The sequence below is a fragment of the Rhinoraja longicauda genome, chromosome 8 (genome assembly GCF_053455715.1).
Source record: "Rhinoraja longicauda isolate Sanriku21f chromosome 8, sRhiLon1.1, whole genome shotgun sequence".
Classification (NCBI taxonomy): Eukaryota; Metazoa; Chordata; class Chondrichthyes; order Rajiformes; family Arhynchobatidae; genus Rhinoraja; species Rhinoraja longicauda.
Genome location: NC_135960.1, coordinates 43,518,131 through 43,662,309, shown reverse-complemented (window position 1 = coordinate 43,662,309; position 144,179 = coordinate 43,518,131). Strand labels below are relative to the sequence as shown.

The 144,179-nt window shown below is 44.8% G+C and overlaps 1 protein-coding gene across 1 annotated transcript; it reads left to right on the top strand.

The window, feature by feature from the left end:
- Positions 1-30,178: 30,178 nt before the first annotated feature.
- On the top strand, positions 30,179-127,367 carry xirp2a (xin actin binding repeat containing 2a). Its single transcript, XM_078403779.1, has 10 exons — positions 30,179-30,586; positions 60,522-60,639; positions 94,304-94,440; positions 98,453-98,581; positions 101,762-101,872; positions 106,091-106,157; positions 111,512-111,627; positions 112,296-122,046; positions 125,637-125,770; positions 127,242-127,367. The coding sequence occupies exons 1-9, from the start codon at positions 30,371-30,373 to the stop codon at positions 125,729-125,731; spliced, it is 10,740 nt and encodes a 3,579-aa protein (XP_078259905.1). The 5' UTR covers positions 30,179-30,370; the 3' UTR covers positions 125,732-125,770; positions 127,242-127,367.
- Positions 127,368-144,179: the final 16,812 nt, after the last annotated feature.

Here is a 144,179-nt window from a genome sequence, read left to right as displayed (position 1 = left end):
TATTTCTCCTCTGTTTTTATCGTGGAGAAAAATATGAACTCTAGGGAACTTTAGACAGTTAATAGAGATGTCTTGAGGATGGTGCGTGTCATGGTGGAAGATATATCGGATGTCCTGGGGTGTAAGAATTTAGATAAATTCCTTGGGCCTGATCAGATATATCTAAGGACACAGTGTGAAGCTAGAGTGAAAATGCAGGTGCCCTGGCTGAGATTTATGAATCATCATTAGACACGGGTGAAGACCTGAATGATTGGAGGGTGGCTTATGTGCCTTAATTTAAGAAGAACAGCAGAGAAAACCCTGGGACTAGACCAGTGAGCCTAACATCTGTGATAGGCAAGTTACTGCAGAGGGATTCTGGGGATAAGATATATAATCATTTGGCTATAGGACGGATTAGGGATAGTCAGCGTGGTTTTGTACATGGAGGATTGTTTTTCACGAATCTGACTTGAGTTTTTTTGAAAATGTAAGCAGTGGTAGGCTACTCTGGACGGTTAGATCGCATGGGATCCAGGGAGAGCTAGCTGACTGGAGAGGGGATTGGCCACATGGAAGGAAGCAGAGGGTGCTGGTGGAGAGTTGTTTTTCGGACTGGAGGCCTGTGACTAGTGGTGTGCTTCAGAGATAGGTGCTAGGCCCATTGCTGTTTGTGGTTAATATCATCGACTTGGATGAGAATGTGCAGGCATGATAAGTAGGGTTGCAGCTGACACCAAAGTAGGTGATATCATAGTTAGCAAAGATGGTTATTAAAATTTACAACAGGCTTTTGATTTGTTAGGTAAGTGGGCTAAGGAATTGTTAATGGAGTTTAATGCAGATAAATGCAAGATGTTGCATTTTGGGAAGTCAAACCCGGACAGGACCACAGTAAATAGAAGGGCTCTGGGGAGTGTTGTAGAGCAGAGGTTGCTTGACAGTGGCCTCACAGATAGATAGGGTGGTAAAGAAGGCTGTCCTTCATCAGTTAAGGTATTAAGCATAGAAGTTGGGATGTTATATTACAGTTATGTAAGACTTTGGTGAGGCCACATTTGGTGTACTGTGTTCAGTTCTAGTCACGCCTGCTATAGGAATGATGCCGTTAAGCTGGAAAGAGTGCACCTCCACTCTCTTCCACCTCCAACCCTTCTGCTCGCCCACCCGGTTTCATCAGCCAAATCATCCATCGCCCCTGTTCTCCACCAATCGTCTCCGACGGTCATCTCACCACTCCCCTGCTCGTCTTTAGATGGGCCATCTCTACTCTCAGTCCCGATACAAGGGCTCGACCCGATACATTGGCTATTCTTCTTGCCCCACAGATGCTGCTCGACCCGTTGAATTCCTCCAACAGTTGATTGTTGCTCCAGATTCCAACAGTCTCTTGGGTTGAGGAAGTCCTTTCCAAAGAGGTTTTTTAATCTGTGGAGATATGAAGTTGTAACGCCACAAGAGGTCACTTTTACACCATCTTTGAGCACTCAACACTGATTCAGATTGAGTTGTTTACTGTCAAATACACCAGGTGCCATGAAACCCTGTGTTCACCTGCAGCTCACAGTGAACTGTATACATACAGTAATGATAACTACAACATCTCTGCTCATCCTCTGTTACAATCCATTTCTCAGGCCGTTCCAGTTAGTTAAACCAGCAGGAACCCATTGCATTGAGAACCCATTACTAGCAGCTTAATTACAGGCCCACCACCGATTTTCTGGCACCATTAGTTCCAGAGCTTTTCTAGATTATCCGTTATGCCGGACCAACAGAGGTCACGGCCTCTGAGAGGAATCCAATGGTATTTGAACGGTCCGTCTAGGCCGAGATACCAGCCTGCAAAGTCGGCCTCGAAAGTCGGCTATGAGAATGGATCTGCCAGCTCCGGCCGGGCTGGAGTTCCAGAGCCCCTGGCCACAGGGGGGTGAATTTGACCGCTGGGCCGCTGAAGTCCCGATGAGGTCGAGATTAACCGTTTCACCCGGCCTAGGAGTTACACTTTCGAAAGGACTTACAGGGATGATTTCAAGTTTCTCTGGATTAAAGGAGGTGCCGGACCACCAGTTGGCAGAAAATCGGAGGCGTAAAATTAATGCATGTAAAAGGCATTTTATATACTAAAACTCTGGTTTGTTTGTTTGTTTGTTCTTGAACTACAGCCAAAACAGTACATGATAGCGCAACAATTTTAGGCCCACCTTACTGTCGTCCCGGGGTCCTATGAAGGAAGTTTCATTGAAATCGGTGTTATATTTTTAATGTTATTCACATTTTAAAAGTTTTAAAACCGGGCATGCGCAGTTAGGGCCCCGTTGATCTGGCACCTGGTATGTAAGATGGTCGCCGCAAAAGCCCGTGTGCAGAACGAATGCATCCGCGCCTGTGCAGTTGGGGCCTGTTGATCTTGGGTACGAGCAGGGCTTGGCCGCCTGTCTCATGGGGGCAGGAGGAAGCAGCCGGAGCCTGGGCCTGGGCCTGGACGAGACCAGGTAACCGCGAGCCTGAGGTGGGCCAAGGGGAAAGGTGGCAGCAGCAGCAGCGGCGGTGAGGCCGAGCGTTGGTGGAGGTGGAGGCTGTGGCCTGGGCCTAGCGCTGGGCCTGCCCTCAGCTCCCCCATCCCCCTTTCTCTTATATCAAAAAATACTTTATTCAAGTAATAAATATTTACAAAACATCTTCTTTTCAACAACTCCATCCGACATTTCCGGAGGTTACACATTCAATGCAGATATTCATTTCCAATTTTACACAGAATCCCTTATTTGGAGGGGCGTCTCCACCACACCCTGCCCCCATGTCCAGCAGCGGAAAGACCCTAACCTCCCCTATCCTCCCTTCTCTCCCCGCCGGCTCAGCGCTTTCCCCACGCCACCCAGAGTCCAGCGGCTCAGCAACAGTGAGAGAGCCACCACCGTCTACCCACTGCACCGGGATGAGACAGGACTCTCCACCCCCACCCCCCCCCCCCCCCCCTCCACCAATGACGGCCGCCCTGCCCGGGAGGCGGGTTGCAAGGGCAACCGCGGGTTGCTCCCAGGAGGGAGGGAGGGGGGAGGGAGGGGGGAGGGGGTGGGAGGTGGTGGAGGGCGTTAGAGGGGGAGGAGGGGAGGGAGGGGGGGAGGGAGGGGGGAGGGAGGGGGGAGGGAGGGGGGAGGGGGTGGGAGGTGGTGGAGGGGGTTAGAGGGGGAGGAGGGGAGGGAGGGTAGAGGGAGGGGGAGGAGAGGGTGCTGCACCATGCAGGAGGCAACCCTAGGGGGGAGGGTGAGGGGGGAGAGGGATGGAGGGGGAGGGGGGTGAGGGGGAGGGAGGGGAAAGGGAGAGGGGGAGGGGAAGAGAGGAAGGGGGAGTGGGGGAGGAGAGGGTGCTGCACCAATGCAGGAGTGGTTTGGGCCCAACTTAGTCTAGTATCCCTCTAAATCTCTCCTATTCATGTACTTGTCCAAGTGTCTTATAAATGTTGTTATTGTACCTGCCTCATCTACCTCCTCTGGAAGCTCATTTCATATACCAAACAACCTCTGTATGAGAGGTATAAATGGCGAGAGTTGATAAGAGTGTGAAGAATAAAAAAGGATTAATGTAGAGTTAGTATAAGCGGCATTGACTCAATGGGCTGAAGGGCCTGTTTCCATGCTGTATCTTTCTATGGCTCTGACTAACATATTTGCCCACCTAATTACCTGAATTCTATTTTTTTACTGTGTTGCTGCCTCCATTTAAACAATTTTCTGCTTTTTTATGTTTCACAATGTGGGTACCCTTATTTACTCCCCCATCTGCAAATCATCCTCCCAACCCCCACCCTATCACCTGTATCCACCTATCACTTGTTATGTACCCCCTCCTCTCTTTGCCAACTTTCTCTCCCCAACTCCATCAGTCTGAAGAAGGGTCCCAACCTGAATCTCCAGCATCCTTTCCCACAAATAGGGAGCACAGTGGTAGATTTGCTGCCTTACAGCACCAGAGACCAGGGTTCGACCCTGACTACGGGTGCTGTCTGTACGGAGTTTGTACGTTCTCCCTGTAACCACGTAAGTTTTCTCCAGGTGCTCCTGTTTCTTCCTACATTCCAAAGACATAGAGGATTGTAGGTTAATTGGCTTCCATAAATTATAAATTGTCCCTAATGTGTAGGATAGTGCTACTGTGTGGGATCATCACTGGTCTGCACGGACTCAGTGGGCCGAAGGGCCTGTTTCTGCACTGTATATCTAAAGTCTAAAATCTAATAATATGTGAGAGTGTAAAGCAATCTTTTTATAATTTATTTATTTGACAATAATGAATTATTTTGTGGAAACAAAATGTCCAAGATTCTATCCCATTGATAAGAAACCTATTTTGTTCTTTCATAAACAAATGTGGGATTGTAAGTGCATTTGGAACTAACTTTTACCTGCATTAATTATAATTAAAACTAGCAATAATGTCATCTTCTAAATGCAACTTACATATCAGGTCATTGGCATTTCACTGTGAGATTTCTTTTAATAGGTTGGCATTGTAAAGGTTGTAATCACGTACTAATGTTAGCTGTGAAATCTGTTAGGCTTTTAATGGAACATTCAAATTCTATATTAAAATAAATAGGTTCTGCAATTTCTTGACAATCTTGCAAGTTCTAATGCAGATCATTTAATTTCTTTTCCAGATTTATCCTCCCTGCTCCATCAGTCTGAAGAAGGGTCCCAATCCAAAACATCGTCTGCCCATTCCCCCTCCATTGTGTTCCTCCAGCACCGTGTTTTGCTCAAGATTAATAAGGCAGATGTACAGCACGGAAACTGGCCCTTCAGCCCATCTTGTCCATGCTGGGCTAGTCCCATTTTCTGCATTTAACCCATAGCCCTCTGAACCCTTCCCATCCATTTATCTGTCCAAATGTTTTTAAACATCATAACTCTCTCTGCTTCTACAGCTTCCTCTGGCAGCTCATTCCAGATATGGATTACCCTCTGAGTGAAAATGTTGCCCCTGAGGTCCCTCTTAAATCTCTCCCCTCTCACCTTAAACCTGTGCTCCCTAGTTTTAGAATCCTCTACCCTGGGAACAGCAAAACAGAGAAAAGGAAAGATTGATTTACAATCCACAATATTGTCAGATTGTCCAACTCTATTGCAGGTATTGTTGAAACAGGGCACTGCAAATGCTGGTTTACAAAAGAAGACACAAAGTGCTGGAGTAACTCAGGGGGTTAGGCAGCATCTCTGGAGCTGCATCCAGCATCAATGGATGCTGCCGGACCCTCTGAGTTATTCCAACACTTTGTGTCTTCTGTGGCGATACTCATGCTACCAAATGGAGGGCAGGTTACACTGAATCTTTCCATGTCTGCCGCTAAATGTGTTACAAGTGTTTAGTTTCGAGATAAGGAGCTGAAACAGGCCCTTCAGCCCACCGAGTCCATGCTGACCGGTGATCACACTGAACACAAGTTTTATCCTAGACACTAGGAACAATTTACAGTAGCCAATGAACCTACAAATCTGAATGTCTTTGAGATATGGGAGAAAACCGGAGCACCCACACCACACAGACTGCACCCGAGGTCAGGATCAAAGCCTTATGAAGTCATTTTAATAGTCATCCTTGAAAATGTCAAACTACATATTTGGCAGCAGCTGCAGATTGAATGGGTGATATCGTGCCTTGACCAGGTTTTGACCTGATTCAAAAATCCATAATTTTTCAACACAAATTAGATTCCACTGACTTTATAAAGTCCAGTGTTTAATTTCTCCACATGTTAGGCTCTTTGAAAGATGCACAATCAATGTAGAATTAATTTAACATTTGTTAAAAGATTTAAAGAAATATGTATCATCTATCTAATTCTCAATCCTTGCCAGTATATTACTCATAATTCCTTTAGACTTGTGGAGATACAGCGTGGAAATAGGCCCAACGGCAGCCTGCCGACCAGTGATCACCCCGCACTCTAACACTATCCTACACACCAGGGACAATTCACAATTTTTACTGAAGCCAATCAACCTACAAACCTGTACGTCTTTGGAGTGTGTGAGGAAACCAGAGCATCCCAGAGAAAACCTAGGAGGTCACAGGGAGAACATACAGACCCATACCAACAGCACCTGTAGTAAGGATCGAACGGGGGTCTCTGGCACTTTGAGGCAGCTACCTTACCTTACCACTGTGCCACTGTGCTGCCCCAAACTAGTAGCTAAATAACTTGGGTCATTCACTGAAGTTATGTTATCCGATGCATTAACCTATTAGGGAAATAACATTTGTTTTCCATTATTGATAAACTTTTGTTATGTGTTTTCAAATGACATTTGATAATGGTTCACAAGGAGAGATTTGCTGATAGTATCTAGCCAGGGCTATTGGAGGAAGTGTGGTATCAGGGATAAGAAGTATATTGGCCCGTTAAGGCTTTGCCAACATTTAATAACATTGATCTGACTGTAACCTCAACTGCACAATCCACAAACCACAACCCTCTTGCTTTTCAAGTATCCATTAAACTCTGCTTTAAAAATATTCAAAGATTCTTCCAGTGCACTTTGAGGAAGAGAGCACAGATGTCCATGTTGAACATGATGACAAGATAAACTAATCTCCTCTGCCTGCACGTGATCTATATCTTGAGAGTTGTAAATCTGTGGAATTCTTCAGACTGAAGAAGGGTCCCAACCCGAAACATCACCCATTCCTTCTCTCCAGAGATGTTGCCTGACCCGCTGTTACTCCAGCATTTTGTGTCTACCTTCAATTTAAACCAGTATCTGCTGTTTTCTTTCCTTCACATCCCTTAATCCAGGCACATTCTGGTAAACCTCCTCTGCATCCTCTCTGAAGCCTCCACATCTTTCCTGTTAAGAGGCGACCAGAAATACACGTCCTTTTTACACCTTACATGCTCTTTGTACCCTTCCAGATTTCTTGTTTTCCTCTCCCCTGCCCCTCAGTTAAAGAAGGATCTGGAGCTGAAACATCACCCAACCCTTCTCTCCAGAGATGCTGCCTGTCCTGTCCAGCTTGTTGTGTCTATCTTCAGTGTCTGTGGTGCAAAACAGCATTTGCAGTTCCCTCTTACACATCCAGTAAGATAAAAACAGGTTTGTAGATTGGCCAGCAGATGTCAGCTTATGTCATCTGAAGGAAATTTGAGGCCAAACATTTTGGAGACTGATAGAGTTGAGGCTTGAGGGTTTAAATGTGTCTTACGCTGAGGAATTTGATGTTAGACTGGCAATAATAGATGTTTCCATTTATTATAATAACAAGGAACTGCAGATCCTGGTGTATACCAAAGATAAACACAAAGTGCTGGAGTAACAGGTCAGGCAGCATCTCAGGAGAAAATGGATCAGTGACGTTTCGAGTCAAGACCCTTCTCCCATTGAGTGTGTCACTTCAATAGAGCTGAATATTGGCCATGAAGTTTAACCAAACGTTCATCCACTTTGTGCCGCTGTTCAAGATGAATTTCTACTTAACATACCATGAAACATTTCAAAAGATGCCACAGAGAATGTGAGAGGACTGGTTGACAAAGTTGTGAAATCATCAGAATCGAAGGTTTGAAAACAGAAGCATGGTGTGACTAATAAAAGACACCTCGACCTGTACAGCATGGAAACAGGCCCCTCAGCCCACCTTGTCCATGCTCACCCTGTTGACATATCGGGCTACTCCCGTTCGTCTGTATTGTCAGAAAAACCTAGCACTACAATTAGGTTACACCACAAGAGTCTGAAGTGCATTGACGCAAAAGTAGAGTTACTGCCTTGCAGCTCCAGAGACCCAGTTCGATCCTGACTATGGGTGCTGTCTGTATGGAGTTTGAACGGTCTCCCTGTGACCGTTTGGGTTTTCTCCGGGTGTTCCGATTTCCTCCCACACTCCAAAGTCATATAGGTTTGTTGGTTAATTGGCTTCTGCAAAAATTGTAGTTGTGGACGGTGGGCAGAAGGGCCCATTTCCACGTTGTATCTCTAAAGTAAAGTCTAAAGATACGATCAGTGTACAGGATGAATGCTGGTCGGCATGGACTCGTTGGGTCGAAGGGCCTGTTTCCACGCCAAACTAAACTAAAAGGTCAATGCCCGAAATATCACTTACCCATGTTCTCTAGAGGTGCTGCCCAACCCACTAAGTTACTCCAGTAGTTTTTGTCCTTTTGTGTATTGACCAGCATCTGCAGTTCCTTGTTTCTGCAAGAATTGTTTTGGTTATGGAGAAATTGCAAGAAATCAATAAAATGGCACCATGTTTGAAAAGCTTTGCAGATGAAAAACTTCAGGACATTCCATCAGTGTGAACATTGTACTCTCCAATTTCTCGGAAACCCTCGACAAGTACTTCTCACCCATCCTATTTTGCTTCTTCCTTCCCCCACCATATACCTTCCCCACCACCCCAGTCACCTAGTTCCTTTGCCTTCCACTTATCTCCCACCCCTGCCTTCTCCGAGTCCACCATATTCCTCTCCACCTCTTTCCCCAAACTGTTCCCTCCCATCCATACCCTTTCATCAACTTTACATCTCGCTCATCTTCTCTCCTTATCTGACACCCCTTTGTCTCCTTTTCACCTCCAGCCTTTGTCCCTTACTCCACCCATCTGCCAATCACCCCCCCCCCACACCTGTATCCACCTATCACTTGCCAAGCATTGTCCCAACCCACCTCTCTTTCTCCTGCTGACTCCATCAGTCTGAAGAAGGGTCCTGACCCGAAACATCACCTGTCCATTCACTCCACAGATGCTGCCTGACCTGCTGAGTTCCTCGAGCACTTTGTTTTCGGCTCAAAAACACTGGGTCCCTTTTCACAAGAGACTGCAGAGAAAGGAGAGCTGCTGGAGGAAGAGTGGGTCAGGCCACAACTGTGGAGAGAGTGGACAGAGGACGTTTCACATGTGGTTCAATCAAAATCATGCAACACGATTTCATGAAAAGTCTTAAGCCAAACCTGGAGGATGATATTATAGAGGTGTTTAAGATTATGAGGGGAATAGATAGGGTGAATGCACAGAATATTTCACCCAGCGTAGCGGAATCAAGAACCAGAGGACATAGGTTTCAAGTGAGAGGGGCAAGGTTTAATAGGATCCTGAGGGACAACTTTTTCACACAGAGGGTGGCGTGTATATGGAAAGAGGCAGTACCATAACAACATTTAAAAGAAATTTATACAGGTACATTGATAGGAAAGGTTGGGAAGGTGGGACTAGGGTAGATGGGGCATCTTGGTCAGCTTGGGCAAGTTGGGCTGAAGGGCCTGTTTCCCTGCTATATGACTCTGTCTCTATGGTTCAATGAAACATGGACTATCCATTTCCCACGTCAGATGCAACTCTCCATTTGTTTTGCCATGTATTCCAGTGCCTTGAGACTCCTATGAGGGGCACCCTTCCTCCTGCACCTCATTCTCCTTTACAATAATCAAAAATGTTGCACCTGAATAATACCCTGCTTGTGTTCTCTTCCCACTGCTGTATTTAACCTCGGACTTAGATCAGGGTAGATTACTTTCTTTGGTAAATAGAACTTACGATTTGAGTTTTATAATCAATAGAAAAATGTGAGATAACAGGTAATTGCTTTTATGCAGAATATTGTTAGCACATGGAAAATTTGTGTTGAAAGTGGAACCCATAATGATCCCCACATGTAAAGTGGATAAATATTTTAAAAGATTCTTTTGAATAATATTGGAAATGTTTGTTCATAATGTTAGTGCCAGCTCGTTCCAAGAGCTGGAGTCAATATTATTAGCACAATGGCCTTCATCTGTCTGTAATAATGCAGTAATTATAGATTTTATTATGCACATGGCATTGAATGACTAACTTCCTGTTACCAGACAATGATATAGGGAAAAAATTTAAATATTAATATTAAATGTTAGGTGTATAAAATCATGAGGGGCACCATGTGGTGAATGCACAGTCTTTTACCTGGGGTAAGGGGAATCGAGAACCAAAGGAGATACAGTGCATTCAGAAAGTATTCAGACCCCTTCACTTTTTCCATATTTAGTTACGTTACAGCCTTATTTTAAAATGGATTAAATTCTTTTTTTTAAATAATCAATCTACACACAATACCCCAGAATGAAGACGCAAAAACAAGTATTTAGAATTTTTTTGCAAAGAAATTAAAAAGAAATAACTGAAATATCATATTTACATAAGTATTCAGACCTTTTGCTATGGCACTCAAAATTGAGTTTAGGTTCATCCTGTTTCGATTGATTATCCTTGAAATGTTTCTACAACTTGATTGGAGTCCACCAGTGGGAAATTAAATTGATTGGACATGTCAGAGCAAAAACCATGAAGACGAAGAAATTGTCCGTAGACCTCCGAGACAGGATCGTGTTGAGACACAGATCTGGGGAAGGGTATAAAACAATGTCTGCAGCATTGCAGGTCCGGAAGAGCACAGTGGCCTCCGTCATTCTTAAATGGAAGAATTTTGGAACCACCAGGACTCTTCATAGAGCTGGCCACCCAGCCAAACTGAGCAATTGGGGGAGAAGGGCCTTAGTCAGGGAGGTGACCAAGAACCCAATGGTCACTCTGACAGAGCTCCAGAGTTCTGTGAAAATGGGAGAACCTTCCAGAAGGACAACTATATCTACAGCACTCCACCAATCAGGTCTTTATGGTAGAGTGGCTAAACGGAAGTAAAAGGCACATGACAGCCTGATTGGAGTTTGCCAAAAGGCACCTAAAGGACTCTCAGACCATGAGAAACAAGATTCTCTGTTCTGATAAAACCAAGATTGAACTCTTTGGCCTGAATGCCAAGCGGCACCACTCATCACCTGACCAATACCATACCTAAGGTGAAGCATGGTGGTGGCAGCATCATGCTGTAGGGGTGTTTTTCAGTGGCAGGAACTGGGAGACTAGTCAGGATCAAGGGAAAGATGAATGGAGCAAAGTACAGAGATCCTTGATGAAAACCTGCTCCAGAGCATTCTGGACCTCAGACTGGGGCAGAGGGTCACCTTCCAACAGGACAATGACCCTAAGCACACAGCCAAGACAACGCAGGAGTGGCTTCATGACAAGTCTGCGAATGTCCTTGAGTGGCCCAGCCAGAGCCCGGACTTGACCCGATCGTAATATCTCTGGAGGGACCTGAAAATAGCTGTGCATCGACGCTCCCCATCCAACCAGACAGAGCTTGAGAGGATCTGCAGAGAAGAATGGGAGAAATTATTCAAATACAGGTGTGCCAAGCCTGTAGTGTCATACCCAAGAAGACTTGAGGCTGTAATCACTGCCAACGGTGCCTCAACAAAGTACTGAGTAAAGGGTCTGGATACTTATGTAAATGTGATATTTCAGTTATTTATTTTTAATTACTTTGCAAAAATTTCTAAACACCTGTTTTCGCTTTTTTATTATGGGGTATTGTGTGTAGATTGATGATAAAAAAATGAATGTAATCCATTTTAAAATAATACTGTAACCTAACAATATGTGGAATAAGTGAAGGGTCTGAATACTTTCTGAATGCACTGTAGGTTTAAGGTGAGTGGGGAAGATTTAATAGGAAACTGTGGGACACCTTTTTCACATAGAGGATGGTGGGTATATGGAACGAGCTGCCAGAGAGGGTAGTTGAGGCAAGTACTATAGCAACATTTAAAAGACATTTAGACAGGTACATGCATAGGAAAGGTTTAGAGGGATAATGGCCAAAATTGGGCAGATGGGACTAGCATAATTGGGGCATGCTGGTTAGCATGGATAAAGCTCATAAGTTCATAGTTCATAAGTTACAGAGGCAGAATTAAGCCATTCAGCCATGACTGATCAATCTTTCATTCTCAACCTCATTCTCCTGCTTTCCCCCACAACCTCTGACACCCGTACTAATCAAGAATCTATCTATCTCTGCCTTAAAAAATATCCACTGACTTGGCCTCCACAGCCTTCTGACTAAAGAAATTTCTCCTCCTTCCGAAAAGAATGTCCTTTAATTCTGAGGCTATGACCTCTAGTCCTAGACCCTCCCACTATCTGGAAACATCATCTCCAAGTCCACTCTATCCAGGTCTTTCACTATTCGGTAAGTTTTAAAGAGGTCCCCCTTCATCCTTCTACTACAGGCTCCATTGACTACAGGCTCAGTGCTGTCAAACGCTCATCATATGTTAACCCAATTATTCCTGGGATCATTCTCGTAAACCTCCTCTGGACTCTCTCCAAAGCCAGCGCATCATTTCTCAGATATGGGGCCCAAAGCTGCTCACAATACAATGCCTGATCGAGCCTCTGCATTACAGCATGTTGCGCTGAATGTTTTCGTGCTGTGTGACTCTATGACTCAATTAAAACAAAGCCACAGAAATACATTGGAGCAGGCTATGAATCAGCAAGACAATGTTTGGGTCATGCAGGATGGTAGCAAACACCAAGTCTTTGCATTATATATCCAGAGGTATGACATTTTCCCAAAGAGGGTGAATTGAAAACTGCATAGTAGATATGTAACGTGGTCGAACTTTCATAAACAGCTCCAAGGCAGTTGCCTGGGCTTGCTGGCTTCAGTTATAGGGAGAGGTTGGATAGGCTGGGAGTTTTTCCTTTGCAGCGTAGGAGGCTGAGGGGTGACCTTACTAGGGTGTAAAAGAACACGAGGGACAAGGATAAAGTGAACGCTCACAGTCTATTTCCCAGGATAGAGGATTCTAAAACTAGAGGGCACAGGCTTAAGGTTTACCACTCTATCTACTTGTGTTGCCTCTTTCAGGGAGTTATGGACTCATACATATATACCAACATTATGAACACACTGTCTACCAATGATGACCAGAATAATCTGTGATGTATTTTGAATGCTTAGAGATCAATATTCATAGACAGCATAGAAAGAGGGAACTGCAGATACAAAAAAAAGACACAAAGTACTGGAGTAACTCAGTAGGTCGAGCAGCATCCATTGAGAAAATAGATAGCTGACGTTTTGGTTTGCGGCCAGATGCAGAAGGGTTCTGATCAGGAAATGTCACCTATCCATGTTCTCCAGAGATGCTGCATGACCCGCTGAGTTACTCCAACAATTTGTGTCCTTTTACATACAGAGTGTAGTAACCCGGCACTCACTAAATCAACGTGACTGAGTTGACATTGTCCAGTATCTTGGACATCTCATTGTCCCATGACTCTGTGTGGAACACGCTCCACAGCTCACAGGCCTGATAGACATATACGATGTCATGCCTCATGGCGGGTAAATATATCGCATCACCCGGGGGGGAGGGGGGGGGAGGGGGTGGAGGGGGGGGATCTTCTTATCTTGCATGATGAATCATGGCTAAAATTAGTTCTTGGAGATGGATTATACTATAAATTACCCATGTGAGCTAAGGTACGCCCCACAAATTGTTTTGTCTACATTTCTACTGTAGGATGGTTCCATGACACCACCTTTGACATTAGTTACCAGACGCCTACTAATTCAACGTGACTCAGTTGACATTGGCCAGTCCACATTGATATGTAGGAAACGGAGGGACATGGATTACATGCAGGCAGATAAGAGTTTGTCTTGGCCTCTTTAATGTGTCCTCTATCCTCTAGCTTTAAGGTGACAGGGGCAAAGTTTAAAGGAGATGTGCGAGGCACATTTTGTTTTACTCAGGGGGCCAGGAATACACTGTCAGAGATGGTGGTGGCAGATGATACGACAGTGGCGTTAAAGAGGCTTTTAGATAAGCACATGGATATGCAGGGAATGGAGGGATATGGCTCACATACAGGCGGATGAGATTAGTTTAACTGCATCATGTTCGGCACAGACACTATGGGCCGAATGGCTTATTCCTGTGTTGTACTGTTCTATGGGCCCCATAGCAGAAGTGTCCACATCGTGGGGCTGGAAACTGGAAGTGTCCTGAGCTAATTCTGCGACCACCATCATCTATTGTACGTGATGGCTCCCACTTGATTGTCGCCGGACGTTTACGCCCTTTTCATGACGGACGATGACAGTGATGTAACATTTGAAACATGGATGATGGACACGAAAGAAGAAGCCTGCTCTATGTTCTATTCTCTGTGCTCTAGCAACTAGCAGTAATAGTTTCATTAGGTTATCAGCTACCGGGAAGGTCCAGTGAAAGGGCTGACACACAGGGACAGGGTGGCATGAGTTCCAAGTTCCATCACACTCTATATTGTCGACTGTGGGATTTCAGACAGAAATGCTAAATGCAGAGGCATGGCAAGAATGTGTTTAACACTGACCCTTCCTGCAAGCAATTCCTTTCTAAGTCATCCACCAGAAGGGGCTGGAATTCGTGAAACAACTGCAGACTGTGACACACTTCATGTATTATTTTAAGGTAACTAATTTGGATTCTGTAGCAGGCAGTGGACATAACGGCTTTCTTTCTCAGCTGTCTTCATGCCGTCCCTGTTTCCATGATACTTTAGTCCTGGGACTGCAGACTCTTGTGTCTTCCATATACCGGGGATGGTTTTCATTGGGTCTCCTGCAGGAATTTTATGTACATCCACCCTTTCTAGGCCTATGTCATGACTTCACTTTCTGAAGTCTGAAGAAGGGTCCCGCTCAAAAGGTCACTTCTCCATGTTCTCCAGAGATGCTGCCTAATCCACTGAGTTGCTCCAGTATTTTGTGTCCTTCTTCCCTATCTATGGAAGGAGAGGTTCCTGCCAATCTGAACTCCACCACTAGAAACAATCATTTATCTCTGCATTATATACAGCACATGCATTGTGGGCTGAAGGGCCTGTTCCTTTGCTGTACTGTTCTATGTTCCATTCAAGACGCTGATGCTCCATAATCTGCAGAAGAAATTGCCTGGAGTCGTTCGACAAAGGGGTTGTTAAATCGTCCCATTAGTATTGGAGCCTATCGAGAAGTTTACACAATCCAAAAGTGAGTCAGAGAGACTGAGAGTCATAGAGCTGTACAACATGAAAACAGGCCCTTCAGCTCACCTTGTCCATGCTGACCAAGTTGGCATTCTGGGCTAATCCAATTAGCCACAAGAGAGGGCGTAGAGGAGATTTATGAGGAAAAAGCCATGACTGAAGAATTAGAGACTTTACTTTAGAGATACAGTGCAGAAACAGGCTCTTCGGCCCACCCAGTCTGCGCAGACCAGCAATCACCCCATACACTAACACTATCCTACACACTAGGGACAACTTATAATTTTATCGAAGACAATTAACCTACAAATTTGTACATCTTTGGAGTGTGGGAAGAAACCGGAACACCTGGAGAAAACCAACACGATCACAGGGAGAAAATACAAAATTCTGTAAAGACAGCACACAAGGTCAGGATCAAACCAGTGTCTCTGGCGCTGTAAGGCAGCAACTCTACCGCTGCGCCACTGTGCCGTCCATTTACTGAAAAGCTTTGTTTTGCACACTATCCAATCAGATCAGATAACACCACACATTTATACAATCAAGTCAAACTCAAATACAATAGGCAGAGCAAAGGATAAGATACAGTGTGCACAATATAACTCTCAGCATTGTAGCGCATCAGTTCCATAGACAGTCCAATGTCCGCAATTGGGTAGAGGTGAATCGGACAGCAAGCTAGTTTATGGAAGGACTGTTCAGAAGCCTGACAACAGAGGGGAAGAAACTGTTCCTGAATGTACAAAAATAGTAGGCTGACAAGATTCAGGTGTCCAAACCAATGTCAGCTAATTTGACCCAGCTGTTACCAATGATGCTGGGGATTGGCCTCTCCTGGTCAGTCAGCCAGTGATAGGGGTCGGAGCGGCATTCGAGGGATCGGGATGTCGTCACAGTAAGTAATTGAAGTTGACTCTTAAAATCACCATTCTGTAATTTTCCTCTTCATGCTTAATGTTTACACTCTCCACTAGTTGGGAATTATAAAAGTTGAAGCATCTTCCATTCAGCTGCAGTGAAGTAGATCACAGTTCACTTTACAGCTAGTAAACCTAACTTAGAGCCAGCACAACTAATGACCTCAACCATTAGTCAGTCTGCTGTTAAATAGGCTTCAACATACCCTGCAGATAAATCAGACAATTTTAATCCCAGCGAGATGTTGCACTTTGGGAGGTCAAATTTAATTTAGTTTAGAGATAGAGCACTGAAACAGGCCCTTCGGCCCACTGAGTTTGTGCAGACCAGACTAGTTGGGGCAGGATATATCACAACATTTAAAAAACACTTGGACAGGTACATGGATAGGAAAGGATATGGGCCAAACTCAGGCAAATGGGACAAGGTTAGAAGGGGGAAATTGGTCGGCATGGATGACTTAGTGAATAAAAAAAACAATTAAAATCTGTGCTGTATGACTCGATGGCTCACTGTATATTGTTAGCTGAGTGATTTAAATCTGATCATAAATTTACATGTCACATTATTTAGGTTGAAAATTATATAGAAATACATTAAAACTTCCGACCACTTAAATTCCTCATTGTGATTTTAAGAGCAGATTTCAATTATTTACATAAACAACTGTCTATTTTGCAAAGAGCATCTTGAATGATTTAATGAGGCAAACTAGCCGCTGAGTTTGGCCTTGCACATATGTAACCCAATGCCGTGGTGAGTGTTAGTGCTGTTGCCTCATTGGGCCAGGCACATGGGCTTGATCTTCTGTGCTGTCCTTAGACTTTAGAGATACAGTGCGGGTGGGCAAGTTGGGCCGAAAGACCTATTTCCATGCTGTTTGACTCTATGACTCTCTGTGACTCTATGATGAATATTGACGGAGGTTTAGTCTTTAGACTTTGGGGATACAGTGTAGAAACAGGCTCTTTGACCCACCACATCCGCGCCGACCAGCGATCACTCCGTACACTAGCACAATCCTACACATTATGGACAATTTTCAATTTTACCGGAGGTTCAATTAACCTACAAAGCTTCACATCTTTGGAGTGTGGGAGGAAATTAGAGCACCCGGAGATAAACATACAAACTCCATTCAGATAGCACCCGTAGTGATGATCAAACCTTGGTCTCTGGCGCTGTAAGGCAGCAACTCTACCGCTGCACCACTGTGCCACCTGCCTTCAGGGAATTCATATTCTCCCTAGCAACGTTTGACTTCCTGCTGAACAATCTCTTTCCCTCCAACTTTAGTTTTAGTGGTCGAGATACGTGGAAACAGACCCTTCAAAGTGGCCATACCTTGAGGAGATTTTACAGTAGAGCAGTAAAATAGAGACACAAGAACTGTAGATGGTGGAATCTTGAGCGAAAAACACAAAGTGCTGGAGGAACAGCAGGCCAGGCAGCATCTGTGGAGAGAATGGACAGATGATGTTTTAATTTGGGACCCGTCAGTCTGAAGCAAAGGAGATGAGGCTCAGGGTTACCTGAGAGAAGGATGCACATTATGAAAAAGATAGAATCATAGGGTCAAACAGCATAGAAACAGGCCCTTTGGCCCAACTTTACCATGCCGACCAAGATGCCCCATCTACACTTGTCCCCTTTGCCCGCGTTTGGCCTATATCCCTCGAAACCTTTCCTATCCACGAACATGTCCAAGTGACTTTTCAATGTTGCTTTAGTACTGCCTTAATTACCTCCTCTGGCAGCTTGTTCCAAATACTGACCACCAGGTAGAGTAAATACTGAAGATCGATACAAAGTGCTGGAAGAACTCAGCAGGTCAGACAGTATCTGTGGAGGGAATGGACAAACTGACCCTTCTTCAGAATACTGAGATAGTTTTCCACTTGGTGTGGGTGCTTAAACCAAGTATAAGAGGTGAGAGACAAGAAAAACATCAGATGCTGGAACCTTGTGCAAAACTACAAAGTGCTGGAGGCACTCAGCAGGTCAGGCAGATTCTGTGGAAGGAACGGAAAGACGGTGTTTTGGGCTGGAACCCTTCTGCAGACTGAAGTCAATAGACAATAGACAATAGGTGCAGGAGTAGGCCATTCAGCCCTTCGAGCCAGCACCGCCATTCAATGTGATCATGGCTGATCACTCTCAATCAGTACCCCGTTCCTGCCTTCTCCCCATACCCCCTCACTCCGCTATCCTTAAGAGCTCTATCCAGCTCTCTCTTGAAAGCATCCAACGAACTGGCCTCCACTGCCTTCTGAGGCAGAGAATTCCACACCTTCACCACTCTCTGACTGAAAAAGTTCTTCCTCATCTCCGTTCTAAATGTCATGGCTTAGATAAGTTTACGAGTCAAACCTTGCACAATTTCCCTTAACTCTGTAGTCAGTTTCAGTGTTATATGTTGCAAGAAATGGTTTCTGTTCTCACCGTCCCCTGCAGTCCCATCCGCTCACAGTTTCATGCTGTGGTAATTGAGTTCTCCAGCAGCTAATTTAATCAATTGCTGTGGTGATCAAACCTTTTAATCTAATCACGTACACATCATCTTACACTCGCAGTGTCAGCTGCTCGACTTCTCAACTTAACTCTGTCCTTCCCAAGTCTCAATCACAAGCCATCTGACTGCTCGTACTTTATCCAATTAAAAAATAAATAAAATGTACATTATCTTGTAGGTCCTTGCTTCCACATTTATTTATCAATACATTTGAGGCTATTGACTTGGGTTGAGGTTAAAGTAGTTGAGGCAGGTACAGTGACAACATTCAAAAGACATTTAGGCGGGTACATGGACAGGAAAGGTTTAATCGAACTAATGACTTAACACTTTAGACTAGAGATACAACAGGGGATCAAGCCCTTTGGCCCACTGAGTCTGCGCCGACCAGTGATTGCCCCATACACTAACACTAATCTATACACTAGGGACAATTTACAGGTTTACAGAAGCCAATTAACCTACAAACCTGCACGTGGGAGGCAATTGGAGCACCCGGAGAAAACCCACGCTCTCACAGGGAGAACGTACAAACTCCTTACAGACAGCATCTTTATTCAGGATCAAACCTGGGTGTGTGGCGCTATAAGGCAGCAACTCTACTGCTGTGCCACTGTACACCCTAAGGGAAAATAGAACTAGCTTAGATGGGGCATCTTAGTCGGCAAGGACGAGTTGGGCAAAGGGCCTGATTCTGTGTGGAGACTCTAAATCTGAAACATGCAGTGTGATATTTTTCACCAAAAACAGATGAACATATCAATGCAGCTTTATCTATAGGAATAGTTGTAAACTGCATGTTACTCCACTGACAATAATGAATTATATTATTTTAAAAATAAACTTGTTTACAGTAGGTGCTGTGTTTTGTCGGACTGTCCAGTGGATGGAAATCCGAAAACATAGGTCTCAGTGAAACCTTTTAGTCACCATATCATCCCTGCTCTGTTTCCACAGTGCTACCACTATCCTCTCCAAAATAGTTATTGAATGGAGTAATCCTCAATGGCGCAACAGTAGAGTTGCTGCCTCACAGAGACCCAGGTTCGATACTAACTATGGGTGCTGTCTGTACGGAGTTACCATGTTCTCCTCATGACTGTGTGGGTTTTCTCTGGGTGCCTTAGTTTCCTTCCACATTCCAAAGACATGCAGGTTTGTAGTTTAATTTGCCTCTGTAAATTTCACTAGTGTGTAGGATAGACTAGTGTAAGAGTGAAGAAAGACACAAAATGCTGGAGTAACTCAGCGGGACAGGCAGCATCTCTGGATAGAAGGAACTGGTGACGTTTCGGGTCCAGATCACCTGTCGCCGAGGACTTGGTAGGCCGAAGGGCCTGTTTCCACGCTCCGTCTTAAACTAAACTAAACTAAACTAAGCCTGCCAGCATTTGGTCCATATCCTCTAAATCTTTCCTATCCATATACCTGCCGAAAATAAAATGGAAATATTATCTCTTGCTAAGCTGGTTTATATGAGATGACATGAAATACCGTATTTATTAATGAGGTGCAGTATATTTTATTCTTTGCGGAACTAATATATAAAATTTTGAAATAAAATAACGAGATAGTCAAAGGAAATCTGTTGTTTGGTGACTGTAACAATTATGATGACATCAGTAAGTTATGCGTAAGTCATTTTAGTTTATTTTATGTCAGAGATAATACTGATTGTTCAATAAATCTGCTTCTGGTGGTCACAGCTCTTGAGAAGATGGCAAGTGAATCAGTCTATCTAATCTAGGGTGGCACAGTGATGCAGCTGGTAGAGCCACTGTTTCACAGCACCAGCGACTTGGGTTCAATCCTGACCTTGGGTGCTGTCTGTGTGAAGTTTGCACATTCTCCCTGTGATCGTGTAGGTTTCCTCTGGGTGTTCCAGTTTCCTCCCACATTCCAAAGACATGCGGGTTTATAGTTTAATTAACCCTATGTAAATTGCCCCTAGTGTGTAGGGAGTTGATGAGAAAGTGGAATAAAATTAAACTCGTGTGAATGGTGATCAATGGTTGGCCTGGACTCAAGGGCATGTACCAATGCTGTATCTCCAGACAATTATAATAAACAATTAAACAATTATAACAGATGCTTTCGTCACTGTTTAGCATGAGAGGTTTTTGTTCTTGAATATTCCATTCGAAGGAACACATTACACTTGACTTTGTCTATATTACCTTAGAACATCGTACAGAGAACAGTATAGCCTATGAATGGAGTTGCTCCCCTCTCAGTCAGTGTAGGATCTGGACCTAAAATTTCAACCACCCCTTTGCCTCTACAGATGCTGCCCAACCTGCTGAGTTCCTCCAGCAATGGCAAGAAGTGCTGAAGTAAATCTGAGGGTCAGGCAGCATCTCTGGAGCACTTTGTGTTTTCTATGGTATCTCCAGAGATGTTGCCTGCTGACCTGCTGTTCCTCCAGCACTTTGTCTCTCTTTTAGTAAACCAGCATCTGTTGTTCCTTGTGTCTCCCAGTTCCTCCAGAAATTTGTATTCAGCACAAATGATTTGTTCTGCACTTTCTTCTTCCTTGCAATCACTTCCTTCTCCACACATCCTGTCCCCTGCCAAGTCAGCAGAATTTGCCACATTCTCAAGACCTCTCTTTAGTCTATCACCTTTTTGGAGGAAGATGTGACTGAGTTCATAAGGAGGAATCAGTATTAAGGATAAAGTGTGGAGTGAGGATCAGCTCAGTAGATCCTGACACTTATTATGTTCAAATCTTTCTCCTTAGAGTAGTGTTCAGCTTTGGCCACCCAGCTAGGAAGAATGTCATTAAGCTGAAAAAGGTGCAGAGAAGTTTCCGAGGATATTACCAGGACTCAAGGGCCTGAGCTGTAGGGAGAGGTTGAGCAGGTTAGGACTTTATTCCCTGGAGCACAGAAGGATGAGGGGTGACCTTATAGAGGTTTACAAAATCATGAGGGGAATAGATAGGGTGAATGCACTGAGTCTTTTAGCCAAAGTAAGGGAATTGAGAGGACATAGCTTTATGGTGAGAGGGGAAAGATTTAAAAGGAATCTGAGGGTTAATTTTTTGGGTGGTGGGTATATGGAACGAGTTGCCAGAGGACGTAGCTGAGGCAGGTACTATCACAACGTTTAAAAACCATTTAGGCAGGTACATGGATAAGAAAGGTTTAGAGGGATATGGACCAAACGTGGGCAGATGGGACCAGTGTAAATAGAGCATGTTGGTTGGTGTGGGCAAGTTGAAACTTACCAAATAGTGAAAGGCCTGGATGGAGTGAATGTGGAGAGGATGTTTCCACTAGTGGGAGAGTCTAGGACCAAAGGCCTTAGACTCAGAATAAAAGGATGTACCTTGCAAAAGGGGATGAGGAGGAATTTCTTTTGTCAGAGGGTGGTGTATCTGTGGAATTCATTGCCACAGTCGGCTGTGGAAGCCATCAATGGATATTTTTAAGGCAGAGATTGACAGATTCTTGATTAGTAAGGGTGTTGGGGATTATGGGGAGAAGGCGGGAGAATTGGGTCAGGAGGGAAAGATCGACCAGCCATGATTGAATAGTGGAGTAGACTTGAAGGGCCGAGTGGCCTAATTCTGCTCCTAGAATTTATGAACTTATGAAGTTGGGCTGAAGGGCCTGTTTCCATGCTGCATGACTCTATGCATCCAAATGAGATTTATAACCAATTCAATGTGAATGTCTGCAAGTTATTATTTCTTCTGGGAATGGCTGAGATGCAGTGGGGTCTGTGTTTTAACTGGTTACAGAAACAGCGCAACAAATATTTCAGAATCTGGATCCAGTTTGAGGTTATGACTCTTTCTGCTGAAATGTGCACAATATTGCTGCAATCCAAGAAGTCATCTTTAAAGAATTTCCATTCTTGTGTAAAATGGAAAGAAAAAATCAGTAAGTTATATAAATGGAATAAATGACTGAACCATTTCATGCTGGAAACAATTTTCCAGTCAGACTTTCTCAAATTGCTGTAATTTCTGAACAACATTGACTGTTCCAGCCTCTTTTTCATTTGGCCAGGTGTGATGGCGTGTTAGAAACTATCATTGTATATAATATAAACTGCATTCAGAGACAGTTTCTTCCCAGTTGTTATCTGGCAACTGAACCGTCCTTTAATCAACTAGAGAGCGATCATGACCTCCCATCTACCTCATTGGAGACCTTTGAACTTTATTGGACTTTAATTTGCACTAAACAGTATTCCCTTTATCCTGTATCTGTACACTGTGGACGACTTGATTATAATCATGTGTAGTCTTTTCTTTGATTGTATAGCACACAACAAAAGCTTTTCACTGTGACACCAGTAATAAACTAAACTAAACTAAACTGGTGACAAATGCTCACACAGCGACAACGTGTTCATTGGCATCTAATTCATGAATGAAAATGAATACTTTTGGTGACATAATCCTAGTGCTGTCCAGCAAGGAAACAGGCCCATCAGCCCACCTTGTCCAGGCTGGCCAAGTTGGCATACTGAGCTAGTCCCGCTTACCTGCATTTGGCCCAAATCCCTATAAACCCTAATCATATATCTGTCCAAATGTCTTTTAAAAGTCATAATTGTATCTGCTTCTATAGCTTCCTCTGGATACGAACTCCCCTCTGAGTGAAAATGTTGCCCCTCAGGTCCTTCTTAAATCTCCCCCCTCCAACATTACGCCTGTGCCCTCTAATTTTAGATTTCTCTACCCTGGGAAAAACATTGTGAGCGTTCACTTTATCCGTGCTACTCATGATCTTGTACACCTCAGCCTCTGATGCTCCAACTCAAGCCCTCAAACCCAGGTAACATCCTGGTGAATCTCTTCTGCGCCGTTTGATGTTTATTATTGATATTATGTGGGTTTGTAGCATTTCTGAATTGATTAATATGAAGGTAAATGAAACGATAGGCAAGACAGACCATTTGGCTCAATAAATCCACAATAGGACAATGGACTACCTACAGCCTCCTTCCTTTTTCTGTCTAACCCCCCACAGGTTTGTTTACTTTATTGTTACAAGAAATCTTTCTATCTTTAACAAAGCAGAAGAATCTGGGAATATGCAGCAGATCATGGATTGAGAGGTTGGTTATGGCACATATCAACTCCTACCTCCACAAGGACATGGACTCACTACAATCTGCCTCTTGCCACAATAGATCAATGGACAAAGAGATCTCGCTGGATCTCCACTGTACACTGGACTACTTGGACAACAAGAACACAAGCGTCAGGCAAAGATCATAGTCACTACTCCTTAGTGTTGCCAACTTCTTCACTCCCAAATAAAGGACAAAGGATGACGTCACCGCCCCGCGCCCCATGTGACCTCACCCAGCTAGCGGCCACGTGCTCCCGCTCCATCAATGATGGCCGCCTGGGCTACGCAACCTCTGTTAGGCGGCGCCCGGGCCTACACTGTCCAGGACTACAGCAGCCCCCGGGGCCTACAGTGTCCGGGCCTACAGTGTCCGGGCCTTCAGTGTCCGGGCCTACAGTGTCCAGGCATACAGTGTCCGGGCTTTCAGTGTCCAGGCTTTCAGTGTCCAGGCCTACAGCACTGTCCGGGCCTAATACGGGACAAGGGCGGTCCCATACGGGACAAACCAATTTAGCCCAAAATACGTGATGTCCTGGCTAATACGGGACAGTTGGCAACCCTACTACTCCTGTACATCGGCAAGTCCAAATGTAGACTCACTGACCGTTTTGCTGAACACTTACATTCTGTCTGTGTAGGCCAACAGGATCTCCCATTGCAAACTATTTCAACTCCCCTTCCCATTCCCATACTGATCTTTCTGTCCTGGGCTTTCTCCATTGCCAGAGTGAGGCCACATGCAAACTGGAGGAATGACACTGCATATGTTGCTTGGGTAGCTTACAACCTAGCGGTATGAACATTGAATTCTCTAATTTTAAGTATCTTCTACTTACACCCCTCCCCCTCCTCTCCCCTCTCTGTTCCCTTCCTGCACCCTAGTCGTTTTACCGGTTCCACAGTTCTCCACATTGTTTCCCACCTTTCTTGGCCAACAATGGACCATGCAACCATGCCTGAGGTCATTTGTGGCTGGCCCTGATTGGACTTGGTCTTCATTCCCCCACCCCCTACTTTCAGTCTGGAGAAGGGTCCTGACTTAAAACCATCCTCTCTCTCCAGAGATGCTATCTGACCTGCTGAGTTACTCCAGCACTTTGTCTATTTATGGATATAGGCACTTCGGCCCAACTTGTCCATACCGACCAACATGCCCCATCTAAGCTAGTCTCACTTGCCCGCATTTGGCCCATATCCCTCTCAACCTTTCCTATCCGTGTACCTGTCCAAATGCCTTTTACATGTTGTTATCTTACTGCCTCAGCTCCCTTCTCTGGCAGCTCTATCCATATACACACCCATGCATTATAAAGCTGCCCATCAGATTCCTAATAAATCTTTTCCTCTCACCCTAAACCTACACACAGCTGGCAGAGCCACTGCTTTACAGCACCAGACCCAGGTTCGATTCTGACCTCGGGTGCTATCTGTGTGGCGTTTGCATGTTCTCCCTGTGACTGCGTTGATTTCCTCCAGGAGCTTCGGTTTCCTCCCACATCCCAAAAACGTGCAGGTTTGTAGGTTAATTGGCCCTTTGTAAATTGCCCCTAGTAAGCAGGGAGCGGATGCGAAAGTGGGATTACATAGAACTAATGTGAACCGGTGATAGATGGTCGACGTGGACTCGGTGGGCTGAAGGGACTGTTTCTGCACTGTATCTCTAATCTCGATGTCCTCTGGATTCCCCTACATTGAGAAAATGTCTCTGTGCATTCACCCTATCCATTCCCCTCATGATTTTATACACCTACATAAACTCAGGTTGAGTTAAATAATGTACTGCAGTATTCACAAAAAGCTGGAGTAACTCAGCAGGTCAGGCAGCATCTCGGGAGTACTGCAGTAAATAGCTTGTAGTTGCTGAGTAGGAAAATAACTGCAGATGCTGGTACAAATCGAAGGTATCACAAAATGCTGGAGTAACTCAGCAGGTTAGGCAGCATCTTTCATGTTCTTGTTCTATACCTATATGAAACTTTGCGAGTCTTCAAGGTACAACAGAAGTCTTTATTACAGTAACTCAATGCTGACAGCAAGACAACTAAAATGGCAGCAACTACGCGATCTGACTGCACACTCCACGTTGTGTACAGCCAAGATAACTATGTACAAAACATCTCCCTTTGTCATGTGCAGCGCTACCTGCTGCATGGGAAGAGCAACGGATCCTCCCACCCCACACAGTCCACCAAACATCACACTCCCCCTTTCCAGATTTAACGTCTCTATTCCTGAATGAGTCGCCTTGGGGGAGTACCACGATTGCAATGTGTCGATCAACGAGGGACCACAGGCAGATCAGCGGGGAGTTCGTCTGGTGGAACTTCCTCAAGCCAGGGGAGGGGCAAATCAGGCACTCCAGTATCCACACGATTCAGCACCGGGGTGTCCGACTGCTTGGTTCTGGCCAGGCCCTGCGCAGTCTTCACTGGAGGAACATGGCTTCCTAATTTGTCATCATGCAGTCGGCAATGTCCTTGTCCGTGGACGGTGTACATTTAGGTTCCAATGTGAGCCATGATCCTGCCAGCGCACCATTTGTTTTGCTTGGTCGTATAATTGTGGTAATGTACGTAGTCGCCAATGTCGAATTTGGACTTGTTCGACTTCGTTGGCTGAGTCCGCACCGTGTTAGAGTTACGGATCGGGTTCAAAACTGATAGGGGAGAGCGCACTTGACGTCCGAGCATCATCTCCGCTGGCGTTCGACCGGTGGTGCTGTTTGGAACGGTTAGATACTGCTGTAAGAAATCGCGCAATGCAAATTGTTTTGATTTCTTTTCAATTTCTACAGCACGTTTCATGGCTTGCTTGAAAACGTTGATGAGCCGCTCTGCCTCACCATTTGAGGGTGGATGAAAAGGTGCTGATGTCAGATGCACGTTTGAGTGATGTTTGCACCAGTCACTAAACATTTGCGAGGCAAATTGTGGTCCATTGTCGCTTACAATTGTTAAGGGCAATCCCCAAATGGTGAACAAATCGTCGAGTGTAGAAGTGGTTGTTTCGGTGGTTGGATATTTATTCATTTGGATAACATGTGGCCATTTCGAATGGGCGTCCATGACGACCAGCCACAATGGCGTCCACTCTTTCTTCCGATGGCTTCAGACCACTTGCCGAGATCACATGTCCGAGATAAGTGACCTGTTTTTGGAAGAATGTGCACTTGTCCATGCGCAACTTCATGCCGTAGTTGTTCAGTGCCGTGAGGACCTATCTTAGGTTCTGCAGGTGTTCTTCCTCTGTCCGGCCGGTAACAATTATGTCATCCAGGTAGGCACTTCGTACGGAATCCCAGCAACCAGATTGTCGACCAGTTTCAGGAAGATGGCCGGCGCCGGTGCCGGTCCAAATAGCAATCGGTTGTATCTGAACAGTCCCTTGTGCGTGTTGATCATGAGCAGGTTTTCTGTCTCGTCATCCAGATCCACTTGGAGATACACATCAGACATGTCCAATTTGGAGAAGTACTGTCCTCCTTGCAGCTTGACGAACAGCTCATCCACTCTTGGTATGGGGTGTTGATCAATGTGCAATTGAGGGTTTACATTCACTTTGTAGTCGCCACAGATGCGCACCTTGCCGCAAGGTTTCTGAACGACAACTATGGGTGTGGCCCATTCTGAATGGTCCACATGGGTGATAATTCCCATTTCTTCAAGACGGCAGAGTTCCTTGTCGACGGCATCCATCTGACTGATCGGAACTGGTCTTGGTTTGAAGAAAGGGAGAGAGGGAATGGGTGACGTTTTGGGTCGAGACCCTTCTTCAGTCTGATGAAGGGTCTCGACCCAAAACGTCACCCATTCCCTCTCTCCTAGATGTTGCCTGACCTGCTGAGGTACTCCAGCATTTTGTGATACCTGTAGTTACTGAGTGTACTGTGTAATACAAGTTTAATCTCTGGTGAATTTTGGCAAAATCTCCATGAATCTAATCTCTGCTTCGCTTTAATTGAGATTAATTTGCCTTAAGACAGATCACATGTGAAAACAGCAAAAAACACATTGGTAATAAATATCCTTTTGCAGTTAGCTAGTTTCTGTATCTTGGAAGTGAGCCAAGAGTTAAATAATATTTCAACTAATATTGCCTTTCACCCCTCTGGATCTTGTCTGACTGTATCTCGATGTTTTATACAATTTGAGAGGGGAAAGGTTTAATAGGAACCTGATGGGTAACTTTTTCCACATGGAGGGTGGTGTATGGAATGAGCTGCCAGAGGAGGTAGTTGAGGCAGGTACTATAACAACATGTAAAATACATTTGGACAGATACGTGGAAAGGAAAGGTTAGAGGAATATGGGCGAAATGCAGGCAGATAGGACCGGTGTAGATGGGACATCTTGAGTGGCATGGGCCAGTTGGTCTGAAGGGCCTGTTTCCACACTGTTTGACTATAGTTCCAATTGGTTACTATGAAACAATTCAAGAACCAGACTTGTTGCGTTAAAAAAAAATATCTCAAGAACAAAGTTAATTGCTGATTCACTTTTTTTTTGTAAACGACTATTAAAAAAAGTTACAGTGTTTGGGGTGGCACAGTGGCGCAGCAGTAGATTTGCTGCCTAACAGCGCCAGAGGCCCGGTTTGAATTCTGACTACGGGGGTTGTCTTTACAGAGTTTGTACGTTAGTGTGCGTTTTCTCTGGGTGCTCCAGTTTCCTCTCACACTCCAAAGATGTACAGGTTTGTAGGTTAATTGGCTTCGGTGAAAAAAATTGTAAATTGTCCCTAGTGTGTAAGATAGTGTTAGTGTACGGGGTGATCGCTGGTCAGCACGGACTCGGTAGGCCGAAAGGCCTGTTTCCGTGCTATATCTCTAAAGTAAAAAGTAAAGTATACAGAATTGAAATATAATTAATTTTTCATATTACTATTGATATTGGTTTGGTGACTGATGAGTTGGCTAATTCTGGACAACTAAGCAACACATTTTTAAACCAAGTTTCCAAGGAGTTGCGATATATGTAGGAGGGTTTTGAAGAGCTCTCTGCAAGCTCTGCAGACATCTGAAGCATGCAGACATCAGCTCTTTGCTTTCCCCTGAGGTCTTTTAAATAATGCATTGGTCTAAGAGGGATATTGGAGATTTTGTATCCTGCAGCTATCTGTTATCAGATGTGTGTCAGGCAGCATGCTGGGTGTTCATTAGTGTAATGAGTCTTTGGAAATAGATTTATTCACTTCACAAATACCAGACTGTTGAACCAGATATTGCTACAACATCAACAAAAGAAGCATTGGTAAGAAAATAAAAGCAGTGTTTAACCATAGATTTACATTGAGTATTACAGTTATTGTTTACAGTCAAATTAGATAAACTCGGCATTGTATATTACAGCTTTTAAATTTGTGTGTTCAGAACTTTGCTGAATGTGTGAAAAATCATGTATTCATTATAAAAAGATCATATTTATATAGCATAATGTTGCCTCTGAAATACAGCAAAGAAGTCTATTATTGAATAGCTAAAGAATATAATAAAAGGTTTATTTTGTGGTATCTTTATTAAAAATTATATTTATAGCGGTGGAGCTGCTGCCTCACAGTGCCAGGGACCCGGGTTCGATCCTGACTGAGGGTGCTGTCTGTACGGAACATCTCCACCTCTATATTTCTCTATCGCTATACGACCGCATGGGTTTTCACTGGGTGTTCCGGTTTCCTCCCACACCCCTAAAATTGTAGGTTAATTCGCTTCGGTAAATTGCCCCGAGTGTATAGGATACGAAACTTGGATATCGTAGAACTATTGTACGAGTGATTGCCGGTATGGACTCGGTGAGCCGAAGGGCCTGTTTCCACGCTGTATCTAAAAGCTAAGCTAATGCAAAACAAACTCTTCTGAGACAGATATTCCTCTCCCAGGGTTATTTGTTGAGCTGGCAAAATGAGGAGTAGTGACGTGTGGAATCATTCATCGATTGACACTGGGCTGAATAAGCTGCAGATGCATAACAATTTTCTTGTACCACAACTGTTTTGTATTTGGAGAACACCTTTTTTCCCCGTTTTCATTCAATTGGATTGGTACATGGCAACACATTACTCAAAGTGCACGTTCCAGACGCAGCAATGACTTGGCAAGGGACTGTGTGTATACCTGATCTGTCTTTTCTTTGTAACTTAATGCACAGAGAGAAAAGCTCTGCATTTATTGTAAATTCTAAAAGGTTGCAGAATTTTTCAGACCTGGGAAGGTGAGAGGTGCCAATCTGTAAAGCAACTAGTGGTTTATTTATTAAGTGTTATTTTTAAATGGACTAAAGCCAGGGCAAGGCTGCGCCCATTTCCCCGAGCATTTACTTGACATAAAATTGGTTTCCAAGCAGTATTGTTACGTGGCATTATTCCATACAAGGAAGTGGTGGGACTCACTCTCTTCCTGATCTGGTTTCCCGTTAACAGGGAGTTTTCTCTGTGCTCTTGAAGCAAAAGAAGGAAAAATTATTTGAGAGTGACGACGTTCACATGACAGGGAATTCAAACTCGGGTCATGTTTCTGCGCAGTTGTGGTTTAACGATGAATGAGATATATTTTATAAACACATATTTCTCCAATGAGGTTTCAATTGTCTGCCAAATGTTTTAACATTTTTTTAAATCTTCTGATTTGTAGAAAGCTCAGGGCCTGGCAGAGGGCCAAATGAAAAAGGGTTCACTGAGCCCAGTGAACAAGAGGTGGGAGTCTTGTGACCCAATTGCATCGTTCTCAAGGAATGTTCACAGCAGCGAGACTTCACATCAGCCTCCTTCCAGAGAACCGTAGTTCCCACTGAGCAAGTAGCTTTCGATAGAAGGCTTCTAGGCAGGGACGGAAGGGCTTTCTACATCAACGAACAGTACCTACCAGCCTCTGCCTCCATCCCTACTGTGTAACACGAGTGCCAGGCTTGAAGTCTGTGTGGTAACGTTACCGAGGACATCCTCACTGACTGAACCCATTACTTCTACAAGAATGGAAAGTGATCTGGAAAGCAGAATGACATTCAGCGAAACACAGAGAAACAACATTTTAGTTTCACACATAAACACACAAGAAACCGAATCAGCCTACACTGAAGTTGTTAAGGAAGACTTACAAGCTGCTCGGAGGATTGAGAGATTTTCTATCCCACTGGGCGACTTAAAAATGTTATTTGAGAAGACGGAAACTCCAAAGAATAGCCTGAAGGTAATATTCTTTGTACTGCATTATTTTCTTAAAGGCAAATGGGCAATACTTAAGATGTAGTTTCTGGTTTACAAAAAAAAGACAAAGTGCTGGGGTAACTCAGCGGGCCAGGCAGTGTCTCTGGAGAACATGGATAGATGATGTTTCAGGTCGGGACCCTTCTTCAGATAATGGTCTCAGTTCTCCATGTTCTCCTGAGATGTTACTTGACTCACCGAGTTATTCCAGCACTTTGGATAATACTTAAGCGTGTCATTTCAGGATTTATTTGTAAAATAGAAGAAGCAGGCAGGAATACAAAATGAAAATCTAAACCTGGCAGGTGCTGGAAATCTGAAAAGGAAACAGAACATTTTGGAAAGACTCAGCCGGTCACATAGCATCTGTGCAAAGAGAGGGAATTATGTCCATGTCTGTCAGAACTAACGAGAATTAATAAACTTGCTTCATTTTAATTAAGGTCTATAAATCTAGTAAAAATTAATATTTAGCAATATCCCGATTCAAGAGATTTTCAACTGATGTGTCTCAGTAATGATGTTCAGTTACTGCAGGTGTATCCAAATTCTTCCATGGACACCAAGACAAATGTTATGTTTTTAAATGTTTACTGGTAAAGTAATGTTACTAATTTCTTTGATCTGGTTAGTAAGAGATTTCAAAACAGACTCCATTGCCAGAGTGAGGTCATGCGCAAACTGGGGGAACAACACCTCATATTCCGCTTGGGTAGTTTATAACCCAACGGTATGAACACTGAGTTCTCCAATTCTGGATAACCACTTAACCCCCCCCCCCCCCCCCCCCCCCCCCCCCCCCCCACCCAAATGGATGATTCAGTTGCCTGATAACAGCTGGGAAGAAACTGTCCCTGAATCTGGAGGTGTGCGATTTCACACTTCTATACCTTTTTCTGAGAGAGGGGAGAAGAGGGAGTGGCCAGAGTGCAACTTGTCCTTAATTATGCTGCTGGCCTTGCCGAGGCAGCATGTGGTATAAATGCAGTCGATGGAAGGGAGGTTGTTTAGTATGATGGTCTGGGCTGCATCCACAATTTGCTGCATTTTTTGTGGTCTTGGATGGAGCTTTCCCCAAACCAAGCTGTGTTGCATCCCGATAAAATGCTATCCACGGCGCTTCTGTAGAAATTGGTGAGAGTTGTGGGGACATGCTGGAATTCATAAGCCCTCTGAGGAAGTAGAGACATCGGAGTGCTTTCTTGGTCGTTGTTTCAGTATGGGATAAGAACTTGTACCACATGTGCATTTCCTACAGGCAGGATTTACTAATGTGAGCCTGTGTCGTACAGCATGGAAACAGGCCCTTTGGCCCAACTTGCTGACACCGACCAACATGCCCCATCTACGCTAGTCCCATCTGCTAATATTTGGCCCATATCCCTGTAAACATGTCCTATCCATGTACCTATCCAAATGTTTCTTAAGCATTGTGATCGTACCTGCCTCAACTATCTCCTCTGGCAGCTCGTTCCAAATACCTACCACCCTTTGAGTAAATAGTTGCCCCTCAGGTTCCTATTAAATCTCCACCACTTCCCCCCCCCCCCCCCCCCCCCCCATCATCTTAAACCTATGTCCTCTGGTTCTTAAATCCATTACTCTGGGTAAGACTCTGTGCGTTTACCCTATCTATCCCCCTCATGATCTTATACAGCTCTGTGAGGTCGCCCCTCATCCTACTGCTCTCCAAGTATAAAGCTCAACCTCTCCCTATAATTCTGGCCTGGAGTCCTGGAATGATACGTTTTAGCTTCTTCAACCAACGCGGTACAAAATAGTGTAAGACAGACACAAGACCTGCAGATGCTGGAATCTAGTGCAGAGCACAAAGAGCTTGAGTAACTTATCGGGCCAGGCAGCAACTCTGGAGATCGTGGATAGGCGACATTTCCAGTCGACCCTTCTTCAGACTGATTGTCGTGGGGGAGAGAAGGCTGGATGAGAGGTGGGGGTAGGCCTTGCAAGTGATAAGTAGATAAAACTGAGAGGGGTTTTTAATTGGAAAAATAGCGCAAGCTACTTTGTGGACTGGAAAGGTTTAGATTGATATGGGGCAAACATGGGCAAATGGGACTAGCTTAGATCGCGCATGTTGGTCAGTATGGAGGAGTTAGGCTGAAGGGGCTATTTCCATGCTGTATGATTATGACTATGACCTTGATAGATGAATAAGGAGGTCCAACACTTTTATTATTATTTGTTTACTAGACCAAGTGGACCCGTTGGGCCCAAAACACTCCTGCATTGGTGCAGCACCCTCTCCTTTCCTACTCCCCCCTCCCTCCCACCCCCCTCCCCTCTCCCCCCTCACTCCCTCCCCCCCTCGCCCCTTCCCCTACCCTCCCATCCCCCTCCCTCCCTCCCTTCCCCTCCTCCATCCCCTTCTCTCCCCCCCTCTCCCTCCCTCTCCGCCCTCCCCCCTAGGGTTTTCTCCTGCATTGGTGCAACACCCCCTCTTCCCCACTCCCCACTCCCCCACGCCCCATCCCCTCTCCCCCACACTCCTCCCACTTCCCTCCCCCTCTCTCCCCCTCCACCCCCTCCCCTCTCCCCCGCCTCCACCCCTCATTCCACCACCTCCCCCTACCCCCCCACCCTCCCCCTCCCTCCCTTCCCCTATCTCCCACCCAGCTCCCCGCGGGTTGCCTCTCCTGCATTGGTGCAGCACCCTCTCCTCCCTCCCTCCCTCCCCCCTCCCCCCCTCCCCTCGCCTCCCCCTTCCCCTCCTCTCCTCACCTCCCCTTCCCCCCCTCCCTCTCTCTCTCCCTCTCCCCCTCCCCCCTAGGGTTGCCTCTCATGCATTGGTGCAGCACCATCTCCTCCCCCGCTCCCCTCTCCCTTCCCCCTCCTCCCTCCCTTCTCCCCTCCTTCCTCCCCATTCCTCCCCTCCTCCACCCCCCTCCCACCCCCACCCCCACCCTCCCCCTCTCCCTCCCCCCTCTCCCCCTCCCTCTCACCCTCTCTCTCCCCTCCCCCTCTGCCACCCCTCCCCCTCCCCCTGTCCCCCCTCCCCCTAATGTTGCCTCTCCTGCATTGGTGCAACACTCCTCCCCCCCTCCCTCCCCCCTTCTCCCCTCCCCTTTCTCCCCTCCCCTTTCTCCCCTCCCCATTTCTCCCCTCCCCCTCCCCCCCTCCCTCTTCCCACCCCTCCCTCCCCCTTCCTCCCCTCCCCCCTCCCCGTCTACACATGGACAAAGGAGGTCTGTAATGATGGTGGAGTACTCATTCAGGTTGGCTGCCAAGTCCCTGAATCAGTCCAAGTCCCTGAATCAGTCCAAGTCCCTGAATCAGTCCAAGTCCCTGAATCAGTCCAAGTCCCTGAATCAGTCCAACCACTCAAGGCAGTAGAGAAATATCTCATCTGTTTCCTCAAACCTGCCCTGTACAGCCTTCTGAAGCTGATGCTCCTGCTTCAGTTTCTGTTGTAAGCAGGGAGTAGAGGCTCAGCCAGGGGATCAGATTTACCAAAGTGCGGGCAGCAGATGGAGTGCCTTTAGTAGTCATGCAGCAGTGGTCGAGAGTATTTGGACCTCTGGTGAGACAAGAGTTATGCTCAGTATTTTGGTAGATAGAGGGGCTCCTTTTAGCCCTTCCCATTCCCTGCTTGAGCTCTTTACTGCTTGTTTTGTTTCCTCCAAAAGCCTTGACTGATTTGCACATGCTTCCTTTTTCTTTTTGATTAAATTTCATGTTCAGAAGTCAAAGGAGTAGAATAAGGACATCCAGCCCATTGAGTATACTCCGCTATTCAATCACGGCTGATCTATCTTTCCCTCTCAATCCCATTCTCCTGCCTTCTCCACATAGCCGCTGACACACTCTCTGGTAATCCAAGGTTCCCTTAATGTGCCATCCTTGTCCTTCCTCCTCACTGGAACATGCCGGTTTTGAACTCTGATCAGCTGGAACTCGGGTGTGTGGACTTAGCAAATAACAACTGCTCTCCCTAGTTCCTGCCTAATATGGTTGTCCTTGCCTTGATGAGTTGCTGCAGCACATATCAGAATGGTTCATGCTGCAACCTGGCACGCTGGCCGTCATCAGTCAGGGACTTGAGTAGTAGAGAAGTTGGGCCATTAACATTACTGCGGTACAGCACATTGGAGAGGCTGCACTTGGAGTATTGCGTTAAGTTTTGGTCACTCTGCTATTGGAAGGGGCCATTCCCCTGCTTCTTGTGTTGTTTGAAGATAAGACACTGCTGAGTAACAAATATGCCAGAATTGACCAAGATAATATATTTTCTTCCCAGGCCTCTTGTGAAACACTTGGCTTTCTTCGGCAATCCTTAGTTATATCGTCACAATGACTAAACTTGTCCTTTTGCTATGTTTATTTAACTGAATGTTACCTCCCTAGCGGCTGTGGTGAGATTGAACTCAGTGTCTCCTTGGTGTTTTGCCCTGGGTTTAGATCATTTCCGATTGAGACTCACTGGAACTCATGAATATTTTTTTTTTCACTTGCATTTTCTAAGCGTTTTTAACACATTGAAGCAGTTCAAAGGGTAGGAAGAGTCTCTCCCCCCTCCCCTCACTTTCCCCTGCCCCAATCTACCCCAAACCGCACACGTGTCTCCCACCCTTCCAGTCAGTCTGCTCTTTTCCCTTCCTCTGACACAGGCAAGTGAGATTTTGGTGGAATTGTGGTAAGAAAAAGAATTAAGATGTAGGCTTTATCTGACAGTCCTATGTCTCTTCTATGGTCAAATCCAGGGACCCAATGCATGAGACTATAGTCTCTGTTTGTTTAGCCCCAGGATTCCTTTTGCAATTTAGTTACTAAAGTTACAACCTTGTGAAGAAGCCTAGAGAGGAGGAAATGTACGTAATTTCACCGATGCCTGATATACCTGCAGACATGGGATATTCATCAAATTGAGTATAGGCGGCATGAACTCATGATGCAGCTGTATAAGACTTGGGTTAGACCACGTTTGGAGTATTGCATGCAGTTCTGGTCGCCCCATTACAGAAAATGCTTGGAGGCTGTAGAGAGGCTGCAGAATGTTGCCTGGATTAGAGGGTTTCAGCTATGAGGAGAGGTTGGACAGACTTGGATTGTTATTTCTGGATTGGAGGTTGAGCGGAGACCTGATACAAGTATATAAAATGATGAGAGGCATCGATAAGGTAGACAGTCAGAACTATTTTCCCTGGGCATGTATGTCAAAGACCAGATGAAATAGCTTTAAGATGAAAGGGGGCAAAGTTTAAAGGAGATATGCGGGGCAGGTTTTTTGCACAGAGTATGGTGGGTGCCTGGAATGCACTGCCAGGGGTGGTGGTGGAGGCAGATATAATGGTGGCGTTTAAAAGTCTATAGATAGGCACATGGGTATGCAAGGAATGGATCATGTGCAGGCAGAGGAGATTAGTTTAACATGGCCTCATGTTCGGCACAGACATTGTGGGCCGAAGGGCCTGTTGTGGAGCTGTACTGTTCTATGTTCCATGTTCACCTCAGCGGTATTCACATAGCACCAATGTCGTAAATGGTTAAAGTGGTATAATGACATTGGTGCAGATGACATTTTAATGCAAAGTGCAGAATCTTTCTTGGACTCTTAAAGCACAATTTGTAATAAAAATTATTTTGGAAAAGAGAATGGGCTTTACACACCTGGAGTCAGAATAAATGTTTTGGATATTTATTCTAATACCCTGAATGCCCAGGGTTTAGGTAAGTGAATTTAAAAAAACACGTTTTTTGCTTTGATGAGTCAATATAATTTCCTCTGCATCTTAAAATAAAATTGATTCCACGGGGAAGTACATCGGTCCAAATGTCCAATAGTAAATGGGACTAGCCCAGAATGCCGACTTGGTCAGCATGGACAAGGTGGGCCGAAGGGCCTGTTTCCCTGCTGTATAGCGCTATGACTCTATAACAGTCAGACAATGTTAACTCTCAACAGGAATTACTGAAATGCACAAACTTTATTTGCTGCCCAGCACAAGTCCGATGGTAAATGATGGTTGTCGAAATGGAATTTGGTTTTGAAATCTAAGGGCAACATCTCAGATCATTGAATAACTTGAAAACTTGAAGGGCAACTAATTTCTCAATTATTATTCTTGACCTATGATAGTCGGTATTTTATTTTATGATCAGTGCTCTGCTGGCTTTTATTGTTGTTGTGCAGCAAAACTCTCTGGAAAAGAAGGCATAAATGTGTGTGAGTTTCATTGCATCTTAGCCCAGTGTTTCCCAGGGGGAGAATCAGAAACCTTTCCTGCGTTTAATCATTCAACATCCACAGTAGCATTTGAATTGCCAAGGTCAACAGTTTTTAATGCGCCCATTTTAATGCTACTTAACCTTTTCGTAAAATGGAGAAAATTAGCCAGTAGAATTTTTTTTAATAGATATACCAAACTTGTTTTTTGTTGTTTACTGGGTTTTACAGTGTACTATGTTTACATATCTGTTGTCCTGCCACAAGTAAGAATTTCAGTGTTCCGTTTCAGGACATATGACAATAAAACACTCTTGACTCCCCCTCTTGAAAATGTATTTATTATACTTAGTTTAGCTTTTAGTTTAGTTTAGAGATACAGTGCGGAAACAGGCCCTTCGGCCCACCGAGTCCGTACCGACCAGCGATCACCCCATACACTAGAACTACTAGCACTATCCTACACACGAGGGATATCTTACAATTTTACTGAAGCCTGTACGTCTTTGGAGTGTGGGAGGAAACCGGAACACCCAGAGAAAACATATGCGGTCACGGGAGGAACTACGTACAGACAGCACCCATAGTCAGGATTGTACCCGGGTCTCTGGCACTGTAAGGCAGCAACTCCACCCGCTGTGCCACCGTGCCACCCTGGATTTATTTGTGTATTTATGTGTATTGCCAGTGTATTTATTGCAATTCTTTCTTAATATTATTATATTAATATTATATTATTATTATTCTTATACTTAATTCCTGGAAGTTTTAATACAAAAAGATAACATTTGCTTAGATTTTTTCATTCAGACTAGTTTGAGAGGTTGCCTTTTGGCAAAGTTATCAAGTAACAGAGCAGCAATGCAGTCTGGGAATATTGAAACATCTGGCTTCAGTTAAATAGTCAGCTGACTACCTACGTGATCTGGGTAGAAAAGCTGGTCGAGGGTAGTGTAAGTTTTCACAGCCCAGAAGCAGTATGTCAACTCCACTCCTCCTGGTCCCACAAAGAAAGTCCGGCTAACTTTATTTTAGTCTCTTTGAGCTAAGTTTTGATTTTCCAGTGGGTTACAGAGAGGGTAGGTTTATTCACTCAGAGGGCGGTGGGAATATGGAATGAGCTGCCAGAAGAGGTAGTTAAGACCAGTACCATAATAACATTTAAAAGATTTTTGGACAGGCACATGGATAGAAAAGGTTTGGGAGGATATGCGCCAAACATGGGTAGGTAGGACAAGCATAGATGGGGCACCTTGGATTGGTTGGGCCGAAGGACCTGTTTCCATACTGTATGACTCTGATTCCATGAGGCTGACAGGAAATCCTCTGGGCTTCCCATCCAGGTGGACAAATAAACTCCTAAAGTTTAGTTTAGTTTAGAGATACAGCGTGAAAACGGGCCCTTCGGCCTACCAAATCCACACCAACCATCGATCCCCATACACTAGTTCTATCCTACACACTAGGGACAATTTACAGAATCCAATTAACCTACAATCCTGCATGTCAATGGAATGTGTGAGGAAACCAGAGCACCCGGAGGAAACCCATGTGATCACAGGGAGAATGTGCAAACTTTGTACAGGCAGCACCCCTAGTCAGGATTGAATCCGGGTCGCCGGCGCTGTGAGGTACCAACTCTACCACTGTGCCACCACCATGTCTACGCCAAATAAAATCCTCTGTTTTTGCTGTGAAAAGTAAGGAAAAAAAGGTTGCAAAGCCAGCAAGATAATGGAGTGATTTTAGGATGTGGTTAATATTGTTCTCTCTGTGAAACTCTTATGCAGCATGCAATGAATCCAGGACCATTTTAACTACCATAAATGTCTAAACGCAAATTTAATTTTGGATTAATGTAGTAGCTCTTCTGCTGTGCGAGATAATATCTGGCAAGCCAGATATACATTGACATTTTATAGGTCACGGTTTTAAACACAAACTCATTTGTTCATTAGTACTGCAAGGAAATAAATCCATTTGCAGGAAATTGGGGAAAAAATAAAATAATAGAAATGTATCACTTGACAAATATTTGGATATTCAACTAAGGTCTGTTTTGGCATGAAATGTACACTTCATTCCTTTGGAATATAAAGAACCCAACTTTGGCCAATGCTAATAATTTACTCACATTCACTGATAGATGTGTGTAATCTTTGTTTGCATATTAAGTCTTTCATAACCTTCTAGCAGTTAGCTCAACACTGTTGATAGGTTTAGGTTCATTATTGACACGTCTATTGAGGTAAGTCAAAAACTTTGTTTTGCATGCTATCCAATCAGATCAGGTAACATTTTAGTCAGCCATGATTGAATGGTGGAACAGACTCGAGGGGCCAAATGGCCTAATTCTGTTCCTGTGTCTTATGGTCTCATGGTCTTTTGGAATCTTGGATAGTCATATGGATATGCAGGCAATAGAGGGATATGGATTACGTGCAGGCAGATAAGAGTTCATAAATTCATAAGTTAAAGGAGCAGAATTAGTCTATTCGGCCCATCAAGTTACTCTGCCTTTTAATCATGGCTGATCTATATTTCTCTCTCAACCCCATTGTCCTGTTTTGTCCCCATAACCTCTGACACCATTACTAATTAGAATCTTTCAATCTCGGCCTTTAAAATATCGAATGACGGTCTCCACTGCCGTCTGTGGCAATGAATTCCACAGATTCACCACCTTCTGGCAAAATAAATTCCTCCTCATCTCCTTTCTAAATGTAGTTGGTCATAGCATCATGTTCAGCACAGACATTGTGGACCGAAGGGCCTGTTCTGGTGCTCTACTGTTCTGTGGTCTGCGTTCTTGGTGCCTCTGGGTGGACATGATCCACAGGGTAATATGGAGAGCAGCTCTGTCCAGCGGAGGAGGCAGTTGAAGAAGTCTCTAGCATAGACTTTCCCTGTGACAGACACGGGAGACTCCTCTAGGGTTACCGGAGTCTGATTTCTCGACGTGGTTCATGATCGTGGCATGTCTGAGGTCGCCGTGTACATCGTCCACTACCCAGATGTAGACAGTGAAATGGGGAGTTGGTTATTGACATTCTTCACTGCCTGACGTGAGAACTTCAGCAGGACCACCATGTATTCTTTAGACTTTAGAGATACACCGTGGAAACAGGCCCTTCGTCCCTCTGAGACCAGCGATCACCCATACACTAGTATTAACCTACACTAGGGACAATTAACAATCTTTACCAAAGCCAGTTAACTGCCTACAAACCTGTACATCTTTGGAGTGTGGAAGGAAACCGGAGCACCCAGAGAAAACCCACATGGTCACAGGGAGAACGTACAAACCCTGTACAGACAAGCACCCATAGTCAGGATTGAACCCGGGTCTCTGGTGCTGTGAGGCAGCAACTCTACCGCTGTGCCACTGTGCAGCCCAAACCTTTTTTTAACCTTTTGCCGATAAACTCCCTATAATTACTCTGCAGGACCTAGAGTCATAGAGTCAGACAACAGGGAAGTAGGCCTCTGGAGATGTTTGTAATTTATGTTTTTGATCCAGGCTTGACCTTTTGGACATGAGCGGCAGCAAGGCTGGTCCCAATAGGTTGCTGTGGGACAGAGTCCAGGACACGTACTTCAAGTACGGTCATGGCTGAGGAGGTCTTTGAAACATTTCTTCTAACAGGTGTTGGCAGCCTCTTATAAGTAGTTCATAAGCTCATGTCATAGCAGCAGAATTAGGCCATTCGGCCCATCGAGTCTACTCCTCCATTCAATCATGGCTGATCTACCTTCCGCTCTCAACCCCATTCTCCTGCCTTCATAATCTTTGAAGCCCTTCCTAATCAAGAATCTGTCAATCTCTGCCTTAATGGCCTAATGACGGCCTCCACAGCCTTCTGTGGCAATGAATTCCACAGATTTGCAACCCTCTGACTAAAGAAATTGCCCCTCATCTTTCTAAAGGTAGGTCCTTTTATTCTGAGGCTGTGCCCTCTAGTACTCGACTCTCCCACTTGTGGAAACATCCTCTGCACATCCACTTTATCCAGGCCTTTCACTATTTGGAAACACGCTCGCTGACCTTTAACGAACCCAGTCCATTCAATCGCTTCTCATAAGGAGCTGCCGGAGGAGGTAGTTGAGGCAGGTACTATTACAAACCTAGTCATGGACATGGGTAGGATAGGTTTAGAGGGATATGGGCCAAACATGGGCAGGTTGGACTAGTGTAGATGAGGCATGTTGGTTGGCATGGGCAAGTTGGGCCGAAGGGCCTGTTTCCACACTTTATGACTATGAATCTAACTGAGAAGTTCCAGTTGTAAACTGAAGCAGCCATTGTTCTGCTTCACCCCCAGCTGATCAATGTCATTCTGTGACCCAAGTCTATGCTCCTCACTATTACCAACACCATCGGTTTTCATATCATCGGCAAGGGAACGATTCAGATGGCAGAAGACTGTAATGTTGATGAGGTGGGAATGTAACTTAGACAGAGACATGGATAGGAAAGGTTTCACGCCCTTCTCTCCATAAACTTATTCAATTCCTTGGAGCGCAGGAGGCTGAGGGGTGATCTTTTTCGAGGTGTTCAAAATCATGAAGGGAATAAATAGGTTGAAACACATATTCTTTAACCCAGAATAGGAGAATCAAGAACTATAGGACATAGGTTTAAGGTGAAAGGGGAAAAATTTAATAGAAACCTGAGGGGCAACTTTTTCACACAGAGGGTGGTGGGTATATGGAACGAGCTGCCAGAGGAGGTAGTTGAGGCAGGTACTTAACAATCACACCATTTAAAAGGCATTTAGACAGGCACATGGGTAGGACAGGTTTAGAGGGATATAGACCAAATGCGGGAAAATGGAACTAGTGTAGATGGGGCATCTTTTCAGCATAGATGAGTTGGGTCTAAGGGCCTGTTTCACCGATTCTGTGACTAATTTGTTACCGTTTAAGTTACAGAGTGAAAGAAATGTGAGTGGCAGAGAGATGTTTGGTTCCTGCATTGTGAATTAACATAAACATTCTGATGAAACACAACATATTTTTATTACAAAGAGAAACTGGTTCTCCTTCAAATTACCTGGAACAGAATGTTTCATCGATAATAGCATTCACAAGCGGCAGTATTTTAGTACTCAAGTACCTTCCCTTTCAACAGGGCAGAGTGTCCTTGGAACCGAGTCTGTTGTTTGAATGTAGAGCTTATATTCGGGTAAACAATCAATGTTTAAGCCATCCATTATTCTAAATGGTAGCAAGCAGTCACATTAAGTACTCTGTAAATGTAATAGACAGTGCAAATAAACCACTTGTGTACAGATAAACTCTATGCAAAGAGGTTTCCAACAAACTGCCTGAACTTTGGTCAAACTTACTGGCCCACAAATAATAGCTCTGTACAACATAATGGCTATATTTTCGTTCCGGAATACTTAATACAATGTATTCAGGGTCGTGAAAGCTATTAAGCTTCGTTATTTTTCAGTGTACAGAGTATTTCAAAGTAACGTGCCAATTATTCCAAAAAGTTGCATTACTTTCATAATCAACCCGTTTTGGAAATTTGTTTACTGCCATCAGCCCTTGCTTGACATCTGCATGGGGCTGCAGAATTGATGCATTTCTTTCAGTTGAAAATATAGTTATAAAGTCAAACAGGGTGGAAACAGGCCCTTTGGCACAACGTGTCCATGCCGACCAATATGCCCCATCTACACTAGCCCCACCTGCCTGTGTTTGGCCCATATCCCTCAAAACCTGTCCTATCCTTGTACCTAACCAAATATTTCTTAAACGTTGCGATAGTACCTGCCTCAACTACCTCCTCTGGTAGCTCGTTCCATACACCTACCACCCTTTGTATAAAAAAAGTTACCGCTCAGGTTCCTATCTTTCCCTACTCACAAGCCTATGTTACCCCTCTGGTTCTCAATTTCCCTACTCTTGGCAAAAGACTGCATTTACCCAATCCATTCCTCTCATGATTTTGTCTGATAACTTCTAATAAGTTGCTCGGCCAAATACTATCAACTTATTTGTTTATTTCTAGTTATGTTTTTGCATTAATGTATTTGTTTGCAGTCTTCTTTTTTTTAGAATTTTATATGTAATTTCTGTCTTTGTTTCTCATGTGTGTGCGTGTGATGCTGTTGCAAGGAGAATTTTCATTGTACCTCACCGTACTTGTGCGTGTGACACTACACTTGTGTGTCTACTGTGTACTTTGCTTGGGCACACAAACCTGATTTAGTTTTTAATAAATACTCTGCTCTTCACATGGCTTACATGGCCATGTTTAAAATTCTTATCAGAATATAGTTTCACAGTTTTTCAGCTAATGAAAATTTCAGGTAATGAATAATGAAAGGCTGGATGGAATGGATGTGGAGAGGATGTTTCCACTAGTGGGAGAGTCGAGGGCCAGACCACAACCTCAGAAAAAAAAGATGTACCTTGAGAAAGGAGATGAGGAGGAATGTCTTTTGCCAGAGGTTCCTGTCATGTCTTGAACCCTTAGAATTCATTGCCACAAACGGCCGTGGAGGCAAAGCTTGAGAGCTTCTTGATTAGTAAGGATGTCACAGGTTACAGGGAGAAGGCAGGAGAATGGAGTTCAGAGGGAAAAATAGATCAGCCATGATTGAATGGCGGAGTAGACTCAATGGGCAGAATGGCCTAATTCTGCATCTGTCTTATGGTCTTATGGTATCATTTATTATTGAACAGAAGTGTGCAAGGAAGTATAATTATTATAGGATAATAATTTAAATTCTATCTAGAATACACTAACTTTTCTACAATTACAAAGGAAAGCACTTTCATTCACATATAATATTTTGCAACTTCAGAATGCTTCTACATATCTCAAAACCAACACATTGAGGAGCAGTCTCTGTTATGTAGGAAACATTTATCCCCACTCTTTGCAATCCGTCTGCCAACCAATTTTCTATCCATGTCAGTACCCTATCCCCAATACCATGTGGTCTAATTTTGCCCACTAATCTCCTATGTGGGACCTTGTCGAAGGCTTTCTGAAAGTTAAGGTACACCACATCCACCAGCTCTCCCCTGTCCATTTTCCTAGTTACATCCTCAAAAAATTCCGGAAGATTAGTCAAGCATGATTTCCCCTTCGTAAATCCATGCGGACTCGGAACGATCCTGTTACTACTATCCAAATGCTCCGCAATTTCGTCTTTTATAATTGACTCCAGCATCTTCCCCACCACTGATGTCAGACTCACTGATCTATAATTTCCTGTTTTCTCTCTACCTCCTTTCTTAAAAAATGGGATAGCATTAGCTACCCTCCAATCCACAGGAACTGATCCTGAATCTATAGAACATTGGAAAATGATCACCAATGCGTCCATGATTTCTAGAGCCACCAGAGTGGTAGAGTTGCTGCCTTACAACATCAGAGATCCAAGTTTGATCCTGATCTTGTGTGCTGTCTGTGCAGAGTTTGTATGTTCTCCCTGTGACTGCATGGGTTTTCTCTGGGAGCTCCAGTTTCTTCCCCCATCCCAAAGACGTGTGGATTTGTAGGTTAATTGGCTTCTGTAAATTGGCCCGAGTGAGTTGGATAGAACAAGTGTTGGGGGTGATCGCTGGGCGGTGTGGACTCGGAGGGCTGTAGGGGCTGTATCCGTGCTGTATCTCTAAACTGGACTCTAAACTAAACTAAGATGAGTCAACATTTCTCTTCTGACCCCTCCCTAAAATCTGTCCGTCTCTTCTGCTTTTGTTTGGAGTAACTTTGTTAGCTGGCTGGAGTTCATAGTGGACAAAGGAAACTAATGTAAACAAGGGATATTGAAAAATATTTCTACTAATACTCATTTGCAAAAGACGTGCGGACACCAATTAATGCATTTTCCATTTCAACAGAGCTGGCCAGAAAGTCAACGGCTTTTACCAACAATTGGCATAAATAAAGACATAACCCTGTAAAATGTGCTTCTCTCTCTCAATATTTTAGATAAAATATTGAATCTGCATAAAATCCTAACACATAAAAACTTTAGAGATACAGCGTGGAAACAGGCCCTGCAGCCTAGTGTGTCCAAGCCAACCAGTGATCCCAGTACACTAACACGATCCTACACACTAACAACAATTTTACCTAAGCCAATTAACCCACAAACCTGTGCGTCTTTGAAGTGTGGGAGGAAACCGGAGCGCTCGGAGAAATCCCATGCTGTCACAGGGAGAACGTGCAAACTCCATACAGACAGCACCTGTAATCAGGATCAACCCCAAGTCTCTGGCACTGTGAGGCAGCAACTCTACTACTGCACCACCGTGCTGCCGTTCAGCAAATTGAATTGAACGTAATGGGCCAATTGGGAAAATATAAAAGTCCTCATTGTGGCCAAATATTGATAAAAGCCGACAGGGGAAACGGGAATGTTACTTGGTAGCATTTTATTTGCCAGTTTAAATCGAGCGCAAAAGTAATTGAGCTCATGAGGTAGAGATGTGTCGTTGCCAGAGATTGCCCCTGTTTATGGCTCATAGCCCGTGATGGTGTTGGGGATCTGCCACGGTCGCCTGGCATCCACTTGACTGAGTTGAACCACCAACTTCGTTTGGATTCCCCACTGGCATCCCGATAGCTTTGTGTATGTGTCCTTGTTGTACTGTGCGGAGTCATCTTTCTTGACTTTCTCTGGCCTTTAGCGCAGAGTGTATCTCCGTACTCATGCAAGGGTCTGCTGAAGATAGACTCTACATGTCTCCCTCATCTAAATGATTCCAACATATTGTGAATAAAATCTTCAATTACTTTGGGTTCTTAAATGTTTCTTATATTTTTAACAAGTTCTTCAAAGTTTCTATTTCTTCGCGAGCACAAAGGACAGTCAGTTCTTGAAGTTGACGTGTTGAATGCAGGAGAAATGGGCAGGAGTAAAGACCTGAGCGACTTTGACAAGGGCCAAATTGTTATGGCCAGATGACTGGGTCAGAGCATCTGTGAAAAGGCAAGGCTTGTGCGGTGCTCCGGGTCACAGTGGTGAGTACCTACCGACAGTGGTCCGAGGAGGGACCGGTGACAGGGTGTTGGACGCCCAAGGCTCATCGATGCGCAAGGGCAGTGATGGTACCAAGATGCACAGTGGGAAGACGACAAGCCAGTGGAGAGAGTGTGATGCTCTGGGCAATGTTTTGCTGGGAAACCCTGGGTCTGGCCATTCATGTGGACTTCAATTTGACACACGTCACCTACCTAAACATCGTTGCAGACCAGGTACACCCCTTCATGGCAATGGTATTCCCTGATGGCAGTGGCCTCTTTCAGCAGGATAATGCGCCCTGCCACACTGCACACATTGTTCGGGAATGGTTTGAGGAACATGATGAAGTGTTCACGGTGTTGCCCTGGCCACCAAATTCTCCAGATCTCAATCCGATTGAGCATCTGTGGGATGTGCTGAATGGACAGGTCCGATCCACGGCGGCTCCACCTCACAACTTACAGGACGAAGAATCTGCTGCTAATGTTTTGGTGCCAGATACCACACTTTCAGGGTTCTTGTAGAGTCCATGCCTGATGTGAGAACTTCAGCAAGACCACCTTGTAGAGTCATGTGGTCAGATCTATGGATATGAAAGGTTTAGAGGAATATGGGCCAAACACAAGCAAGTGGGACTAGCTTATAGACAATAGACAATATGTGCAGGAGTAGGCCATTCGGCCCTTTGAGCCAGCACCACCATTCAATGTGATCATGGCTGATCATTCTCAATCAGTACCCCGTTCCTGCCTTCTCCCCATATCCCCTGACTCCGCTATCCTTAAGAGCTCTATCTAGTTCTCTCTTGAATGCATTCAGAGACTTGGCCTCCACTGCCTTCTGAGGCAGTGAATTCCACAGATTTACAACTCTCTGACTGAAAAACAATTTCCTCATCTCCGTTCTAAATGGCCTACCCCTTATTCTTAAACTGTGTCCCCTGGTTCTGGACTCCCCCAACATTGGGAACATGTTTCCTGCCTCTAACGTGTCCAACCCCTTAATAATCCTATATGTTTCGATAAGATCCCCTCTCATCCTTCTAAATTCCAGTGTATACAAGCCTAGCTTAGATGGGGCTTCCTGGTCAGCATAAACAAGTTGGGCCAAAGGGCCTGTTTCTATGCTGTATGACGCTCTGACTAATGAATGTATTAGAACACTGTTAATCGGATTTCACTCATCAATTGTATTACTCCAGAATGCTGCCATCTTGTTTTGGATTTTCCCAACAGACTGAATATTTTGCCTCACCCCTTCTATCTGTGTAAGTGCCTCAACTAAATCAACATTCAACATTCTGAGCTCAAAAGAAAGGAAACTCCTGTACCTGGAATCCAGCCACATTACATCCCTACAATCCTGGTAACATTCTGATGAATCCATTCTGTACCTTGTCCAAAATGAGTCAGATACTACTGGGAAGATTTATCACACAATATGCTCTGTTAGTTAGACGTGTGAAAACATGTTTTCTCATATTTTACCCAATTTCTAACATTTTAACTCGCTAAGTAGGAAGTGTGAAGTGAGAACGGAGCCAGTGAAATATTGGAAAGCTAATAAACAATAGACGAGTGAAACAATGGTTGTTGACAACTACACAGGACCGGACAGGAGGCAGAATTGGAATGGATTTAGGTCAAAATGAGTGCAGAAGGAAAGATAAGGCGATGGGAACTCAGGAAAAATTAAACATAGAAAAAGTTATTTTTAAAATATCCCAAAACAACTCAGAATGTGAAGGTTGGAGTTAGTGACAACCATTCTTAAAAGACAAATTAGAACATAAAGTGTCAGTGTCAAACATAATGCCAAGATATACTAATCTCCTCTGCATGCATGTAAAAATTAGGTTCTGACTGTCTACCCTATCTATGCCTCTCATAATTTTACATATGTCTCTCAGGTCTCCCCTAAATCTCTGATATTCCAAAGAAAACATTCCAAGTCTGTCCAACCTCTCCCTCTAGCTAATATCTCCTAATCGATGCAACATTCTAGTAAAGATAGACACAACGTGCTGGAGTAACTCAATGTGTCAGGCAATATCTCTGGAGAAAAGGGATGGATGACGTTTTGGGTTGGGATCATACTTCAGACTGAAAACTGAACCCTGAAGAAGGGTCTCGACCCAAAACGCCACCAATCATTTTTCTCCAAAAATGCTTAGTTACTTTAGTATTTTGTGTCTATCTTTGGTATACACCAGCATCTGAAGTTCATTGTTTTTACATTCTAGTAAAAACCTTTTTAATTTTACTGGATTTAACTTCTGATTGCAGTTCCAATGGAACGGATTGGAAAGTGAATAATGCAGATTGTGGGGAGTTTTTCATTTCAGGAATCAGTAGGTGTGTGTTTATAGTATAGTTTCCTGTAAAAACTGATGCAACATATCTACTTATCCCTCCCTGTCTTTCCTTGATTCAGATAACTATTTCCCCAGCCTCAAAGAGGTTGTTACTCCCTTGGACCTCTCTCTGTCTTTAAGTTTTAGGTTTGTTTCGTTTAATTTACAGATACAGCTTGCATGCAGGCATTTGGCCCACTGAGTCAGGGCCGACCATCAATCACCTGTACACTACTTCTATCCTACTCACCAGGGGCAATTTATGGAAGCCAATTCTACAAACCTGCACGTCTTTAGAATGTGCAAGGAAACTGGAGCACTTAGAGGAAAGCCACATGTTCATGGGAAGAACATACAAACTCAACACTGACAGCACCGTGGTCAGGATTGAATGCAGGTCTCTGGCACTGTGCGGCAGCAACTCTAATGCTCTGCCATTTTGCTGCCCACATTAATGTTCCTCTTTAATTTGTCCTCATGTTCTCTCTCCCTTTCGCCCCTTTGCTAGATTCTGAACATCCCAGTCTTCATGTCATGGAGTCATACAGCATGGAAGCAGGCCCTACAGCCCAACTTGTCCATGCCAAACATCTAAGGTAGTCCCAATTCCCACGTTTGGCCCATATTCTCTCGACTCCTTTCCTATCCATGTACCTGTCCAAATGTCTTTTACATATTGTTATTGTACCTGCCTCAAATATCTCCTCTGGCAGCTTGTTCCATATACCTACCTGTGTGAAAAAGGTTGCCCCTCAGGTTCCAATTATATTTTCCCCCTCTCACCTTAAACGTATGTCCTCTGGTTCATGATTCCCCTACCCTGGGTAAAAGACACTGTGCATTCACCCTATCTATGCCCCTCATAATTTTCGACACTATAAAATCACCCCTCAGCCGCCTGCGCTCCAAGGAATAAAATCCTAGCCTGCCCAACCTCTCCCTATAGCTCAGGCCCTTGTCCTGGCAACATGCTCCTAAACCTTCTCTGCACATTTTTCCTTTGGCAGGGTGACCAGAACTGAACACAATGCTTCAAGTGTGGCCTCACCAACAGCTTATATATCTGTAACATAACAACCCAGCTTCTCTACTCAATTCCCTGACTGATGAAGGCCAGAAAGTGTTCTTGACCACCAGATCTACTTGTGACGCCACGTTCAGGGAAATATGTGCCTGTACTAGATCCTTCTGGTCAATGACACTCCCAAAGCCCTGCCATTCACTGTGAAGGTCCTGCCCTGGGTTGAATTCATAAATTATAACGCCTCGAACTTATTTTAAGTTAAAATAGTGGTTAACTGCACGTCTGAAAATTTAAGAAGTAAGTATTTTGAAATCTGTTGATGCATGTATTTTTTAAAATATATGTTCAAGAATAATTTTAACTGGGTCAGGCATTCATCTCTATATCAAGGTCAACATATTTATAAATCATGATATCATTCTGGGGCCAGTAAACAGCATTGCTTTACGGCGTGAAACAGTGATTATTTTAGCAAATAAATAAATGACCTGTGGATATTGTAGTGCAACAGTTGAGGAACTAAATCTTCCCCATGGAGAGCAACTGCTCACATAAGAAAAACACCACAAACCTGAAATTAATTTCGAGGCACGTTTTAATTTTAAACCATTCTGCTTGTTTAGTATTGAATGCAATATGATCCCCCCCATCATCTATAAATAGCTACAGTCTTAATGAATAAAAACAGTTTCCAAGGCAACAGAAATATGAAGTGCGAAGGTGTACGCAGAAACATATATGGCAATAAATCAGTCACTGTGCTTGGCCACTGTTGTTTCAAAAAAGCCAGCGGCCGAGAGTTCTGTAAGAGGCCAATGTACAACAATCTCTTTCACAGGCTGAAGAATTCTCAATGAGACAAGCAAACCAAACGTCTGCACAAGGAACTGCAGATGCTGGTTTACCAAAAAAAAAGACACAAAGTGCTGGAGTAACTCTACGGGTCAGGCAGCAGCTCTGGAGAACATGGATAGGCAACGTTTTGGGTTGGGACCCTTCTTCAGACTGATGGAATGGGGGGACAAAGCTGGAAAAGAAAGTTGGGGGCAGGTGAAAGCCTGGCAAGTGACAGGTGGATTCAGGTGAGGGGGCGGCGGTTGATAGGCAGATGGTTGGACAAAGCCAGAGATGAAGGATAGAAGAAATTTAGACTTTAGACTTTAGATTAGAGGTACAGAGTTGAAACAGGCACTTCGACCCACCGAGTCCGTGCCGACCAGCGATCCCTCATACACTGGCACTGTCCTACACATTAGGGACAATTTACAGAAGCCAATTGATCTACAAACGGAATGTCTTTGGGATGTGGGAGGAAACCGGGGGCCAAGATACCGGCCTTGGAAGTCAGCTCTGGGAATGGATCTGCTGGCTCCGGCTGGGCCAGAATTCCAGAGCCCCGGCCACAGAGGGAAAATTTGCCGGCCGAGCGGAGGTCCTGGTGAGGTTGAAATCGGCCACCTCACCCGGCCTAGACGCACTATTTTCGGCGGGACTTCCGGGGAGGATTTCGAGTGCGCACTCGTAATTTTCTCCAGATTAAAGGGTACGCTGGTTCACCTGTTGTCGGAAAACTGGTGGTGGACCTGTACAGCAAGACACAAAGACATCAAATCACCATTCCATAACTCATTGCAATAAATGTCCATTAGGGAAGGTACTCCACCGTGCATTTCTAATCCACGATACCTGTAACTTCAAACCCACCAGTTTGGTTGATTAATTGTCGCTCGTTTACTGTTTAGTTTCGTATATTGTCACGTGTTCCGAGGTACAGCGAAAAGCTTTTGTTGCGTGCGTACCAGTTAAAGAAAAGACTATACATAATTACAATCAAGTGAGCGGAAAAAACTATACATGATTACAATCGAGCCGTCCATAGTGTACAGATACACGATAAAGGAATAACGTTTAGCGCAAGATAAAGTCAGTTAGTCCAATTAACGATAGTCTGAGGATCTCCAATGAGGTACATGGTAGTCAGGACCGGTCTCTTGGTGGTGATAGGATGGTTCAGTTGCCTCATAAGAGCTGGGAAGAAACTGTCCTTGAATCTGGAGGTGTGCGTTTTAAACCTGTACCTCTCACCTTGTGGGAGAGGGGGGAAGAGGAAACGACCGCGGTGAGACTGGTCCTGGATTATGCTGGTGGCCTTGCTGAGGTAGCATTCCCAGATGGTGAGGAGTTAATGGCAACATTCCTTGAAGCTGAGGGACAGAATTTCTTTGCACCATCTGGGAAAAACGTGTGTTAAACGAGATCACGTGCTGAAAAGACTTCAAAGGAAAATAAACCGTTTTAGATGTATAGTAATATGAAACAGGCAGCAGAATCAAGCACTCAGCAGCTAATGGTGAAAGAAATGAGCCATGTCTGACCATTCAGGTCAGTGTTGAAACCTACTGTAGGTTTTTTCTGCAGCCATCCCAGAAATTAACAACAATCTCACACTCCAGTTCATTCCTTGAATGTTTTTGATAAATAAAGACCCTCCAGTAATTTGGTTAAGTACAGTAATCATGCTCGACATTGAAGATGCATCGAGTCACAGAGCTGTTTGGCACAGAAACAGTCCCATCAGCCCACCTTATCCATGCTGACCAAGTTGGCGTACTAGGCTTGTTCCATTAGCCTGCATTTGGCCATAGCCCTCTAAACCCTTCTTGTCCATATATTTGTTCAAATGTATTTTAATTGTATCTGCTTTTATAGCTTCTCGAGCTAATGAGGTCCCTCTTAAACATCACACAATGTGGCCTCCTTTGCATGTAGAGATCTGTGTGCAGGTTGCGTGGCTGTTTTGCACAACATCTCCATTCAGTCCATTGAGTTCCATTTGCCTGCATTTGGTTCATATCCCTCTAAACCCTTTATATGTAGTCCAAATTTAAGCACCATAATTGTATCTACTTCTATAGCTTCCTCTGGCTATTCTTAAAGCTGTCCAACTCTTAAGTCACCTACAGACGTGTATTGTTTTGTCTTTTCAATGACTGCCATGTTTAATTTAAAATAAGCACTGAAAAATGCGATCTACTGCACCCCACCTCACCGTTTCCCATTTATCATCAAGCTATGTCACCTCTACCTAATCACATTAAACCATGTTTGCATGCAGATTTCTACATGTGCGATATTTAAGAGGCACCTCGGGGCAACCTTTTCACTCAGTGGAAAGTCCGTGTCTGGAACAAGCTGCCAGGGGAAGCTATAGAAGTGGATACAATTATAACTTTTAGAAGACATTTCACGCATGCTTGTGGAGGTCACTGCACTTAACCAAATTACTAGAGGGTCTTTATTTGAAAAAACAAGCTGTCGCCCCAGTTGTTAATTTATTATCAATACATTTCTCAATTTAAATGAAGAAATCTAAGCAGAGAAATGGAACCATAGAATGCTAAAAATAAGAGGATACATGCAATGATTATTGTAAGAATATATAATCTTAAGACTTTTAGCTTTAAGGTGCACTTTCCTTGCCCAATTTGAACAATGATTTAATGGTTTAGGTATGTTATTGCCATGTTTACTAAGGTACAGTTAAAAGCTTTTGGTTGCATGCTATCCAGTCAAATTATACCATACATGAGTACAATCAAGTATACACAAATACAACAGGTAGTGCAAAGACTAAATACTGGAGTATAGTGTTACAGCATAATTGCGTAACAGTTCCAGAGGAAAAGTCCAATGTCTGCAATGGGGTAGAGGTGAATCAGTGCCCGAGCTTATGGAAGGACCATTCAGTAGTCTGATAACTTGAGGGGAAGAAGCAGTTCCTGAGTCTGGTGGTGCGTGTTTTCGAGCTTCTGTACCTTCTGCCAGATGGGAGTAGGGAGAAGAAGGAATGACTGGGGTGGGATAAGTCTTTGATTATGTTGGTTGCTTTGCCGAGGCAGAGTGAAGTGTAGATGGAGTCGATGGTGGGGAGTCTGTTCTGTGTGATGGACTGGGCTACATCTACACCTCTCTGCAATTTCTTGTCATTTGGGGCAGAGCTGTTCCGAAACCAAGCTGTGACGCAACCCTTTCTGTATGCTTTCTGCGGTGCATCTGTGGAAATTTGAATGGTTCAGAAGGATTATACATTATGTGGGTTCAGGTTTCATGTTTGTAATTATATAAGTGATTTGCATGTTTTTTTTTGTTCCATTATGTGTTCCGTAGTAACAGGAGCAGAACGAAGGCAAGACGTACACATAAGGTTTGTTCTTCCGTATAAGCTTTGTTTTTTTATTTTGGAGAGTGAAGTATTTGTTCTTCATGTTGCTACTGTACGAAGGTTGATTATATTTTCAAGTATTCAAAGGTAAATACACCTCAGATTTTCAGCTCTGGAGTTATGCGTACTGATCATCTCCATTAAGGTAAACAGCCAAGGCCTTGTAGTAGGATGCTTTAAGTCTGCTTTACATGTAGTAGGATGAAGTCTGCTTTACATACAGTAGTCTCTTCAGCACAGTTCTGATTGATTTATTTTCTATTATCAGGGATACCTTCACCTGAACCATTGCTTGAAACACCTGATTTAAAATGCAATTTATTTTTGGTGACTTTTGAATGTTGTTTTTACAGCCCAATGTGCCACAACGCTCTTGTTCAATAATTACTGGCCTCACCTTTACATAAGCAGGGAAAGAATTAATAGGAACCCGAAGGTCAGCTTGTTCCACGCAGAGGGTGGTGGGTCTATGGAATGAGCTGCCAGAGGAGGTAGTTGAGCCAGGTACAGTAACAGCATTTAAAAGACCTACTTGGATAGAAAAGGTTTAGAGGAATATGGGCCAAACGTGGGCAAATGGGAACAAAACGTGGGCAAATAGAGCTTCAACTTGGCATGGCCATGGTCCATGACCCTACTCTTCCTTTTTCAAGGGAAAATGTGTGGGGATAATAAGGAGAGGTATATTATGTGCAGATATCTGGTTTGGCCCAGAGTTTGACTGCATTTGGTTCACTGATCGATGCACAGCTGAAGCAGTGATGTCAGCCTGAGAAGGGGTGTGGACACTTTCAATTATTTTCCCAGGGTGGAGTCTGACATGGAGCTGTCTAATCTATTTCTGGTCTAATGCTCTGTGTTCCTTGGTCCAGGGGCAATGGATATGTTTGGTGCGGCCATCACTGCTATCTGATTCCATCTGCGGCAGATGCAAGCTTTATGGATTGCAGTAAATACTGACATGAGTCCTTATGCATCAGGAATAACATTGCAAATACAGGCACCTCATGTTTTACATGTGTTCCATTTATACGTTTTTGAAATAACGTGCTAGTTCACTTAATACCAAAGCTTGATTTATGCACTGGTATTTTTGCAAATAATGCGCTCAAATATACTGCTGACAGCATAGTTGCATATGTACTTTACTTTAGACTTTAGAGATACAGCATGGATATAGGCCCTTCGGCCCACCGAGTCCGTGACGACAAGCGATCACCTCAACCACCAGCTCTAACTATACACTAGGGAAAATTTGCAGTTTACAAAAGCCCATTAATCTACAAACCTGCACGTCTTTGGAGTGTGGAGGGAAACCTGAGCACCCAGAGGAAACCCACGCAGTCACAGGTAAAATGTACAAACGTGCAGACAACACCCGTAGTCAGGATCGAACCCCAGCGCTGTAAGGCAGCAGCTCTACTGCTGCGCCACAGTGCCATATATGTGTAATTTACGCATTTTTGAATTGGGCGCCACTTTTCAAGCACATAACCCCCGTGCAAAATGCCAGTTGTCTGTACAAAAGAAATTGCAGTTATTGCCTTGCAATACTTGCAATGGGGTGAAGCCTGCATAATCAAAAACCCTCAAAGTTCTGATTTACACACACGTACAACCAGGGGAATGAACAAACCAATTTTAGCGTTGTAGATTTGTTCTGGTACAGAAGAAGGCCATTTGGTCCATCTAGTCCAGGCTAGAGGGACGCTGGTATTCATGCCAACCCACACGGCCAAGGGAAGGTGACGTCTGGAGGCCCTGCAACAGCCTGGGGCTCCGCAGGAACCGCTCATAAGAATGAGACCATGGAATGGACTCTGAAAATAACGTCAAAACATGACGCCTCGCACACAGGATCAGTAGACTATTTCTGTCCAATTTGCTAATCAGAGATGTGCTTGGGTATGACAATACTCTACTGGACTGTTTGTAAGAAAAGAATTTTACTGAGCGTTTGCACTTCACATATAGAAACATAGAAAATAGGTGCAGGAGTAGGCCATTCGGCCCTTCGAGCCCACACCGCCATTCAATATGATCATGGCTGATCATCCAACTCAGTATCCCGTACCTGCCTTCTCTCCATATCCCCTGATCCCTTTAGCCACAAGGCTCACATCTAACCCCCTCTTAAATATAGCCAATGAACTGGCCTCAACTGCCTTCTGTGGCAGAGAATTCCACAGATTCACCACTCTCTGTGTGAAAAAGAACTTTCTCATCTCGGTCCTAAAAGACTTCCCCCTTATCCTTAAACTGTGACCCCTTGTTCTGGACTTCCCCAACATTGGGAACAATCTTCCTGCATCTAGCCTGTCCAACCCCTTAAGAATTTTGTAAGTTTCTATAAGATCCCCCCTCAATCTTCTAAATTCCAGCGAGTACAAGCCGAGTCTATCCAGTCTTTCTTCATATGAAAGTCCTGCCATCCCAGGAATCAATCTGGTGAATCTTCTCTATACTCCCTCTATGGCAAGAATGTCTTTCCTCAGATTAGGAGACCAAAACTGTACGCAATAGTCCAGGTGTGGTTTCACCAATGCCCTGTACAACTGCAGCAGAACCTCCCTGCTCCTATACTCAAATCCCCTCGCTGTGAATGCCAACATACCATTCGCTTTCTTCACTGCCTGCTGCACCTGCATGCCTACTTTCCATGACTGGTGTACCATGACACCCAGGTCTCGTTGCATCTCCCCTTCTCCTAATCAGCCACCATTCAGGTAATAGTCTGCTTTCCTGTTCTTGCCACCAAAGTGGATAACCTCACATTTATCCACATTATACTGCATCTGCCATGCATTTGCCCACTCACCTAACCTATCCAAGTCACGTTGCAGCCTCCTAGCATCCTCCTCACAGCTAACACTGCCCCCCAGCTTCGTGTCATCCGCAAACTTGGAGATGTTACAAGAAAAGCACCATTTAACCATTAAACCTTTGAGGTCCTTGTAGAGCAATTCAGGCAATCCATTCCCCCCACTCTTGCGACTGACCCTGCCAACGTGTAGTGTTCTGCTTTCTTTTAATCTGCTACAGCTGAAAACCCATTCACTGGCAGAGAATATCATCACCATTTCCCCAGTCTCCTTCCAGCTGCTGCCTGAATCAATGTGACCCATGCTGACTGCCACAGGGGGTGGGTGTAAAGGAACTCACCACACATTTTCAACACTGTGTCAAGGACCTTTCTTGCCTGTTGGTGATGTTGTGAAGAGGGCAGATTGCACAGTATTTGGAGGATGGTTCAGTGTACGGCTTGTTCTTTCTTTCAATTAGACGACGGAGTCTATGATGCAAGACATAAAGTGTTGGAGTTACTCATCAGGTCAGGCAGCATCTGGGGCGGCACGGTGGTGCAACGGTCGAGTTGCTGCCTTACAGCACCAGAGACTCGGGTTCGATCCTGTCTACGGGTGCTGTCTGTATGGAGTTTGTACGTTCTCCCTGTGACCATGTCGATTTTCTGCTGGTGCTCCGGTTTCCTCCCACATTCCAAAGATGTACAAGTTTGTAGGTTAATCGGCTTCGGTAAAATTGTAAATTGTCCGAGGTGTGTAGAATAGTGATAGTGTACAGGGTGATCGCTGGTCGACGTGGACTCGGTGGGCTGAAGGGCCTATTTCCGTGTTGGATCTCCAAACTAAACTAAACTAAAAATTCTCCTACCAGCCGCTCCCTGAGCCAACGTGACCCATGCAGACTTTGCCAGTGGGGGTGGGTGTAAAGGAACTCATGATACTTTGTGAAATCCAACACCTCTTCCATCTCCTTCACTGGGCTTCTGTGTGCTCTCAGTGGGGGCATTCAAGCTTCTCATCCCTTGGCGAGAATGGTGGCCTTTTTACAGAGGGTCTGGGACATTGTTGAAGGGATTTATACGTCCAGACACCTCCTGCGACAATGAAGGATGGAGCAGGGAATGTGCCTGGGAATGTGCTGTGGGGCCTGGCATTGATGTGTCCACCCTTCAACCTTGCCTGAGCTGCTTTACTACAGACATTAGAGGCACAGAGCAGAAACAGGCCCTTCAGCCCACCTAGTCCATGCTGACCACCGATCACCCTGTACACCAGCACTATCTTACACACGAGGGACAATTTACAATTTACATCTAATTAACCTACAAACCTCTACGTCGTTGGAATGTAGGAGCACCCGGAGAAAACCCACGTGGTCACAGGGAGAATGTAAAAATTCCGTACGGACAGCACCCATGGTCAGGATCGAACCCGAGTCTCTGGCGCTGCGAGGCAACAACTCTACTGTTGTGCCACTGTGCCGTTATTGTCACGTGTGTCGAGATGCAATGACCATTTTTGCGTACTTTCCAGTCAAACCATACCATGCATGAGTACAATCAAACCATACCATGCATGAGTACAATCAAACCATACCATGCATGAGTACAATCATGTGACACGTAAGTAAAACAGGTAGTATAAAAAAGAGAAAGGAAACAGTGCAGTATATAATGTTACAGGTACATAAAAAGTGCTGGTAAAAAAAGTGCAAAGGCTGCAATGAGGTGGATTGGGTGATCAGGAATACATTCTGATTATCTGAAAGGTCCGTTCAGAAGCCTGATAACAGAGGGAAAGAAGCTGTTCCTGAGTCTGGTGGTGCACGCTTTCAAGCTTCGGTACCTTCTGCCAAAAGGGGTGCAGGGAGAAGAAGGAATGAGCAGGGTGATACAAGTCTTGGATTATGTTGGCTGCTTTCTCGAGGCACCGTGAAGTGCACTTGGAGTCAATGGTGGGGCGTCTGGTCTGTGTGATGAACTCAGCTACGTCCACAACTCCATGTGATTTCTTGTGGTTTGGGGCAGAACTGTTCCCAAACCACGCTGTGATGCATCCTGATAGAATGCTTCCTATGGTGCATCTGTGGACGTTTGCAGGAGTCACTGGAGACGGCACGAGCAATAGACAAGGAATAATGTGACTTGCTCATTTGCATCTGTCTTTCAGGTTAAAACGTTTTCATAAGTTTAATAGACAAAGGTGGGCCTGAATGAATAATTAGTTTGTTTTTAATGAATCAGGTAGTAAAGTAATGTTCAATTGCAGCAAAAGAGGTGATACTTTTCATTTTTGTTTAGCATGTGCAGGCTACGCATCTGTTCACCCCAGGTGACCAGAGAGTCACATAAACCTTTCTCAGAGTTGCCTGGAGATTCCCTCTTGTCCTTTGCAACTCTAATGTGTTGTGGCTGTTTGTTTAACCTCTCCTTGTCGGACAAACCTGCCACCATCTATCACAAGTATCATCTTCCTGATATAGAGAGACCACCCTGCACAGAATATATCAGATGAGCTCACACTGGTGTCCTATACAATGGCAATATCCTTACATTCATAGTCAATTGTGATAAAGTCAACGAATCATATTGCACGGAAACAGGCCCATCAGCCCATCTCATCCATGCTGAACGAGATGCCCCATCTGCCAGCGTTTAACCCATTTCCCTCAAAATCCCTATACTAGTGCAAAAAAACCCCAAAGTGCAACCAAAGACAGTTCATAGTGCATCGTTGAGGTTAGTGTCGTGCAGTGTTCAAGAGCCTGATTGGCGCTGGGAAGAAACAGTTCTTGAACCTGGAGGTCACAGTTCTCAGGCTCCTGTACTATCTTCACGATGGGAGCAGTGAGATTAGAGTGTGGCCAGGGTGGTGTGGGTCTTTGATGATATTGCTTGCCTTTGTGAGGTAGTGCCTCCTGTGGATCCCTTTGATGGTGGGGAGGTCAGTACCTGTATGGACCGGGCAGTGTCCCCACTCTCTATTGATCCCTTCGATGGTGGGGAGGTCAGTACCTGTTATGGACCAGGCAGTGTCCCCACTCTCTATTGATCCCTTCGATGGTGGGGAGGTCAGTACCCATGGTGCAGATTTACAACAAAAGACACAAAGTGCTGGAGAAACCCGGCTGGTCAGGCAGCAACTCTGGAGAGTCTGAAGAAGGATCCCAACCCAAAACGTCATCTATCCATGTTCTCCAGAGATGCTGCCTGACCTGCTGAGAAACTCCAGCACCTTATGTCTTTTTAAAAAACATTATGCTTCCTGGCATCAGATTTTAGCTTACATATTGGTAAAAAAGGTTCTCCTTTCTTATAATGCTACAAATTTTATTTCTGGTTTTATAGTTTTTCTTCATATTTTGTAGTAACTTAGTAAACTGAATACATAACTGATTATTCTCAAAATATATTTGTTTGTGAGCAAATAATTAACTTTGTAAGTTACATGTTACCAACCACGGAAATGTATTTGTAAAGAATTATATTTAAAGTAGTTGATTCAACATACTGAAACATTTTCGAGCAAATTAAGCTCAGATTAAACTGTACAAAATAAAATATGTTTTTTTACAAGGTAGTAAACTATCTAGAAAGTCGAAACAAGGAACAAGGAACTGTCCATGTTCTCCAGAGATGCTGCCTGACCCACCGAGTTACTTCAGCACTTTGTGTCCTTTTCAGTAAACTACTGTATCTATCATGGTCCAAGCCATTAGCTTTTTCCAGCTTTCTTCTCCTCTCCCCCCCTCCTCTTCCCTCCCCCCAACAATCAGTCTGAAGAAGGGTCTTGACCCGAAACATCACCTATTCATGGTCTCAAGGGATGCTGCCTGACCAACTGAGTTACTCCAGCACTTTGTGTCTTTTTGTGTATTAACCAGCATCTGCAGTTCTTTGTTTCCACAAACTAATTTGCAATAGTTTTTTGGGGATGAATTGACTTTGGCAAAAACACACTGTTCAGAAGACCTCCTTTAAGGAACTGAGATGCTCAGTTTTAAATTAATGACTTCACGTTATTGCGAACGATTAATTCTGTGGAGGTCTTTGCATTATTTGTGACGCTCAATACCTATTGTGTAGTCCGTGATGTCATCCTTCCTGTTTTATAAAAACCTGTAACTGATCAGTGGGGCCGTGTAGAGCGAGGAATTTGCTGTGGAATATGCCTGTGCTGAAACTAATGTGGTATGTGCCCATTGTGTGCTTACTTTTACTGAGAGCGACTGTGTGATCAGTCCCACTGATAAAGGTTAAGTTCAACACACAGTGCGAGAGGAAAACCACGGAGTTTCCAAGTAGCTCTGAACGCTCTCTTGTTTCTGTATTCTTTTGACAGGAATTGAGAGGTGGAGGAAGTTCACCATTTCCACCGTCAAAGCAACTGCCTGGAATTCATTCAAACTGCGGCGTTGGTGCGGACCTGGAGATAACAATGGAAGCAGGCAAGAGTAAGGGTAGGTGCCTGAAAATGTCTTGTCACGGTCAATCTGTCCACAATGTCAGTGGAGCTTTCATCTGCACATTGTTCTGTTTTGTTTTAACGATGGGAAAATTTGACTGTTTTTTTCCAGGTTTTGTCCAATTGTTTCTTCAGTCCTTAGGAAGTTTAATTTAGTTTAGATTAGTTTAGTTTAGTTTAGTTTAGTTTAGTTTAGTTTAGTTTAGTTTAGTTTAGTTTAGTTTAGTTCAGTTCAGTTCAGTTCAGTTTAGTTTAGTTTAGTTTAGTTTAGTTTAGTTTGGTTCAATATTGTCACTTGTACCAAGGTAAGAGTGAAAAGCTGTTTTGTTGCATGTTATCCATTCAGCCTCTGAAGAAGGGTCTCGACCGAAATGTCATCTATTCCTTTTCTCCAGAGATGCTGCCTAACCCGCTGAGTTACTCCAACATTTTGTGGCCATCTTCAGCATAAAGATTATATATGATTACAATCAAGTCGTCTGCAGTGTTCAGATACATGAAAAAGGGAATAGCGTTTTGTGCAAGATAAAGTCCAGTAAAGTCTGATTAAAGATAGTCTAAGTGTCTCTACGAGGCAGGTGGGGAATCAGGACCGTTCTCTAGTTGATGAGAGGATGGTTCAGTTGCCTGATAACAGTTAGGAAGAAATTGTCCCTGAATCTGGAGGTGGGCACTTTCATACTTGCCTGACGGGAGAGGAAAGGAGCGGGTATTAAAGGATAAGATGGTCTGAAGGAAGGTCTTGACATGAAACGTCACCTGTCCAAGTTCTCCAGAAATGCTGCCTGACTCGCTGAGTTACTCCAGCATTTTGTGTCCCTTTGTGTAAACCAGCACCCGCAATTCCTTGTTTCTAGATCTTCACTTTGATTTAATAAGGTTCAGATCTACTTTACTCATGGCTAAGGCAATATTTTTTATCTCAGTAATGATTCCCTCTACACCCATCTCTTCCTTTCATCTCTAGCTGGAAATGAGAAATCATGTTTCCTTTTCAATCTCTGCAAAAAAACACTGATTTCTGCTTATCGTTTTATTCTAATTTTAATACAAAGACAAAGAGGTAAATATGAGCATTGTAATAACTAATTGATTCTTTAATGCTCGATTTGGTCACTTGAACGCAATGAATTGTCTAACCAAAGGGTGTTTCATGCTTATACAGTTCTTACTGACTTACTATTTATTTGCTTACAAATTGCCCCTTGCCAATTTTATTGCATAAAAGGATTCTGCTGTTACCTGTCACACGTGGAGATCGTTGATTCATAGTCATACAGCGTGGAGACAGGCCCATCGACCCAAACTCATCCATACTAACCAACATGCCCCATCTACACTAGTCCCACCGTCCAAAGTTTGGCCCATATCCCTCTAAGGCAGGAACGGGGTATTGATTGAGAATGATCAGCCATGATCACATTGAATGGCGGTGCTGGCTCGAAGGGCCGAATGGCCTCCTCCTGCACCTATTGTCTATTGTCTATTGTCTATAAACCTTTCCTATCCATGTACCTGTCCATGTCTCTTAAATGTTATCATAATACCTGCCTCAGTTACCTCCCCTGGCAGCTCGTTCCATTTTTCCACCACCCATTATGTGAAAAAGTTGCCCCTCAAGTTCTTACTAACCCCTTTCACCTTAAACCTGTGCCCCCTAGTTTTTGATTCACATACCCTGTGGGTAAAAGTGTGCATTCACCCTTTCTATTCTGTGTTCTGTTCTGTGGAGCTATGTTGAAAGACTGGAGAGACTCGGCTTGTATATGCTGGGATTTAGAAGGATGAGAGGGGATCTTATTGAAACATATAAGATTATTAAGGGATTGGACACATTAGAGGCAGGAAACATGTTCCCAATGTTGCGGGAGTCCAGAACCAGGGGCCACAGTTTAAGAATAAGGGGTAGGCCATTTTGAATGGAGATGAGGAAAAGCGTTTTCTGTCAGAGAGTTGTAAATCTGTGGAATTCTCTGCCTCAGAAGGCAGTGGAGGCCAATTCTCTGGATGCTTTCAAGAGAGAGCTAGATAGAGCTCTTAAGGATACCGGATGGGGAGGAGGCAAGAATGGGGTACTGATTGAGAATGATCAGCCATGATCTCATTGAATGGTGGTGCTGACTCAAAGGGCTGAATGGCCTAATCCTGCACCTATTGTCTGTTGTCTATTGTCTATTCCCCTCTTAATTTTATAAACCTCTATAAGATCACTCCCCAGCTTCCTGTGCTCCAAGGAATAAAGTCCGAGCCTCCCAACCTCTCCCTGAAGGTCAGGCCCTCAAGTTCAGATAACACCCTTGTAAATCTTCTGTGCACTTTTCCCAGCTTAACAACATCATTCCTGTAGCAGGGTGGGAAACATCACCTATCTATGTCCCCAGAGATGCTGCCTGACCTGTTGAGTTTCTCCAGCAATTTGTGTCCCTGACATGTTTTTGCTGGAGGGATGGTGGGCCTTTATTCATACACTTTCAGGGAAGCAGAGGTAGCTGCAGCTGAGTGTTTTCTGAGCCTGTGGGAACTTTTCTCATAACTATGAGGTTAAAAATTCCGCCATGAGCGACTTCTCGGGTGGCACTACCATTAACATAATTTGGTGGTGCCTTGTTTGCAAAAAAGAGTCCAGGAGAATATAAATCCCTTCAATCAGTGAGACAGATTTGCCAGCGTGTGTAAGGCATTCCCAAAATGTGCATAACGTTGTTGTTCTCTAGGTTTGATCAAGAGGTCAAATTCTTTATTGGGGTTCTGTGAATGTTTCTTGTCTAATGCCTGCATTTGGCCCATACTCCTCTAAACCATCCCTGTTCAAATGTCTTTTCAATGTTGTGATAGAAGCTGCCTCAACTACCTCCTCTGGCCGCTTGTTCCATACATCCACCACCCTCTGAGTAAAAATGTTGCCCCTCGGGTTCTTATTATATCTTTCACCTCTCACCTTTAACCTGTGCCCTCTGATTCTTGATTACCCCACTCTGGGTAAAAGACTATGCATTCACGCAATCTATTCGATTTTATGTATTTGTATAAGATCACCCCTGATCCTCCTGCGCTCCAAGGAATTAAATCCTCGTCGGCTCAACCTCTCCTTATAGTTCAGGCCCTCGAGTTCTGTCAACAGCCTCGTAAAACTTCTCTAAACCCTTTCCAGCTTAATGCCGATAAGTCTGAAGAAGGTTGCCGACACGAAACATGGCCTGCCATCCCATCCATAGATGCTGCCTGACCTGCTGAGTGATGGCAGGGTGAACAAAACCAAATGCAAAACTCCAAAACTCCCCTCCTCACTTCTATCTTTCAGACTGAAGAAGGGTTCCCACTTGAAACGTCACCTATTCCTTTTCTCCAGAGATGCTGCCTGACCCGCTGAGATACTCCTGCGTTTTGTGTCCCTTTGTGTAAACCAACATCTGCCTGTTTCTAGATCTTCACTTTGCTTTAATAAGGTTTAGATCAACTTTACTCTTGGCTGGTATTATTTTTGATCTCATCGATGACTCCCTCTCCCCCCCATCTCTTCCTTTCATCTCCAACTGGTAAAAGAAAATAAATCAGGTGTCTTTCCACTCTCTGCAAACAAAAGGCTGATTTCTACTTATCGTTTCATTCTGATTTTAGGACAAAGATGAAGTGGTATAAACCAGCACTTGCAGTTCCTTCCTACACCATACAAATGGTTCTCTCTTTCCCCTTTCTCCACCTCAGTGACGTGTAAGGTCGATTGAAAGCATTAGAAGACTAAATTGACGGACTTAAATGACAGATGACTACGAGATAGTTGAGAAACAATACAGACTGGAAATGTGAAGCATCCACTCACAATAGGTTATTTTTCACAGCAGTGAAGGTGGAAGGGAGTTTGTACTTGGAGATGGTCATTAATCATGTACGGAGTATCAATGTGAAGCTGTCATCAACAGGCCTGATCTGCCGCTGAGATATATTTCAAGGGCAATTGATCGGAAACCATTGTACCTTCAGAACCTGGACAATGGTCTGCCCAACTTCTGAGGAAATAGCTTCTCAAATGTAATGCTGCAAAGGGTAAAGTTCCCCATCAGAGACAGGCGGTTCTGACACCAACAAATTTAAGTTACAGAAACAGAAGTGATTTCACTTCATTAAAGAAAAGAGAAAGTGTAATGTACCCTAGAATACTAAAGGACATCTACTTAGCCTGTTGTGGAACAACAGTAAAGGAAACATCAGCTTGAGCTAAGAGGATATGTGGACTCTGCCCCTCCCAACTATAATCAGAGGTCTATCGTCTATTTTACAAAGGATTATGCTCATTTTAATGCAGTAATAACTCTGGGAACAATCGTATCAGTTAGGACAGACACACTTCCTGACATAACTGTTTAATTAAAACATAAAATGCTGGAGGAATTCAGTGGGTCAGGCAGCACCTGTGGAGAGAATGGGCAGACGGGCTTTCGGGTCGGGACCCTTCTTCAGACTGATCGCTTTATGACTTTATGTGTTGGCAATACATTACACATTTTATGTTCATTGTTTTTGTTGTCAGAGTTTCCAGTTTTTTGGGACTGAGGTGGATAGGGTGGTGAAGAATGCCTTTGGCACGCTGGCCTTCTGCAGTCAAGGAAATGAGTAGAGAAGTTCGGATGTTACTTTACAATTGTACTAGATGTTGCTGAGGCTACATTTGGAGTACTGTGTTCAGTTTTGGTCACCCTGCTATCAGATAGATGTCATTCAGCTGGAAACAGTGCAGAGATTTACGAGGATGATGCCAGTATTTGACAGCTTGAGCTATAGGGAGAGGTTGGGCAGGCTAAGACTTTATTCTTTGGAGCACATGAGGCTAAGGGGTGATCTTATAGAGGTGGTATAATATAATGAGGGGAATAGATAGGGTGAGTGTACAGAGTCCTTTACCCACAGTAGGGGAATCAAGACCTAGAAGGCATAGGTTTAAGATGAGAGGGGAAAGATTTAATAGGTATCTGAGGGGCAACCTTTTCATGCAGAGGTGATGGGTGTATGGAATGAGCTGTCAGAGGAGGTCGTGGAGGCAAGTACAATAACAATATTTAAAAGACATTTGGACAGGTACACGAAGAGGACAGGTTTAGAGGGATATGGGTCAAATGGAGGCTGGTGGGGCTCATGTAGATGGGGCATCTTTGTCGGCATGGGAAAGTTGGGCTGATGGGCCTCTTTGACTCTTTGACACTATGAGAAGACCCACTGAGATCCTCCAACAGTTTGTTTCTTGCTAAATTATGAACAAGGTTTGTCTGTAAAGCCCTTCAGAAGTGAGCAAAAACCATGCGTGTCACAATATTTTACTCTTCAGTTGATTGAGCAAACATTTAAAACGTTAAGAAACACTTAGCTTTTCTTTCCGAGGGATTCAAAACAACCCCTTCGTGCGAAACAAAGGTCTCTCAGTTTTGCCACTGCCCAATGCAAAACAATACTGAAATAAGGAAGTGTTGAAACAGGAAAAGGCTCTGGTTTAGATCTGGCGGTGAGTCAGGCTTCACATGGGAGCTGACGCTCACTCACAGGAAGCTTCAGTCGCTCATGTTAAAATGCCGGCTGCAACAGGCTCCTACCTCCTGCTGGGCCAGTCAGATAATTACTTCCTTGTGGACCTGCGTTCAGCTTTTGAATGTTTTCTCCACTGACTATCCCCCACCCCCCCCCCCTCCCCCCCAGCAGGGCGGTACAGTGGAGCAGCAGGTAGGGCTGTTGCCTTACAGCGTCAGAGACCCGAGTTCAATCCTGACTACGGGTGCTGTCTGTATGGAGTTCGTACGTTCTCCCTGTGCGTGCGTTTTTTCCCGGTGCTCCGGTTTCCTCCCACATAGTGTGCAGGATAGAACTAGTGTATGGATGATCACTGGCCGGCATGGACTTGATGGGCTGAACGGTCTGTTTCCACGCGGTATCTCTAAACTGAATGAAACACTTGTAATTAAGCGGCAGGCATGGAAAGATTCAGTGAAACGTCAACCTTCAAAAACTAAATCTGCACTCTCTTCACTTATTTTCCAATAAATCGCCCTTCAGGTTTTTCGATGCATTGTAGCTCATGGTTTATCCAAGGCATCGTGAGGTTTTCAGTTGATCAGTGTGCTTATTGGAGTCTTCCCAGTAAAAGACTCATAGAGTCATACAGCAGGGAAACAGGCCCTTCGGTCCAACTCGTCCATGCCGACCAAGATGCCCCAACTAAGCCAGTCCCATTTTCCTGTGTTTGGCCCATATCCCTCTAAATATTTCCTATTCGTACACCTGTCCAAATGTCTTTAAAATGTTGTTATAGTACCTGCCTCAACTACCTCCTCTGGCAACCTCTCCCTGTAGCTTAGGCCCTCAAGTCCTGGCAACATCCTCGTAAATCATCTCTGCACTCTTTCCAGCTTAATGATATCCTTCCTACAACAGGGTGACCAAAACTGAACACAATACTGAACCACAATATTGGCCGCACCACCATCTTGTACAACTTAACATCCCAACATTTCTACTTAATATTCAAACTGATGAAGGCCAATGTACTGAAAGCCTTCTTGACCACCCTATCTATCTGTGATGCCACCTTCAAGGAACTATGTACCTGCATTCTGTTCTACAACATTCCCCAGAGCCCTGCCATTCACTGTGAAGGTCCTGCCCTGGTTTGACTTCCCAAAATGTAACACCTCAAACTCTATTAACCATTCCTCAGTCCGCCTCCCTTCATCAGACTGATAGTTCTTCCAGCCCTTTGATTTTTGCCACAGTTGCTGTCTGACCCACTGAGTTCCTCCACAACTTTGATGCTTTTGCTCCAAATTCCAGCATCTGCAGTTGCTTGTACCTCCATTGTTCATAATTTAGCTTGATGATTTAGCCTATCAGTCAGAGAAAGCAGAGTGAGATATAGAGTATTAATTTCCATTAGCATATCAGTAGCATAATGTGTTTGTTGTACCACTTGGGCATGTAACTTCCAAGATAACTTTGTACTAACCTGGACTGTAAATATTTAATCTCCTCAGGGCCAAGGACAACATAAGTCCTAGTTTCCTGAATCAAGGGTCAAAAGTATTTAATTGTCATATGAATTGGCAAGAACAATGAAATTCTCATTTGCTGCAACTTTACAGGCCCATTGATGCAATGCAGGCAAATAAATATATCATCATCAATAATACAATAAATTAATAATGACTAATACTGAGTAACCATAATAGTGCAAACCCAAAGTCAGTATTGCAACCAAAGAGCCAGTTCTTTATGTATAAGATCACAAGAGGAATAGATAGGGTGAATGCACAAAGCCTTCTACCCAGTGTAGGGGAATCAAGAACCAGAGACATGGGTTTAAGGCGAGGGGGAAGGATTTAATAGGAACCTTGAGGAGCAACGTTTTTACACAACGGGTGATGGGTATAAGGAACGAGCTGCCAGAGGAGGTAGTTGAGGGGGGTACTATCACAATGTTTAAGAAACATTTAGACAGGTATGCGGATAGGATACGTGTAAAGGGATATGGGCAAAATGCAGGCAGGTGGGACTAGCGTAGATGGGGTATATTGGTTGATGTAGACAATATGGGCTGAAGGGCCTGTATTCATGCTATACGACTCTGTGACTTTCTAGATCACAGTTGCTGAGGTTAGTGTTGTGCAGTGTTCAAGAGCTTGATGGTTGCTGGGAAGAAGCTTTTCTTGAAACTGGAACGCTGTTTTCAAGCTCCTGACCTTCCCAATGGTAGGAGTGAGATGATCCCAGTGGTAGGAATGGGCTGTCCACCCAGATGGATACAAAATGCTGGAGTAACTCAGCTGGTCAAGTAGCATCACTGGAGAAAATGGATAGGGTGACGTTTCAGGTCGGGACCCTGCTTCTGACCCAAAATGAAACGTTGCCTATCCATCACATTATGTTTTTTTTGGTAAACCAGTGTCTGCTGTTCCTTGTGTCTATATTACCCACCTCACTCTCGTCTTCACCCCACCTTTAGCTGAGAACCATCCACAGGTAACCAGAGTCCTCTCAAAACCATTTACAAACACATTTAACTCAGGGTCATATATATGTATACATATATATACATATATATCTACACACACTGAAGTTTTTTTTTCTCTCTCATTTATTATATTGTTTACAGTGTACTAAGTTTACATATTCTGCTGTGCTGCTGCATGTAAGAATTTCATTCTTCTATCTGGGACATATGACAATAAAACACTCTTGACTCTCTTCTCTCTTGACTCTCTTGTTGCCTGTTCCTCATTGTTCCTTGGGACAGTATTGGTGAGTCGCTTCCTTGAACCACACCTGTTCGCATTGTGACCAGTGCAGTCATTGGATCATAGGACATAGGAGCAGAATTGGGCCTTTCAGCCCATCGAGTCAGCTACCCCATTCTATCATGGCTGATCTCTCTTTCCCTCTCAACCCCGTTCTCCTGCCTTCTCGCCGTGACCTTTGAAGCCCTAACTAATCAAGAACCTGTCAACCACCGGGTTAAAAATACTCAATGACTTGGCCTCCACAGCCGTCTGTGGCAATGAATTCCACAGGTTCACCACCCTCTAGCTAAGCAAATTCCTCATCATCTCCTTTCTAACAGTGCGTCCTTTTATTCTAAGGCTGTGTCCTCTCCCTGTATATTGCTGGAGGTGGATCTGAAGTGTTTATCTCTCTCCCCATTAACCGAGATCTATTGATTGATTTTGCTGGGAATTCACCATTAGACTAAAGCTGAGTGTTTCCGGCAAATTACTCCAGAGATTAGATCAAAACATCTACAGCCAGTACTTGCACTGTATCCTTCAATGCAGTCAACATCCCAAAAAATTCTTATCGGCATTATCAAATGCATTATTCTGTATCTGTACACTGTGGACGGCTTGACTGTGTAGTCTTTCCGCTGACTGGTTAGCATGCAACAAATGCTTTACACTGTACCTCAGGACACATGACAATAAACTAAGCTAAAGGTTGACACATAATGATGGAGTAACTCAGCGGGTCAGGCAGCATCACTGGAGAACAGGGATAGGTGACTTTTCGGGTCAGGACCCTTCTTCAGGGCTGGGGTAGGGTGGGCGTGAAGAGCTGGAGGCGAAAAACACCAGGACCAATCGCCGCCAGCCACAGATGACCTCAGATAGGGTGGTGCCATTGTTGCCAAGGGAAGGTGTGATCTCAAGGGAAGGTGTGATCCTCACCGCATCCACCTACTGCATGTCCTCCCTGGTCCCACTCTCCTCACCACTTTATACTAGTTATCACCCCTCCACTCATTCACACTGAAGAAGTGTCTCCACTCAAAATGTCCACCATTTATTTCCCTCCACAGATGCCACCTGACCTGCTGAGTTTCTCCAGCAGATGGACATAAAGTGCTGGAGTAACTCAGCAGGTCAGGCAGCAGCTCTGGAGAGTAAGGGTGGGTGATGCTTCGGGTCAGGACCCTTCTTCAGACCATTGTTTCCAGTTTCTCCAGTGTGATCAGTTTCTCCAGCACATTGTTTCTTGGTAGAGAGATGCTCTTCACCAATTAAAAAAGTTGTGCTTGTACCCTTAGCTTCCTCTGGCAACTCGTTCCATATACAGACTACTCTCTGAGTCCTTGAGTTCCTCCAGCACTTTGTTCCTTGCTGAAGAGAAGGTCTTCACCAGGTCAGCTGGATATCAGACACCTCATGACAACAATGGGCTTGTATACACTGGAATTTAGAAGGATGAGAGGAGATCTTATCGAAACGTATAAGATTATTAAGGGGTTGGACACGTTAGAGGCAGGAAACATGTTCCCAATGTCGGGGGAATCCAGAACAAGGGGCCACAGTTTAAGGATAAGGAGTAGGCCATTTAGAACTGAGATGAGGAAAAACTTTTTCAGTCAGAGAGTTGTGAATCTGTGCAATTCTCTGCCTCAGAAGGCAGTGGAGGCCAATTCTCTGAATGCATTCAAGAGAGAGCTGGATAGAGCTCTTAAGGATAGCGGAGTCAGGGGGTATGGGGAGAAGGCAGGAACGGGGTACTGATTGAGAATGGTCAGCCATGATCACATTGAATGGCGGTGCTGGCTCGAAGGGCCGAATGGCCTCCTCCTGCACCTATTGTCTATTGTCTATTTATCTCTCAACTAACACAGTGGTGCAGCGGGCAGAGCCGTTGCCTAACAGTGCCGGAGACCCGTGTGAATGCATGGGTTTCCTCCTGGTGTTCCGGTTTCCTCCCACATCTCAAAGATATGTGGCAGGTTAATTGGCTTCTGTAAATACCCCTGGTGTGTCAGGAGTGGTGAGAAAGTGGGATAATATAGAACTACTGTGAATGGGTGATCGATGATAGGCGTGGACTCGGAGGGAGGAAGGTTCGGTTTCCATCTTGTATCTCTAAACTAAGAATAACTAACAATCAGACCGATCTGGTCACTGGTGTCTTTGCTGCCTGAGATGTCTTATGTGAATTTGTGGTTCTTTTGCAACCGTGCAACACAACGGTCACTGCGGCTTTCTTTAAATAAACTTTGTCAGCTGTGAAGATCGTCAAGATTTTCTGTGGTCATGAATGGTACTACAAAGAGCGAAGTATACTGTCCATTTCCATTTATCATCTGTACTGTCGGTTTCCTGCAGGATTCCATCAAGAACTAGTTGATGACTTAAAGGGTCTGGGCCTATACTTGCTGGAGTTTAGAAGGATGAGGGGGAACCTCACTGAAACTCCACTTTAAAAATACCCATTGACAGCCTCTACAGCCGTCTGTGACAATGAATTCCACAGATTTACCACCATCTGACTAAAGAAATTCCTCATCATCTGCTTTCTAAAAGTACGTCCTTTTATTCTGAGGCCGTGCCCCCTAGTCCCTCTGGTCCTAGACTCCCCCACTAGTCGAAACATCCTCTCCAGATCCACTCTATCCAGGCCTTTCACTATTTGGTCGGTTTCAATGAGGTTCCCCCTTATCCTTCTAAACTCCAGCGAGTACAGGGAACACGATGACACGGCGGTAGAGCAGCTGCCTATCATCAAGTAAGAATTTCATTATTCCGTTTCAGGAGATGCGACAATAAAACACTCTTTTGACTGTTCCCTTGTGTCTCCAGAAAACTCACTCTGCCTTGGATGTTATTCTTAAGGATGTTACCAAAGTTGCCACTGCAGTAAAAATAATGTTTCGCGAGGGATCAGTAAATGGTTTGAAGAATCAAAAAGTGTCATAAGATATTCCAGATGAACTCTGCAGGGGATGCTGGGCTGTAAAGTTATCCTTATCATAAACAATGTGGTCAGGAATGCTCTTTATTTTTATATTAGGTGAGGTCCAACAATGCCCATTATTGCAAACGGTAAAAAAAAGCTATTTGGCAATTAGTTTATGAAATAGATTCATTAAACCTCCTTTGAAACTTTCAATTTGAAACTGGTCAGCATGGACTCAGTGAGCCAAAGGACCTGTTTCCATACTGTATCTCTAAACTAATACTAAATTAAACTAAAACATCTCCTCATTTTGATTAACTTTACGATTGGATCACATAGAAAGGGAAAGTGCATTCCTTTTGTCCGGACACCAGCTTGCCAGATTCTCAAATTAAAAGGATGAATATCGTGGATAATATTAGATCCTCTTCTGGAACAACAAGCTGAGAGACGCCATGTTCTGGTGCCATCTTGCAACTTCCAAGTCTCTGAGAAGCCTGATGTAGGGCCTCCCGCGGCCGCCCCCACCAACACCATCACCCGTGAACACCGTAAACGCACCATCCGTCCCCTCCAGCAGCCACCCCTCTGCTTCCATGTGCTAAAGTCACCATGTCCCACCCCACTTCCCGAACCAATCACGTAACTTTAGGGCACATTCCATGGGCGCAGGAGGTCAAATCCCAAACCAGTTCTCATTGGGACGATGGAGCAGAGCAGAAACAAAGAGGGGGGGGACAAATAATCCAGAAATTGAGCAGGTCAAAGAATGGCAAAAAGGGGTGTCGGAAGGTATGATTGCAAGCTGGGAGCCGGCTGGTGGGGTTTTTTTGTTTTAGTTTACGGATTCGGAGTAGAAACAGGCCCTTTAGCCCACGGTGTCCACACCGACCGGTGATCACACACACACTTGTTCTATCCTATACATAAGGGACAATTCATAGAAGCCAATTAACCTACAAACCCGCATGCCTTTGGGAATTGGGAGGAAACCGGAGCACCCAGAGAAAACCAACGCAGTCACAGGGAGAAGGTGCAAACACCGTGCAGACAGCACCCAAAGTGAGGATCGACCCCAGGTCTCTGGCGTTGTGAGGCAGCGCCTCTATGGCTGCGCCTCTATGGCTGCGCCACTCTGCCGCTGTGTGGTGGAGAGAGTTCAAAGCAGTGAGGGGCAGGCTGTGCAAAAGGTTGACGATAACTCACTAACCTGACAGGCATCCCAATCCCGCACTATTCTGGGAAGGAAGTGCTGTTTCCGGACTGCTCGGCTAAAGGCACTCGCATGACAATGTGCTCGAAGACCTCCTGCAATGCACAAAAAGAAGCTACAGAGCAGCACGGCATCTCCTCATGCCCATGCCACAGAGATCAGTCAGAGGTGGAGAGGTGCTCAGTTTAGTTTTGTTTAGTTTAGAGATACAGCACGGAAACTGGCCCTTTAACCAGTTTCTTGTCCTTGCTGGCAACAGTCCCCGTATACTAACACTATCCTACACACATTAGGGACAATTTTATATTGACAAATTTACCAAGCCAATTAGCTAACTAACATGTACGTATTTAGAGTGTGAGAGGAAACTGGAGCACCCGGAGAAAACCCACGCGGTCAAGCGTACAGACCCCGTACAGACAGCATCCTTAGTCAGGATCGAACCCAGGTCTCTGGTGCTGTAAGGCAGCAACTCCAGCGCTGCACCACTGTGCCGCCCCTGTGACTAGAGTTGCGGGGCAGAAGTCCTGGAGTGATGCGAAATGTCACCGATTCCATTCACAACAATAGTTTAGTTTAGTTTAGTTTAGTTATTGTCACATGTACTGAGGTACTGTGAACAGTATTCTGTTGTGTGCTGTCCAGTCAGCGAGAAGACGATACATGATTGCAATCAAGCCGTCCACAGTGTACAGATACATGATAAAGGGAATAACATTTAGGAAGTATAGTTAGTAGATGACATGCTGCTTTTGAAGTAATGATTTGAAAGAGTGAGATGAATGTAGTGCATGATTGCAGATCTAATTCTGGGCCCAGCACACAAGCCTGGCTTTAACACCATCTTGTAAAATTCCAGGAAAATAGTTGATCTTCATTTACAACATAACTGACCAGCGCTCTGCAATTACATTTCATTTCATGGCCTGCGTTAGTGGGAAGTGTGTATGGGTAGCTTCTGTGAGTATTGACTAAATGGCAGCTTTTATTTAGTATCAACATAGAACAATATACCACAGGAAACTGCGCTTCAGCCCACAAAGTTTGTACGAACATGATGCATAGTTAAACTAACTTCCTCTGCTTGCACCTGATCCATATTCCTCCATTCGCTGCATATCCATGTGCCTATCCAAGAGTCTCTTAAACACCACTATTGTATCAGCCTCCACCGCCACTCCTGGCAGCGTGTTCCAGGCACTCACCATCCTCTGTGTAATAAAACATACCCCCGCATTTTTCCTTTAAAATTTGCCCTTCTCACCTTAAAACTATGTCCTCTTGTATTTGATATTTCTGTCCTGGGTAAAAGGTTCTGACTGTCTACCCTATCTATACTTCTCGTTATTTTATAAACTTCTATTAGTTCTCCCCTCAACCTCAGGTGTTCCGGAGGAAACATCAAAGTCAGTCCAACAGTCTGTACAAATCTGAAAAAGGGTCCCGACCTGAAACGTCACCTATCCACGTTCTCCAAAGATGCTGCCTGACCCACTGTGTTACTCCAGAACTTTGTGTCTTTTTTCCAAGTCTGTACAACCTCTCCTTGTAGCTAAAACATCCAATGTATGCATTGGATGGTCGTTTTAAATAAAGTTAACTTTCAAAGTCACAAAGTCATAGTCATACAGTATGAAAACAGGCTCTTTGGCCCAATTTCCCCACACTGACCAACATGCCCCATCTACATTAGTTCCACCTGCCTAGGTTTGTCCCATCTCACTCTAAACCTATCCTTTTCACGTACCTGTCTAAATGAGTAGGTAAGACTGTCCGATTAACTTTTTGTAACTTTGTCGGCCCCAGAAACGTTGTGTATTGCCGAGATGAGGTCCGCTGTGTGATTTTACCAGGTTGTATGCAAAACAAAGCTTTCACTGTACCTAGTTACATGTGACAATAAAGTATCATTGAATATTGAATCACTGAACTTGCATTATTAGACCCCAGAATGGAGGAAGATTGCTTCTATCAGCGATTAGTCCCTGCTTAAAATCTAATTGGTCCCTAAATTAATTTGAAACGTTACATATTTAAAAGTAAATGCCAGAAACTGACTTCAGGTTGAAACTTCATCTCAAGTTTCAGGTGACTGTAGAAAATGTTTGAACTTTAGTCTCGAAGGCAAGACACAAAGTGCTGGAGTAACTCAGCGGGTCAGGCAGCATCTCTGGAGAAAAAGGATGGGTGACGTTTCGGCTCGGGATCCTTCTTCAGACTAAAAGAAGAGTGGAGGGGGGTGGAAATGGAGTTAGGAAAAGGCCAGAACAAAGCAGGGCCGGCAATAGATGTCCTCAGGAAGGGTGAAGCCCATTATGGCCCATTGTTGGCTGGGGAAGAGGTGATAATAAGGGGATACAGGAGGCAAACAGTGGAACTAGTAGGACAACTAGGGTGGGAGAATGGGGGGAATGAGGGAATGTAGGGGTTACTTGAAATTAGAGATCTTTAGTCATTATCGTGGTGACATCAGAATTGCTTATTAATATTTGCAAGTCACTAATTTAATTTAGAATTCGGTTTGTTGTATAGTGATTAATCTTCTCTCAAATCCCCTTTCCCTCTGCCGTGTTTGGTTTTGCTGAATGATCCATCTAGACTGATTTCTGCATTGTGTTTAAAGCTGGAGTTAAAGTTTCATTGTCCCAGAGGCTATTACAGAGCTGGTGTGTGTGTGTGTGTGTGTGTGTAATGTTTCTGTTGGCAATGTGTGCAGGAAGGGGATGGAGTGGAAGGACAGCCTAGTAAGTCCGATTGCTTGTGGAGGTATTAACTCTTCAGAACGCTGCTGTTTGTTCCAGCATTTATACTGACTGAAGCAGAGTTTAAGTAATCCTGGAGAATTCAACACCAATTAGATGAACTAAGAACTTAACTCAAAAGCTTGGTATTGTGAAGACATTGTTCATTTTTTTTCTTTCCAAGATGGGATCTATAAACTACAAGGATGATAATATAAATTCAGGTAAGAATCGGGATTTTTATTCCTGGATTGACACAAAATGCTGGAGTAACTCAAGGGGCCAGGCATTAGTTATTGGGCTCAGTTAGAATCCTGGCCTTTTGTGAGATAGTTGTGTGGTCTGGATGGTGTGAGGGAGATGGCCACAGATACTTTCACAGTGCGCTCCCTCTCAGATTAGGATTTAACGGTCATTTGGCCGTCTGTAATGAGAGACTGGTTCTAACTGGGAAATTATGTCACCCATTTCAAAATCGTTGCTGTGCAGATTGTAATGTCAGTCACAGGATGTGTGTAATTTTAGTTCTTTTCATCATGAGAGACAAGGGTGATGGTGTTCTCTGGAGTGTTCCACACCAGTCCGTTGGGCACACTTATACTGGAAGACATTATTACTTGTTAGGACTCTGAACAGTCACTGCATTTCTACGAAAACTCAGGGTCGTAAAGAGGGTAATGCGAAAACCAGATGTAACCTGGTTCGTCTGACTTCCAGTATTTCAGTTAATATTGGCAAATGGCAATTATAAGAGTGTAGAAATTCAAATCTATCTTAGTTTAGTTTAGTTTAGAGATACAATGCGAAAACAATCCCTACGGCCCACCGAGCCGACCATCAATCACCCCGTACACTAGCACTATCCTACACACTAGGGATAATTTACAGTTTTACCAAAGCCAATTAACCTACAAACCTATACGTCTTTAAAATGTGGGAGAAACCGGAGCACTGGGAGACAAACCCATGGGGTCACAGGGAGAACATGTAAACTCTGTATAGACACCACTCATAGTCAGGATCGAACCTGTCTCTGGTGCTGTAAGGTAGTGGCTCGACCACTGTGCCACCATGCCATCCTTCAAAGACAGGCACGCTGGGGCAACTGAAGTCTCCTGTTCAACTAAAGACACAAAGTGCTGGAGTGGGTGGGGGAGAAGAAAGCTGGAAAAGAGCGGCAGGGCAAAGCCTGGTGATTGATAGGCGGATACTGATGAGGGAGGAGGAGGTTGATAGGCAGATGGTCGGACAAAGGTCGGAGATGAAAAGACAAAAGGTGTGAGATGAGCATAGAAGAGGGCCAATTGTGAAGCCAGAAAAAGGAATACAGGTGGAAGAGGGGGGAAGAGGTGAAAAGGGGGCCTTAGTACCACTGTGCTATCCTTCTGTAAGTCTACCCTGACGGAGGGCCAACATGTGCCCAGGGATTGTAAAGTATGATGGCTGGTGGTCTTTCTCTGTGTCAGTGGAGTTGAGAATACAACTCAATGTTTTGCTCAATCACTTCAGAGAGCAAGACTAGAGGGCAGAGCATTAAGGTGTGAAGGGCAAAGTTTAAAGGAAATGTGCATGGCATGTTTGTTACACACAGCATGGTGGGGGCTGGGGGTGATGGTGGGGGCAGATATGATAGTGGTGCTTAAGAGGCTTTTAGAAGGTACATGAATATGCAGGGCGTGGAAGAATATGGATCACGTGCAGGCAGAACAGATTAGTCTATATGGCATCATGTTTAGCACAGACATTGTGGGCCGAAAGGCCTGTTCCTGTGCTGTACTGTTGTATGTTCCATGTTCTAAACATGATGGGCTGAAGGGCCTGTTCCTGCGCTGTACAGCTCTATATTCTGTGTATTTCAGAGTCAATCACACTGATGGGTTTGGAGATAAACTAGCCTACAGATTATTCATTCTCCATGTTAAGGAACTGTGCATGATTGTTCAATTTCTGGTAATAAGGTGCATCAGTAATTAAAGTAGATGCATAGCCCAAGAGCTTTAACCTGATTCATATCCTGGCCCAAGGTAGACACAAAGTGCTGGAGTAACTCAGCGGGCCAGGCAGCATCTCTGGAGAAAAAGGACGGGTCATGTTTCGGGTCGGCCCATTTGAATGGTTTAACAGGTGCCAAAGGCATTTGGAGGACAGCATGAGGCTCTCTTGAAAAATAGATTGCCGGTACAAGCAGTTGACTGGATGTAGCCTCAAAAAGTCTCGACATCCAAAAATAACTGGACTCATCCTTGCAAGCTGCTAAAATAAAATCAGCTGTCACCGAGCAGTCTGAGAGGAGGTCGAGGCGGATTTCACTGGAGCTGGTCTCCAGTTAATGGCTTCAATCAGAGGGAAGGTTCGTTTTTAGTGGACACAGGTTAGAAACTCTGCTGGTACAGAATTAAAGAGGAGTCCCACACCTACATAAGTTGCTGACAGACACATCCCACCTGTCAAAGCTCTGCTGAATTAAACAGGTATGTACAAACTACCCTGGCGTGCACTGTGTATGCTTCTGAAATAGAGTTTCTGAACTTTTAAAGTCTTTAAAATGTGTACTGGGCGTTGGGTTCATCAGTGCAGAACAAATGACTCTGTTGCCGACTCTGATTTGTTCTTGCCTTTTCTCGCCTTCAGTTTATCCTCCCCACCCCCTCCTCCCTTCTACTTTCAGTCTGAAGGGTTCTGACTCAAAACATCACCTATCCTTTTTCTCCAGAGATGCTGCCCGATGCACTGAGTTACTCCAGCATTTTGTGTCTGTCTTCCAAAAAAATAATTTAAGCTTTTTTTCATATTGTTTTAAGAATGCTGCTGTGTTCAAATTTTTGTTTTAAAATGAAATTCAGTTTCTATCTTTGGAAAATGCAGTAAATTAGAAACACATGGCCAAACTCTGGCAACAATTATTCCATGACCTTTGAATATTTGCATTGCTAATCCCGGTTTTGGACGTTTCTATAGTGAGGGAGATGGAAGCATCGTAGTATTTAATCCAAAATGCTTCTCATTGACAAGCCAACCCTGACGATGGCACTAGCGAATTTGCACAGCTGTTTTTTTAAATTTTGTGATTTTTTGGCTGCTTGAGTAGATTCTTTTTATTTATTTCCGTCACGTTTTCTAAGAATTGTATTGTTTTCTATCACTGCGTACTCTTCACAATGTGTAGGAAAGAACTGCAGATGCTGATTTAAATCGAAGGTAGACACAAAATGCTGGAGTAACTCAGCGGGACAGGCAGCATCTCCGGAGTGAAGGAATGGGTGACGTTTCGGGTCGAGACCCTTCTTCAGACTCACAATGTTTGTGCTGTTTAAAGAGTAAAGCAGATGAAATTCAGTACATTTTGGTAATAAGAATAAGGGGGTAAAGTTAATCTGTGAAACTCATTGCCACAGAGGGCTGTGGAGGCTGTGAGTGGATATTTCTAAGGCAAAGATAGACAAATTCTTGGTTAAAACAGGTGTCAAGGGTTGTGGAGGGAAGGCAGAAAAATGGGATTAGGAGGCAGAGGTCAGCCATGATTGAATGGTGGAGTAGACTCGATGGGCTGAATGGCCTAATTCAACTCCAATAACTTGTGAATTTGTGAACAGCAGAATTTCAGTCCATACAATGAGTCAGAGCACATTGGTAGGTATCTGGGTTCAGTAACACTTTTATTTGGGGCATTTCTAAGTGTCACTGGGTTCCAAATAACTTGTATCTTGGAACAAATGACAGCAGGTTTCTTTTAAAGTCGGCATCGGTCAGAATCAAACACAAGAGACAGATCAGTACAAAACACAAAGTGCTGGAAAAACTCAGTGGGTCAGGCAGCATCTGTGGAGGGAATGGACAGACAATATTTCGGTTCAGGGCCCGCCTTCAGACAGGTGGAATAGGGGGGGAGAAAGCTGGAAAAACTAGCTGGGGGCGCAACAAAGCTTGACGAGTGATAGGTGGATACAAGTGAGGGTGGGTGATTGCAGATGGGTGGAGTAAGGGACAAAGGCTGGAGGTGAAAAGGAGACAAAAGGGTGTCAGATGAGGAGAGAAGATGAGGAGGGAAATGTAAAGCTGGAGGAAGGCTGGAAGGGAACAGGAGAGGAGAATGAGTGAAAAGGGAAATGGGGAACTTGGGGATGGGAGATGAGCATTGGGAGGAGGGGAGAGAAGGGTGACTGGAGAGGTGGGGGTGGTGGGAGAAATGTGTCCACATTGAGGTGTGGGTGCAGGGGAAAGGGAGGGGTGCTGGCAGCAGGGCATATTATTTGAAACTGGAATATCCAATGTTCCTGCCATTAGGGTGTAAGCCATCCTAGAGGAATATGAGGAAATGAGGTCTGAAGAACGGTTCCGACCCGAAACGTCACCCATCCTTTTTCTCCAGAGATGCTGCCTGCCCCACTGAGTTACTTCAGCACTTTGTGTCTATCTTCGGTGTAAACCAGCATCTGCAGTTCCTTCCTGCACAATATGAGGCACTGTTCTTCCACTTCAGTGTGTTGGTGGAGAGATGACTGAACTTTTTAAGAGCTGCCATTTTGAAGCTCAAGGCACCAGCTAATGCTCTCTCTTCATCTCACAAAGTTGAGATTCTGAGCAGCAGAGAGAACTCCTTCCTTAATCCCAATCTGCTTTCCAAACATAGTTTGATTTCTTTTAAAATACTTCAAGTCAGCTGTGTTTTCAAATGGGTAAATATTTGCAGGATGGTGTGGTTAGTGAAGGATGTTTTTATTTATTCATTCAAAGGGTGTGGGCTTTATGGGCTGAGCCAATGTTTAATTGGTCATCCCAAGTTTAGTTTAGGGATACAACATGGAAACAGGCCCATCGGTTCACTGAGTCCATGCCGACCAGTGATCACCCTGAACACTAGACAATTTACAAAGAGCCGATTAACCTACAAACCCGCACGTCTTTGGAGTGTGGGTGGAAACTGCAGCACCCGGAGGAAACCCACACGGTCACACAGAGAATGTACAAACTCCATACAGACAGTACCCAAGGTCAGGATCGAACCTGGGTCTCTGGCGCTGTAAGGCAGCAGCTTTACCCACTGTGCCACTTTGCCACTCCTGAGAAAGTGGTGGTTAGCTGCCTTGTAGAACTGCTGCAGTTGGTGAGCCGTGGATACACCCACAGTGCTGTCCGGAAGGGAGGTACAGGATTTACATGCAGCGGCCGTGAAGGTAGAACGGTGATATATCTCCAGGTCAGGATCATACATGGCTTGGTGCACAACCTCCTCTGTGTTCCATACTCTTGCTTCCCTTGTCCTTCTAGCTCATTGCGGCTCATTGAGCCACAGTCACAGTCAGAGTCATAGAGTCGCAGAGACACAGAGACACAGAGCCATACTGCATGGAAACAGGCCCTTTGGCCCAACTCCACCATGCTGACCTAGATGCCCCATCTAAGCTGGTCCCATTTCCCCAGGTTTGGCCCTTTATCCCTCTAAACCTTTCCTATCCATGTTCCTGTCCAAGTTGAGGTGGTGGCTTTGGAAGGTGCTGGGCGAGGAGTCTCGGCTGCAGTGCTCCCTGCAGATGGTGCAACCTGCTGCTGGCCCGATCCGAGGGCTTCCTGATGGACTGTTGCTCTTGGTCAGGGGTACATCCATGGGAACTAAGAAGTGGAGTGCTGTAAGAATGCTTTGTCTACCCGATTGTTCTGGAGAAGCCCATCAGTGCAACAGTACTTTATGATTTGCAATGGTACTTTATTTGTATTCAGCTCTTATGATGGTCCATTCAACGTTGTGGGACCTCGCCATTGTGAACAGCCAGCCCTCCTCACCAGCTCTATGTCAGAGCGGGAGAATCAGAAGGAAGGTGGTGACCCAGGCAACCCTCTCTGCCCAGGTAGCACCCAGCACTGTTACTGCAATGCAGTCATCGACAGTCTCCCAGCCTCCCTCCCCACTGTCCAGCCACCATCTGCCCAGCCACACGATGCGATGCAGGCAGGAAATAACATTCCAAGCTGTTACTGAATGAAATGTTTAGGTTTATGTATAGGTTTATTATTGCCACCGGTGCCGAGGTACAGTGAAAAGGTTTGTTTTGCACGCTAACCAATCAAATCAAATAATGCTGTACAGGTCCACCACTGATTTTCCAGTAACTCATGATCAGGCACCGCCTTTGATCCGGACAAAATTACGAGAGCGCACTTGAAATCCCCCTTTCCTGGAAGTCCCCCTGAAAATGTGGCGTCCACAGGCCGGGTGAGGCGACCGATCGCGACCTCATCAGGACTTCTGCGGCCGATCGGAGGGTTGAGTTTGCCCCCTGCGGCCGGGGCTCTGGATCTCAGGCCTGGCCAGAGTCGACAGATCCGTTCCCATAGCCGACTTTGTGGACTGGTATCTCGGGCCCTGGCTGGACCGTTCAGTACCCTTACCCCTTGACCTCTGGTGGTCCGGCAAAATGGACAATCCAGCAAGGCGTGGGAACCAAGGATGCCGGCAAATTGGTGGTGGACCTGTACATAAATACAATCAAGTCAAACTCAAGTACAATAGGTGGACCAAAGGGGAAGATACAGAGTGCAGAATATAGGTGGTTCTGAGCTTTGTAGCACATCAGTTCTGCAATAATCGACGAGTTCACAAGTCACTGCCTTTCTCAGAGGTGTGAGGCAGGAAATCTAGTTATCTGTTGTGACAACCTTGGTACAATGCCAACCACAATGATGATGGGAACATTCAGACATTGACTCTCTGATTTACAGACTCTTTCCAGGGACACGATCAGGGACGGACATCAAGTGCTGCTGGACGGTCATCAACTCGGTGAAAGAAGCTCATTGCGCTGCCCGAATCTTGTTGACCTCCCAGCACAGCAAGATGTCCATCAGGGAATGTCGCTGACTGGCCCGCTCCAGACTTTAGGAGTGGGCGGCATGGCGACGCCACGGTAGAGTTGCTGCCTTACAGCGTCAGAGATCCGGGTTTGATCCTGACTACAAGTGCTGTCTGTTCGGAGTTTGTCTGTTCTCCCTGTGACCTAGGTGGGGTTTCTCCGGGATCTCCGTTTTCCTCCCACACTCCAAAGACGTGCAGGTTTGTAGATTAATTGGCTTGGTATAAGTGTAAATTGTCCCTGTTGTGTGTAGGATTGTGTAAGTGTGCAGTGATTGCTAGTCAGTGCGGACTTGATGGGCCGAAGGGCCTGTTTCCGCGCTGTATCTCTAAGCTACACTAAACTATATTGGAATGTGCTGAGGGATGCACTGAAGCTTGGTGCATCCAATGCCAAGGCTCTGTGGGGGAGGACCACAGTCTAGAGTCCTTCCGCTGCTGTACAGTAAGGGGACACCCCTCAAACAAGGGAAGGGATTTCACCCCAGGGCAGCCACAGGTATGGCAAGGGTCCTTAGTATAATGATGGTTTTTATGAACATTACTAACTACAATGCTAATGAATGTATGTATAGCCACTGAAAATGCCAGAGGAATTTTGTGTAGTTCTGAATAAAGTTTATTTTGCTTAAACAAATATTCAGACATTGAATAGTAACAGGGCAACTGCCCTGTGATGGGGCACTACCCTTCAACCTCTGTGCCTGGAACCTTTCCGTTGGGCTGCATTTGAAGATAAGATCTCTTGTGCTTCATCACAAATGTCATAGAGACATAGTGCTGTACAGCACAGAAACACGCTCTTCGGCCCACCTTGTCCATGCTGCCCAAGTTGGCACACTGGACGTCCCATTTGCCTGCATTTGGCCCATATCCCTCTAAACCCTTCCTATCCATAAGATACAGGAGCACAATGTGGGTGGCACGATAGCACAGCTGGTAGAGCTGCTGCCTCACAACATCAAGAACCCAAGTCCAAATTTATCATTGGGTGCTGTTTCTCCCCGTGACCACGTGTGCTTCCTCCGGGTGCTCCAGTTTCCTCCCACATCCCAAAGATGTGCGGGTTTGTAGGTTAATTGGCCCCTCTGTAAATTGCCCCAAGTATGCAGGGGGTGGATGAGAAAGTGGAATAACATAGGAATAGTGTGAATGGGTGATCGATGGTCGGCGTGGACTCGATGGGCCTGTTTCCATGCTGTATTTCTAAACTAAACTGATACAAGTGGTTGATAGACAGACTCAATAGAGTGGCACTATGGTGCAGCAGTAGAGCTGCTGCCTTACAGCACCAGTGGCCCGGGTTCGATCCTGACTACAGGGACTGCCTTCACGGAGTTTGCACGTTCTCCCCATGACTGAGTGGTTCTTCTCCAGGTGCTCCAGTTTCCTCCCACACCCCAAGGACGTACAGGTTTGTTGGTTAATTGGCTTCTGTAAAATTGTAAATTGGCCCTAGTGTGTAGGATAGTGTCAGTGTACGGGGTGATCACTGATCATCGAGGACTCAGTTAGCCGGAGGCCTGTTTCCACGCTGTATCTCTAACATCTAAAAGTCACAGGACTGATGGGCCTGTTCCTCTCTCTGACTCTGAATGTAACCTACCAAAGCAGTGCAGGAATGACACAACATTGGTGAAGGAAGCACGCAGTCTCTCGAGTTAATGCTTGCAACCAACACCCGGCTGCTTAATTTAGAGCATGGCAATGGTACAAGGAACATGAGCAGAGAGACACTGGGCATGACTGGGCTGCAGCCAAGGACACAGGAATAGTGCAGGCGTTAGGTTGCTACACAGAGAGGCCACAGAGGAGGTTCTGCTGGCAAACACATCACCAGAGGTTGGTGAAGCAAGATAAAGAGGACTACGGTGGGCATTAAATAAAATGTGGAGTACACTGGGAAGTCTCAAGAAAGCCCATCTTCAATATCAAGGTCTAAGCTTTAAGCAAACAATCAGCACAGGGGTTTGTGAAGACCTTGCGGCCCACCCCCTCCAGCATAAAACGCTGAATAACTTCATTACCTCAACCTGAGTTTAGTTTAAGATAGACACAAAGTGCTGGAGTAACTCAGCGTGTCAGGCAGCATCTCTGGAGAAAAAGGATGGGTGACATTTTGGGTCGACACCCTTCTTCTTTGTTTAGTTTAGCTCATCATTGTCACGTGCACCAAGGTACACGTACACAAAGCTTTTTGTTGCATACTATCCTGTCAGTGAAAAGACTAGACATGATTACAATCAAGCCGCCCATAGTTTACAGATACAGGATAAAGGGAGTAACATTTATTGAGGTGTGCAAGATCATGAGGGGCATGGATAAAGTGAATGCTCACAGTCTTTTTCGCAGGGTAGAGGACTCTAAAACTTGAGGGCACAGGCTTAAGGAAAGAGGGGAGAGATTTATGAGGCAACATTTTCACAGTGGCTAGTCTATATCTGGAATGACTGGTCAGAGTAAGCTCTAGAACAGATTTGGACAGATATATGGATAGGAAGGGTTTAGAGGGACATGCAGGCAAATGGGACTAGCCCAGTATGCCAACTGTTTTCAGTGATAGTTGGAACACTAGGCAGCCTGTAGTTACAAAGAGGCACTGGATAATTAAACATTATCATCACTTTGTTCTTGGGGCAATGGAATTTATGAATTCCTCCAAACCGGTAAAGATATAGTAACATTTAGTTAGCATGTTTAATCCAGTAAAATGTCACTTAGAATAGTGAAATGAGAGAACTATTTGCACTGCCTTAGTAAGAGTAGTGCAGCACCTTAACCACCCCAGATTGACCTTATGACAAAGAGTTCAGACCAGTACTTCAGTTCTCCACAGTGCACTGACACACCATCTGCAGTCTTCCTGCATTCTTCAAGCTAACACGTGTTGTTTCCATTCTCGTAGACATGATTAGTTATATGTAATCTATAAGAAGCTTTGATATAATTTAGAATTTTGTTTTACGCATAATCAAGCATTCATTCAGTCAGGAGTCATACAGCACAGAAACAGGCCCTTCAGCCCGATCTGCCCATGCTGACCAAGATGCCCCACCAACACTAGTCCCATTTGCCTGCATTTGCCACAGATCCCTCTAAACCTTTCCTATCCATGTACCTATCCAAATGTCTTTTAAATGTTGTTATGGTATCTGCCGCAACTACCTCTTCTGATAGCTCGTTCCAAACACCCACCACCCAGTAAGACAAAACAAAGTGATAGACAAGTAATAGGTTTACTGCTCAAATGTTGAATTATTTGTGAAGATAACTCTCTTACACCAGACAATGTGGGACTTCAAGAAAGAACACTTTCCACACGTGTGCAGTCCATAGTTTCTGGCTCTGTTGAGGAATTCTCTTGTGGTTTTTATATGCAAAGATAATGTTGACTTGACTAACACTTTGGACTTGAACAGGAGCCTGAGAACCGTGACCTCCAGGGTCAAGAACAGCTTCTTCCCAGCATCATCGTTCTTGAACATTGCACTAAACTGAGTCTGTGCCAACCAACAATCATCCCGGACACTAGTTCTGTCCTACACACTAGGGACAATTTACAGAAGCCAATGTACCTACAAACCTGTATGTCTTTGGGATGTGGGGGGAAACCAGAGCACCCGGAGGAAACCCACGCAGTCATAGGGAGAACGTACAAACTCCCTACAGGGAGACCCCCATAGTCAGGATCATACCTGGGTCTCTGGTGCAGTAAGGCAGCAACTCTACCATTGCGTCACTGTGTCGCTGATGTGTGTTATTGTGTTTTACGGGACTGTTAAGCTGCAGCAAGTAAGAATTTCACTGTTCCATTGCTGGTATATGTAGCAATTAAACACTTGACTCTTGACTTGAACATCAATTTCTTGAGTACCTGTTTGTAATCAAAGAACTTTGATAGCAAAATAATGATTACATTATTGAACACCATATAGGTGGATGTCCACCATTATATATATATCCATATAGAATATAGGTGCCTTTTTTTAATGCCTTGGCAAATATTGGGATGTGGTTGGGTACGTTTGACGAGATACTTCAGGCACGTATGGAGAGGTCACGCCAGTAATCCATGGAAAGATCTGGCATGAAGTGGAGTTGCTGCAGAGTATCAGTTCTCAGCATTGATCAGTCTACGTAAGGTTTGGAAAATCGCTGTCTAATGTTGAAAAAATGGCAATACTCGGTTTTCTAAAATGTGATTTTCAAAGGGTTTGTTAATTATAGACGCAAGAAATTGAAGATGCTAGAACCTTGCTCAAAACATAAATTGCTGGAGGAAGACACAGGTTCAATCCTGACCATGGGTGCTGTCTGTGTGGAGTTTGCAAATTCTCCCTGTCACCATATGGGTTTTCTCCAGGTGCTCCGGTTTCCTCCCACATCCCAATGATGTGCAGGTTTGTAGGTTAATTGGCCCTCTGTAAATTGCCCTTAATGTGCAGGGAATGGATGAGAAAATGGGATAACATAGAACTAGTGTGAACAGGTGATCGATGGTCGCTGTGGTCTCAGTGGGCCGAAGGGCCTGCTTCTATGCTGTATCTCTAAACTAAACTAAACTCAATGGGTCAGGCAATATATGTGGAGGGAATTGACAGATGTTCCTGGTCGGGACCTTTCTTCAGACTGATCAGAGCTTTGTGCTTTACTCAGTAATTTATAAACTTTTATTTAATAACTTTCCTAGTTCATTTTCCAAACTGCTATTAATGTAGCCAAGGATTCACACTTCTGAAGAAGGGTTCCTGACCAAACCGTCGTCTGCCCATTCCCTCCACAGATGCAGCCTGACCCACTGAGTTCTTCCAGCACTTCGCGTTTTGTTGATTATGCGATAAAACAAGTTATTTTTGTTACTGGGAACTGTGATCACTTAGACTTCCCATGTCACACAAGCCCTTCACTGCCAATTCGTCATACGATATCTTAGATTTATCACGTGATTATTTTATTGAAGCATATGACAAATATGTGTTCTTGATTATTAGAGAAAAAAACTTAATCTGTTAGACTTGCGTCCCTCCCGTAGCTAAGCTACATTTTAACCGTCTGACCATTTGCTGAAATATGTGACCTCTACTTTTTTTAAAACAGTGACCAAAACAGTAGTTTATTTTAAGAGACTACTGTGCACATATCAGATGTAGGAGCGTCAACTTGATAGGTTTGTAACTGGTGCTGGCTGTAATGGTAGAGAAATTTCAAAAGGATAGATAAAAAAATTTAAATGGAAGATACGGTAATGCTAGAGTAATGCACTATGGTAACTTAGCATTACAGTTATTAATTTACTGCATTATTGATTATTATACATTTATCTGTGTGTTATTGCATTTCTGAGCCATTAACAATTTCATTCTTCCGGTGATGGTGTATATGACAATTAAACAGTCTTGGCTTTTGATCACATGTTCAGTTCAGTTTAGTTTATTGTCACATGTACCGAGGTACAGTGAAAAACTTTATGTTGCGTGCTAACCAGAGTATTTGGAATATCTATAATTTATTCATTATTTCAAACAAGAAGGGGAAAAAATAGATGTTATAAAAAGTAACTGCTGATGTTGGCTTATATCAAAGATAGACACAACGTGCTTGAGTAACTGTGCGGGTCAGGTGGCATCTCTGGAGAACATGGATAGGTGATGTTTCGGGTCGGGACATCTATAGACTGAAGAAGGGTCCCAACCAAAAACATCACCTATCCATTTTCTCCAGGGATGTTGTCTAATCCGCAGAGTTACTCCAACACTTTATGTCTATCTTAGGGGGAAATCTAGATTGTATTTGCTAAACAAATGAGGTATTTCTGCTCTTGTGTTCGAAGGAATCTTAAAATTACATTTATTTTAGATAGTTTGGGAACTTGTGGTTAATTTACAACTATAGTTGTCAATCAGAATATGTGTTTCCTCATTATTGACATTGATGAATTAGAACATAGAACGTAGAACGGTACAGCACAAGAACAGGCCCATCACCAAACATGATGCCAAGACAACTTTTATCTTTCTGTATATAATACATATCTCATAAGGTCATAAGGAATAGGAGTAGAATCAGACCATTCGGCCCATCAAGTCTACTCCACCATTCAATCATGGCTGATCTATCTCTCCCTCCAAACCCCATTCTTCTGTCCTCTCCCCATAACCTCTGACACCTGTACTAATCAAGAATCTATCTATCTCTGCCTTAAAAATATCCACTAACTTGGCATCCACAGCCTTCGCGGCAAATAATCCCACAGATTCACCACCCTCTGACCAAAGAAATTTCTCCTCATCTTCCTAAAAGAATGTCCTTTAATTCTGAGGCTATGGCCTCTAGTCCTAGACGCTCCCACTCCCACTAGTGGAAACGTCCTCTCCACATCCACTCTATTCAAGCCTTTCAATGTTTCAATGAGGTCCACCCTCACTCTTCTAAACTCCAGCGAGTACAGGCCCAGTGCCGACAAATGCTCATCATAGGTTAACCGACTCATTCCTGGGATCATTCTTGTAAACCTCCTCTGGACCCTCTCCAGAGCCAGCACATCCTTCCTCAGATCCATGTGCCCATCCAAAAGCCTCTTAAATTCCACTATCATATCTGCCTCCACCACCACCCTTGGCAGCGCATGCCAAGCACACACCACCATCTGTGTAAACAAAGAGTTGCCCCACACGTACCCATTACATTTTGCTCCTCTCACCTCAAAGCTCTACCCTAGTATTTGATATTTCCACCTTCGAGAAAAGAATTTGTTTGGCTACTCTATCTGTGCCTGTCATGATTTTATGTATATACTGTACTTCCATCAGGTCTCCCCTCAACCTCTGGCATTCCAGTAAAAACAACCGTCTGTCCCACCTCTCCCTGTACCTAATATCCCCAAATCCAGGCGGCATTTTGGTAAACCTCCTCTGCATCCTCTCCAAAGCCTCCACAATCTTCCTGTAATTGTCAAAGATATTGTTTTTCACCTTCAGAAGATTGCGTAGATTAATTAAACTATTGCTGCCGTCGTCATTTGATGTTGCTAAATATGAACGTTATAAATGTGTGTGCTGCCATCTACAGTGTATTTGACATTCTTCTCAGTCCACTTTTTACAATGTTTTCACACAGTGCAGCTAAAAGGCAACCAATAATTGAAAGGTAGACACAAAGTGCTGAAGTAACGCAGTGGGTTAGGCAGCATCTCTGGAGAACATTTTGGGTAGGGACCCTTCTTCAGACTGATTGTGGGGGAACTGAAAGCAAGAAAAGACCAGGAAAAATCAGGGTCGACAACAGGGAAGTTCCCTGATAGGCTGATTGTTGGCAAGAGACGGTGTAATCCCAACAGGGATACATCGTTGCAAATTGTGGAACGAGTTAATGGACCTTTAGTGGAGGAAGGAGTCAAGGGGCGGGAAGAGGGTGGGGAGGTCGAGTGTCTGTAAAAGTCACCTAAAATTAGAGAATTCAACATTCATACAGCTGATTTGTAAGGTATCCAAGCAAAATATGAGTTGCTGTTTCTCCAATTCATGTGTGGCCTCACTTAGATAGAAAGATCAGAATAGGAATGGGAAGGGAAGTTGAAATGGTTGGCAACCGGGAGATCCAGTAGGCCTTGGTGGACCGGGCGTAAGTGTTCAGCAAAATGGAGTGATTTATCAATTGTTCTCGAGTCATAGAGTTATACAGCATGGAAACTGGCCCTTCAGCCCAACTTGTCCATGCTGACCAAGATGCTTCATCTACGCTAGTCGCATTTGCCTGCCTTTGGCCCATGTCCCTCTAAAGCTTTCCTAATAGAGACCTATCCTCACTTACCTCCATATAAACACTAACTTTGATGAAGTGCAGTGTAAAGGTGGAAACCTTGTTGTGGGAATGGCCTGCAGGATATTCCATGAGTGCTTGTGTTCGCCCATGGGAGCATGAAGATATGCCGAGTGTACTGCCCCGTCTGGTCGAAACAAGGAACTGCAGATGCTGGATAAAACCAAAGTTAGACACAAAGTGCTGGAATAACTCAGCGGGTCAGGCAGCATCTCTAGAGAAAAAAGGATGGGGTACCTTTCTGGTTGGGATCGTTCTTCAGACTGAAAAAATGGGGGGAACGTACTGGAGGCGAGAAAAGACCATCCTAGTCATTTAACCAGTTTCACAGTTCACAATAATATAATCCTCTTGCGATCCCACCATTCCTAGCCAACAATTGGACTGCAAGGGAACCTCCCTGCCTGAGGTCATCTTTTGCTGGCAGACACTGATTTGTCCTGGTCTTTTCTCGCTTCCAATTTTTCACACCTCCCCACCTCCTACTTTCAGTCTGCAGAAGAGTCCTGACCCGAAACATGTTCTCCATGTTCTCCAGAGAAGTTGACCCGCTGGGTTATTCCAGCACATTTGTGTCTATCTTGTGCCTCAGTTGGTACTTGTACTTCCTCAGAAGCCCCCAATTTCCCATTGACCAGTAAATTACCAGAAATGGGGACATACAATTACAGTCACAGTATATTTACGGTTTTGGTCACCCTGCTACAAGGAAGATGTCATTAAACTGGAAAGAATACCGAGAGGATTTACAAGGAAAGTCAAGGAATTGCAGATGCTGGTTTACAAAAAAAAGTCACAAAGTGCAGGAGTAACTCAGTGGGTCAGGCAGCGTCTCTGGAGAACATGGAACACGTCCAAGGGAAGGCGATGGCTGGATGGCTGAATGGCTGGATGGCTGGATGGCTGGATGGCTGGATGGATGGATGGCTGGATGGATGGATGGCTGGATGGCTGGATGGATGGATGGCAGCAGCCTGGGGCTCACCTGGAACTCTTAACAACTAGAGTTTGGACAGGACTTTGAAAATGGCGCCAAAAGATGGCGCCTCTTGCATGCGGGATCAGTGGACTATTTCTGTACACTTAGCTAATCGTGGATGTGCTTGGGTATGGCAATACTCTACTAGACTATAAGAAAAGAATTTCACTGTGCGTTTGCACTTCGCCCATGTGACAATAAAAGCACCATTGGATAGGTGACGTTTCAGGTTTGAAGAAGGGTTCCCATCCAGCACTCCAGCACTTTGTGTCTTTTTTCAAGCACAATGCCACATTGCCTGGCTACTTCTGCACATTCTGATGCAATCATTATCAGAGAGTGGTATCATGTGGAGAAATGGCAGTCTGTTTTAAGAGCTGTCTTTATATTTTGCATTAAACACGGCATGGGGTCAATTTTCCAGGTGGCTACAACTACACATCTTCCCACTGGCAAAGTTGAGACGGTGATCTTATTACCATTGGATATTTACAAATATAATTTTCTTGGAACACAAGCCAGGGAAATATGATACAGCAACAGAAAATGTTCAGCTGTGCCTCCAATCAAATAGATTCCCAGAGGAAGAAACCTGTGAGCGTTTCAAACTAGTCTGTTAGCTTGCAGTGAAGTAGGAAGAAGAGTCCCAATCCAAAACGTTGCCTGTTCATTCCACTCATTCATGCTGCCTGACCCACTGAGTTCCACCAGCACTGTGTTTTGTTTAGGCTTGCAATGCTCATTGAAACTTGAGAATTATGTGATCACATCAAATATCTCATATTTTATGTCCTATTGGTGGAAAGACCCGTGAAACGCACAGCTAAGCTATGGTCTAAAGTGTGGTGAAACTTTAAGGGCTTAAGGCATGATTTCAGTTTCTAATGCCTGACTTCATTTCAAGAGTCAAAAATGTCTAATTGTCATATGTTCTGGTAACAGAACAATTAAATTCTTGCTTGCAGCTTTGCAGGCCCATTAATGAAATACAATAATCAATATTAAAATAAATTAATAACTGGTAATGCTAGATAGCTATAATAGAGCAGAACTGAAGTATGTAACGCAATGAAAACAAAGTCCATACAGTAGATCACAGTTGCTGAGGTTAGTGTTGTGCAGTGTTCAAGAGCCTGATGGTTGTTGGGAAGCTGTTCTTGAACCTGGAGGTCATGTTTTTCAAGCTCCTATACCTTCTTCCCGATGGTGGCAGCAAGATCAGAGCATGGCCAGGGTGGTGTGGGCTGTTTGAATCATGGGTATGCACAAAATTAACAAAATAAATGCAGTGAGATTGCAGAATATAATTAGAGATGAACATCTGCTATGGAGCAAACAATCCTTGGTAATTCCAGATATGGCGGGCAATTGTCTTTTTACATTCCATCAAGTATATTCTTGATGGCAACCAGCATAATCAAGGACGAGTCTCACCCCGATCACTCCCTCTTCTCCCCTCTCCCTTTAGGCAAGAGGTACAGAAGTGTGAAAACGCACACCTCCAAATTCAGGGACAGTTTCTTCTCAGCTGTTATCATAGAACTGAACTATCCTATCAACAACTAGAGAGCAGTCCTGAGCTATTATCTACCTCATCGGAGATCCTCGGACTGTCTTTAATCGGACTTAACTGGACTTAATCTCACACTAAACGTTATTCCCTTTATCATGTATCTGTATGCAGAGGATGGCTCGATTGTAATCATGAATAGTCTTTCTACTGACTGGTTAGCATGCAACAAAATGCTTTTCACCGTACCTTGATACACATGACAATAAACTAAACTAAACTAAGCTAAAACTAAACTCTTCATCTCCAAAGTTGAATCAAACTTTTTTGCCACATCTGGAAAGCAACAAGTCTCCATGATTTTTAAAATATATTTTTGTGTAATCTTAGAATTTGGTAGCAGGAGGAATTCAACAATAATTGTAGGATAATAGATGAAAAACGTTGATCCCTCAATTATGCGAGCTAACGTGGTTTCAATATTAACTCTGTGTGGGAGGTTTACATCCATCAACAGATAGAAATGCTTTGAAGCCCAAAGCTTGTGAATTGCATAAAACAATGCCATATCTACAGAATCGTTGAATGTTTAAGTTCACATTCCTTTCACATTTTGCATTTTTATAATCCATCTTCTGTCCAACACATTAGGCACCTTATACTATCCTAGTGCTATTTTCCATTATTACTTGGTTTCTGGGAAGATTCCACTGCCTGCAAATTCATGATATCCTAGTCTACTGTGCATGGTTAGTTTGGAGATATCTATGAAGCATCTCACAAAATATGTCTCCACATAGACAGTGTCAGGGGGTCAGTCACGAAGAACAACCTCAAAGAACGTCTCAATAAAAGAGATCTTGTACATTTTCAATTGCTATTGTCTCCCCATGTAATGGGGTATGGGGGGGTTGTGTAGTTGTGTGTTGGCAGCTGGCATTGTGACCTATGCCAGTACCACCAGTGCCCTGCTCTGGAAACGTAATGAACTTCAATCGCCTAAGATGGCACAGTGGTGGAGCGGTTGAGTTGCTGCCTTACAGCGCTAGAGATCCAGGTTCAATCCTGACTACGGGTGCTGTCTGTGTGGAGTTTGCACATTCTCCTTGTGACCGCATGGGTTTTCTCTGGTTTTCTCTGGTTGCTCCGGTTTCCTCTGACACTCCAAAGATGTGCGGATTTGTAGGCTAATTGGCTTCTGTAAATTTACCCTAGTGCAAAGGGTAGAACTGATGTATGGGTGATCGGTTGTCGGCATGAACCCGATGGGCCGAAGGGCTTGTTTCTGTGATGTGTTTCTATAAAGTCTAAAGTCTAAAGTCAATGGTGTAAGTCTTGAAATCCATCTGTATTTGCACTTCCAGCTGCTGCCACATACGGGGAGCCCGGCCTGGCCGATAGTGTACCCCTTGATATCCAGGAATCCGTTTCGCTGAAGAAGAGGTTGGCGATGTATCAGGCCGCCGTGTCCAAGAAGGAGAGCAGCTGCTCTATGGCCACTGTAAGTTTATCTTCATACGTTCCAGGAACAGAATTAGGCCCTTCGACCCATCAAGTCTACTCTGCCATTCAGTCATGGCTGAGCTATCTTTTCCTCTCAAGCCCATTCTCTTGCCTTCTCCACATAACCCCTGATACCCTTACTAATCAAGAATCTGTCAATCTCCGCTTTAAAAATACCCAAAGACTTGGCCTCCACCGCCGTCTGTGGCAATGAGTTCCACAGATTCACCACCCTCTAGTTAAAGAAATTCCTCCTGATGTCCTTTCTAAAAGTGCGTCCTTTTATTCTGAGGCTGTGTCCTTAGGTCCTAGACTCTCCCACAAGTGGAAACATCCTCTCCACATTCATTCCATCCAGGCCATTTACTACTACGTAAGTTTCAATGAGGTTCCCCCCTCATTCTTCTAAACTCCAGCGAGTACAGGCCCAGTTCTGTCAAATGCTCATCATATGTTCACCCAATCACCCCAGGATCATTCTCGTAAACCTCCTGGACCCTCTCCGAAGCCAGCGCATCTTTCTTCAAATATGCGGCACGATCCTTTCTGTAAGTATCAGTCCTCCTGATGGCTTTGTTTCTAATGAAGATGATCACTGCTCGTTGTGCTGAGCATTTCCCCTTCTAGTTCTTGTCCTCTTCGACAGTAACAAAGCCTCAGCTGAAGTGTGGTCAACCTGGATCCAAAAGTCAAGGCTGTTTAATCGCCATATGTATTGGCCACGCAACAATGACATTTTTACTTGAAGTCATAGTCATACAGCACAGAAACAGGCCCTTTGGCCCAACTTGACCAAGGTGCCCCATCTGCCCTAGTCCCATCAGCCCATGTTTGGCTCATATTCCTCTAAACCTTTCCTATCCATGAACCTGCACAAATGTTTTTTAAATGTTGTGATAGTACCTGCCCGAACTACCTCCTTTGGTACATGGGTCAATAATAAAACTTCATTATACCAACCACCCTCTGTGTAAAAAAAAAATGTTGCCTCCCAAGTTCATATTAAATCTATCCCCTCTCACCCTACTTTCTGAAACTTAACAAGCCAGTAAACACAACTAGAGGACAGATAAATATACAATCATCAATAATACAATGAATTAATAACCATAATACTTGGTAACCATTACAGTGCAAATTGCAAAGTCTGTAGTACAACCAAAGACACCATCCATAGAAGATCACAGTTGCTGAGTTTAGTATGTAGGAAGGAACTGCAGATGCTGCTTTCAGGCCAGAACCCCACTTCAGACTCTACAGACTGAAGAAAGTTTCCAACCCGAAACGTCACCCATTCTTTTTCTCCAGTGATGCTGCCTGACCCGCTGAGTTATTGCAACATTTTGTGTCTTGCGGAGGTTAATGTTATGCAGTGTTCAAGAGCCTGATGGTTGTTAGGAAGAAGTTGTTCTTGAACCTGAAGGTCACAGTTTTCATGCTCCTGTATCTTCTTCCCGATGGTGTAGGAAAATAACTGCAGATGCTGGTACAAATCGAAGGTATTTATTCACAAAATGCTGGAGTAACTCAGCAGGTCAGGCAGCATTTCAGGAGACCCTTCTTCAGACTGATATCAGGGGGGCGGGACAAAGGAAGGATATAGGTGGAGACAGGCAGATAGAGGGAGAACTGGGAAGGCAGAGGGGAAGAGAGGGACAGAGGAACTATGTAAAATTTGGAGGTCAATGTTCATACTGCTGGGCTGTAAGCTGCCCAAGCGAAATATGAGGTGCTGTTCCTCCAATTTCTGGTGGGCCTCACTATGGCACTGGAGGAGGCCCATGACAGAAAGGTCAGACTGGGAGTGGGAGGGGGAGTTGAAGTGCTCAGCCACCGGGAGTTCAGGTTGGTTAAGGCGAACTGAGCGAAGGTGTTGGGCAAAACGATTGCCGAGCCTGCGTTTGGTTTCGCCGATGTAAAGAAGTTGACATCTAGAGCAGCAGATACAATAGATGAGGTTGGAGGAGGTGCAGGTGAACCTCTGTCTCACCTGAAAAGACTGTTTGGGTCCTTGGATGGAGTTGAGGGGGGAGGTAAAGGGACAGGTGTTGCATCTCGTGCGGTTGCAGGGGAAAGTGCCCGGGGATGGGGTGGTTTGGGTAGGAAGGGACGAGTGGGCCAGGGAGTTACGGAGGGAACGGTCTCTGCGGAACGCAGAAAGGGGAGGGGATGGGAAGATGTGGCCAGTAGTGGGGTCCCGTTGGAGGTGACTGAAATGTTGAAGAATGATTTGTTTGATACGCTGGCTGGTGGGGTGGAAGGAGAGAACGAGGAGGATTCTGTCCTTGTTACAAATGGGGGGAGGGGGAGCAAGAGTGGAGCTGCGGGATGTAGAAGAGACCCTAGTGAGAGCCTCATCTATAATGGAAGAGGGGAATTCCCGTTTCCTGAAGAATGAGGACATCTCTGATGCCCTAGTGTGAAACACTTCATCCCGGGCGCAGATGCGGCGTAGACGGAGGAATTGGGAGTAGGGGATAGACTTTTTGCAGGAGACAGGGTAGGGCCCCGGGGAGGTGGCGGAGGTCGGCGGCAGCGGCGGTGGAAGCCTCAGGTAGGCCTTGGATGTCGGCAGCAGTGGCGTCGGCAACAGGAGACAGACTAGTGACTGACATCTACTATAAACCCACTGATTCGCACAACTATCTGGACTACACTTCTTCCCACCCGGTCCCCTGCAAACAATCTGCAGTTGTTTGTTTCTACTACAAATAAAATGATAAGCCCTGTAGTGGACAACGGCAATAACAGACACCACCCCCCCCACCCACCCCCATGGTGCATTATAATGAGGATTATCTGTATTAACGTCTGGTTACCAAGACAGATTCTTGATTTGTTGCATCATTAATTATTGTATGTGTATCAATGTGTTTTTCATTTATGGGCCGGTAAAGCTGCAGCAAGTGAGAATGTCATTTAGTTTTGTTTAGTTTATTGTCACGTGTACTAAGGTACAATGAAAAGCTTTTGTTGCATGCTAAATCAGTCAGCAAATACATGATTCCAATCGAGCCATCCACAGCATCATTGTTCCTTTGCTGGTACATATGACAATTAAATATACTTGAGCAAAGCGCCGTGTTGGAGGAACTGAATGTGAGTTCATTAGAAAGGGTGTCAAGGGTTACGGGGAGTAAGCAGGAGAATGGGGTTGAGAGGGAAAGATAGATGAGCCGTGATTGAATGGTGGAGCAGACTCGATGGTCCAAATGACCTAATTCTGCTCCTATGTGTTATAATCTAATGGGTAAGGGTAGCATCTGATGGGGGAATGGACAGACGACGATGTTTAGGGTCGGGACCCGGTTTCAGACTCTTGAATTTTGACAATGTTTCCAACAAGCACCAGAGAACCGGTTTTGATCCTGACTACAGGTGCTGTCTGTACAGAGTTTGTATGTTCTCCCTGTGACCATGTGGGTTTTCTCTGGGTGCTCCGGTTTCATCTCCAAAGACATGCAGGTTTGTTGGTTAATTGGCTTCTTTAAATTGCCACTTGTGTGTAGGATAAAACTAGAGAATGGGTGATCGTTGGTCGGCGTAGACTCGATGGGCCAAAGGGTCTGTTTCTGTGCTGCATCTCAATACTAAACAAAGTGCTGTCTGTGCGGAGTTTGCACGCTCTCTTTGTGACAGCTTGTGTTTTTTCCGGGTGCTCCGGTCTCTTTCCACATTCCGAAGACATAACAGGTCTGTAGGTTAATTGGCTTTGGTAAAACAAATTTGTAAATTGTCCCTAGCGTGTAGGATAGTGCTAGCGAGTGGGGTGGTCTCTGGTCGGGCTGGACTCAGTGGCCTGACGGGCCTGTTTCCACGCTGCATCTCCAAAGTCTAAAAGTCTAAAGTAAACTCAAGCTTCCAGTTATCTTTAGTCCTTCGCTGCAAGCTGTGCGTGTTCATCCAAGATCTTGTTTCAGCAGACAGCAGGAGACTGATGCGTGTGGATGTGTTTGAGTGGAGAGAGGGGTTTACAAGGCTGTGACGTTTCTTTGCCATCTTTCTGCCAGGATCCTGAGGAGGAGGAGGCGCGGGCATTGCCCGGCGGTCTGGCGAGCGTGAAGAAACAATTTGAATCACAGGGGACGGTCTCCTCCCACAGCGCGGCTCACCACCACTACCAGCAGCGGTCCATGCAGGTAACTGGCCCCAGCAACTATCAAACCACAACTAACACTGGGGGCATCATCGGCTGACACTGCAAGAAAGGAATTATGGAGCCCATTAGGGACGGCACAGTGATGCAGCGGTAGAATTGCTGCTTCACAGCGACAGGGACCCAGCTTCGATCCTGACTACGGGCGCTGTCTGTGTGGAGTTTGTTCTTTCTCCCTGTGACCTTGTGGGGTTTCTCCGGGTGCTCAGGCTTCCTCCCACACTTCAGAGAGGTTCAGGTTTGTAGGTTAATTGGCTTCTGTTCCTCGTGTTTAGGATAGAATTACTGTACGGATGATCGATGGTCAGCCTGGACTCGGTGCGTCGAAGGACCTGTTTCCATGCTCTATTGCTCTTTAAAGTCTAATGGCTTCTGCGTCGTTACAGCTGACACATCTCGAAAAGGAATAATGGAGCACAGGCTCTCAATGCCTGTAGCCTGGTTCTGTCATTTCTGCAGCAGGTATTACCAAAGGTACAGAAGCATGAAAGCGCACACCACCAGACTTGGTGAACAGCTTCTTCCCCTCCTGTATCAGGCTTCTGAACTGCCTGCCCTTCCATAAGCGAGGGTAATATCAGATTCACCTCTACCCCATTGCACACATTGGACTTTGTCTCTGATGCACTACACTGCTGAGAACTATATTCTGTACTCTTCATCTTCCCCTTTGCTCTACAAATTGTACTTGAGTTTGACACCTATTTAACAAGCATGCAAAGCAAAGCTTTTCACTGTATTTAGTTTAGTTTTAGAGACAGCATGGAAAGAGGCCGATAGAATCCACGCCGACCATCGATCACCCATTCTGAAGAAGGGTCTCGACCCGAAACGTCACCCATTCCCCTCCAGAGATGCTGCCTGTCCGGCTGAGTTACTCTAGCATTTCGTGCCTATCTTGGTTTAAACCAGCACCTGCAGTTCCTTCTTACACATTTCATCTGCAGTTCCTACCACAGTTCATCTGTGTTGTCCCACTTTCTCATCCAAAACTGACCTTTCCTGCCACCTAGTGGTAGATCGTCAGTAGGGCTAACTGACTGATTTCCCAGCTGAACTCTATTGAGTCATAGAGTCATAAAGCGTGGAAACAGGCCGATCGGCCCAACTTGCCCACGCCAACCAACATGCCCCATCTACACTAGTCCAACCTGCCCTCCTGAACTACCACTCCTGAATTGTGGAACTCGTTAGAGGGAGGGGGGTTGGGGGGAGGACATTCAGAATATTTATTTTTGAAACCTCTGTGCAATGTGATTAATTCTCATCCACCATCTAATATTAATGTTTTGTTTAGTTTAAAAATAAAGCATGGAAACAGGTCCTTGAACCCACCAAGTACACGTTGACCATCGATTACTAGTTCTATTTGATCCCACTTTCTCATCCACTCCCTACACACTAGGGGCAATTTACAGAGGCCAGTTAACCTACAAACCCGCACATCTTTGGGATGTGGGAGGAAACCCACGGAGTCACAGGGAGAACATGCAAACTCCACACAGACAGCACCCAAAGTCAGGATCGAACCCGGATCTCTGGCGCCCTGAGGCTGTGTCTCTACCCGTGCTAATTTGTGCAGAACTTGGACAAACAAACCACATTTCTACAATAAGCAAAGCACAAGCTACTGGAGGAACTCCAGTTAAATTAAGTTTGCAAATCTTGGTCAAAATATCACCCAGCTTGAAAACTGAGGGTCTTTATTCTACACGTGCAACATTCAAAGAAGGAGATTGTTAAATATTGCATCTTCTGTAAGTGTTACCTTGGGATCTGCTTTAATTGATGGCAGACAGCAAATGTCAACCTAATCAAATAAGCGTATGTACCCCAAGGTGGTCAAATTTGACGCTGTTTGAAATTCCAAGGGATAATTTGGCTGGTTTGCAATTGAAGCACCAGATGGGATTGGTTTGCTATTACTTTCAGGAACATTTCAAAAATATCATTTGAAATGTTAATGTATTCAACTGTGAATACATTGTGGAATACGGAAGACTAATTTGGTCTCTGTCATTGTCAAAGCATGCAAAGATCTGGAAAAGACATAAGACTTGAATATCAACCCACCTGCCCTTCTGACCATCCCGAGACTCAAGGAGTATGGTGCTCCCTGATTGTATAAATGCAGGTCCACACCGATGTCCCGGCATCCTTGGTTCCAGAGCCTTGCGGGATTATCCGCTTTGCTGGACCAACAGAGGTCACATAATAATAATAATTCATAATTCATGATAATAATAATGCAGGTTGCTGCCCCCACTCAACATGTTGACTTATCCTGAGAACAAGAAAGGAGCACAAACTTTCTCTCAATGTCAGCAAAATAAAGTAGATAGTGATCGACTTCAGGAAGCGAAGAGGTGCACATAGCCCAGTAGACATTGACAGCGTATACATACACTGTGAGGGGGGATGTGCAAGCTCCACACAGATAGCAACCTAAGGTCAGGATCGGACTTGGGTCTCTGGCGCTGTGAGGCACCTGCTCTGCCAGCTCTGCCAGCTGTGCTGCCAAATTAGACAAATTGCAGACTGTCCATTTGCACTGTGCTTTGATGTTGGAGTAAGCTAAGTTGGCTTTGTGAAACTGAAGAAGGGTCTCGATCTGAAATGCCATCTATCCATGTTTGCCAGCGATGCTGTCAGACCAGGTGAGAGGTTTTTTTGTAAACCAGCATCTGCAGTTCCTTGTTTGTAATGCTTTGATTGCCGTGTCTATTATAGCTGATCGCAGTGCTGAGTGATTCTTTTTGGAATAAGTACATAAATCATAGGAGCAGAATTAGGCCATTCAGCCCAGCGAGTCTACTCTACCATTCAATCATGGCTGATGTATCTTTCCCTCTCAAACCCATTTTCCTGCCTTCTCCCCATAGCCCCTGACACCCTTACTAATCAAGAACCTATCAATCTCTGCTTTAAAAATATCCCATGACAATGGCCTCTACCACCGTCTGTGGCAATGAATTCCACAGATTCACTGCCCTCTGGCTAAAGAAATTCCTCCTCATCTCCGTTCTAAAGGTATGTCCTTTTGAGGCTGTGCCCTCTGGTCCTAGACTTTCCCACTGGCAGTATAATATAATGTACAAAAGCTGCTACGAAGGTGCCAGGCTATTCTGCTATTTTTGTGTTCATTTTACACTCTGCATTTCAGGATGTTACAAGCACCAATGAAATTACCATGCCCCACAACAGCAGGAAAACGGAGCAGGGAGATGGGATGCTGCAGGCTCATGAACAGCATGTGTCGTATCAAACGGAAACGGTAAAAACACCAGCACAACTCTTGAATAAGGCGATTTAAATTTAAATCACATTCTCCATTGTCGCCCTTTAAAAAATATTAACGTTTTTAACATTAACGGTTTACCCATTGATTAAAAGGTTTAGTGATCTGATCTGGGTTTGAGTACATTTTGTGGTTTTGAGAAACTAAAATTCAGAACAATAATAATAAGGGAACTCAAGGTAAAGGAACCTCTTGGAGGTAGTGACCATTATATGATTAGTTTTAATCTACAATTTGAGAGGGAGAAGGTTAAACCAGGAATATCAGTGTTGCAGTTGAACAAAGGGGAATATGAAGGAATGAGAGAGAAGCTGGCCAAGGTCAAATGGAAAGGGATCCTAGCAGGAATGATGGTGGAACAGCAATGGCAGGAATTTCTGGGCATAATCCAGAAGATGCAGGATCATTTCATTCCAAAGAGGAAGAAAGATTCTAAGGGGCAACCGTGGTTGACAAGGGAAGTTGGAGATGGAATAAAATTAAAAGAAAAGATGTATAAGATAGCAAAGAGTAGCAGGAAGCCAGAGGAGTGGGAAACTTTCAAAGAACAATAGCAGATAGCAAAAAAGCCAATATGGGCTGAAAAGATGAGGTACGAAGCGAAGCTGGCCAAAAATATAAAGGACAGTAAAAGCTTCTTTAGGTATGCTAAGAGAAAAAGATTAGTAAAGACAAATGTGGGTCCCTTGAAGGCAGAAATGGGTGAAACTATTATGGGTAACAAGGAAATGGTGGAAGAGTTGAACAGGTACTTCGGATCTGTCTTCACTAAGGAAGACACAAACAATCTCCCAGATGTACTAGTGGACAGAGGATCAAGGGAGACAGAGGAACTGAAAGAAATTTGCATTAGGCGAGAAATAGTATTGGGTAGACTGATGGGACTGAAGGCTGATAAATCCCTAGGGCCTGATGGTCTACATCCCAGGGTACTCAAGGAGGTGGCTCAAGAAATCGTGGACGCATTGGTGATAATTTTCCAATGTTCAATAGATTCAGGATCAGTTCCGGTGGATTGGAGGGTAGCTAATGTTATTCCACTTTTCAAGAAAGGAGCGAGAGAGAGAAAATGGAGAATTATAGACCAGTTAGCCTGACATCGGTGGTGGGGAAGATGCTGGAGTCAATTATTAAAGAGGTAATAACGGCGCATTTGGACAGCGGTAAAAGGATTGATCCAAGTCAGCATGGATTTATGAAGGGGAAATCCTGCTTGACTAATCTTCTGGAATTTTTTGAGGATGTGACAAGTAAAATGGATAAAGGAGAGCCAGTGGATGTAGTGTATCTTGACTTTCAGAAAGCTTTGGATAATGTACCATACGGGAGGTTGGTGAGCAAAATTAGAGCACATGGTATTGGAGATAGGGTATTGACATGGATAGAGAATTGGCTGGCAGGCAGGAGGCAAAGAGTAGGAATAAACGAGTCCTTTTCAGAATGGCAGGCAGTGGAGAGTAATATATTCTTTTATTTGTCCCACACCGGGGAAATTTGCAGTGTTACAGCAGCAAAGTGGATAGCAAGAGACATTCATTATAAATAAAAATAAAGATAAGGATAATTGTCATCATTTACTGTGTTTTGTTTCCTGTTAACTGGTCAGTTGACTGGTCTGCTGGGAGTAGCACTGGTTGTGCAGTCTCACAGCAGCGGGAAGGAAGGACCTCCGATATCTCTCCTTCACACACTTGGGGTGAAGGAGTCTGTCACTGAAGGAGTTACTCAGTGCAGTGACAGTGTCCTGCATGGGGTGGGAGTCATTGTCCAGCAGCGATGTTATCTTTGCCATCATCCTCCTCTCTCCCACCGCCTGTACTGAATCGAGGGGCCAACCCAGGACAGAGCTGGCCTTCCCGATCAGCTTGTCAAGTCACTTCCCCTCCACTGCTGAGATGCTTCTGCTCCAGCAGAGCACTCCTTAGAAAATAGCTGATTCCACCAGTGTTGTAGAAGGTCCTTAGGAGTGTCCCCTGCACTCCAAAGGACCTGAGTCTCATCAGCAGGTAAAGTCTGCTCTGGCCCTTTTTGTACAGTGCATTGATACTTTCGGTCCAGTAAAGTTTATTGTTAAGGTAAACACCCAGGTACTTGTAAGAGTCCACTCTCCTGATGTCCATTCCCTGGATGTTCACCGGTGTCGGGGAGTCGTGGTTGCACCTGTGGAAATCCACCACCATCTCCCTGGTTTTCCCCGCGTTGATCCGGAGGCGGTCCCGCTGGCACCAGTCCACAAAGTCCCTGGTCATTTCCCTGTACGCCCTGTCATCGTCGTCTGTGATGGACTGGAGTGCCGCAAGGCTCGGTGCTGGGGCCGCAACTATTTACAATATATATTAATGATTTGGTTGATGGAATTAGAAGTAACGCTAGCAAGTTTGCGGATGACACAAAGCTGGGTGGCAGTGTGAACTGCGAAGATGATGTTAGGAGGTTGCAGGGTGACTTGGACAGGTTGAGTGAGTGGGCAAATGCATGACAGATGCAGTGTAATGCAGATAAATGTGAGGTTATCCACTTTGGCGGCAAAAATAAGGAGGCAGATTATTATCTCAATGGTGTCAGATTAGGTAATGGGGAAGTGCAACGAGACCTTGGTGTCCTTGTACACCGGTCACTGAAATTAAGCGTGCAGGTACAGCAGGCAATGAAGAAAACAAATGGCATGTTGGCCTTCATAATGAGAGGACTTGAGTACAGGAGCAAATAAGTCCTTCTGTAGTTGTATAGGGCCCTGGTAAGACCACATCTGGAGTATTGTGTGCAGTTTTGGTCTCCTAATTTGAGGAAGGACATCCTTGCTATTGAGGCAGTGCAGCGTAGGTTCTCAAGGTTAATCCCTGGGATGGAGGGACTGTCATATGAGGAAAGATTGGAAAGACTAGGCTTGTATTCACTGGAGTTTAGAAGGATGAGAGGAGATCTTATAGAGACGTATAAAATTATAAAAGGACTAGACAAGCCAGATGCTGGAAAAATGTTCCCAATGTTGGGGGAGTCCAGAACGAGGGGACACAGTCTAAGAATAAAGGGGAGGCCATTTAAAACTGAGGTGAGAAGAAACTTTTTCACCCAGAGAGTTGTGAATTTGTGGAATTCGCTGCCATGGAAGGCAGTGGAGGCCAATTCACTGGATGAATTTAAAAGAGAGTTAGATAGAGCTCTGGGGCTAGTGCAATCATGGGATATGGGGAGAAGGCAGACACAGGTTGTGGATGATCAGCCATGATCACAATGAATGGCAGTGCTGGCTTGGCCAAATGGCCTCCTCCTGCACCTATTTTCTATGTTTCTATGTTAACATTTCGTCCTTTCAAGTTGTAAAATGCACCAGTGTTTGAAAATTGCAGATATACTTTAAATTGTTGCAGGTTAAAGTACTTAGATTATACTTCAAGAGTGGTGCAGTGGGTAGAGCTACTGACTCATAATGACAGAAACCTGGGTTGAATCCCAACCTCGGGTGCTGTCTGTGTGGAGTTTGCACGTTCGCTCTGTGACCACGCGAGTTTCCTTCGGGTGCTTTGGTTTCCTCCCACATCCCAAAGATATGTAGGTTAATCAGCCTCTGTAAATTGTCCCCAATGTGTAGGAAGTGGATGAGAAAGTAAAATAAGGTAGAACTAGTGTGAATGCGTGATCAATGGTCAGCGTGGACTCAGTGGGCTGAAGGGCCTGTTTATGATGCTATGTCTCTAAACCATCTAAATACAATGAAAAGCTTTTGTCTGTGTGCATTTTAGCAGTCATCACAAAAAAAGCACCGAGTTTGTTTCAATATAAAAACCTGGAAAGTCTTGGTTTTTAAGTTTGTACTATGTACTAGCACTTCTAAAAAGTTTAAAATATATTGTCAATATTTTATAATTTTAAATTATCAGTTGTATTACAAAAAATGACAAGAGTTAAAACAATAAAATGTATTTATTAAGTTAGACAGACAGGCCATTAAATGACTTTGTTTAGTTTAGTTTATATTATTATTGTTATGTGTACCAAGGTACGGTCAAAAGCTTTCTGCTGCGTGTTAACCAGTCAGCGAAATGACTTATTGGGCAATAATCCTCCATAGACACCAGCAGCAAAGAATGATATGTGTACCAGCAACTTTTGGTCGACAAAAACATGCATATTTGTTGCATTTTTCTCCGTCCAAATGTATCGAGTATTAGTAACGTGCCAGTGTTTCTGCAGCTCAGTGTCGTCAAGCAGAACATTGAGCAATCGAGTGTTGTGGAAAGTTTTGAAAATCACATCACAGGTAAGTGCACGCATTGTATTTTATGTGTAGGAAACCCGAGTCATTTATTGATGCCAAGCTTAATGCACTTTTAGCTCCAAGCTGTTATTAATGCATGCAGTTCATAAGATCATAAGACCATAAGTGATAGTAGAATTGGGCCATTCGGCCCATCAAGTCTACTCCGCCATTCAATCGTGGCTGATCTATCTCTCCCTCCTAACCCCATTCTCCTGCCTTCTCCCAATAACCTCTGACACCCATACTAATCAAGAAGAGTAGTCATCCTGATCATCACATTACAGGAAGGATGTGGAGAGGGTGCAGAGGAGGTTTACCAGAATGATGAAAAAAGACACAAAGTGCTGGAGTAACTCAGTGCGTAAGGCAGCATCTTTGGAGAATGGTGTCCTTTGGTGATATTTTGGGTCGGAACCCTTCTTCAGACTGAAAGTGGGGTGGGGGGAGAAAAAGGCCAGAACAAATCAGGGCCAGCAACAGATGGCCTCAGGAAGGGTGGAGCCCATGTTGGTTGGGGATGGTGTGATAACAAGAATGTGAACTAAACTCCACTAGTCACGGGAGATGACTTAATGAAAGGGGGAATTGTACAAAAGGGATGGATCAAACTTGATCCTTTACTCAACCATACCTTTGAGGCATTTCGCATTTAAATAAGGCCTGTTTGCCATCAATCTGTAAAACATTAATTTGCCATATCATGTCTTGTCCCTTAAAACAAAGTGTCCAATAATTAAACATTTAATCTGTATCACTGAGAATTTCTACAGGAGTTCTGGTGCTCTTGACAAAATTTCATTCACAAATGGAGTTCTATCCAAGTTATTATGATGAACAGGATGAACATAAATAAAATTCCTGAATTATAATCCAGAGCTGTGCTGGGTTGAAAATGATGCTGAAAGTGCAGGGCTGGATCTTTGTTGTAAATGAAAAGTTTATTAGTCATCGAGTCATAGTCAGACAGAATGGAAACAGGCCCTTTCACCCAACGGGTCCATACCGACCTACATGCCCCATCTAGTCTAGTCCCATTTACCTGCATTTGGCCAATACCTCTTTAAAACTTTCCTATCCATGTACCTGTCCAAGTGTCTTTTAAATGGTGTTATAGTAACATAGAAACATAGAAAATAGGTGCAGGGGGAGGCCATTCGGCCCTTCGTGCCAGCACCGCCATTCATTGTGATCATGGCTGATCGTCCCCAATCAATAACCCATGCCTGCCTTCTCCCCATATCCCTTGATTCCACTAGCCCCTATAGTGCTATCTAACTCTCTCTTAAATCCATCCAGTGATTTGGCTTCCACTGCCCTCTATAGCAGAGAATTCCATAAATTCACAACTCTCTGGGTGAAAAAGTTTTTTTCTTACCTCAGTTTTAAATGGCCTCCCCTTTATTCTAGGACTGTGGCCCCTGGTTCTGCACTCGCCCAACATTGGGAACATTTTTCCAGCATCTAGCTTGTCCAGTCCTTTTATAATGTTATATGTTTCTATAAGATCCTCTCTCATCCTTCTAAACTCCAGTGAATACAAGCCTAGTCTTTTCAATCTTTCCTCATATGTCAGTCCCGCTAGCCCAGGGATCAATCTTGTGAACCTACGCTGCACAGCCTCAATTACAAGGATGTCCTTCCTCAAATTAGGAGACCAAAACTGTAGACAATACTCCAGTTGTAGTCTTACCAGGGCCCTATACAACTGCAGAAGAACCTCTTTACTCCTATACTGAAATCCTCTTGTTAAGAAGGCCAACATTCCATTAGCTTTCTTCACTGCCTGCTGTACCTGCACGCCAACTTTCAGTGACTGGTGTGCAAGGACACCCAGGTCTCGCTGCACCTCCCCCTTACCTAACCTAACTCCATTGAGATAATAATCTGCCTCCTTGTTTCTGCCGCTAAAGTGGATAACCTCACATTTATCTACATTATACTGAATCTGCCATGCATCTGCCCACTCACTCAACCTGTCCAGGTCACCCTGCAACCTCCTAACATCCTCTTCACAGTTTACACTGCCACCCAGCTTTGTGTCATCCGCAAACCTGCTAGTGTTGCTTCTAATTCCCGCTTCCAAATCATTAATATATATGGTAAACAGTTGCGGCCCCAACACCGAGCCTTGCGGCACTCCACTCGCCGCTGCCTGCCATTCTGAAAAGGACCCGTTTACTCCTACTCTGTCTGCCAACCAATTCTCCATCCATGTAATCACCCTACCCCCAATACCATGTGCTCTAATTTTAGTCACCAATCTCCCGTGTGGGACCTTATCAAAGGCTTTCTGAAAGTCGAGATACACTACATCCACTGGCTCCCCTTCATCCATTTTACTTGTCACATCCTCAAAACATTTCAGAAGATTAGTCCCCTTTTTTCATCTGCAACATTGACACTTCCGATTTAACCTTCTTCTCAAATTGCAGATTAAAACTAATCATATTATGATCACTACCTCCAAGCGGTTCCTTTACCTCGAGTTCTCTTATCAAATCTGGTTCATTGGACAACACTAAATCCAGAATTGCCTTCTCTCTGGAAGGCTCCATTACAAGCTGCTCTAAGAATCCATCTCGGAGGCACTCTACAAACTCTCTTTCTTGGGGTCCAGAACCAACCTGATTTCCCCAGTCTGCCTGCATATTGAAATCACCCATAACCACAGTGGCATTACCTATCTTACATGCCAGTTTTAATTCCTGCTGCATCTTACACCCTACATCCGGGCTACTATTTGGGGGTCTGTAGATAACACCAATTAGTGTCTTCTTGCCTTTACAATTCCTCAACTCAATCCACAGTGACTCTACCTCGTCAGTCCCTATGTCTTCCCTCACAAGGGACTGAATTTCATCCCTCACCAGCAGAGCTACCCCACCTCCTCTGCTCACCTGCCTGTCCTTTCTATAGGATGTATAACCCTGAATATTAAGTTCCCAGGTCCGATCCTCCTGCAGCCACATCTCTGTAATCCCCACAATGTCATATCTGAGTAACTGAGCCTCAAGCTCATCTACTTTCTTATACTTTGCACATTCAAATACAATACATTTAATTCCTTACTCATCTCACCCTTCACATCGATCCCTATTACACTTGGCTATACTCTCCTATCCCTTTGCAAATTTTCTTTCCCATTAATTCTGGGGTCATTAACTATCCCTTTACTCTCTTTCCCTTTAACTCCATCCTTGACTATCCCATTTGACACCCCCCCTCCCCTCCTTATTTAGTTTTAAACCACCCATGTAGCAGTGGCAAACTTGCCTGCTAGAATGCTGGTCCCTCACCTGTTAAGGTGCAATCCATCCCTTTTGTACAATTCCCCCTTACCCCAAAACAGATCCCAGTGGTCTAAGATTCTAAATCCCTGCCCCCTGCACCATTTCCTCAGCCACACATTCAGGTCCCATGTCTCCCTGTTCCTGCTGTCGCCAGCACGAGGAACTGGAAGCAAACCGGAGATAACCACCCTGGAGGTCCTGCTTTTCAGCATTTTTCCGAGCTCTCTAAAGTCACGCTGCAGAATATTCATCCCCTTCTTTCCGACATCGTTTGTACCACTTCCGGCTGTTCACCTTCGCCCTTGAGGATTTCCTGCACTCTGTCCGTGACATCCTGGATCTTGGCACCAGGGAGGCAGCACACCATCCTCGAATCCCGTCTGTTGCCGCAGAAACCCCTGTCCGTACCGCTCACAATGGTGTCTCCTACTACAACGGCGTTGCCTGACGTCGGCCTCTTTGGTTTTGGCTCAACAGCACTTTTTGCTTCACAAGCCAGTCTGCTGCTCAGTGTGGCAATGTCTTCTTCCCCAACAGCTTCCAAGTGGGTGAAGCTGTTCTCAAGAGGTACAACACCCGGGGACCTTTGCATTCCATGTTTCCTTCCCTTTCTCACCGTCAACCACCTTCTCTCTTCCAGTACCTTCGGTGTAACAATCTCACTGTAGGACTTGTCGAGGAACGAATCAGTTTCTCAGACGAACCCGAGGTCATCCACTTGCTTCTCCAGTTCCCCAACACGGTCCTTCAGGAGCTGAACCTGGATACACTTCTCACACTTGTAGCAGTCAGAGGCACCAGCAGTGTCATGACCTCCCACATCCTGCAAGCAGCACACCGAATCAGCTTGTTTGACATTTCCTTCTTGCGTCTCTCCGTCTCCAGCGCTTGGTGTGGCATCCTCCCTCGGCATCCTGGCCAAAGACTCACAGCCAAAGACTCTCACTTTACTCCAAGACTCGCAGCCAAAGACTCTCACTTTACCCACCGGGCACTTCCCTCCACAGGGCGCCACACTCAGACAGGGCTGCACCCCTTGAGCAAGCCTTGCTTATATCAGATGCTAAATTGACTAATTGTCCAATTTACCAATCTTCCAATCTAATTGTTAAGCCAATCCCCCACACTCACTCCTAACCTTCCTTCCTCTGATGAGCTTGAAGGTATGTGCTTTGCCCGACCTGCACTCAAAGACTACTAAAGTGCCGTTTGCACCCTTTTTATATCTGCTCTACCTGTGACTCACCAAGTCCAGCCAACGGTCGTTCTCGCGGCTGCTTTGCCCGACCTGCACTCAAAGTACCTGCCACAACTACCTCCACGAGCAGCTCGTTGCATATACCACCACTCTCTGTGTGAAAATGTTGCCCCTCAGGTTCCAGTTAAATCTTTCCCCTCTCACCTTAAAACGGTATCCTCTAGTTTTTGATTCCTCTACCCTGGGTAAAAGATTCTATGCATTCATCCTATCTATTCCCCTCATGATTTTACACACCTCCACAACTTCTGTGCTCCAAGTTCCAGTCTGCCAACCTCTCCCTAAAGCTCAAGACCTTGAGTCCTGGCAACACTGGCCAGTGCAAAAATGCAGCTCGTAGTGCCACTCCCTGACAGCGTCAGAGATCCAGCTTTGATCCTGACTAAAGGTGCTGTCTGTACGCAGTATGTATGTTCTCCCAGTGACTACATGGGTTTTCTCCGGTTTTCACACACATCCCAAGGATGTATAGGTTTATCGGCCTCAGTAAAATCGTAAATGTCTCTAATATGGAGGATAGTGCTAGTGTACGGGGTGATCGATGGCCGACATGGACTCTATGGGCCGAAGGGCCTGTTTGCACACTGTAGAATAATTGGCCCTCTGTAAATTGCCCCTAGTGTTTAGGGAGCCGGTGGAAAAGTGGGGTGACATAGTACTGGTGATTGATGGTTGGCGTGAATTTGATGGGCTGAAGGGGCTGTTTCTGTGTTGTATTTCTAAATTAAGTGATAATTGGGAGTTTTGTAAGATTTAATTTTGACACTCTCTGATCACAAGATTGATGTTGGTTTATGTTTGAGCAGTGGATGGAATGAGTGAAGAGGAGAGACCAACAATCTCCGCTCGAACGTTGATGCAACAGTTTGAGAAGTCTGCCCAACCCACTCAGCTGGCAACAAACACCAGCAAACAGATCAAGGTACACGTTAGGATGGACTTGAGTGTGTGCATCTTATAACAATGACTCTGTATATTGTTTGGCTTCTGGTTAAAAAAACATTAATGATAAATATTGCACATTTTCAATGCAGTGATTTCATCTGGAAAAAAAATGTACTCATTCTAACACTGTCTTGCTTTTTTTCCAAATTCTTTAACATTTATTTTCTCTGCTGCACATTATTGCATTTTCCTCTTCCTGTCATGACATGAAAAGTAAACGCCGCCCTTCCATCACTCTCCCTCCTCGTGTAAAGTGTTTTTTGTTCCATTAAGTCATACAATTAGGTATGCAAAGAAACGGTTGTGAAGAATGTAAGGATATCTTGAAGGAAAGACAAAGGTAAGAGAACTCTTGCGCGCTGCATGACCTCATTCATTACAAGTGGCAGGAAATTAGGGAATGGACTTTAAAATCTGCAGCAGAGACCCAGTTTGAAGAACTAACGCAATGTTGCAAAAGTCTTTTGTTTTGTTCAAAATGTCTTTGTGAGATTAAAATAGACTATTTGGCGAGATGGACTGTTGAGAAGGGTGTGTCGCTGACTGCATGGAATTTGATTTGAGTCACATTTCCAAACAGCATGCTGACTCTCGGCCTCGGAATACTTTGCATAGTACAACGTGTTTGTTGACTTTCCCACCAAGGCAGAACATAAGTTCCAAGGCACGGATTGGCAACATGTCGCTAGCACCTCCGACGTTTCTGCGGCGGCGGGCAAGATTACTGAGGTGACGACGATAAGAGAGGCTGCCTCAGTCTCTGTCACACCCAGTAACCGAGGGAGCCTGGAAGAATTGCCCCCTCCTCCACCAGATCTGCTCCACACACCCCCTGACGTAAGCCTGTCCCAGTCTCCTGACCCTTTCTCAGGAATGCAAGTCATTCCCAAGGACTTGTACACGAAACAAAGAAACCTGTACGAACTGAAACGTTTGTACAAGCATATCAATCCGGACATGAGAAAGAACTTGGAAAAGGAATTCATTCAAGAGATCAGTGCGATTGTAACGGATGAAACAAGAGATAGCGATGTGGTGGGGGATGTGCAATATGCCCGGTACATGTTTGAACACACGGGCCTCAGTCCCCAGAAGTGTGTGAGCCCGGAGCGAGAGTATTTAGAATGGGATGAAATTCTTAAAGGAGAGGTGCAGTCTATGCGGTGGATGTTTGAGACGCAACCGTTAGATTCCATCAAGGATGAATCCCTGGACGAAAGCAATGAGAAGTGGATTTCCCAACAAGAAATGGTAGCGGGAGGCGATGTGAAGTACAGGACGTGGATGTTTGAGACACAACCGATTGATACGCTTGGCGTGAGTCCTCCTGAATCCGCGGAGAGCGCAGGCAAGATCCCAGAATTGGCCAGGGGAGATGTTCGCACGGCAACCTGGCTATTTGAAACGCACCCTCTGGATTCCATGAATACGATGTATCGAGAAAGCGAGGAGACCAAAGAAGTCTCCGACACCAGAGATATCACTGCTGGCGACGTCAAAACCGCCAGGTACTTGTTTGAGACTCAGTCCCTCGACACACTTGGGCATCTAGATTCAGTGGACGAAACGAATTTCCTGCAATTAAAAACGGAAATTGAAGAAATTAAAGGGAACGTGAAGAAAACCTCCAAGTTGTTTGAGACACAGCCTCTCTATGTGATCAGGGACCACTCTGGTCAGGTGCTAGAGATCCAAACGGTCAAGAGAGAGGAGATTGAGAAAGCAGATGTTAGGACTGCTCGCTGGCTCTTTGAAACGAAACCCCTGGACATGATCAACAAGGATGTTTCGAGTATAAAGGTTGTGTGTGGGATCTCCAGGGAGGAGGTTGGCCATGGAGGGGTGAGCAGAGCCAAGTGGCTTTTTGAGATGCATCCATTGGACAGCATCAACGAAGGGATGGAAACGAATGTGGCCGTCAAGCATAACGAGGAGATAGTTGGTGCTGATGTTAGCAAGCAGTGCCGGATGTTCGAAACCCAACCTTTTGACTCACTGAAAGACAATGACAACGCAAAACCCGTGCAAATGGAGGAAATAATCGGAGGGGACGTTCGCTCGACAAAATTCTTGTTTGAGACGGTTCCCATGGACGCGTTGAAGGACAGCCCAGATGTCGGCAAACTGAGAGGGACCGTTACCTCTGAAGAAGAGAAGGGCAATGTGAGGCACCAGACATGGGTCTTCGAGACACAACCACTTGAGATGATTGGTGAAGAGAAGGAGAAATGTACAAAGGTCATTCACCTGGAAGAAATCACAAAGGGTGACGTGAGCAGTTGTAGACAGGTGTTCGAAACAATGAATTTGAGTCACGTTGATGAATCTAAAAAGTTTCAAGTCGATTGTGTAACCAGTGGCGCTGTGCAGACGAATAAGATGTTATTTGAAACGACTCCTCTCTACGCTATCCAGGATAGTGCTGGACACTATCACGAGGTTAAAACTGTGAGGAGGGAAGAGATAGTGAGCGGTGATGTTCAGACATGTAGGTGGATGTTTGAGACCACCCCTATCGATCAATTTGACGAAAGTATTCAAAAGTGTCAAATTATCAAGGGGATATCTAAGGAGGAGGTTCGCTCTGGTGATGTGAAAACAGCTCAGTGGCTCTTTGAAACACAGCCACTGGATGCCATCAAAAACTTAAGTGAGGTGAAAGGTGAGGAAAGTGTTACTAAAGTGCTGGATGACATCAAGGGCGATGTACAAACCTGTCGATGGTTATTTGAGACACAGTCAATGGATGCTCTCTACGACAAGGTCGATGTGAGGAATGAAGTGGATGAGATACAGAAAGGGGATGTAAAAACTTGCACGTGGTTATTCGAAACGCATCCTTTAGATGCAATAAAAGACAATTCAGAAGCAATGATCACGGTGCGAACTGTACAACGGGAGGAGGTGCAAGGAAGTGATGTTCGATTAGCCCGGTTTCTCTTTGAAACGGAATCTCTGGCCAATATACAAGGGGAAAAGAGGGACGCGTTCAGACAAATAACTGAGATAGATATTCAGTCGGGTGATGTATCTCGTAAGAAGTGGATCTTTGAAAACAAGTCTCTTGATTTGATTAACTCCAGTTCAGAAGAAACTTTAAAGAAAATTAGATCTTCAACAGCAGAAGATATTCAGAAGGGTAATGTCATTAATTGTACTTGGCTCTTTGAAAATCACCCAATCGATGCAATAAGAGAAAGATCTGAAGAAAGAGGAAGTCTGCGCACTGTCATGGATGTCCAGGGTGGAAATGTGGGCAAAGGGCGTTTCATTTTTGAGACCACCTCGCTGGATCAGATTAAAGAGGAGTCAACCGAGACCACAGCTGTCAAGAAATTCAGTTTGGAGGAGGAAGAGAGAGGAGATGTCAAGAACTACACAATGTTGTTTGAGACCCAGCCACTGTACGCCATCAAGGACAAGGAAGGATGTTTTCACGAGGTGACCACTGTTCGGAAAGAAGAAGTGGTGAGTGGAGATGTGCGGGGCACCAGGTGGTTGTTTGAAACCAAGCCACTTGACTTAATTAGAGAAGACCACGAAGTGTATATCATTAAGGCTGTGACACAGGAGGAGATTCAGAAAGGAGATGTCTCCTCTGCCCGTTGGAGGTTTGAGACTCAGCCCTTGGACAAAATAGCAGATGGCGAGAAAATAATCCCTCGAACAATATGTGACGTGCAAGGTGGTGATGTGAGATCAGGGACGCAGATATTCGAATCTGATTCCCACCAACAGTACGTTAAAACAGTGAGCGTCAGCGAGATCCAACATGGCAACGTTAGGACGGCCACTTGGCTTTTCGAAACTCACACCATGGATGAGATCAAGGGGGAAGGGTCGGAGTGTAAGAAGATCGAGACAGTCAAACGAGAAGATGTACAAACAGGAGAGGTAAAACAGGCCATTTGGCTTTTTGAAAAGCAACCGTTGGACAGCATACAGGAATTTAGCGAAACAATAACAAAGATAATCCCAGAAGATATTCCACAAGCCGATGTCAAAACCACCACCTGGCTTTTTGAAACCACACCCTTGCACCAATTCAATGAAAACCCAGTGGAAAGGCCAGAAATAGTGGGGATAAATATTGAGGAAACTCTTAAATCACTTTATGATTGCAAAATCCTTCATTCCCAAGGAATCCTTATTGAAGCAAATGAGGTTGGAAATGTCAAAATGGCCAAATATCAACTCTTGAATCAGACTTCCCCGGAGATCGAGAGAGAGCAGGTTGTCAGGGGAGATCTCCAGAACATCATGTTGAGGTTACTGTCGAAGAAAGAGTCTTCAGTGAAGGCCATCACAGTGGACCCCAACGAGAAAGGCAACATCCACTTGACAAGTGCACAGCTTTTGAACAGAACAATGGAAATTAGCGTGAATAAAGAGGAAATAATTGGCTGTAATATTCAGCAAGTAATCAGCAATCTTTTAAATCACGACAGCACTGCCCAAAAGGGAATTCTAATTCAAGAGAGCGAGAAGGGGGACATCAGAATGACGGTTTATTCCTTGCTCAACAGGGCAGATCACATGAAGGTTGAGCAAGGTGAAGTTATAAAAGGGGATGTGCAAGAGGCAATCAATAAGCTTACGACCACATCTGAGAGCAGCGGGTTTGCACAGAAGTTTAAAGTAAATGACACAGAGAGAGGAAATGTTCAGTTTTACACCATGTGTATAGAATCTGGGGCGTTAGATTATCTTAAGCTCCTTCAGCAGGAGATAGATGAGACTGCTGAGGTCGACCAGGAGCCCATGGAAATAATACAGGGCAACGTCGAGGCCGCCAAACAAATGCTGCAGGTTCAGCAAACGCAAATGGATCGGACGGTTGCAGAGTCTGACATTTTATCTGGCAATGTTCAAAATGTAATCTTGTCTTTTACGCCGGAGAAACAAAATATATCCGTCAATGTCGAGAAAGAGGAGATTATACCTGGGAATTTAAAGGCGACTTTGGATTCACTGAATCAGGCCATTAAGCAACCCGTACTGGTAGAAAAAGAACCAGTGGTACATGGCAATTTGACTGCCACCCTCAAATCTCTCGAAGAAGCTAAATGTCAGAAAAAATATGTCCAAAAGATTGAAGTTATTTCAGGCGAGGTTAAAGGCAGCCAAGGTTCGATTGAAAAGTCATCGATGTGTAGAGTTTGTGAGGACGAGGGAGATGTGGTGTACGAGGATTTCCAGAATGGTTCGACACGTTTGAACGAGACACGAACCACAATGAGAGGTGACTTTCAAGCCACGACGACAAAGATGTTGGAAGCAGCTTCTGAAACGAGAGCGCTCCCACATCAGGTGAGCAACAAGGGAATAACGAAAGCAACGATCCACAACCTGCCAGATCCATCACAACAACAGTTTCAGCGTCATGCCGGTACACCAGCCAGTAGTCAAAGTACCACTGCAGTCCAGCAGGAAGGGCAGGCACAGGTCTACGTAACAAAACATGTTGAACGTGAGGAAGGTCCACAGGTCTACGTGAAATCGCATTTAGCAGCTCAAGAGCAAAATAAGAAAAGCTTTACGCAGCACATTATCACAGAAACACAGACGAAACAGAATGTCAAAGAGTCTATGAGGACTACACAGGCTAACGTCAAAGTGGACAACTCAGTAAAAAGTTGTACGGCGAAGAAAAGTCAAACTGTTTTACCAGCCAATAGGTCACGCCAAAGCGAAATTGTTAAAAAAGACAGGAAAAACTATGACGCGCAAACAATCACAAATCTGTCTGAACAAATCAGTGCTCAAAACGTACAAGTGACCAGAATCAAATCGGCAGGTGAACGTAAAGGGTTGTTTGGTTCAGTTGACAGGCAAACAGCAAAACAGCGAGTCTCCGTTTCAGCAGAAGGTCCAAGGTCCTTTCAGTCGCCAAGGATCTCTGAAGTTCTCAACAAGTCAACCCCTGAGATTGGTGCAGGATCTGACACAGTTGTTGAACAAGCGATGAGCTCTCAAACCAATCACAGTGTTAATGTTATTCAGCAAACTGTACAGTCCTCCCATCAAATCATTCAGAATTTGGCATCTCAGCCCATCACAGATGGTGATGCAAAAGTCAAACACGATATTAAAAACATCAAAGACTTGCACACATCTGAGATCCGTGGCCAGGGAGTAAATCAAGGACTTGTCACCGTGGTCAAATCTGGGACAACTTTGGTAGGACAATCAAAAATGTCCACCAGTGGTGTTGAAAGTAAAATAGAAAAAACTAGAAGGGTAGGAGTGAGCAAAGTGATTAAGGGAGAAAAGGCATTGGTGGACATCCAATGTTCGGCTCCACAGTATTCCAAACCCTCTCTCCCTCCCCCTCCTCCACCCGCTGAAGATGAAATGTTCCCTCTCCCACCACCACCAGTGGTTCAAACAAAGTCAGAGATGTACGAAACAGAACTACCTCCTTCCACTCTCCCTCCTCCACCTCCTCCCCTTGTTGTTCCCACTACAACTCTGGGCCAGCAAAGGTTCCTCACGGGACATCTCCCTCCATCGTCCAAGGTGAGTTTGCCATCATCACCGAACCCTCAGTCCCCTTCCCAGAGGAGACGACTTGTGGACAAGGTAGCAAAGATGGAAGCAATGTCGGGAATGCCACAGCTTGCGTCTCTCAAACCGCAGGGGCAACTCGAGAAGAAGGCAGCACCCATTCCAAGATCAAATGCAATCACAACGGAGGAGCCTCCATTATCAATGCAAGATACTCAACAGCAAAATCAGGGGTCCACACAAGTGACATATATTCAGCATTCGCCAAGTCCGCGGTCTCTCCAGTCTCCTGACCTTCAGGGGGCAAAAAGACCTGTTCAAAAATCATCCCAGCCAAAGGACGTAAGGTCCCCTTCTGGAACAAAAAGAGTTTTTGTGCCACCGGATACCCCACCCGTAACTGACCACATCAAACCGCAATCTAAACCCTACGTCAGGAAGTTTAAAACTCCTTTGATAATAGCTGAAGAAAAGTACAGGAAAGAGAGGGAAGAAATGGAAAAAGATAAAACCGTTACAACGTCCTGGTCTGTGGTCACGGAGAAGGTGGGAACAGAGGAGTCAACGCTCTCGCCAAGAGGAGGATGCGGAGAGAGGCCCGCACTGATGCAGTCGGCATTGCCAGGCGAGGCATTGGCAGAGGATGCTCATGTCAAGTCCCCTGCTGTTCAGGACATGGACTCAGTAAACGTGCCATTGGCTCAGAGACAAGTCCCTCATCCAAAACCAGGACGACCCGTTGCTGAGGGGCAACCCGTTCAGCGAGAACCAAGGGGATCCACCCCTGAGAGACATCCTCCACGTCCAAAGCCAGGAGGTCCCATTAGTGAGGGGCATCCCATTCATCGAGAACCGAGATCTACCCCCAAGAGCCATGCCCCTCATCCAAAGCCAGGAGGTCCCATTAGTGAGGGGCATCCCGTTCATCGAGAACCGAGAAGATCTACTTTTGAGAGGCATCCCATTGGACCAGAACCAAGAGGAGCCACTCCTGAGAGACAAGTACCTCATCCAACCCCAGCGAGTTCTATTGCTGAAGGACACGTCCTTGGTCCAAAACCAGAAGGACCCACTGCTGAGGAACATCCCATTCGACCGGAACCAAGAGGACCAACTCCTGAGAGATGTATCCCTCATCTAATACCAGGAGGTCCCATTGCTGATGGATACTCTGTTCATCCAAAGCTAACTGAGCGTCATGCCGTAGATAAGATGTCCACACAAACCGTGACCTCCATTTCTTCCTCCCAGTCCGCAGTGTTGTCTGCTTCCGAGCAGTTGCATCATATCCTAAACAATTCTGCAGATGTAAGGGTTGATAAGGAAGCGGTGTTTAATGCTCTTAAGGATTCAGTGAAAGATATTAGCTTGGAAAATATTAGACATAAGGAGATGCATAAAAAGACGCAAGTACAATCTGACAATCTAAAATCTCAGTCAATTTCCCCGCCAAAATTTAAGGTTAAGACTGTTCAACTTCCCAAAGGTGTTCAAAAGATGCAGGAAAAGAGAGAACATACTTTGCCGTACAAAGTGGAGAAGAAACAATTTTCAAAAGCAGAAGAAACTAAAAGTCAAGAGAAAGTTGCAATTAAACAACAGCTTCGATCAAAACAGGGTGACCGTGTGGGTGTGGATCAACAGGAATGGCCGCATTTCACTGTGAACGATGGCTGTAGTCATTCAGTGATAGAGGACAGAGATCAGAACATCCGGAGGGCAGGATCTCCACAGGTATTTTCAGCAAAAACAAGGCAGGACCCTGTGAAACAACAGCAGAGCCAACAGTCATACCCAGCTCACATAAATGAACCCGAGAAGGTGCAACAGAAGAAGCTGGGTGAGGCTATGCATGAAGAGGTGGAGAGTGAACAGATGCAGAGGCGTCGTGAGAAGACTCGGGAAGGGGCAGTTCCGAAGGTCCATGGACATCCAGACCAACAGAAGGGTGGACCAACACGGCATGCGGCGTATCCACTCCCCTTGGTAGATCAGGCACCCACACTGAAGCGCTTGGATTGGAAGGAAGAAAACAGAGTCGAAGCCAAGTCTCAAACCTTTCAGTCAAAGAAGGAGCAAGTATCTTATGCGATGGAAGAAGGAAGTAGGCAGGGGCCGGTCCCTGCTCAGAGAGAGGATTCAAAGCAGGAGGACAAAGGGAGCAGAGAAACGACAGGGCGTGAACAGGAATTGGACAAAGAAGCTGCCAAATATTATATCGAAATTAGTGACAGCTACCACAAGCGCGAGGAACTGCAGAATATTTTATTCAGGTTGATTCAGTTCGAAAGAGAGAACGACAGAATAGATTTAAATGCCATGAACGCCTTTATGGAAAAGGTTCCAAGTTGGCTGGTGGACGACCGTGAATTCACGGCCAAAGGAAGTAATTTGCAGAATATGAAAAGGGAGCTCACGCAAATTAAGAAGAAGGCTTTGCTAAAACTTGCCTATTTCGATGAATCGATTCAAAGAGCGCTCATCACTATCTCTGGTTTAAAACTGGAAAATGAGACGTTGCGCTCGGCTTCCCCTTCACAGAAGATATCCAAGATAAGTATAGGTTCTTGCAAGCTGGACAGGCAGGGGAAGGACAGTGTGGAACTGCAAGCTTGTGAAAGTAAACTTGGTCAAGTGAATGGGAGTAGAGGAGCGGAGCAGAGAGCTCAGTCCCCAGCCAAGCGAATGCCCTCGCCATCCCCCTCGTACATCACCATCGAGTCGACAGCCAGGCGCGAGGAGTCGCCCCTCAGACCTCCCCCCTCTCCGCCGCTCTTCCACAAGGGCTACGACACCCCATCATCACCCGTCCACAGAGAAGCCGCCCAGACCCCACCGTCGCCGATGTCAGCGGCCAGGTCCCACACGTCCTCCCCGTCGCCTTCTCCAACCCGCGGCAGGCGCCACGACCAGCTGGTCAAGCTGAAGGACGCCACGGCGAAGCTGTCCCAGGGGCTCCCGCAGTCAGCCCAGCCTCCCCTTGTGCACATACAGGAGAGGAGATCCGAGATCATCCTATCGCCCGCTACTCTGCGTCGCCAGCTGAAGATTGACCCGCCGCTTGCAGAGGTGCTGCCCGCAGCCGACTCGCCTGAAGCCTCTGTTACAGTCAAGGGTATAACAGAGATGTTCGAGGAAGCTCAGAGATCAGAGAAGAACAAAGTGTATCAACGCAAGGATCCCATTGACATTCCAACCCGCCTGGGCTCAGACACCGAGCCTGAACCTGCAGCCTGCAGGCAGCAAGCTCACAAACCACTCGGCGACATCGCACAACCTGTCCATAACTTTGATTTGCCAGATCAGCCGAATTACTTTGAAAGGGAGCAGCTCGCGTTCATTGAAACATTAGGGTGTGAGAGTAGACATGAGTTTTTAGGAAAAGTAAACGAGTTGGGGGAAATCCCAACATTTGATGTGAAATCTGTTCATCCTGTGTCTGAAAGTCCTGGAGAAATATCTATTCCGATTAAGCTTGAGGATTCCTCCGGGGACAACAAGCCTCTGAAAAAGTCTCAGCGTTCTCACAAAGTCAGGGATGAGGTGAAGAAGTCAGCGCAGTCTATGTTGTATCCGGAGACGATCAACACGCAGTTTTCACACATGGAAGCGTTTGAAACGGCAGCGATGGGCTCAACGACGAGCGTTCAGCACAACCCCGGTATGTTTCCAGGCATCGTTTCCAGGCGCGCACCCCCGACCTACGAAGATGTCGTGTCCGGACAACTCCTGGACCTGTCAACGGACAAAACCCCGGAGGAGCTGCTGAAGAACTTCCAGGAGACCTGGCAGGAGAGTGAACGTGTATTCCGGAGCCACGGGTACAGAATATCTGGCACCAATGAAACGCTGTGGCAAGATGTCCTTCAGGAACACATGGCCTTGACCGGTAATCTGCATGACCAGTGTGGAGATCAGGAATGGAAAGCAACAAAACTAACTCCTCAACGTGTGACACATCAACATTTTAATGGAATTAATATGATATTTTTTTAACTGGTTTGCTGTGTTGTTTTACATTTGCCCCATTTCTAATGTGAACAGATACTAACACTGAGTTAAAACAGCTACCATTTCCACAGTAGAAACAAGAAACCGCAGATGCTGGTTTATACCAAAGATAGACACAAAGTGTGGAGTAACAGTGGGTCAGGCAATATCCCTGGAGAACATGGATAGGTGATATTTTGGGTTGGGATCCTTCATTAGTCTCAACCTGAAACGTCACCTATCCATGTTCTCCAGAGATGCTGCCTGACCTGCCCAATTAGTCCAGCACTTTGTATCTACCATTTCCATACTGTTGACATGCGGCGATTGTGTAGAAGTTGAGATATGTCTACATTTAGCCAATGGTATCACTTCTGAGTAGCAGATTCAACTTATCTTCTCAACTTGGAGAGCATCTGCATCTGGAGCTGCAAAAACTAAGTTCACACTGGACAAGAAAGACTGGAATGATTTGAGGGGGAAGTATGATTGGAAAGGACATTTTAGGACCGTATTTGAAAGCAGGATTATATTGGTTTTGGAGACACAAGGAACTACAGATTCTGGCATCTTGAGCAAAACACAAAGTGCTGGAGGAACTCAGTGGGTCAGGGAGTATCTGTGGAAGGAATGGATAGATGATGTTTCGGAGCTCAAGATGGGTCCCGACCCAAAATGACAATAATAAACTATACTAAAATGAAACTAACCTAAACTAGGTAGACTCGGATGGTAAGGAAGAGAATGTTAGAATCACATCCCTGTGGTACCACTTGATACTTGAACACACAATGGTCACCAGGAAAGTGCCGGAGGAACTCAGCGTATCAGGCAGCATCTGTGGAGTGAATGAACTGGGAATATTCCTGGTCAGGACCCTCTTCAGACTCTAATGCATCAGTTTGAAGCAGGGTCCCAACCTGAAATGTCCCCTGCCCATTCTCCCCACAGATGCTGCCTGACCAGTTGAGTTCTTCCAGCACTTTGTGTTTTGCTCGAGACTCCAACGTCTGCAATTCTTTGCGTCTGCTTGGACATCTAATGAGATAGACCAGAAAGAAAGTTGCATTGTAGAGAATAATAAACTCATTTAAACTGTTAAGATAGGATATGATAAAATATTGATAAGTACGAGCAATTAAAAAAACAGGCAGGTTATGCAATTGACTTGCTAGGGCATAAATATAACATTAACAACCCTAAATGAAAGCAACCATTTATTTGGTTCAGTGAAAGTGTCAGGAAAATTCATTGGTTTGAAAATCACCTGTAAGCTTGTGTTCCAATTCTGTTCTCATGTTGGGCAAAGCTTCAAAGGTGGAGTGCAATAGACACATGGGAGACGTGGACAAAAGTGTTTCTTCCATGGAGATTGGTTATTATTTGGAAATAACTGCCTGTAAGGATAGGAGAAACAGAATCAATCAGGGCTTTTCAAACAGAACTATGTAATGCTGCCTGGACTAGGGGGTATTAGCTATAAGGTTGGACAGACTTGGATTGTTTCCTCTGGAGAAAGACATAGATAGGGTAATACAGAATTTTTTTTTTTTTCCCAGGGTGGAATTATGAAAGACTAGAGGGCATAGGTTTAAGGTGAGAGGGGGCAAAGTTTAAAGGAGATGTGCAGGGCAGGTTTTTTGCATAGAGAGTGATGGGTGCCTGGAATGCACTGCAAGGAGTGGTGGTGCAGGCAGATATGATCGTGGTGTTTAAGAGGCCTTTGGATAGGCACATGGAAGTGAGTGAATGGTGGGATAGGGATCACGTGCAGGCACGGAGATTAGTTTACCTTTTCATCATGTGCGGCATGGACATTGTGGACCAAAGGGCTTGTTCTTGTGCTGTACTTCTATGTTATATGTTAAGCACTTAAGGGGGAATAATTGGCAGGTTTACAAAGCAGGAGAATGGTATTAAATGGATGCATCTACAAAGAGCCAATGTGGACACACCAGGCAGAATGTTTCCCTGCCACATCATAATAATCCTAACATTTTATGATCTAGCTGACACTGGCTGTCCTATTATTTTATTCCCCTACACTTCCTATGTATTTCAGGCGGCACCGTGACACAGTGGTAGAGTTGCTCCCTTAAAGCGCAAGAGACCCAGGTTCAACCCTGACTGAGGGTGTTGTTTGTGAGGAGTTTGCACGTTCTCCCTGTGACTACATGGGTTTTCTCCGGGAAGGTCCGGTTTCTTCCCACATTCCAAAGACGTGCGGGTTTATAGATTAATTGGCTTCTGTAGTTTGTTGGGAATGGATGAGAAAGTGGGACAACATAGAACCAGTGTGAACGGGTGATCAATGGTCAGTGCGGACTCGGTGGGCCGAAGGGCCTGTTTCCACACTGTATCCTGAAGGCTGTAGAGTGCTCTGAGATGTCCTGTGCTGCTAGATGTAAAAGTCATTTTCCATTAGATGCAGACATTTTATAGTTTGTACCTTGATGTACTCTAGAGATTTATTTTATCAATGGCGTTCACAAAATCCAGAAGTCTGACAAACATTTCAGAACTCCAGGTTAGTTCAGAGGATGTTCCAATCATGGAATAAGGATGGATGTAAAAATGCAAGGCACGTTGTGCAAAACGCATCATCAATATCTTTAATGACAACAGGCCAGCCCTGCCTCACACAGGATGAAGTTTAGCTGAGGTTCCCTCGTTGCTTAATTTAGTTTATTGTTACATGTACCGAGGTACAGTGGGTTGAGACAATGGAGCAGAATTAGGCCATTCACAAAATTGAGTCTACTCTGCCATTCAATCATGGTTGATCTACTTTTCCCTCTCAACCCCATTCTCCTGCTTTCTGCACTTAACCTTTGACACCCTTACTAATCAAGAACCAGTCAATCTCTGCTTTAAAAATGAGAAAATGTAGAGAGAAATGGGCCAAATACAGGCAAAGGGGTCTAGCCCAGTATGCCAAGTTGGTCGGCATGGACAGGTGGGTGAAGGGCCTGTTTCTCTATACAGCTGTACAGCTCTGTAACTCTATGACTATGTATCAGGGAATTGAAAATTCACAATGTGCATAGGCAAAGTAAGAAACTCTCATGATATTCACAAATATCAGTGAATGTAATATTAGAATTCTCACTCACATGTGGACACTGAAACACTAAACAGCGTCTTATTACAAATTTACTGATGTTGTTCATGTTGAAAGGATATTTTTTGAGAAGTTTATAATAGTTATGCAGTTGCAGAGTAACAATTATTTGATAATTCCACTTATTTTTAAAACGTGGTGGGAAATCAGAGTTGAAGTTTCACATTCTATACTAATAAAATGTAATGACATTTTAACACAATTTTATACACTTTAATACTAACATTATATTTCAAACATATTTTGCGTAAAACTATTTTATGAGTGTGCTTTTGCTGTGACAATTTTGACCAATGAGTGGAGTTATGCAGCTTGCACAAAAGAAACTGAATTTAAAAGTAAACAATATTCTAACATTCTTACCATAGAAAATACAGGTTCTTACCAAGGAGACCTGCATGGTTTGCCGAAAGATAGTGTATCCCATGGAATGCCTGACTGCAGACAAGCAAATCTTTCATAAGTCCTGTTTCCGTTGCCATTATTGTAACAGTAAGTTAAGGTAGGTTCCTTATCTCTAACTGTCTTTATTAAATTTGTCATATTGATTGCATAATGTTGGTTTGCAATATGTTTAAGCTTTTAGAGTTTAGAGATACAGCGTGGAAACAGGCCTGTCAGCCCACTGACTCCATGCTGACCAGCGATTACCCCATACACTAGGGATAATTTCCAATTACAGAAGCCTACAAATCTGTACGTCCTTAAGAGCGTGGGAGGAAACCGGAGCACCCGGAGAAAATCCATGCAGTCACAGAGAGAAAGTATAAACACCACACAGATAGCACTCGTAGCTAATTAATTTATTGCAACTTATGGGAGGCGCATTCCCAATCTCGTTGTACCCCTGTACAATGACAATAAAGATATATTGTATTGTATTGTCAGGATGGAACTCTGGTCTCTGGCGCTGTAAGGCAGCATAGAAACATAGAAAAATAGGTGCAAGAGTAGACCATTCGGCCCTTTGAGCCAGCACCGCCATTCAATATGATCATGGCTGATCTCCTGCAACTCTACTGCTAAGCCGCTGTACCACCCAAGTGTCACGGGTAGATAAGGTGATGAAGAAGGCTTTTGGCACGCCACCCTAAATCAGTCAGGGAATTGAGTACAGAAGTTGGGATGTTACATTGTAAAAGAAATTGGTGAGATGCACTCGGAGTATTGTGTTGAGTTTTGATCACCCTGCAAGAGAAAGATGCCAACAAGATGGAAAGAGCACAGAGAAGATTTTAAATGATATTGCCAGGATATAAGAGGCTTGGTTTGTAGGGTTGGGCAGGCTAGGACTCTATTCCTTGGAGCGCAGGAGGCTGAGAGGTGATCGTATAGAGGTGTATAAAATCATGAGGGGAATAGATGGGGTGAATGCACAGTGGTTTTTACCCAGGGATGGGAATCAAGAACCAGAGGACATAGGTTTAAGGTGAGAGAGGAAAGATTTAATAAGAACCTGAGGGGTAGCTTTTTCATATAGAGGGCGGACTGTATATGGAACGAGTTGCCAGAAGAAGTAGTTATGTCAGGTACAATAACTGCATTTAAAAGACACTTGGACAGGTACATGGATAGGAAAGGTTTAGGGGGATATGGACCAAAATAGGTGCAGGAGTAGGCCATTTGGCCCTTCGGCAAATGGGACTAGTGTAGTCGGGGCATCGTGGTCAGCATGGACGAGTTGTGCCGAAGGGCCTGTTTCCGTGCTGTATGACTCTATGACTCTGTGACTCTTAAAACCAAAATGCACTAAAAGAGTTCGGTAAGCACCTTTCATCTTCATTAATAAAACACTTAGTTCATATAAATTAACTGAAACTTGAATTAATTAAGAGATTCAATTTTTAACTCTCGTGCATTAAGTCTTATGTAAATGTAAGGGAACTATTTGACTTTAACTGAAGATTACTAAATGACTGTACATTTGCCAATAATGAGGTTGATGAGGTTCAATTGTTCTTTTTTCACTGCAGTCTTGGAAATTACGCATCTATCCATGGACATATATACTGCAAACCCCACTTTAAGCAGCTTTTCAAATCCAAAGGCAACTACGATGAAAGTTTTGGATATGCACCTTCCAAAGGAGGCCAGACCATCAACGGTCAAAGCAACTTCTCTGTTGATAAAAAATCTCCAGGCAATAAAACAGTCACTGACTCAACCACAAGTCCGAAAGCCACTAGCGGCAAAGAGAACCAGTTAGTTGATGCACATGGGGCAGAACCATTGGGCAGGGACATGGAGGAAGAGTTGAAAAGTTCTCCCGATCAGATAAAAGCGGCAGCAGATAGAAATAAGTTAAACATCAACTGGCCTCCTTCCACTGATGCAAGTAGGAAAATGTTCAGTATTGAAGAGGAGGTGAAGGTGACCAAACCAAAGTGGCCCCCAGAAGGTTCCAGTCCACCACCAGTGAATTCTAAGGTCAACACGTTTGAGGAGCCTTCTGCCAGCACCCTGGAACCACAACCGCAAACTACTGAACAAGCAGACAGTGTCTCTCACGACAATCATTCTGCTGCTGATACTGAGAAGGAAAATAAGACACAGATTGGGGTGAATGGTGAGGAGAATGTGGAGTTGGAATTGAATGTTGAAGATAAAGGCGAGGTATGTGTAAATAGAGCTGGGGATGTGCGTAATGGAGGTAGAGATGAGGATCTGAAAGAGAATAAAGGAAAAGTTGTTACCGCTGAAGAACCAATGGCTGTAGGTGCGAAGGAAAGTGAAAATTATCTTGAAGATTTTAATTCCAATAATAATAATAATAATGGGGGGTTGCAACAAGTTGACTTATTGCAATTTGATGACACAACTGAAGACTCTTCAATCAACTTCATCCCAGATCAGAACCTGGCAAAAGACCCAACACAGCCACAGAACAGACTCTTCTGTGAGGAATCAGATGGGAATGTTTCAACAGATCTGGTCAGGCAGTTGGACATTTATTTGTTAGACCTTGATGTGAAACAGTTGGTTAGTGGTTCTGAGGAAGATGTTCCTCATGCCAATTTATCTAGTGATTCATATGGTGAGAGCTTTTTAATTCCAGTGAAAGAACCTGAAGAGGAAAGCAACGATGTCTCAGATGGAATAGCGAATAAGCCAAAAGATGCGGAATCTCAGTTCTCATCCACTCATCAAAATTCAGGAGAGGACAATTTCCTAGATTCCTATCCCTCGGAATCTGCAGCCATGGGTTGTATTGGCAACCAAACTGAATATTTTTCACAAGACCTCCTCGATATTGAAATTAAACCGGATGTATCAGAGGGTGATGCACCACCTCACAATATTCTGCCTTCTGAACACAAATTGGATCAACTCTCTGATACTGGCCTTACAAACAAAGAGTCGCCATCTCTAACTGTGGAAGAACAAATCAAGAGAAATAGATGCTACGATGAAGATGATGAATGAAAAGTTATGAAGCCTTTAAATAACACAAAGGATGAATTTTGAGATATTTTTAATTGAGTCACCGACATAGATTTTCCTTGTTTCTCTTTTAAGTCATTACAATTTCAAATGTACACAAATCCTTCATGGTAATATGCTTTATCAGAGTTTTCAGTATACAGTTTCATGGAGGGCGAAAAAAAAGTCTTACATTGTTCATGCAATGACAGGATAATGTTAAATGTTATATTCGTCCATGCTGTTGTTTTTAAGATTTGCTGATGAGTTATCTCTTCTGCTGTACAAAACCACTTTAAATGTTCATAAAGCACCTGGAGTGCTGAATTAGAATACTTTTACAACATTATGATAATTTTATTGTCAGAGCCATTGCTCATAATTACCACAGTTTTGTTAATTTCTTTGAACTTTCTTTTTAATTTCCCCAGATACATCCACAATATTCAATGCAACAAACCCACAAATCATTAATCGGCTTCTGGATTATAAATTTATAATTTCACATTTTTATGTTGCTTATTTCTCCTATATATTTCTTTTAATTCCTTAGTAAATTGTAACCGCTGCTTGTGTGGGTTTTTAAATGCACAATAAAAGGCTATATTCATAATATGCTATCGATTTCCATAGCTATTTGAAAATAACCTAAATGTTATGTTTTACTTTAACAAACACATATGTTCAGGTAAGATCTACTGGGCAAATAATCAAATGGTGTTGGAACATGGACAGTGAAGTTCCATAAGTCTGAAGGGTCCCGACCTGAAACATTCCCTATCCATGTTCTCCAGAGATGCCGCCTGTCCTGCTGAGTTACTCCTGCTTCTTGTGTCTTTTTCCAGAGATGCTGTCCGACTCGCTGAGTTTAGGCAGCACTCTGTGTCTTTTCTTGTAAACCAGCACTTGCAGCTCCTCGTTTCTACAAACATGTTGGTGGCTTACCACAATATTCCATGCCAACCATGGAAGGTCATATTGCAGTTGTATAAGACATTGATGCGACCACATTTAGAGTATTGTGTTCAGTTCTGGGCACCGTGCTACAGGAAAGATATTGTCAAGCTTGAAAGGGTTCAGAAAAGATATACTTTACAAAGATGTTGCCAGGACTAGAGGGTTTGAGCAAAAGGGAGAGATTGAGTAGGCTGGGTCTCTATTCCTTGGAGCGCAGGAGGATGAGGGGTGATCTTATAGAGGTGTATAAGATCATAAGAGGAATAAATCGGGTAGATGCCCAGAATCTCTGGCCCAGAGTAGGGGAGTCCAGAACAAGGGGCCACAGTTTAAGAATAAGGGGTAGGTCATTTAGAACTGAGATGAGGAAAAACTTTTTCAGTCAGAGAGTTGTGAATCTGTGGAATTCTCTGCCTCAGAAGGCAGTGGAGGCTAATTCTCTGAATGCATTCAAGAGAGAGCTAGATAGAGCTCTTAAGGATAGCGGAGTCAGGGGGTATGGGGAGAAGGCAGGAACGGGGTACTGATTGAGAATGATCAGCATGATCACATTGAATGGCGGTGCTGGCTCGAAGGGCCGAATGGCCTCCTCCTGCACCTATTGTCTAATTGAGGACCAGAGGACACAGCTTCAAGGGGAAGGGGAAAAGTTTTAATAGGAATCTGAGGGGTAACATTTTCACACAAAGGGTGGTGGATGTATGGAACCAGGTAGACAGGTACATGGATAGGACAAGTTTGGAGGGATATGGACCAAACGCAGTCAGGTGGGACTCGAGTAGCTGGGACATGTTGGCCGGTGTGGGCATGTTGGGCCGAAGGGCCTGTCTCCACACTGACTCACTCAATTACTAACCAATTGGCAGCACAGAATGGAACTCAGCTAAATGTTGAATAGACACGACATTTAAAACTTCACGGGCATCGGGATTCCAGAGCGTTACATCTTGTGCACAACAGAATGGAAGAATTTTTTTTTAACTTATTGTTAAATGCACAAGGATGTTTTGTGGCTTTCTGATGGGAATGGTCTTGTGTATATCTACGGCAGGTCATGTGCACAGGAAGATATGGAGAAACCAGGTATGTGCATGAGCAGATGAGTACAGCACGTCACCAACCCATTTCCGATCATTCCCACAGGGAGTCCTCTCCCAATGCCATCTGATCCTACAGGCAGTTCTCTCTCAAGGCCATCTGATGTTCTTCCTCTCCCTTTAGAGTTTAGACTTTAGAGCTACAGCATGGAAACAGGTCCTTCGGCCCACCGTCCACACTGTCCGCCGATCACCCTGTACACTAGCATTATCCTACACACTAGGGACAATTTACAATTTAATGAAGCCAATTAGCCAAAACCTGCATGTCTTTGGAGTGTGGGAGCAAACCTGAGCACCTGGGGAAAACCCACGCAGTCACAGGGAGAACATGCAAATTCCGTACAGACAGCAGCCGTGGTCAGGATCGAACTTGTGTCTCTGGCGCTGTAAGGCAGCAAGTGTATCAGTATGCCACTGTGCCCACTCCCCTCCTCATCTGATCCTCTGTCTTTGCTATCTCCTCATAATCCACGTGCACCACCCTCCTTGCCCGTCCCTCTCCTCTCTCTGCTGATCATCTCCTTTCACCAACCTGCATAATCCCATCCTTCTGCCCCACCTCTACAACCCTCCTGTTCTCCTGACCCTTTCCCTCCTCATCCATGTGGTCTTATCTCTTCCCAATTCTCTTCCCTCTGTCTGGTCCAAGTGAGCCCCTCCCACCTTAAGGGCGGCGCAGCGAATAGAGCTACCGCCTGACAGCACCAGAGACGAGGGTTCAATTCTGACTTCGGTGGCTGTCTGTGTGGGAAGTTTGCACTTTCTCCCAATAACCCCACATGGGTTTCCTCCCAGTGCTCCACCTTCATCTCACATCCCAAGCACACGTGGGTTTGTAGGTTAATTGGCCTCTGTAAATTTCCCCCTAGTGTGTAGGGAGTGGATGAGAAAGTGGCATAACATAGAATTAGATGATTGGCGTGGACTCGATGGGCTGAAGGGCCTGTTTCCATGCTGTATCTCTAAACTAAACTAAACTAAATTAAACTAAACTGAACTAAACTAAACTAAACTATTGCTGAATACTCCTCTTCCAAATCTGCTTGAAACATAATTTCCTCTGAATGATCAATTGCCTGCATTGTCAGAATGGAGAGTGTGAGCTTTCTTGCGTCAGGCCTGTTATACTACATATGATGCCTCATGCCTTGCATGCAATACAGTATTGTTGCCTGAAGACCTTAGGCTGAGCTGATGGACTCCCTAGTTATGCACGCACCTTCCATCACTTATTGCAATTTCTAAACATTGAGTTGGTGAAACATATGGAATTTTGGAAAGCTGAAACTGCTTGAATCTTGAGTCATCGAGTCACAGCACATGAACAGGCTCTGCGGCCCACACCGACCAAAATGCTAGCCTATACCCCTCTAAACCTTTCCTGTACAAGTCTGTGTCCAAATGTCTTTTAAATGTTGTTATAGCACCTACCTCATCTACCTCCTCTGGCAGTTTGTCCATTGGCAGTGAGTGAAAAAGTTGTCCCTCAGGTTCCTATTAAATCTTTGCCCCCTCACCTTAAACCTATGTCCTCTGGTTCTCGATTGCCCTGTCCTGGGTAAAAGACACTGTACTTCATCCTACCTATTACCTTCATGAACAAGGTGGGCCTCGGGGCCAAATGCAGGCAAATGGAACTAGCCCAGTATGCTAATGGTGGGCGTGGACGAGAAACAGAGAGAGACTGCTTTATTATCATATGTACCGAAATAGAACAATGAATTTCTTACTTGCAACGGCACAACAGATATGTAAACATCATACTCTGTAAAACCCGTAATAAACAACAACAAATAATTCAGTTTATATTTTTTTAAAAGACAAATAAAAAGACAACAGTAGTGCAAAGAAAAAGATTGATGCCCCCAAGTCTATGTAGTTTGAAGCCTCTTTGAAAGTTGTAGCATTCAACAGCCTGATGGTTGTAGGGAAGAAGCTGTTCCTGAATCTGGACGTTACAGTTTTCAGTATGTACCTATGTAAACATAGTACTCTGTAAGATGGGCTAAAGGGCCTGCCCGTGTGGGTGTGAAAGCAACACCAGAGTAGTGGAAAGCCTCATGCAGTCACAGAACAGAAGCCTGGGTGTATCTACTGGGTGTATCTACTGGGTGTACCTGCTGGGTGCATCTGCTGAGTGTACCTGCTGGACATACCTGCTGGGTGTATCTGCTGGCTGTATCTGCTGGCTGTATCTGCTGGCTGTATCTGCTGGCTGTATCTCCTGGGTGTATCAGCTGGCTGTGTCTGCTGGCTGTATCTGCTTCTCCAGTTCTCTGGCTACAAACTTCGTAATTTGCTGCTTGAAGCATTTCCATCCAGATCTGCCTGACAGTAAAGAGCAGTGCACCAGGCCTGACATAGCCAGCCAAGATACACAGCCCTTGAATCTATGCAGGTCCACGGATCGAGCCTCCCGTCATCGATCCTGTCCATCCACTTTTCAAAATGAGCATCTTGGACATTTGCCATGTAAAAAGACAAACTTGGGTGGGAGTTGTGTGATCATAAAAGCTAGCAGGCTGTGAATGGTAATCATGTTTGCCAACATAAAACTCTGGCATCTATCAGATAATGTGGAAAATTGCCCAAGTGTGTCCCATTAACAAAAGCAGGTCGGATCCACCTCAGCAAATTACCACTCTTCAGCCCAATGATGTTAGCTGCTGCCGGCAGTGCCTTCCAGTGACACTGTCGACCTGTAACCTACTCACACATTTGAGTTTCACTGGGACAAGTCAGTTCCACACTTTATCACAACCTGGGTCGAAACATGGTGCAAAGAGCAGAATTCTGCAGGTGAGTCAAAGTTCCAAACCTTCTCAAGATGTTTGATACCACCCAGGATAAATGTGCACCCTCTGGTGGTGTTAGACATCTCTACCCTGAGAAATAGCCATGAACCATCCACCTTATCCATACCCCTCATGAGTTTATATATATCTCTATAACATCACACCTAAACCTCCTCCGCTCCAGGGGGGGAAATTCCCAGCCTCTCCTTATAATTCAATTCTCCAGTCTTTAGAGTTTAGACTTTAGAGATACAGCATAGAAACAGGCCCTTTGGCCCATCTTGTCCACGCCAACCGGCGATCATCTCATACACTAGCACTATCCTATACACTAGGGACAATTTATAATTTGCAGAGGCCAATTAACCTATATGTCTTTGGGATGATGGAGGTGACAGATGCATCCAGAGGAAACCCACATGGTCACAGGGAGAACATGCAAACTGCATACAGACAACACCCATAGTCAGGATTGAACCCGGGTCTCTGGAGCTGTAAGGCAGCAACTCTACCGCTGTGCCACTATGCCGTACAGCCTCGTGATGTCTTTGTGAATCTCTTCTGCACACGTTCCAGCTTGATGACATCCTTCCTATAGCTAGGCAACCAGAACTCCACACGATACTCCAAGTGTGGTCTCACCAACGACTTGTACAGTCGCAATGTAGCGTCCCACCTCAAAGTACTCATTGACCTGACCAATGAAGTCAAGCTTGACAAACACCTTTTTCACCATGTGTAGGAAGGAACTGCAGATGCTGCTTTATGCTGTAGACACAAAGTGCTGGAGCAACTCAGCGGGTCAGGCAGCATCTCTGGAGAAAAGGAACAGATGATGTTTCGGGTCGGGACCCTTCTTCAGACTTGATCTTTTTCACCATTCTGTCTACCGATGCTGCCACTTTCAAGGAACTGTATACCTATACCCTAGGTCCCTCTGTTCCACAACCCTCGCCAGGCCGCTATCATTTACAGTGTGAGTCTCACCTTGGTTTGACATATCAAAACACAACACTCTGCACTTGTCCATTAAGCTTTCCTCCATCCCCAAGACACGTCAGGAGAGAGAAGGATTACTCTCCACTCACCTGGAGGAGCAGCAGTCTATAAACTCTCAAGAAGATGAACATGATCCAAACCATCTGAGAAGTACATATCAGTTACCCTCATCCATTGATCCTTCCAATAATAGTACAAGGCAACCACTTATTTAGTTTAGTTTAGTTTATAGATGCAGCATGAGAACAGGCCCTTCGGCCCACCGAGTCCATGCCGACCATCAATCGTCCCATACACGAGTTCTCTCCTACACGCTAGGGATAATTTACAGAATACAATTAACCTACAAGCCTTCACGTCTTTGGAATGTGGTAGGAAACCGAAGCACCCAGAGAAAACCCACACGGTCACGGGGAGGACGGACAAACTCCATACAGACAGCAGCCATAGTCAGGATCAAACCTGCGTGTCTGGCACTGTGAGGCAACAACTCTACCGATGAGCCACTATGCCGCCCCTCAACTATCCCAACTATCCCAACTTTCTATACTTGGAAAGTTTATTGTTATTGCTTATCGAGGAGTTTGCAACAAATCTTGGCCACATTATAAAACAGGATAAACATGAGATGTAAACAAACATCACCCTTGACAGGTTTTATAAGACCAGTGCTTGAATCTCAGCAAGAGTGAACTTCAAATTGCACCAAGCTACTATTGTGTCCTCATAATTTGTAATACTAATTGCCTGCCTGTGTTAAGGGCTAATGTCGTTGATAATGTAAGAATAATTAGTTCATATCTAAACTCTATTAGATCAAGGTTTAGACTTCCCAAATTGTGTTATTATAATTCTGGTGTTAAACCGAGTAATAATCTGAAACTGAGCAAAAATGTAACTATTGAGTCCCAAGCATCGTGGGCCCTGGCGACATGGTGGTACAGAGGTTGAGTTGCTGGCTTACATCGCCAGAGACCCGGGTTCAATCCTGACTGTGGGTGATGTCTGTACGGAGTTTGCACGTTCTCCCTGTGACCGTGTGGATTTTCTCAAGGTGCTCCGGTTTCCTCCCATACTCCAAAGGCCTACAGCTTTGTAGCTTAATTGGCTGAAGTCCCACACCACCAGGTTCAGAAACAGCTACTTTCCTGCAACCATCAGATTCCTGAACTGACCTACACGACTTTTAAACAAAACACAAAGTGCTGGAAGAACTCAGCGGGCCAGGCTGCATCTGTGGAGGGAATGGACAGACAACGTTTTGGATCGGGGCCTTCAGATCTCCTCCTCCTGGACTCTCCCAGTCAGCCGTCTACCCTCTCTGGGTCTTTCCTTTACCAAGTGCTGCCCAGTGTGGAGAAGGATCCCAACCCAAATCGCTGTCCGTCCATTCCATGCACAGATGCTGCCTGACCCATTGAGTTCCGCCAGCACTTTGTATTTTACTCAAGATTCCAACATCGCAGTTCCTTGTGCTACATTTTACTGCTCAACTTGATCCTCAGCAACAGAACTCTAAGGATCACCTCTTGCCATGAACTTTTTTTAATTGGAAAGGCTGCAGAGAAGATTTATGAACGCTGCTTGCTGCAAACAGACTAATTCAGTTTTTCCAAAATTGTAATGTTCCATACATCGTCCCCTAACTAAAATGTAGTTAGTAATAGCGTGTTGTAAGCTAACTTTTCTGATGTATTACATGAAGCTGAATCAATTGGGGTCATTTATTTGATTGAAGCACCTTGCCCGGAAAAGTTCTTTGAGTGAAAATGTTTGGTTATACAGCCCTAGGAAAAGCTATTGCCAACCGTATGAAAACCATTCCTACTTCATGCAAATAGTCTAGTTAAGCGTTTCCAATACAGAGTAGCTTTGCACATTGATCTGCCACTATTTAAGCAGATCTTTACAATAACCAATAACAGGTTTAGTTAATGTAATTTACTGTGTTTAACCGATTGGAAATGTTCATTTGGTGATACAAACTTCCTAGGAAACGTATTTTACAATGCAAGCAGTCTATTTAGTAGCCATGTTATACTTAATTGTTATTATTTAAGCAGACCTTAAAAATAACTTGCTGATTCAGTTGATGTCATTCATGGTGCTGAATCGATTGGTAACCTCCATTTAGTTGTGCAACCTTCCTAGTAAAAGTCATTGCCAAACTTTTGAAAAAGTAGTCTACATACTGCAAGCAGGCTTGTAGGAGTTTCTAATACGGAGTAGCTATGTTACATTCAACTGCCAATTTTTAAGCAGACCTTTCCATTAAACCAATAACCTGTGGTAACCTAGTTTAGTTGATGTAAATCCTAATGTTGAATCAAGGGCGGCACAGTGGCACAATTGTAAAGTTGCTGCCTTACGGCACCAGAGACCTGGGTTCAATCCTGACTATGGATGCTGTCTGTAAGGAGTTTGTACGTTCTCCCTGTGACTGCGTGGGTTTTCTCCGGGTGCTCCAGTTTCCTGCATAAGAAGTACAGGTTTGCAGGTTATTTGGCTTCAGTAAAATTGTAAATTGTCCAACTAAATTGTGTAGTAGAGTGCTGGTACACGGGGTGATCGCTGGTCGGCACAGACTCAATGGGCCGAAGGGCCTGTTTCCACACTGTATCTTCAAAAGATTGGAAAGGTTCATTAGGGTGGAAAACCTCCCGAGGGTAAATTATTCCCATCCACATAAAAAATCAATCTAATTACTGCTAAGTCAATGTAGACAATCCCATACAGAGCAGAGATATCACATACAACTGCACAAATGTAAACAGACCTTTATAATAACCTATTGTACACTAGTTTACTGGACATAATGCATACCGTTGAATCCATTGGAACCGTTTATTTAGTTCTACAACTTTCCTACAAAATGTTATGGCCAGCTGCATGAAAAAGCATTGTACTTGCTGCAAGCCGTCTAGTCAGGCTTTTTCAGTACAGAGCAGCTGTGAAACTTTAAAATGCCTTCATGTAATTTGAGGAAACCTTGGGGCACAGAGTGGTGCAGCGGTAGAGTTGCTGCCTCACAGTGCCAGAGACCCGAATTCTATTGTGACTACTTTTTTTAAAAAAAAATATATAAAAGTTTTATTCCGGCTCTCGGGAAGGGACCCGGGCCGTGGGCCCGATGAGCAATTCCGACGGAGCGGGGATAAGCCCGGTCAGAATCGCTCCACACACACGCCTCTCCCCGACACCCACCGTGACAGGATGAGGACCGGCCCCCCTCACAACCACAGCACCCCCTCCCCCTGAGGAGCAGCGCCCTGGCTGAAGGTGACCAGATTCCTGGCTCTCAGGAGATCACGGTAAAAACCGGGTAACTCCCGCCTAGCGCGCTGACTCATGCCCGCTGCCGGGAGCCGTGATCCCTCCTGGAGGCAGCGCCCCCGGCAGAAAAAGTACGTGGCCAGCGAGTGCCATCTGGGAGGGCACTCGGAGGGTCCTGAGTCGGAGGGCCGCCACCTGAGTGCGGACGCAGACCAGCGCCTGACCGCCCTCCTCCAACGGGAGACTCGGCACCTCAGCAGAGACCCAGTGGTTCCTCTCACCCCAGAAGAAGTTCACTAACCTCCTCTGTATCATGGCGATGAACCGAGAGGACGGGACCAGAGTGGCCAGCCGGTACCACAGCAGAGAGGCCACCAGCTGGTTTATGACCACAGCCCTACCCCGATATGATAACACACCAAGGAGGCCTGACCAGCGTCGATTCTGACTACAGGTGCTGTCTGTATGGCGTTTGTACGTTCTCCCTGTGACCAAATGCGTTTTCTCCGAGTGGTCCTGTTGCCTCTCACACTCCAAGGACGTGCAGGTTTGTAAGTTAATTGGATTCTGGAAATTGTAAATTGTCCCCAGTGTGTAGGATAGTGCGAATGTAAAGGGTTAATGTCGGTGCTGAATCGGGGGGCCGTGGGGCCTGTTTCCACACCGTGTCTCTAAACGAAACTAAAACTAAACTAAACTAAAAAGTCAAAAGTGTTAAGTCTAAATTACCCACTGTAAACTGGTTTACTTTATGTAATTCACGGAGTTGAATCATTGGAAATGTTCATTTGGCTGACATTTTACAATTTCGTTGTACATGGCTCATGTTACAATGACAATAAAGGAACTATTCTATTCTTGTACAACTTTCCTCGAAAAATGAATTACCACCTGAATGAAAAAAACATTCTTCTTAATGCAAGTAGTCTACTTGAATGCTTCCACCAGAGAATAGCTATGTTAAACTCAATTGCCATTATTAAAGCAGTCCTGTAAAATAACATGTTTTGAAATAGTTGATGTAATCCATGGTGTTGAATGGATTGGAATCGTTTATATGGTTGTATAACTTTCCAAGGAAAAGTCATTGCTAAACGTATGAAATAGCATTATACTATCTCCAAGCAGTCTATTTAGGCATTCCTCATACAGAGTAGCAATGCTACATTAAATTGTCATTACTTGAGCGGACCTTCATGATTACCTGTTGTAAACTAGTTTACTATATGTAGTTCGTGGTGTTGAATCGTTTGGAGATATATATTTTGTTGTACAACCTTCCAGAGAAAAGTTAATTGAATAGAATCGTCATCACCGGACCCAAAGTGCATTCCCCATGACACTCCCATCACTTGCCCTGCCTCCCAATCACCTGGACCCTCACCTCACTGGCCCTCCATTCATTCCCATTACCCCTCTCAACAAACTCCAGACCACCTTTTCCCATTCCCTCTCCATCATCAATGTCTTTAAGCTAATCCTGTCCCTCTCCCAAACCTAAACCTTCAGTTCCCTTCTTTCCAGATCATCTCTTTTCTCCACCGTTTCCTGACCCCTATCTGACACCCATCCATCACACATTCTGGCCCCACATGCTCACCTACTCCTCGACACCTCCCTGCTCTCCTTGCTCCTCTCGCCAAATCTTCCCACTTTCCTCACGCCACCTTTTGGTCTTTCACAAGGAAAGGCACAAGAATGCTGGAGTAGTTCAGTGGGTCAGGTAGCATCCCTCCTCCTGTCCCAATGCCTACTTTGTCTCTCACATTTCTGCATTACATAACATCTCTGCAAGAAAATAATCAATAGTTAAGATGTAATAATCCATTAGCAGCAATTCAAAACACAAAGTGAAATGGGTTGCAATGCGAATACTCCTCAGGGATAAGCTTTGGGTTTAAGTGTTCTGGCTGCACCAAATTAGCAGGGTAGCTCTTGCAGTTTCTTCAGCCGAACTAAGCAATCATTTCCAGTTAGACAGAAAGAAGCTTGGAGCCTGCTCCTCCGACAGCATTCGTGACTTGCTCCCAACTGTGAGTATGGGTTGAGGGTTGAAGGGCTGAGGGATCCAGCCTGCACCTCAGGCCAAAATAGGGACACAATTAAGTGCATGTGTATGGCACAGAATACGTTAGATGGAAGATGGAAGGCAGTGCTGTTAAACAAGGTAGCCCGGGGGGCAGTCTGCTGCCACATTACAGCTTTTCACAGGGATGAATCTGGGTCCCAGGCAGCAGCCAATGCCTGATGAAAGGCATACGCCTGAGTCTGCAGCGATCTGCAATTCGTCCCTCACGCTGGAGATACTGGGGGAGTCAGAGGGGAGTGATGGGGAGGGAGCTGTAGAGGTGGACAAGACAGATAAAAGGGACCGCACTACTACTTTTCACTCTGCAGCTACTGAAAACAGGCATAGAGATGCTCCTTAATCACTTAGGTGCTGGGTGCAGTCAGTAGTGGAGGGGGAAGTCAGGTGGAGGATTTACGAGCAAAGGGGAGGGTGCAAGGGTGCAGGGGAGGTGTCAGGGTGAAGGAGAAGATGTCAGGGGAACTGTGTGAATGAATGACGGAAAAGGGGATGGTTACGTGGAGGATATGAGGGTGAAAGCAGTGAGTAAGGAAGAGAAGAATGAAGGGTGCGAGGGATAAAGAGAGCGTGCATGGGAAAAAGGAAAGATGCCAGAGGGAAAGGAAGGGTGTGAGAGAGAAAGGAAGGGCACGCGAGAGAGAAAGGGGATGGGAGAGAAATAGAGGATGGCAGAGAGAAATGAAGACCTCAAAATCAAAGGACCTTCCCTTCGGAAGGAGATGAGGAGGAATTTCTTTAGTCTGAGGGTGGTGAATCTGAGGAATTCTTTGCCGCAGAAGGTTGCAGAGGCCACATCAATGGATATTTTTTAAGGCAGAGATAGATAGATTCTTGATTAGTAAGGGTGTCTGAGGTTCTGGGGAGAAGGCAGGAGAATGGGGTTAGGAGGGAGAGATAGATCAGCCATGATTGAATGGCGGAGTAGACTTGATGGGCCGAATGGCCTAATTCTACTCCTATCACTTATGACAATGAACGTATGAGGGAAAAGGAAATGGAGCCAGAAAGGAAAAAGTGGGAGAGAAAGGAAGGGTGCGAAAGATGAAGGAACAGTGCAAAAGAGAAAGGAAAGGTGTGAAAGGCAAAGCAAGGGTGGTAGAGAGAGAGAGAGGGTGAAGGATGCCAGAGAGAAAGGAAAGGTGGGGAAGAGAAAGGAAGGGAGGGTGAGAGAGAAAACGGAAGGATGCCAGAGAGAAAGGAAGAGTGCGTGCGAGAGAGAGGAAGGGGTTTTAGGGGAGAAATAAGGGTGTGAATTAAGGCTGTCAGTGTGCTGGATTAGAGGGGAGCAGTGAACAGAAAAGGGGTGGGGGATGAAAAAGAACTGTGAGGATTGGGGGGGGCGTGAATAGAGAGGAAAATTGAGGCTGAAAATGAAACCATGAGGGTGAAAGCATAAATATAAATGTGAGTGAGGGCATTGGAAAGTATCATAGATTTGATGATGGTGTGAGGGTGAAGGAAGGAAAGTCGAGCATGAAGAGGAGGATGAGCTACGGTGAAAAAGAAGTGAAGGTGAATACAAGGGCATGAAAGTGAGAGTGTGAAATTGAAAGGAAGGGTATGGAAGGTAATGGGTGGAGAGTTTCCTGCAGTTCCTTTGGCCCACTTTCAGTCAAACGGACAGAAACTGTGAGCCTGCTTCCCTCAACAGCATTCCTGATTTGCTCCACCCTGTGAGTGTGGCTTAAAGCCTGAGTGGCCTGGCTAGCATTGCAGGCTAATCATGAGGGCACAGCTGAAATGCAAATATAAAGCCTTCAGTCACTGGGATAAGTTTGTTAGAGGGCGAGAGGAGTGCTGTTAGCACGATGTAATAGTCTAGGGCTCGGTTTGCTGCCGCATTGCAGTTTCTCTCCGGGTCCTGTCCGACCTTGCAGCCAGCACTCAAGGTCAGCAGAATTGCACCACCACAAGCAAGGCATGCAGCTACCTACAAGTTCACTGTTTATCCGTGTAAAGTGAACACAGGTCACAAGGACGGCCTTCATTTTCTGATGCTACCGCACCTCAATGGGCAGGAGATGAATGGCTCACAGCATTCAACATGATGTGTAGGAAGAAACTGCAGATGCTGGTTTGCACCAAAGATAGACATAAAATGCTGGAGTAACTCAGCATCTCTGGAGAGAAGGAATGGGTGACGCTTTGGGTTGAGACCTTTCCTCAGACTGAGAGTCAGGGGTATGGAAACTAGAGATATGGAAGGGTAAGGTGTGAAATTGACATCAAAGTAGACGAAGCTCAAAGAAATGTAGAATGGATCATTGTTGGCCGAGGGGAAGGTGACAACAAGCAAGAGGAGGTTGGGAACAATAGGAAAACAGGGGAGCAGGGGCAAGAGAAAAACGGGGGGGTCAGAGGCGAGAGTGAAAGTGCAGCCCAAAGGGTGGAAGCAAGAGCACAATGAAAGATTGTAATGGGGGAAATCAGAGCCGAGAGAATAAGGTGGGATATCCGAGTTCTGGGAGGTTGGAGGCGAGAGTGAAAGGGGGGGGATTGGTGTAAGAACGATGGGGAGGGGGGGGTATAATATTGCAAAGTTTAGTGGGAAGCTAGTGGATTGGGAAGCTTTTAAAAACCAACAGAAGGGAACTAAAAAGGCAATATGGGGAGAAAAGGTGAAATATAAAGGTAAGCTCGCCAATTATAGATTATTCAGAAAGCAGAGGTTCAAATGGACTTGGGAGTGCTGGCACAGGATTCCCAAAAGATTTATTGTTAAATTGAATCAGTAGTAAGGAAGGCAAATGCAATGTTAGAGAGGACTAGAATATAAAAACAGGGAAGTAATGCAGAAGCTTTATAGGGCATTGGCAAGCTGCATTTGAGTATTGTGAACAGTTCGGGACAGTGAGAAATGGGGCAGGTGTGAGATAGAAAGAGGGAGGGTGAGAGAGAAGAGGTGGGGTGAGAGAGAAAGTGGAGGTGGGGTGAGAGAGAAAGTGGAGGTGGGGTGACAGAGCAAGGGCAGGTGTGGGTGAGAGGGAAAGGGGAGCAGGGGGCGAAGAGAGGGTGGGGTGGGGTTGAGCGAAATGTGGACGGGGTCAGAGAGAAGGGGGGGTGCGGTTGAGAACGAAGGGCAGTGGGTGCGAGAGAGAAAGATGGTCATGTGTGAAAGATAAAATGGGTTGCAGGGAAGAGCCATCGGGGGGGGGGGGTGCGAGAGTGAAAAGGTGGGGTGGAGACGACAGTGAAAGGGGTCGCCGATGTGAGAAAGAAAGCTGGAGCGGTAGGGAATGCAGAAGGGGTGCTGTGACGAGAGAAAAGGGGAGGTGGACCTGAGGGCATAAAGTGGGGCCGGGGCGAGGGGCTGGTGAGGAGCAGCGCGGCTAAAGGAGAGAGGTTGGGTTATAAATCAATGAAACTGAATGGGAAAAGATTGGGGCATATTGGTGAGGGTGCGTTAATTACCAACGTGCTGTGGGCAAAGTCGAGGGAACGAACGTCTAGTGGATGGTTGGGAAGGTGGGTTGTGTAGGTGAAGCGTGAGATTAAAGTGAAATTAAAATGAAAGAGAGGGATTGGGGTGAAGCCAGTGAGTGAATGTTAAGGGAGCACGGGAAAAGGAGTGAACTGGGATGAATTGAAGTGTGTGGGGACAGGGGGGGGGTGAAGGGGAAGGGGAAGGGGGACAGAGAAGGGGAAGTGGGAGCAGTGTGGGCCTTGTGGAGATATTGCTGTAGCTTGACTGCGAATATTGTCAGCATTTGTGCCTGATCATCTGAGATGGACGTGGTTGTGTTTGAGGGGATGTTGCAGAGGTTCACCAGCATTATTTCTGGGCTGGCAATTCCGGTCGGACCAGGTTCCTACTTTCGATGTTTAGGCAACTCAGAGAAGATTGTCTGAAGAAAGGTCTCGACCGGAATTGCAAAATGCTGGTACTACCTGGGGTGGTGGTTCGTCAACTCGTGTTCATGTTCTGGTGATACATAGCAGCACTTGATCAGGTAAACGTTCTTCATTCAGACTCATAAAGCTTCTGCATTACGTCTGAAGAAGGGTCTCGACCCGAAACGTCACCCATTCCTTCTCTCCTGAGATGCTGCCCGACCTGCTGAGTTACTCCAGCATTTTGTGAATAAATACCTTCGATTTGTACCAGCATCTGCAGTTATTTTCTTATACTTGCATTACGCCCCTGTTCGCTCTGGAAGTGAATAAAATCAACGGTCGAGCAAGGGGACGAGTGATACTTTGATGTGAACCCAGATTGCTAGAGCAAATTCCCGACATGAGCGCATGTGGGAAGTGAGTGTGACCGAGCTGCGGTCAGTA

Bases quoted from the DNA above. Each gene is read 5' to 3' on its own strand.
- xirp2a (XM_078403779.1), top strand. From the start codon at position 30,371: ATGGAAAGTGATCTGGAAAGCAGAATGACATTCAGCGAAACACAGAGA. The intron at 30,587-60,521 runs GTAATATTCTTT...TTCTTTTGACAG, and splicing joins CTCCAAAGAATAGCCTGAAG to GAATTGAGAGGTGGAGGAAG. The intron at 111,628-112,295 runs GTACACGTTAGG...TTTCCCACCAAG, and splicing joins ACACCAGCAAACAGATCAAG to GCAGAACATAAGTTCCAAGG.